Source organism: Typopeltis vanoorti, chromosome 17, assembly GCF_054136105.1.
Source record: "Typopeltis vanoorti isolate ZY-2024b chromosome 17, IOZ_Tvanoo_1.0, whole genome shotgun sequence".
Taxonomy (NCBI): domain Eukaryota; kingdom Metazoa; phylum Arthropoda; class Arachnida; order Uropygi; family Thelyphonidae; genus Typopeltis; species Typopeltis vanoorti.
The window spans coordinates 91,620,215-91,764,393 of record NC_143565.1 but is presented as its reverse complement, the minus strand read 5'-3'; the positions used below and the strand labels follow the sequence as shown (position 1 = coordinate 91,764,393).

The 144,179-nt window shown below is 35.9% G+C and overlaps 1 long non-coding RNA gene across 1 annotated transcript; it reads left to right on the top strand.

The window, feature by feature from the left end:
• The first annotated feature begins 88,720 nt into the window (after nt 1–88,720).
• LOC150097627 (uncharacterized) lies at nt 88,721–142,970 on the top strand. Its single transcript, XR_016549711.1, has 3 exons — nt 88,721–88,780; nt 97,899–98,061; nt 142,373–142,970. It is a non-coding gene; the product is annotated as an uncharacterized LOC150097627 (long non-coding RNA).
• Nucleotides 142,971–144,179: the final 1,209 nt, after the last annotated feature.

Here is a 144,179-nt window from a genome sequence, read left to right as displayed (position 1 = left end):
TTGTGAAATTTATCAGTAATTTCGGGAAGAAATAAAAATGTTTGATAGGGGGCGCTACTACAAAGTTTGGAAGCAGACGAAGAGAAGTGTACTTAAATATAAAGAGTGGGATCTAATATCCCCTTAATTTAATTAATGAAGAGAAGTGTTTTTTTTTTTAATTGATATTAGCAGTTTGATTGTACTCATAAGTTTTAGCTAAATATGCTGATATAGTTTTAGAGAGTTTTAGATGATCATACTTTTAAATTCTAGAGCACTGATTTTTCAAAGGTAAGCATTAGCCTATCTTAATGTAAAATTGTTTACTTTACTTGTTTTTCCGCCATTGCTGATTATTTTTCGTGTACCCGGAGCATGCGCGTTGGAACAAAACAGTGTAAGACCGCTTCTTTGACACGTCTAATATTTGAAAAACACGTGGGTATATAGTGATGTAAAAGTACCAAATAAAATTACCAACATCGAGATTATCGATTAGTGATAGAATTAAAATATGTAATACGCATTCAATTCAAATTGTTATTTTATTTTTCGCTCGTGAAAATCAAAACTCACAGGCGGGCCGCACAAAATCGCACCGCGGGCCTCATGCGGCCCCGCGGGCAGTGCTTTGGACAGCCCTGATCTAGAGGAATAAAGTACATATGACTTTTGTTATCTTTTCCGATATGATTATCAAGTAGTGGCGTGGTTCTTTTTGCAATCACTCAACACCTTAAACAACACAATCAGCGTGACTAAGCTATCAGGTGCTGTGGGAGGTCTTTTAAAATACCGTCATCAATAAATTGTTTATGTCAAGATTAACCGAGACAGAAATATTTTCACGGAATTTTTTTGTTAAGCTTAACGGTTGCTATGATAAATGTGCCCAGTTATTTGTAATCAAAACAAAGCTGTCTTGTAATGGGAAATACATAAAGAGAGAAAAGAGAAACGAAAGGTGGGTGATTTAAAGAGAAGCATTTTATTTTTCATTGGCTGAAGAATGAGAGGAGGGAAGATGACTGTGTAATTGTTAAACATGTGTTTCATTTATTTGACTGTACTTTTTACATCCAAATTGCTGGCATCAGTATGCTTGGTGGGTTTTCATTTCAAGGGGGAAATCCTCGCATTAAGGGTGGTGGATCTTCATTTTAAGGGATTAACTTTAGGGAAAATCCTCGCATTTGTTCTGATGTTAGGCTATTAGTACATAATGAGGACTCTCAAAGAATAAATCCCGAAAAAAAAAAAAAAAGAGATGTGATGGATGAAGGTTCGAATTCATAAGCTGTACAAGTTCTTATCTCTGTTACTGCCTCTTAAATGTAGATAAATAGCAGGAAAATGAGCAGAAAGGGGGGGGGGAGAGGCTCATACATCTTTTCCCCTTTTGTTACTAATGCTCTGTCGCTTTGAACAATCAGCGGAAGTTGCTTTGCGTCACATCCTTTCATTATCTTTACCAGATGGCATTTTCACATCCTCTGAGATGATGATAGCCAGCGTTGTACGTGAGGTATACGATAACACACCACTTTCGCTCTCACTATTATAATACGTTTTCGGGCAGCTCTAAAAACAGAGGAGAGGGGGGAAGGTGATTCGAATAGTAGCATGCCCGTTTACCTTGAAAGATATACCCTTTGACGCCGGCAGCACAGTTTCAGTAATTAACAGATTATTGCCACTCAATAAAAAAAAGTTGAAAAATAAATAAAATAATTAAAAAAAAAACAGATAAGATAAAGGGAAGCACTTGAAGTGATCCCCCCCCCTTTTTTTTTTCAAATCTTGAAAAATAAAAATAAATAAAAAATATTTCTTCTTTTTTTTTATTTTATTTTATTTTTTTTAATTGCCTTTTCTGAAATTGAAATTTTCTAGTGTTTCTCATTGAAAATATTCCTTATATCCATCGAATTTTACGCTGATGATTTGAATAGGAACCCGGCAATTCGAATTAAAATATCAGCGAATTTCTAAACTATATGGGAATCTACAAGTACACCAAATATCGGAAATAGCACGATGATTAACTTAATTTGATTTATTATTATTATTACTTTTTTTCCAAATATGAAGATATGTAGTTGAATGATATGGAATTGTGCTTGCTTCTAATAGTTCAACTCTATCCTGGCTTCAAAGAGAATGTAGCTTAGTGAATTCTCTTTATAATACTTTTGTCCCTTCAGATACAAAAATCCGAAACCTTGCTTTGTACAGCCAACATGGAACGTTATTTAACCACTTTAGACCTCCAATAAGCAGGGTGGTACCCTTGTACAGACGATGCAATTCATCTTCTACTAAAAGACAATCACAAAAATATCCATGCACAAGTTGAGATTCGAACATGCGGTCTGTTGTTCGAAAAGAGAGAAGAAGAAGAAAAAAGTGTATTATATATACAGGGTGGTTCAAAATTCCACGTACAAACTTTGAAGGAGCGGTAGAGAACATCAAAATCAACCATATTCACATAGAAAAGCATGACTCGAAACGCCACCGGAAGGTACTAACAGGGACACAAAGATACAGAAATAACACAAGGCAGTAAGTAGTGTAAAAAACTTTATTAGGCGTAACTGAACAGTTCAATAGTAGTTGGATACATAACATGGTAAACGAGGTGCATGTCTCCCATCTGGGCGTTCGTAAAACGACGCATGTTCTTCGTACGACGTCGAAAGCTTGAACGAGGAAGCCGCAGTTGCTCACCTGGAGCGCTGGCGAACAGCGCCACCTATCACTTTCTGGTGGAGTTTGTCATGCTTTCCTATGTGAATATGGTTGATTTTGATGTTCTCTACCTCCCCTCAAAGTTTGTACGTGGAATTTTGAACCACCCTGTATTTTATACATACAGTACTTAGACATTTTTAGTAACTTCGATGGAAGCTACGTGATTTTAAGGGTTCGATCAATTCTTTGTAATAATTCTCATATTTATATAACAATCAAGAGCTTTTATAGTAATCGAATATCTAGTAATAAGATATGCAACACTTTTATAAAAGTCGCATCCCACTTAATAATCAGTCTCTACATCCCATTGGAACCTTTGTAGTTCAGTTGGTTTTGACGGAGCCCTTTGATTAAAAAAAAAAAAAAAAAAAAAAAATTCGAACCTAGTGAACCACGTTCACTAGGTTCGAATCTCGTCTGTGATATTCATTTTCGAATGTCATTTATTAGGGTTTTACAATCAAAGGTGAGTTAGTAAAAACAGATATATTTTTTCAAAACATATTTTTTTTTTTATATATTTACAGACATAAAATGCTATTGGACAAGAAAACTAACGGTAAACCACCTTGTTCTTTAATAATTCCCTAATAAAGTAGCATTTCTTCTACCATCCATTGAGTTTGAGAGAAAACACGCACGCACAGTCCCTTCAAAAATCATTAATGTCCTTTGTGGAAGTAGAAGGATATTACCAAGATTTGAGAAGGGTTAGAAGTTTTAAAATAATCTTGTTATAAATCATGAGATTTCAACTTAATTTTTTTTTTTTTTGGTTTTCTTAAACTTAGTAAGATTTAACGATCTGGTTGGTCAAGTGTATAACGTCACGACTTTCCACCATGATGTCATGGGTTCGAATCCCTATGTAGTATGGATGTTTATGGATGTCATTAGAGTTTTACAATCAAAGGTAGATGGATTTCCCGATGTGAGATCCTGCTTATTAGAGGGTTAAGTTGGATTGAAAAATGTTTATTTTCTCTACAGAAAAGGAATCTGATTATCCCACACTTAGTCCACCCATGGTACTAACGTACTGCAGGTTTTTATCCTTTCTTAGCTTAATGGTAATAATAATTAATTATTTATAATTAATTAATAATATTATAAATTAATAATTAATAAATTCGTTTTTCACCATAAGCACATGACATGAAACGAGGTAATTTCTCTAATGTACTGCTCTCTCTCTCTCTCTCTCTGTGTGTGTGTGTGTGATTATCATAGTTTTGGTGAATTACCAGAAGTTGTATATATTCTGGTCCTTGAGGTTTCTGCAGTTTAGTATAAATTAAAAGTGTCGCCCACGTTCACTGGAATAACATGAAAACGGGATATTCCCCTTCCTCCCCCCACATCAACATTAGTTAGGAATACAGTAACTTAGCAAAAACTAAGTTAATTTCAACCAACTTGGTTTTTTAACTAACTTAGTTAAAAAGCTTTTCACCGCCTGTTATAATTTAATTTGCTGAAAAAAAAATATATAAACAGATTTAATTAAGCGTAACTAACCAAAAGGTAAAATTATTTTATCTTCATCCATTTACTCCCTGCGTATTAGGCTCAACGTCTATCATTGCTAATTAACTGGTTTCTTTGAAGTTTAATTAATGTTCTGATACGGCTGTTAATTCCATCTGTAAGTGTATTATGGTTGTCAATTGCCTGTCTTCTTTGGGAGGATGAAAAGCTCCACTTTTCAGGAGGAAATATCTTGCCATCGTATGAGATTGGTTACCTCTTCTTCGAATGAAAACCCATGATAAAGTTTCCTTGCATCTTAGACGGGAATCGAACCTAGGTTCGAAACGAAGAATATCATCGAAACCAACTGATATACGAATGTTCTGTTAATTTATTAAACTTTATTATCAAAAAATCAAAGTTCCATTTATTTATTTTTATTTTATTTATTTATTTATTATTATTATTTTATTTATTTATTTATTTTTTTTTGCGAAACGAAAACGTGAACAATTTTCTAAGAAAATTTGCCACTAACTCAGAACTGAAATTGAAATGTCCACAAAGGAGAAAACGGAATCTATGACTTCTGTTGTCCTTAGATTTAAAAAAAAAAAAAAAAAATTACTGGTTCAAAAGCCGTTAAAACTTGGGCACTGTTAATGCCGAACCCTAATTGACTGTAAACACCTATCAGCTGCAAGGGATGACCGGCATTTAACATACTGATAATCGTGTCATTCACCTGGATTTCTCCTTGGGCAACGAGATATCTTTGCAAGACAGAGCGAACAACAACGACAATACAGTGATACTAACACACTAAAAATATATATGGGAGTTAATTAAGGTGCTTACAACAGCTTTTGCTGCATTGGATTTCAGGTTCCGAAGAGACTGTCACACATTAGGAAGGGAAATTCTAAGAGAGAGAGGGAAGAACTTTATCTAAATGATAAGCATAAACATCCGGGTAACTATTATCGAGAGAGAGAGAGAGAGAGAGAGAGAGGTTAGTCTGCTTTCGACAGACCTTATTTAGAGAGAACGTGACGCTAGCTTAACGAGTCGACAGGGAAGAAACCCGCTTACGAAGGAACGTGAGCTGTCACTGCGGACCCAACACCCGCAAATGACAAGCACGTATCTTTTCGCACGTGCGTCGAAGTCCGAATACGGAAGGACGCGCGGAAAAAGAGTGAAAAAAAAAAAAAAAATCGTTGTTGACCTCATAACCGTGGGAGACATTCCTGGGTCCAGCACTTGCTGACAGCATACAACCCCCCCCCCTCAGCATACAGCCCCAGTTTCTCCCCCATCTGTGTGTGTCGGCGAAGAACCCGGATTACGTCATAAGAGGACGCCGCCTCTGAGATCATCGCTATGCGGCTAGTCAGGAAACGTGATCGTAATTACCTGCCGTGTGGCTCGGATAATTCATGCTGAGCACGAGCCCGAGATACTGAAGCGAGTCTCACATCGAAAACTGTTCGATGATTCTGATTCGTTTGCCGTAGAGGATACATCATCCGCCTAATTCCGTGACAGCTGAAATCCCGGTGAGTGGCGGAAGGAGAGTTGACTCCGATAAGCTGTATGGAATGTCCGCGTTTTCCCTCTCTCTTTCTTCCCCTTCCCCCCCCCCCTCCTACTATCCCGCCTTAACCACAATGCGGGCCTGATGCTCTCCTGTTACATGGACCAGCAAAGAGCATGACCCAATCGGTGTTATGTGCTTATAGCACCGATTTCAGAGTGGGGAATGGGGAGGAATTGTATTTCTAAGAAGGGATTTGAATTTTGGTGCAGATTTACTACTCTGCCAATCTATCTTTTGCAACTTCTGGTAGCGATAAAAAGACAGAAACCGGAATTATCTTTAGTTGGGTCCAAAAGTAAGTACAGAAACTGATTGGAGATAAAAAAATAAAATAAAATAAAAATAAAAAAATAAAGAATTAAAGGAAAGTGTAATAGTTACAACCAAAGACGGAGAGATAAGTAAAAAAAAATATAAAAAAAAAAATGAAAAAGGAAGCAAACCAAAGATTCTAATAATAAAGTACGTGGAGGTCAACAAAAGACATGCTCAGAAGAGAATATGCGAGAGATCCTTGTGAAATAAATAAATAAAAATAAAAAAGAATACAATAAGAGGGGGTGGGATAAATGAGAAAAGACATAATTAAAAAGTATCTCCCCAAATATTAATTATTCATTTGTGTCCAACAATCCTTGGTTGTTGAACGTATTTGAGATTACATATTCAAAGGTGTTGTTTATTATGTAAGGGGCCATTCAAAATTTCCCACTCCTGGAAAACGATGCGTATGTTAACTTTTCAAATATGCAAATTTAGACGCCCAAGTGAGTCCAGTATTTCTGTTTCGGAGAAGACTTCCATTCTAAGAGATCCAGATTGAATTGCTCTATCCGAGTTTCGGTTCCGATATTTGAAAAGTTTTGCATCTCGTCCATTGAGATACAGTTTTATCTTAGGGAATTAAACAAAGCCAGAGAGATAGGTCTCGGAAGTATAGAGAATACGAAAATACAGCCATGTTATTCTAGAGGAAATCTCGAAATCCTTAACTGATATTCGCCCATTTTTGAACATAGAAAATCACCTGAAAATCTGTATGCTTTCCATCTGTCTCATCTCCAAGTGCTGTTTGATGATTTCATAAGAAATAAATCCGTTAACACCTTTTAATTTCCAAAAGGGAGGAGGCGAGGCTTTTAGACCTGACTAACATTTGGAAACTGGGAGAAGCCAATCACAGATAGCTTGCTCAAGACTAGTAATGATTTTAAACAGTATTCAGGGAAGAGAGTATGTCTCACAATAACGCCATCTCATAGTCCCTAATTCTACCACTATATGTAGTATTGTCTGAAATAAGTCATAGATGTCTGAAGTAGTTTTACTAAGTTTGAAAAAAAAAAAGTCGCAAACTCTTTTGTTCTTTGATATCACTCATTATGAAGATTGCTTGTAATTAATTAAGAAAATTTCTAAGTTAAATCTGTGGTTGTAGTCGTTCTTAGAATTCAGGAATAGCCAGCAATGCATTTAATGTAGGGGATGGAAAGAGCTGGTGATGGTCACCCAAGCATTTAGCTTTACCATTTTGTTTGAGCTGCATCTGATGCTAGTGCAGTGGCTTATATATAAAAATTTCGTTTTGTATATCGGATACAACGTCCACAGATTTTTGTGGAACTTTAAGTAGTTTTACTGTGTTTGTGGTCTATTTAAAGGTAATTCCTGTGATAGCCATCTGATCCAGTTATTACCTTTTTTTTAGACTGGAGGCAATGCTCTGAGAGTCCACTCATTGTGAGACGGGATCATTAGCATACAAATCTGCTGATTCATCAGTGGAGGAAAGAAATTGATTAGCATATGTATACTGAAGTTCACAGCGTTAGGTTGCATGCAGTATTACATTATATATATATATATACTAGGGCCCCCCCCCCGTCTGACGCCTACGGCTCCCCCCCGTGTTCCGGACTGGTAGGCCGGTTCTCCTTGAATTCTGATGAGTCGAATTTTGAAAATTCGAATGGGGGTTCCTCCCCCCTGGCACCTACTACCCCCCCCCGAGTTCCGGACTGGTAGGCCAGTTCTCCTTGAATGCTGATGACTCGAATTTTGAAGACTCGGAAGGGGGTTCCGGACCGGTAAGCCGGTTCTCCTTGAATTCTGATGACTCGAAGTTTGAAGACTCGACACTCAGGCTAGCCCTTGAGTTTCAAATAACTTGACAAAAAACGTGACACGAAAACGTTACAAAAAAAAGGCTTATCATTTTATATTATAGAGTAGATATATAATCGAACTGGCACTGTTTCGAGCCCATTTTGGTTACGTCCAAATTCATTGAATTTGGTGATGCTATCATAGCCTACTGCTGTGTTATAATTCTGACTATTACTAGAACTGGGGGGGGTGTCACTTGTTAAAACTGTCCCGAGACAACTAAGGTCATTAGTTGTCTTAGTGAGTCGCATGTATTCTCTGACTTGTTTTTGTCTCCAAATCCTATCCATCTGCATGACACTATGCAAGCTGGTGCTTTAAAATTAAATAGAAAGTGTTTTTTGTATCTAGGAAATAATGATGTTCAGATAAACCTTTTCCAGGGTTTTTTGGGCAGAAGCAAATAATTTTTCCTATCTTTTTTTTCGGAAGAAACTTGGATTTTTTTATCTTGCAACTTAGAAAAATCTACCATCAGACACACGAGTACGTACAAATCAATAAATAGTAATATAATTATCATTAAAAACATCACATTTCCTTTAGCACGCCGTAGAAATACACTCAACTGCGGTGACAATGAAAGGTGAATGCTAGCTACCAACAAATTTTCATTAAAAAAAGAGTGAGCCATGGAAGTTATGAATTGTTATCTATCGTTTTTAGATAAATTAACAGTTAGGTCGAAAAAATAAATCTCATGGGTTTACTCGTTGTTGTAGTGTAAATAGTAGGGTTGCTGAAAATGTTAAGAATCTTAGCTGTTGAGAATGTTAAAATCGGGTTTTGAAGAATTCAGAAATCAATCAGTTGAGATATTCAAGTCTATTGTATTGTAATACTCATTTAGCTCGTAATAATTAATTTTAATTATTAAAATTGTCACACGAAATCTGTGTGTGTTGTTAATTATTGGATAGACAATTTCGATGGGGAATGTTCACCTTTGTCCCTCCGTTTCTCCTCGTAAAGCAGCGTTTCCCAGATTTTTCCTACGACAGTACTCTTCACACATCCTGAAATTTTCACGGAACACCTTGGTTATTTTGTAATGTATTAATAATTAATTATGGCATAATCATAAAGAGTATTAGTACACTTATATATACGGTGTGACATGTTGACAAATATAAAATTACATTTAAATCAGTTATCAATCACTGGACTAATGAAATTTTGTAGCATATTGTAGTTTCCTCAGGCCAACACCATTAAATTAATTTGTGTTGATTTTCATTGACATATCCCATTCTGATCACCAAATATATTTATAATATTATTATAAGTACTTACGAGTGAATGCAGACTTTTTCTCTTATGTGCTGGTGATTTTCTCCTCGTTTTGTACATCCTGAAGATCGTTTTGTATTCTGGAGGTGGATGACTCGCTGTCTGTTGCGTCACCTTCAATAAGAGAATTCTTATTGAAGGTGTTAAGAATTCTCTTAACACCAAAATTAAGCAAAGTCCCTTGTCTCTTATTCATATTAAAATTTGAATCTGTAGGCCTATTACTTTTAAAAAATTACGGCACTACGGTTTCGAAACAAGCACTTACTGCAATACGAACTTGCGAAGAAAGTATTCAGTATTACTAGATTTGAGAACCGGATACAGACTACCTCGATCTTCAATTTCAGTGGAAAAATTTTCTTTATACTTCCTTGCTGATTGGTCACTGACATTTGCAACACAGATGTCATTTCGTTCAGTTTTGAGAACAGAGGATACGCCGCCCATTGTTGTAATCGGCTTGCAGGCAATTTTTATGACCGGCCATAAATAGCAGTATTTCCTTTCCCGAATTACTTCCATGTTTAAAAATACACGGCTTGGTCACTGACATCACGAAACACGTTCCGCTGAATACAATTTGGGAAACCCTGCTGTAAAGAATGCTAGAAAACTAGTATTAATCTATTAAGATCGATTCATTTATCAATATCGACACTTTCATTTACAAAAACTTGCTAATTTGATTTTCATCAGGTTCTCTGTAAACTTCCTACTTACAGGTTGTTGCACGAGTTTTTATTGGTTACAACGACAGATTACAAACAGAATATTTCAACATTAAGGGTTGATGGCTGAATGATGTCCATCCATGGTATTAATGTACCATGGATGGACGAAGGGTTAGATAATCCGGACACTTTGCTGTAGAGAACAAATATGAAAGTGTTTGTAGCTACCAGGGGATCTCACACTGATAGATGAAATTCATCTACCCTCTGAAGACTTCACTAACATTCGTAGTTAGAACGGGATTCGAACCCACAGTCTGTTAAATGAAGAGTAGGTACACTATCTATTTAGCAACTAAGTCGGCATGAGATACCTCCTTTTATTTACGTCAACACTTTGTCCTACACTAGTATTGTTAATAACCGAGTGTAGCTTGACGGTAGACGTTTCATTTGAAGGTGAAGCGCAGAAACTACAATTGCTACTGAAGACTAATATTAACGCAGACGATACCTTTCTAGAAGTAAATTATGCATAGTAAAGAGAGAAAAAAGAATAAAGAAAGTAACAGTACAACGAATAGTCTTGTTTATTTTTCTTAAAATACTTAAAACTATTTGGCACTTCGAAAATGTCTCTTAATTCCGAAAGAGAAAATTGGAAGCTTTTAGTGAAACTTAGCTTTTTTTTAAAATCAAATTTACGTTTTTTTTTTTTTTTTTTTTTTTTTTTTGAGAGAGGCAAATGACATGGACATTTGATTCAGAAATTTATCTGTACACTGAGTTATAAAAATGAACAGAAAATCAGAAACACTAGCGAGTATTACTTTGTAAATTGACCATGAAAGAGAGTCAATCACATACTTTTTATAACGAGACATCAAGAGGAGCTACAAACATTAAATTTTCCATGACCAAGTATAAGTATTATCTATTCTTATTATCCGATACAAAAAAATGCCATGTGATTCAGATTTGTAATACTCTACTAAACTAAATCGGCTCAGTATATTAATTCAGTGTGCATCTAGAGAACAAAAATAGGGATAAAGTCCACACTGTGAGGGTATCTCAATTCACGTGTGCCAGCAGAATGGCCGATGCCACCTTCCTTCCCCGAGCACATTACCCTTAATGCAGAACAGGATGTATTAATGCAGCAGGGGATTTTTAATTTAGTGGTCCAACCTCCACCATTCTAGTTCCAAACCCTAACTTCCGGGAAGATTGGAGGAGGGAACGGTAACGAAATGAAACATAGAGCGCACACCAGTAGTAATTTTTGTAGGTAGGGCATCCTCTGAAACATATTCGGCACTACATCACAAGCTGACAGTTTTATTACGTTCCTCTAGCTCATTGGGATAGTTGCCAGATCAATTAATGCTGTTCCGTACTCTATTGCCGGTTCAGGTAGTTTCTATATGGTTACCATAGTGCAGTTGGGATCCCACCCATTACCTCAACGTGTCTTTATCATGTTCACAAATCAAATGTTGTCTGTTTCCAACAGTCTAACTAAAGCTTGTTTCTGTGTATTCAGTTGTCCTTTAATTCACCTTCTTTCTGATGTATTAAATATTAATATTGTCTTTCTTTGACTCAGCTTACAATGAACAAATTCTGAGTAAGAGGTTGACACTCCCTTTCCTCATTCTTGTATGAATCTTACTGCGTTCTTTAACCATGATTCCGCACAATGAGTCACTTTCACATCTCTTGATTCACCTGGCTACAGATCGTTGCTTAGCTTATGTACTTTTCCAGACACACACCAAAGAACTAGTTTATGTTGGACCAGTGATTGAAGGGACACTGAACCGAAATAAACAAATTTTCACTCCTTCCTGATAAGTTTTTTTTTTTTTTTTTTAATATCTCGCATAACACTCAATTTAATTGACACAGTACGACAGCTTCACTCTTTTAGTTACATTTATTGTCATTTGGAATTACAGCAAGTACAATTTAACAGACATAATGTAACTGGCCTGGTAGCCGATATAATCTAAACAGCCAACATTGCATTGCATACTTCCAATACGCTTAATCCTTTTCTTCATTTCAACGTTTATACCATCCCTGAGAAGGAAGTTCAGTATTCATAGGAGCCATTTGTTCGGAAGTTATTCTCTGTTATAAACGCATATCGTAATCCCAGCTGGTCTTATAGGAATTCTTCTTTAAGCCTTGTTGAGCAAGCAGCTTCCTATATATTTAAATTTGAAAGTCTATCCACGTTCTTCAAGTAGTAGATGAGTTTTCTCTCTTCTTCCTACAAACTTCTTGCAGTTACTTGGCACAAGTTTAAAGTTCACATGCGTTAACATCACACACGATACCAGTTTACCAGTCTTGTCATGACTTGAAGCTAGATCGACGACTTCTCCTGTTCCTACTCAAGTGTAACCAACCGTTACTACGGCAGCACTTCCAGGGTAGAAACTGCAGCACAAGATATTACCTGTCTCACGGCCGATCACCTCCTCGCACCTGTCTGAGTCACGTCTTGGGGGGGGGGGGGGGATGAAGGCAAAGAGAGAGAGCAAGAGCTGTCCGTCCCAGTGCTTAGTTATCGGATTAGGTGGAAGTAGGCTATTACCTCAGTCTGACTCAGTTTGCTGACTCAGTGCAATTCTAAACATCACGGGTTGCACTAATATGGGATCAGATTCGGTGATAGTATATCAGAAAGGGGAGCCATGAGATACTTGGGGGGGGGTGAAGGGATATAGAATGGTTGATTTGAATCGATGATGTATGCTATAAGTAATAGGAACTGACCTTTCCAAGTATGGACGTGTTGATCAACATTAGATTTAACTGGATATTCTTAACGTACAATAAAGACATTGGCAGTGAATATAGATCGGGTTTTCAACTCCAATTAAATGCTCAAAAAAAAAAAAAAAATGCTGTTATGTAGCATTTTTATGAGCTTCCTCTTTGCTGCTTTGTTTATTTGTAAGAAAAAATCTCGGAGTTGGTTACAAACAGAAATGATTAGCCCTTTGACTTACTTTAACTGTCGTATTTAACTACATTTTTCGTGTAGAGACCTGATTTGGAATCTATTTCAAAGACCAAATGATGCAGCTCAAATACCTTTTTGTACTTTGCATTTCCTACTGTGGGTTATAAGATGATATAGAATTGCATACAGTTATTTCGACCAAGTATGATCTCCTATGTCTGCCCTGAATTTGCTGTTTCTTAATAGCTGTCCAGGGCAGACATATGAGATGACTGCGCATGTGTAATTGTATAAAAAGGCAAATGCATATTGCCTTTCAACCTATATATCGTATCAGTAAATTATAATTTGTTGATTAATGTACAGAGAATGTCTAATGTCGTCTATCTATACATTATACAAAGCATAGCAGATCGAGGACGGAGCCATGAAGCAGCTAAGTGCTGTTGATTAATATTATTATGAAATAATTATTATTATCAAAGTAGTAATCATAATCAATAATATGAGGTTAATTTTATTTCGATTCCAAGTAAAAAAATAAATTTTAAAAATACAAAAAAAAAAAAATTAATTAATAAATTATAAATAAAATAGAAGAATTCTTAGCCCATCCACGGTACGAATGTATTATTGGTTTTAAACAACTTTCGTGAGTGGGAGCCACATCTTGCACGTAAGCTTAATATCAATTACAGTCACGTAACCATGGAGACATAATAGATACCGTGAGATTTCGTTAATCTTGCTTACATAATCTTCTATGTCTGGGTTCTGCCTGTCGCGTAAAAGTATTTGGTTTACTAAATCAAGATGAATGAAGAGTAGACTGGGAGCCATGGAGTGAAAGAAGTATTTCTGTCTGTCAATGCAGCTATTATTCTAACGTGCAACTGGACACAAAATGTGCAATGGGAGAAAAGATTCATTGTGCAGAGGGATTTTAAAATTTGTGCAGTTAAAAGTATTATACCGATTACAAAAATAATGTTTAATTAAAAATGAAACTATAGTATATAAATAAATACAGTATATAGTATACAGCTACTTTCAAAATTTCTTTGTGCCATTCTTGCACGTGCGACTTTGATTCATGTCCAAACTCGTTTTCGTAGAGAGCAACAATGCACACAGCCTGAAAAGAAAATTCAAGTTACAAAGTACTTCGCAATCTCACTTGGAATTTTGGAAACTTGTGCAGTAATAAAAAAAAAAAAAAAAAAATTTTAGAATAAAGCCAGTGAGCCAATCAATATTACATGAATGAAAGCGCCATCTAGAGAATGTGACAAAGATGACGCTATCATGAAATTCAATATAAATTAAAATGTTCTGAAAAGGAACAAGCTTATATAGAACTTTATAGGGGCTTTAACTATTGAAAAAGGAGCCTCCGTGACTTATTCCGTATCGACGATTCTTCCTTTGATTGGAACGATCTGATTTGAATCCAGCTAGGACGGGAAGAATCTTTATCACGACTTTTCGATAGTTTTCCTTGCCTAAAAGTCGGGTTTTTTCATCCGGCAAAGCAGGCAAACCGACCACAAGAACACACGCAGTTTACACACAATACACTGTCCCTCATAGCTTTAGGTTGCTTCAGCCGTAAATCAAAAAAAAAAAAAAAAAAAAAAATTTAAATGATTTTGTATATGTTTAATGTAAATTGAAGAGAACGAAGATTCAGTTGACTCACTTTGTGCTTTTTATTACGAACACACACCTGTGAATGAGTCCTTCACTATTCCTCACTTGTATAGTTTCGACTGAAATCCTGTCTGTGATGGAAAGAAAATACAAGGTTCAAATAGCTTGAGCCATTCGAAATCATGGCGGCCGAAGCAACTAAAACTATGAGGCCGGTCTTATTGCGTGTGTCCTTTTTTGCCCGGTTTTCCTGTTTTCCGAGGGAATAAAAAAAACTTTACACACACACACACACACACACACACACACATCAACGATTGTAAATCCTCCTAAAAAAAAAAAAAATCCTATAGTATGGATCTATTCATGCTTGAGAACACAAGTTACGTACGCATCACTTTTTTCCCCCCCATTCTGAACTTTTTTTTTACTCCTACTTAGAGTATTATTTCTAAATCCATCCTTATCTGATTTCTAGTTCGATTTTCTTTTCTTTTTGATACATTTCGTGGTGCATGTACGAAAATAACGTCCAAAACTTCTAAAACATTTTTTTTTTTTTATTATTTAAAAATTATATGTCCTTTCCTTGTATCCGATCTGTTTTTGTCATTATTACATCTACATTAACGTGAGCCCTCTAGTGGCTTTCTCATGAACAGGAAGTTCGCTAGTCTTCCGGTAATGATCTCATTAGATCTGCTACTAGAAATCTTCAATTTGACCAATAAATTTCCCACAATATAGAAGTCTCACTATGATCCCACGCGAAATACTGTCACGAACGAGGGTGATAACATCAGAATCATATTTTTTGTTATTATTATCGGTTATTAGTTCTAGTGATAAGCGATTGCCAGTAAGATGACAGAATAATTTGCTATTATTACAGTTCTGTGCTCCACATACTACACAGGGGAAACAGACAGTCATTAGCGTATACTAAGGGGGCGAGGGGAAGGAAATGAAAATATTAAATAAAGTAAAAGTGAAAATAATTGCATTTAACTGATACGCATGACGATTAAGATCACTACCGCTTCCGCTGGTCAACTCGAGTATGACAACAAGGGTTTATTAAATCCTTTATTGCAGTAAAGAACTACTCTAGGGGGGGCCATCCTCTTCCCCCCCCTAACCTGAGGGTGACGTGAAAAAAAAATGTTGGTTTCATACTATATAGTTAGCACCTGTAGCCCAGTTGGTTTCGATGATGCCTTTTGGATTTAAGCATACATCGTATCCGCTTGCAGATTTCTCTAGGTACTCCTCTCAACATTCTCCTAGGATTACAACTCCAAACTGTTCACAAAGAACATCAATGTGCGCCTTTTTCTTCTCAACTTGTAGCTTGCACATTGCACCGCTGTGTTAAGAGTTCTTCAACCTATCGTGATAGATAAAAGAATGATAAAATAGAAAGAAAAGAAAATTAAATTATCTGCGGGACAAAGGTGTCAGAACCCTGCGGCTCTGGCACCTAATTTTAGTGATGTCATTGTTCTACATACAGTATGCTCTTTCCCCAAAAAATATGGCATCATTTAAGGATAATCCTTAAGGATATTTTTAAAAGTCCCCATTAATCTCTGGTCAGCTAGTTTATTCACATTTTTAATAACCTTAAATTGGAATTTAATTAATACCCAGAGTTATCACCTCGAGGTTTGTTCCCCTTAAAGCAGAGGGCTCAAAGACGCTATTTTTTTTCTGCTAATAATTAAAACTGGCCTGCAGGTTACTAAATTTGTTATTTATTTCTTACGTATATATGGAGCGTTTTATCATCCTAATATTTTTATTTTTTATTTTTTCCTCATTTTAAATACGCCATCAAGAATTTTAACATCTCTCTGTTTAGACAGAGATGGCGCTGTCTCCCATACCTCCATTCAATAATTGGTAGATGTTATTACTCTCATTATTATGCCCCCATAAGTTTATGAATAAACAGAATGTTTTATTCTTGGTTTATTATGCTATTAAAATTTCTACTGGACCTCTACGACGCCATAAAATGTACAAACGTTTCGTTGGAGATAAATAAATAATTGCCACGTACAACTGAATGGGGGGGGGGGGGGGTAGGAAGTAGAAGAGAGAGGCAATGCCTTGCTATGTTTATTATTCCTTTTTTATGTTGGTTTTTATGATGTTCGGAAAAATATGCAAGATTTATATTTAGGCGTAAATATAAAAGTTAATATTTTTTAACAGAAGGCCAAAAGACAAACTGAACATTCTTTTGCATGCATACGTTATAAAAATATAAATACAACTAGCGCCTTCCACAAGCTTTGCAGGAAATGCTATTTAAACTAACAAATCTATCGATATTATTCATTTTCATCACTGAAAATTTAGCACGTTTTAAATGGTAATTTATGTGCTTAAATTGTTGCCCCTATAACGAGAGGAGAATGTAAAGAGAATATAAACACATAAATATCTGAAAAGAAAGAGGCAAGAAATTAAAAAAAGAAAGAGGCATGCAAAAGTGTGAGCGAGATTATGATTCAGCAAACTCATAAAACTTGTGTTTACCGAAGGGCATTTAAAGGGATAAAGAATGCAACAAAACGGGGGAAGGGAACAGAGAAGGGTATAATTCTACGATGACCTTGATATGTACTTGTAGAACAACAAACGCCACGATAAAAAGCACCCAGTAAGATTGCATGCAGCCTTAATAATCACCTAAGCTGTCTATTCGTTTATCAGCACATTCGACAGCCATCTTACTAATATACGGAAGCTGCCTTCATTTATCTGGGAAGTCCATCAAGCGAACTGATGCTCTATAAAGATAACCGCTTAATCTTTCTCTCCCCTTCCCAGTTGTTCTGTTGCGTGCAGACGGCCTTTTTCGGAAAGTCAAAGATATATTTACAGACAAATGAGGTTTTGTTTGGTTAGCTAGTTTTTGTAGCTAACATTCTTTACAAAACCAGTTCGCGATCCGAGTTAAATGTTTTTTTTTGTTGTTGTTTTTTGTTCCGCGCTGATCTGCATGTTGGCCATGTTCGTTAACAGCCACAATTAGTCTACGAGAGACCCTTAATACCGAGATTCTAATTTATGGCTGCCTGTAGGGTCGGCAAGTATGAAAGAATAATTAGTTTGCGGTTCGTAGTCGTTAAGCCTTGTAGCTATGCCTTAACAACGAATTGTTCTCCACATAGTTTCTCTCGCCACCCATGTCTTTGCCTTTTCCTCGCCTATTGCCATTTCACATAATGCCACTAGCAGCAATTCCATACATTCCATGCTATACGTGTGAACTTTTTAGCAGTGCCGCAGGCCTCCAAAGAATGAAAGGAGATGTGTGGTAGGCATTTAAAGGCACTAAATCAGAACCTTTCTATGCATTTTAGATATGTGTAGCATGTGAAGTGAATTCAGAATGTTATTCTTTCTCTGCTTGATAGCGACTACTTATCGGAAAGAATCAGTTTACATTAACGAAGTGATTTCGTGTCATGCGCACAACGTATCATCTATCATCTGCCATTCGTAACAAGAAAATCTGAAGCAGACGTTATAAAAATATAAATACAACTAGCGCCTTCTACAGTTATTTGCTATATGAAACACATATCACTAAAATATATTTATATATTTAAATTATATAAATACAACTAGCGCCTTCTACAGTTATTTGCTATATAAAACACATATCACTAAAATATATTCATATATTTAAATTATATACACTCTGTGTGTGTGTGTGTGTGTGTGCGCGCGCGCGCGCGTGTGCGTGTGCGCGTGTATAACATAAAGTATGTAACAGGAGCGAACTAAACTACGAAATTACACAGCTGAATTTCGTTACATGGATAGATTAGATGACATAAATAATTACTAATGGCAGCAATTTGCTCATGACTATTGAACATGATTTTATATACAGTATATATGTGTGTATATATATATATACACACACAAAAAAAAAAAATATATATATATATATTTATTTATTTATTTTTTTTTTTTTCCCTTAGGAGACAATAGTAAGAGAGCATGGAGTGCTCAATGATATCAGGGTAAATTACAAAAGATGACTTTAGAGAAGCGAAGAAAAGAAAAAAAAAACTGTTCCCCCCTTGATAAAGCAGATCTCAATTCAACACTGATTCATATTAATATTCACATGGAATACTCCCACAGTTGTCCTGGTAAGAATATTGAGTTCCTGTATTACGACGCATGCGCAAGCAGAAAGTGGCACGCAAACCACCAGGAGCAATGCAGCATGCAAAGACTTAATCGTCGGTTTGATTAATGTTTGTAATGGCTGAGTGTACATCCATTCTTAGTTCACGTGGGACTTTGGACATCCCTTTCGTGCTTCACCTCAAACGGAACCATTTTTTTTCACACCGCTAGGAGGCACTTTTAACGAGGTATAAATACAATGGACATTAATGATATTAAAAAAAAAAAAGATGGGTTAAAAAGGTCATCAACTTTACTTGGGCTTTCATATGGGTGGAAACACCAACCAGCTTATCTTTTCCATATAGCCCCATAAATGCATTTCGAGACGTTCTTGGTGTTGATATTTGCTTCGACAATAAATGGAATATCTAAAACATCAGGAAACTTAAAGACCGCTTAAGAATATGAATGTTGCAGACGATGGTATTTCAGGTCACGCATGTTGACCACCTGTGAAAAACATCTTCACTGTATTTAACGTCAAGGACGGTAAGAAAATATACGCAACTATTAAGAGAGAGATGGGATAAGGGGAAAAAATCTGAATTACTCATTGTTTTCTGCATCACTGATAGTATCATCGCCAGGGGCGATACTTGCTCTAGAGGTCATATTGTAATTAGGTAAAAACTAGGTTTTAATAGTGGTGATTACAAGTAGGACGGGCAACTTACTTATACTGCTGTGCATAATTTAAACTTTTCCTTTAGAAGTAATTTTTGTTGTTTTGTCATCTAGCATATCGTTTATTATAAGTTAACTAGATTTAATGGAACATGAAACGCATGATTGCTTCTGCTATTCACTTGTACTTGTTGCTAAAATCAAATACACGGTTTAATAGATAAAGAACTGTAATTTCTGATTTCGGAAAAAAAAAATGGCGTCCTTAAGAAAGTGGTCTAACAAAGTGAAGGGTATAAAAATAACACAAATGTTATCAATTGATATGCTTGTTTTTATGTGACGCCCATCTTATTGTATTACTACTGTACAACCTATTGTACACTAGTAGAGTAGGTGGGTTATGGGATTTTTAATTTTATTTTTTAAATTAGTTTTTACCTAATCTGGACATCCTGATTCTCTGAAGACCAAACATAAAACTTTTTCAACCCACTTCAGACTTCCAATAAGAGGGGTAGTGGTGTCGTCTACCTGCAGACATTCATAAACATCCTTAACGCACGACGAGATTTAAACCCTTCGTGGACTGGAGAGCAGCTTACACTAACCACTCAGCCAACGGTACCACAATTACATATTAATTCAGATAATTACGCAATACCATATGAATATAGAAATGCTAAAGCTCAGACGCTTTCGACGAAGCCCTTTGGTTGAAAATATCTGGGTACAAATCCCGTCTAGTACGCAAAAAATCTTTATCAGATCTTTAAGTACGCCAGTCTCATATGATGGCAGAGGGCAAGGGAGGATCTTGTCGTAAACTCAGGTTTAGATTAATACTAGTTACAGTTTACGAACTTCAGATTGGTGGCAGTCTCAAGCACTCTCGTCCCGAAGTTCTTCAAAATCAGTGGTAGCCGTCGAACTCAACTATCGCTGACCACCAGGGTTGCCGCGTTCTAAACTCTTTTCATCCGAGACCTTATATTTTATTTTTATAAACATACATTATGTAATTTAAAAAAAAACGTAATAATTTCAAAAGAAACGTGTTAGATTTTTTTCACCCGAAAACTCCGGATTTTCATCTCGCATACAGACAAATCCTCTAGGAGAACACACGCAATTGACATACAAAATACACTTTAGGCTTAGGGCTAACCTTATCCTGTAATCGTGGTTACAAAATCCAAGGATACTTTGGACGGTTATGGGCGATTAAGGGATTGGGCTAACTAGACTGTTGTAGTATGGCTAGTCCAATGTCTAATGGACGGTTTTGGGCGCTTAAGAGCTCGTTAAGATCGTAGTAGAAGAAGAGGTTAACGACTTCCACAACACGCTTTATATATCTGATAACAAGGCTAAATTTAAATATTAATATTGTTCGTATGCGCTTGGTAGTTGGTACCGTCAAAAAGCTTATATTCATGTAACACAGATCAAAATATGTGAGCAACTGACAGCTAATAAGTGATGTACCAAATATGTTTCTTTTATACATTTGTGGAATTTCTAATTTTTAAGAGCAGCTATATTCGTATATGTACAAATTTAGTTATAGAAAGAAATTAATATTATTCATAGATGTCTATTTTGGGGACTTTGCTGTTTAACTTATATGTTAATGATATTGGGAGTAATCTGAATGGTGATATGCAGTTGCTTGCAGATAATACAAATTGGGAAGAACTAAGAGGGGTAGAGCGGCTGTTGTAGCTCTTCAACAGGACTTAAATGCACTGACTGAATGGGTAAATGAGTGGGAATTTCAGTTCAACATGGCTAAGTTCAAAGTTTTAAAATTTGGAAAGCAAAAATGGGATATAAAGTAAACAGTTAGTGGGAATATCATAGATGACAAGGACCTAAGGACACTTAGGTCCTTATCAAGGACCTAAGTGTCCTTGTCCAGAGTGTTGTGAACAAGGACCTAAAATTTTGGAGAACACATTGCTAAAATTGTGAGGACGACACAGCATATAAACGGTTCTATGGCTCCATTTGTGCAAGGCTTTCATCAGGCAAAATGTGGATTACTGTGCACAGATTTGATCACCTGGTTTCCAAAAGGATGAAGAGACATTAGAAAGCGTCCAGAGTACGACTGACTAAGTAATTTACAGAGATTTGTCGATAGGAAGAGGTGGGGGGGGGGATAATTAAGACATGTAAGCTTAATAAGGAGGGTTTGAACAAAGGAGGTGCGGAGCAGGTTTTTTGCAATGAATGGTGGGTGACTGGAATGCATTACCAGCAAGTGTTGTGAATGGGGAGATGGTGAATATGTTTAAGGCACGGTATGATGAACTGTGTGTGTGGCATTGCGTCCTCCCACAATTAGTCGTTTGACTCTAATGGAGTTATAATAATAATCATAATAATTTATTATTATGATTATTATTAGAGCGTATGACCATGCCAATGACATTGATGTCATTCGCAAAAAACTAAAGCAATAATAATAATAATAATAATAATAATAATATTTTGCTACAAACCGTTGGAAGAAATAAAGCTGCAGATAAAAACGAACAAATTCTTTTAATTAATTTTTATTTATTTTATTATTAATGTTGTTTTTTATTCCTCTTGTAGGTCTATTTACCTTCATTGAATAATGCGGTTGTATTTAATGCTATATCATTACATAAGGGAACAATAAAATTGTAGATAACAGAAAGTGATACAGTACAGTATAAAGTAAGCTTGCCATAATTTCATGAACTAATCTTTGCTTGTTGAACACTGGAAGAGTTTGGGAGTGTCAAGATTTTTTGAATGCTAAAAATGAGAGTAGCAAAATGTTAAGTACATAAAAGTATAAATAAAACTATGTTATAGGTATTTTAGTTTGTGCGTATATTTACAATTTCTTTCTTTTTTGTTTTTTTTTTAATTTTATGAGTAAACAATAATTTTTAATAAAAAGTCATAACTAAAAAAACTAAAATAATTGTTGAGTACAGCATGTGAAATTAGACGAAATATCTCATAGTGAGAGCAAACCGAGCTACATTTGCGCATGCGCAGAAACAGATTTCACAACTATCTGCACTTGGTCGTATTAAACAAATATAGGTACTTTAGTGACGCAAGCCCACGTAATGGCGAATTTTAAACTGGTCATTGTTCACAGCCTGAATTCTGTAAAGAAAGGAGTGATAATCATTTTTTTTTTGTGTTTTTGTTTTTAAGTTTACACCTTTTTTTAAATGAAATATATCTTCTGTTCTTTCATCTGTCAATGTCTAGCTACATGTAGTCTAGTCATAGTCTAGCTACATGTAGCTACGAATTTTCAGTCAAAGATCGACACACACACACACACACACACACACACACACACACACACACACACACACACACACACACACACACACACACACACACACACACACACACACACACACACACACACACACACACACACACAAAGTCGATTTTTTCTGTATTTTGTTTTTATTTGAAGGAGCAATGGAAATCCTTTCTCAGAAAGATAGTGTGTAGAAAACTGCATGACGATTTTCAATACTACTTCAGATAATTCGGGAAATTCACTTCTCACTGAAGGCGAGATCCAGAATCGAGCCACGGAATTGCATTTTAAGTCCACTGTCACTTGAAAGCTCAACTAACTGTTCTTTTTTCAATAACGAAAGGTCGTTCTCGTGATTGCAAGCTGAAATGGATCGCGAACCCACAGAAATTTCTTATAAAAGTTATTCGGAAAATATGTTTTGAAATTCGGTTTCAGAGTTTATAGGTGGTCACAAACCCTTTCCAGAAACTCAGAATCAATAAAAATATAATTTCCCACTAAAAATGATTCCAATGATGGTGGAAAAGGTGCAAATTGTCTGTCTTTTACATAAATAATCCATAACACAAGTTTTTTTCTCGAATGCCTTTATTTTGTTGTAGGCATCAAGAACAGTTGAAGAATTTCCCTGAAGGGAGAGATTTAGTTCATTTAATTTCAAAAAAAAATGTCTGAAAGATAGGATAGTATTAATAACCATGCTCCATCAACAAGGAGTGATGCAAAATCAGAATTACGTTCATTTACAAACAATAAAACTTTATGGCTTAATTGAAATAACCTTGTTAGTACTTTGCCCCTGGAAAGCCAGCGAATTTCAGAATGAAGCAAAAGTTGTATATATTCAGTGCCCATTTCATCGCACATTACTGAAAATAACCTGTTATTTAACGGTCGAGCTTTAATAAAATTAACTAGCTTAGAGCGTTGTATAGCACAGTTTTAAATTCTGGTGGCATTTCTTTGGAGGCTAACGCTTCCCTACGTATGAAACAATGTACCCTCATATCCGGAGCTACTTCCTTGACCTTAGAACCAACCACACTATGCCTGCCTGCCTGTAAGGTCGCGAGCCCCATCCGAACAGAAGCCCATGCATTTTACCCACTGGATCCCTTTGTGTATTATGTAATTATGGAGAGTGTGAAATGGATCCTAATCCTGAACAACAGATCTATACAAGCAGAATCATAGACATGGCCAGGGCAGTGTGGGAAGCACACGGAGACATCTAGAACTCTTCAAAGAACAAGACAACAACAACATCAGTAACATCGGTAGTCTCGTCTATTTGTAACGCCTAATAAGGGCTCTTCTTGACTCTTTCGATTAACTGAGATTCAACGTCAACCTGCCATATCATTAATTCTGCGACCGACAGTGTCATTTGAAAGAGGAATCAAATGAACATCTTTTAGTAACTTGTTGCCAAACATAGTTTTTTACCACATCTTTTATAGCTGTAAGCAGTAAAATTTCCCCGATAGAATGAGGTTTCCCTGTTTTCGTTATGCGCAAATTTAAGAGATAGGATGCTTCCAGTGCCCTGATATTAATGGAACCCATGGTCGAAATTACATCTTTCCCATGATTTAATGTCGCTAAGCGTCGCTGAAATTGGCTTTTTTTTTCTTTTTTTTCCAATTTGCTTATTTTTCATATCACAATGTTTAGTTTCTAAATGTCGGAGTTTCGCAGGTTTCACGAACTCGTTGGACAACACTTTATAACACAAAACACACTGAGGTTTCTGTTCACTTTCATCTCCACACCAAGTAAACCCGGACTACGAATATGAACTGTTATATTTCCTACTGTATTTTTTCTTTGAACTGCTTGTTTCTTCTACTTTAATAGTATCAGATTTACTCGCCATTACAACACGTGCATCACAATTAGGGTTAGCATCACCTGTTTCATTTAATTTTCTTTTAAAAGTCCTACTCCTGAACCACTTTTCCATTATTAAAAAGCGTTTCCGAAAAAGAAAAAAAAATAAATACTGGGGTTAACTCATGACGCACTTTGTCCAAGTACCACTTAGCACCTCTGAAGATATACTGAGCCTTGGTTGAAGGAGGGAAACCTTCGATAATAAAAATCAACAAGCAATTGGGTTGAAATGTAGATGCTTGCCTCAAATCTGACAAAACAGCAAAAGAAGGCGGAAGCAATAAAACTATATTGTTGTTCACTTCACCCCTCTTTTATTACTCGTCATTCTGGTGCTATTTGTTGGTTTTTTAAAGTATCGATTTTATTTCAATAATTTTTACTTACTACTTATTCAATTTAATTTGTTTTATTTGGATAATTAAAATATAAATAAATAATATATATATATTCTCGTTCATTTTGTTAGTCTTCGTGAGCCTCCATATACATTGGTTGAACTCCAATAATTATAAAGTTCTAGACTTTTGGCGAATATATCAATAAATAATTGATTAATATATATCTCATTTTTATTGACTCTATAATCAACTTCATCAGGATGGCCATAGCAGCAGTTAATTATAAATGAACGTGAATTAAAGAAATTATATGCATGAAACTAAAGCACATAGCTATAGCTCTCGCGGAGAATAATAATTCATTTCAGTCCCTGATTAATAATGCATCCACGTGTGATATAAGCATTTCATTATTGGTAAGCTTGATGTATTGTTTTTCATAAACCCATTTCTTCTGTAGTTTAAAAAAAAACAAAAACTGTAGACCATTATTAAACGCTACCCTAGGTGTCCATGTATTATTTTAATATGGACAGCTACAGAAGCTAGTAATAATCTCTATTTCGTTTGTTTTCAAAAGCACTATATTAGAAACAATTACTGACTATATCAACACGTGACCAGAACCTACTGTTGCCATGGAAACTTTACGTCACACCTGTTTTAGTTCTTGTGTATTTCATATTTATAGATTTGATCACATTTTAAACACCTTTTTTTACAATTGAATCGTGTTTTTTTTTATTTTTTTTTTATGTGTGACTTCCATCCACAAAATTATTAGTTTATAGTACGTCAATGTTAGTACTGTCGGTGGAATAAGGATTACATAATCCTGAAAGTCTATTCTGAGGACCAAACATGGAGTTTTTTTTCAACTCAGGCTTCCAATAAGCAGAATGGTGATCCTACACCGGACAATAAAATTCATCTCCCGCCTAAAGACATTCACAAACACAGTCGGATTCGAACCCACAGCTACGTTAATCGCACGGTCAACAAAACTGGCATTTTATTTTTTATTTTTAAATGCACTAATTCATTACAATTTATTTTGGATGTGACTTCTAATTTAGGCTGTCCATATAGAAACGGCCTTCATATAAATTATAAGGTAATCGTCAAAAAGGGTCTTTTAATTTTTTATTATTTTTTTTTTTGTACGACTTAAAAGGTGGGTGCCTGCATTACTTTTACTGACGCGAGAACTATCAAAGGGATGTATTCGATTACAGATACTGCATTACAGATTCATAAAGCGGTTTGAAATGATACATCTTTTCGTTTATTTGAATAGCTCGGATTTTTTGAATAGACTTGCTGTTATTCATTTCTGTTAAAAGAGGGCGTTCATTAATCGATAACAGATCTAATGGTGTTCCATACATGGATATTAACCTGATTCTCATTTGTCTAACTTCCTACGACTTTTCTCATAACGTTTCCATATTTGTGTCTTTTACTTTCAACCAGTTATTTATAATGAAAAACAACTGGTTGGCATTTTAAGAAACTCAAGCGAATCAGTTATTATAGTAGGTAGTCCCAAAAGCTGCGTGGTCCAAGGTCAACCAGACCTTGTAAGTTCGTGAAAAAAAAAAAAAAAAAAAAAAAAAGGAACCAGTGTCCGTCGAATGCCGTTATATAATTATTGTGAAAGGGGCGTTTTCTGTGCACGCGCTAGTTAAGTAAGAATAGGTAAAACGCTAATGAATGAAATGCGAGGGTTGTTTTGGACGATGTAATGAAGTGTTGGCGTGGTTATAATGACCACACACACACACACACACACACACACACACACACACACACACACACACACACACACACACACACACACACACACACACACAAATTGGAATATGTTCATTGTTTACGGTTCATCATACATGCGTCTAAGTATTGTCCCTGCACATTCAGATACCCCCCTTTTAACCTCCCCAATCCAAAATCCGCAGCTTTTTTTTTTTTTTTTTTAATCTAACTTCAAAGAGAGGAGTTGAAAAAAAGACAAAAAAAAATCCTTACCGAAACGACAAATGACAAGGTCTGCGTGATATAACATGGCAAGTCCTCGTTTGACGTGAGTCTGCGTAAAGGTCACACGTCATTTCTTTGCTGACTACTGTTGGCTAATAACAGTACATGGCGCTCAGGAGCTACTTTGCTGATTAAAGAGAACGCACATAATTCGGTGGTGTACGGTAACTTTTTTCTTCGAGTGTAATTAGACCTTCCTTTTATTTGTTGTTGTAAGGGCGTAGTTATTATCTGGATCTCCTGTTCATCTTGTTTTACTGCATGTCTACTCTTTTTGTGTAGTTTATTTTGTACTTTTTTAGGACAAATTTTTAGTGCGTAGCCTATGGTGGTTTTACGGGTTCCAAGAACGATAACTTCCTTGAAAAACGAGCTATATAGGAAAATATTCCACACAACCCTGGGCTGTAGGCAGGTCTGGGTTATAAATAAATAGGAAATCTCTTTTGGGCATTTCATTTCTAGCACCCTTAGGGGTTATAAAATGATTATCACAGCCTTAGTTGATTTACAGTCGGATATTTGAGGAAATATCTTTGACCTCGGTCCTTTTTTTTTTTTTTTAATCATGGCTATGACGTGTGTGTTCTAAGGATAGATTTTCTGTGGGGAGGGAAGAGATAAACAACATGGTTAGGCAGTATGCGGCGCAAAATCGTTCAAAGATATAGTGTGTTACCAACAATATTGAGACTATGTCCTCCAACAGTAAATTTTTTAATTATTTCCGTTAAAACAATAAGATAGTCCAAGTCATTTCATAAATTTCTTGTTCAGTATAGGCAACTCGTAGATCACGATATACAGATTACTGGGCAAAGTAACTTTGGGATGTAACTTTTGTTTTTCGTTTGAATGTTCTCGGTTAGGCTTATGAAATATATGGTTCACAGGCCAGAACTCAATTCACCAAGAGCATGTTGCAAATCAGAATCCGATTGGTCACAGGTCTGAATTGGATATAGTAATAATTTCATATTTTTTGCCTATGAAGAATTTCGTTAACTAGGTCATTTAAAACCAGTCATTTAAAAGAGTTCTCTCCATCCCACCAGCCATGTACTGTAAATCTACTTACCAACTTATACGTTTCTATGATGTCTCTTCTTTCCCCTCATACATATTCCCAACACATTTTCGTTTGCTATAGTTCCATAGGTCAATTATCATCTTAAGTTACCCTTCACTGGATCTTTTCAACTATTTTCTCTAGACCGAGGTGACCAAATCCAAGTGTGGTCTTATGAAATCCTTATGAAAGAATAACTTCCTTATTCCTACAATATGCGGCATCATCGCGTGTTGTTCGAATGCGTGGGGACCTGGAACAAATTAATTGACACCATTCAGTCTAAGGCCACCTGAACTCATACTTCAACTACTGAAGTGTTTCTACTTCTTGCAACAACCTTTACTTAACAACTAGCACAAAAATTGATTTTGTATATTATCGAAATTCAGTTGCAGATTGGTAGAAATATATCAGCAATTTTTTTTTTTTTTTTAAATGAACATAAAGCAAAGATCCAAGATTGGAGTGGAGACATATTTTCGTCCACTCAATAAGCATCAGAAAAGCGGTGCTTGTTTAACGTTCAAATAAACCGTGGAATTATGACGCCAACAAATCTCAATCCAGAGTGCCCTTAACCCTAAAAATAATCCCCCCCCCCGATCAGGTGATGACAGACTTAATAAAGCCATTGGGTATCTTGAGATTGCCGTTGGATTCCGTTTTATTGACACCTCGTTTATGAGGCCCTCCGCATATTGCTTCTACTGTCCAGAACCCGAACGCTGGCTATTATCAGCTCCGTGTTCACGCACCGTGTCTGAGACGAGGATTAAGAGTGTCTGCTGGATTCATTAGTCACTCCGCTGGCCTCGTGAGAGTGTCCCCAGCGCCGTCTGAACTCCGTCCACCTCATCTTATTGTTACTGCTTTGAGTCGCTTCAAGCGAGACGGAACTGTAGGCCACGCCCTATCCAGCCGTAGTACACGCAGTCCCCCTACGGGTTAAAAAGGTTGCGGCAAAAGGTACAGCATTGACATGCACGCGAAGGGGTTCTTAAGGCCGTCGCGAAGGCCGTGTAGGATAATGAAACGAGAACGACTATCTCCGCTAATGTTCAGCTCCCCTCGTTTCTTCCTTACCCTATGACCTTGACAGCGGACAAACCGTAGATTGTATACCTCCTTGCGTGACGCCGCCAGCTGGTTTGCAGCGAATTAGAAACCTACTCATTCCTCCCTCCCCCTTCAAGGGGGATATGGTGACCCCGCCTTGTGAGATGTTTTTTTTTTCTTTCTTTTTTTATATTTTGCGGTTATGTGTGTGTGTCCGTAACTCCATCCTGCGGTAACTGCCTCCTTTATTTGTCTTCGTTGTGACTTCTTTTGTCTGCAGGCAGACGGTGACATGCTATCACCCCACTCAGCGGAGGCTGAGTACACCCAGAAGCAACACTCACCCCTCTCTGTAGCCATCCGTATCCTTTACCACTAGCGACACGTGGCAAATTCGACATTCTTTGTTGTGTAACTACAAGCGACATCTAGCGTCTGGATTGAATGTGAAGGAGGTTTTGCTGGTTAGTTGAAATAACCGAACTTTTAATGCTGCTACCTGTCTGTGTTTCAATAATAAACAAACGAATAAAAAGGAACTTTCTCCCCTTATATTTTGAATGAGGAAAAAAAAATTAAACAGGGGATTTTTTTAAAGTTCTGTTCGTTTTGTTTAATTTCTTTGCATCACTGCAAGTAAGCACTTCAGAAGTACACAAAACAAAATGGAGGCAAATGGTATTGGTAAATCAGTTTTATAAAACATAATACTGTAAGTTGATTACTTAATATAATGCAAAGGTTCCCGAATTTTATGTCTTACGTTCCCTTAAAATATTTTATAAATAACACTCCCCTTCGAAGACAAACAGATCTGACGAAATTTAGCTATGAATATATTTTTATAATATAAAGCTAAATATAAACTTTGTAAATATTTATAAAGAGCAGTAAATCATTGAAAAACCAGTTTTATTTCATTATAACGAAATTCTTAACTAATGTAGTTCATGTAGTAAGGTAATTCGTAATCTACACCCCGTTTTTTTGTTTTTCTCAAAATATAGTTCATTGCATCCATTTTTTTTTTTTTTATGTGACTCTTACCCACCTATAGATTGTAAAAGCATGCTACATTAGTACCGTGGGTGGGCTAAGGAATTTTTCTATTTTTATCAATTTTTACTTTTTTTTTTTTTGTATTATTTGTAATCTCACACTCGGCTGTGAAATTCATCTCCTACCTAAATTATACGCATATAATCATTTCGGCCTAGCTAGACTTAATAAAATTTGGTATCTTTGAAATGTTTACAAAAATTTGTTGAAACATTTCAATTTTACTTTAAATAGATCGTTTTTAGTGGCAAAATGATTCAAAATAATCACTCATGGATGATAGTTTTTGTAAAAAAGAAAAAAAAAAGGATTTTCGAATTTTTTTTTTCCAAAACAAAGATATTAAAAGTATTTGCTTTGATTTTTTTTTTAAATTTGATAATAATTACCCGAAATTTCATTGTATAGTATAAATAATTATATGTATACTTTTAGAGGAAAGATTGTAAGATCTTGAGAATTGAAATCAATCTTTGTATTGAAATCCTGCGATAAAATACAGATACTTTAGAAGTGATGCCTGCTTTAAAGTTCATTAAAGTAGTCAACACTGCATAAAAAAAGTTTCGGGACATTCATGACGTCATTGCTTGGGAGGTTTTTTTTTTTTTTTTTTTTTTTTAATTAATCACTAAAAAGTCGTTCAAAAAGTACAGCGAATTCAGATATGAAATGTTTTTGAAGCTATTTTCGAGAATTAATTAATTTCTTTGGTTAAAATGCAAATGACTTTATTATTGTTTGATAATAAATACAAAAAAATCCTTGTTAATATATAGGAAACATTTAAAATTAACGATATAAATATGAGACAACTGTCTTTATTTATGATACTGAAGGTTCGAACTCGCTTTAGTGCGCTAATGAACGATTTGAAAATAATATTCAGCAGGAGATTAGGACTATTTACAGCGTATAATTGCATGAAGCAAACTAAACAAAGCAATCTATTTAATAAACAGCTAAATCAGTTATATTTTACATATCAGCAGAGACATACGCTAAAATGCGATCTAATAGATGCATGCATTATCTATTATTGTCATGAACAGATAGAAGCATTTCCGTTAAGTCATGATGTGGTAATTGTAACTTGCACTATTTCTCTGCCAGTGATAAAAATGATTATTCGAATAGCATGGAATATATACAGTGAGTATTGAGAGGCGTATATTTTCGTACAGAAATTTCAACGATTCAATTTGGGCTTAAACTTGTGCTTTAAGTCACGAACTAAACAAAACATCCTTTTATAATTGTGTCTCCTCATCTGGAACTCTATTTCTTCACATTTATTAGTATAAAACTTTTCCTTGTCCTGCTAGATGGCTCTTCTGACTTCTCTATGTAATCTCTTGTATTCATCAGTCCCTGTGTCTCTTTGTTTTCCCAACCGCCTTCTTTTGATTAGTTCCTATTTTGAATCTGATATCCATGGTTCTCTTGGTCTTCTTATTGGGCCGAGATACTTCGCTGTATCCTGCATTATCACCTTGACTCCTTCCCAAAGCATTTCTGGTGAGTTCTCCTCATTGTTCTCCAAAAAATCATTCAACCGAGTAAGATATTAGTGGATAAGGATTCGTGGCGTGATTGGCGGGGGTGAATGTGGGGGGGAAGCGACGTCAGTGTCTTGGATGTGTATTGTTATGAGTTGTAGATAAGTAAATGGTTTGTGTATGGTATTATGGGTGATGGATAGTGATTAGATAAATTTTGGAATATTTGGAATTTCGCTGGGCCCCCTCTTCTGTCAGGAACATTACATGGTGTGTTAAGTTCGCGTAACGCATTGTGTTTAGAGATAAGCAATAGTGTCGTTATGTCTTTGGAAATTTCTGGGGAACATATGTCTCTCTGTGATATCACATGGTGTTTTGGTTTGCCTACAGCAGTGTTTCTCAAAGTGTGGTACACGTACCCCGGGGGGGTACGCGAAAGGTCGTTAGGGGGAAAGGTCGTTATAATTAAAGGAGTCATTATATTTTTCAACAAACAGTACAATTAGAGATAACTGGAATAAAATGGCACTAACTAATGAATCACATCCCCTCTCCAACAGAAACTGCTATACAGACCAAGCAAAACCATATGTTGCCGGTGGAACATATGGTTTTGCTTGATACTACCCCGTCGTTAACGTGTTAAAACTAAGGATATATAGTGAATGTGTTTCATATATTATGGAATTCGGTTGAAGGGAATTAGCATTTCAATTCAACGTTGAAACGCTAATTTGTCTTTGGTTCATGCGATCTTTTGTTAATACCCCACCAATCATATGCAGTTGTGTGCTGCTCTACGTACCTCAAGTCTTGTAAATTACTGGTAATTTTTGCTAGAAATAATGCGAAAGAGGATGACACTATTTGGGTAGATGACTTTGACGATGCACACAAAGAAACTGTTCTCGATGCCAAAAGTAGTGATAATGAATAGGAGCTTCTTGGTAATTTGCACCATTTTTATTTTTTTTCTGAAAACTTTAGTTTCTGAAAATTCCCACATGTATCTCGCAATATGATTTTTTAGCTTTAATTTTGGGAAAAAAGTTAGAGTTATATTCGAGTAAATACAGTATTTTTTTTAGCTTTCAAATTCTTGATCCTTGGTTAAAGTTTGGATTTATAACACCCCGAAAAGAGAGCAATATAGCAAATACAAGTAGTTGTAAGCAACAAGAAAATATTGATATTGCATCTGGATCAAATGAAATTGATAAGGGTGTGTCATCTGACATCTCTAGAGAACCAAAATTTAAAATATTTTTTGTTTACATGAACATATAAATTCAAATAAAATAGATATTTAATTTTAATTAATATTTTAAATTAATTTATATAATTTATTTATTTACTAAGTACCCCTAATTAATTAATTAATTAGGGGTACTTGTAATAATGAAAATTTAAGAAGGGGTATGCAGATATCTGAAGTTTGAGAAACACTGGCCTATGGAATTGTGGGCAATGTTTTTGAGATAAGATATCTTGGAATTTTCCCAGGGTGACACATCCATCATTGTCATCATGTTTTTTTTTTGGTTGTCTATAGATGGCTGTACTAATTTTCCAATACATTTTGGGGTATTTCTTTCCTGTTAAAGGGGTGGGAATTCTTTGAGTAGAGTCGTGATGGTGGTGATTAGGGTTTTTTGAATAATTTAATTATATGCTGGTGTCCCTCAAACATACACTTTTTTTTTGCTCCGTAGTTATCACTATCAGTTGGAGGTGACATCACTAAAAGATTATTGGCAAATGACAACCTCTTTTCGAATTAACGTTATCTTGTTTACTAATGTTTGGGTAATGGTGTTTTTTAGTTTACATGAAGAGAAAAAACCAAACGGCATTTTAAAAAAATAAATTTAAAATAACAGAGACTTAAAAGGTTACAATAACTTTCTTGTATGTAGTCTAGAAATTCTAATGATAATTTAAATTTACTTACAGTCTTTCCAGAATGATTCTTCTTAATACAATAGATATTCCAAAATAGTTGAATTTTTATCCACACCACAACACACAAAAACACAATATTGAAAGAACTAAATTTCTGTAATAACCTGAAAAGCTATTTGACTCTTGTTCCTTAGATTTTCTGTCCGTTTGGTTCACCGTTAATTCCTTAGCATTGGGTCATACTATGTTTTTTTCCCAAGGTGGTGAGTATAACCTCAAACTGTCTTTTCCTGACTAACATATCCACCAGCGATCGGTAATTTCCCATCTCTCAATGCAGATTTTTTTTTTTTTGATATGGTTCTTTTTTCAAATGATTGATTATTTTCTATTTTACTTTTAAAATTCAGTTAACAACATATTATAACCAGAATAACTGAGTAAAATAAATAAATAAACTGTGTGAATTATTTTCCCACACTGTTAATTTTCATTAGACTTGTTTGTAGATAACTGAGTGACTCATATCTGGTCAGATCTTGTTCAGAGCTTGGGAACATTAGTTAGACATTTGTAATAAATAATCACTTCCATTCATAGATGTATTGCGGTTTCTTCAAAGGTAAAATATTCCCAGGGTTGTGTATTACTCATGATTTCTGATGTGACTAGATGTTTACACTAGTGTTAGGTAGCAAAGGTTTGCAATTTGAGCTCATGTGATGATGAGAACTAAGTTATTGGAATCACTTCCTTTTCATAAACGTATCACGGTTTCTTCAAAGGTAAAATTTTTTCCCAGGGTTGTACATTACTCATGATTTTTGATGTGACTAATTGTTTTCGAGGTGATACAGGAATTGATTACCCTACTGTTGGGAAGCAAAGGTTTGCAATTTGACCTCATGTGATCGATGAGAACTAAGTTATTCGATGTCACATGTTGTCGTTATTGGTTTTCCATTGGTTCTGATTTTTTATAAATAGACTAATGGGCTCAGTGCTTCCTTTTGTCTTTCTAGTATTTGGAATATCTGTATGCATTCAGAAGTTCGTAGTTCCAAAATGAGTTTTTCTGGAGAAAATGTAAGTTAATTTTATGTACGTTTTATGGCAATGTCATTTGAAAATCTTAACATTAGTTGAATTTTTTAGTGACTTCATTAGCGAATTTTGTCTATAAAGTTATAAGGTGGTTTTTGCAATGGAAAATTAAAAATCATGTTCATGATTTTCAATCTGTTTTGTGTTAAGTGAAATCCCATAAGTTATTATATATAGATATATATATATATATTTTTTTTTTGTTATTGATTGGGAAAAGATATTGAGTGTGGTTATTTAGTAAAATTTTGTTAGTGAAAGCATCGCGTAGTGTCGCAATTGCAAAACACATTATGATGAGTAACATTTATCTGAAATCTAGAAAGTATTTTTTTTTAATGTCTAAGTTTTTAATATAAGTTTTATAAGGTGGTTTTGAGATGGAATTAAAAACATGTTCATGAAAATACTTCAGACTTTCGTGTTTAGTGAAATGTCCAGAAGTCATTTATTTATTTATATATTTTTTTTGCTTGTTAGGGTTTTTGGGAAAAATTTTGAGGGCTGATGTTTAGCAAAATTGTGTTAGTGAAATGATCACGTGGTGTCGCAATTGCAAAATCACATTATGATGAGTAACATTTATCTGAAATCTATGAAAGCATTTGGTTTAATGTCTGATTTTGAGGGCTGATGTTTAGTAAATTGTGTTAGTGAAACCATTGCATAGTGTCGAAATTGCAAAAACACTTTATGATGAGTAACATTTATCTGAAATCTAGAAAGTAATTTTTTTTAATGTCTAAGTTTTTAATATAAGTTTATAAGGTGGTTTTGCAACGGAATTAAAAACACGTTCATGAAAATACTTCAACTGGTTTTGTGTTAAGTGAAATGTCCATAAGTCATTATTATTATTATTATTATTATTATTTTGTTGTTTGTAGGGTTTTTTGGAAAGATTTTGAGGGGTGATGTTTAGTAAACTTGTGTTAGTGAAAGGATCGCATAGTGTCGCAATTGCAAAATCACTTTATGATGATTAACATTTATTTATAAAAGATTTCTGATTCTAGAAAGTAATTTTTTTTTCATAGCAATCATCGGTCATTCGGTTTGTTAGTGGTGGCATTGTGCATAATCATGCACCGTTATTGTCGAAATTGATTTAACAGATTCATCTGTAAGTGAATATGAACAACAACAACACACGCGTCATGGCATTAATCCACGTGTTTCTCTTGCTGGTGTTGCTGGAAGCTCTCGTAACCCCCACAATTTTTACATTCTGAATGTGAAACTAAAAGCTCTTCTACCACTACTGACCCCTCACTCTACAAGGATTTTTATACTGTTTCGGTGGGCCGATCACGTAATTCTATCAAATATCAAACTCGTCAAATGGAATATCAAATTCGATTTTGTGATCTTGAACTTGTACCACCAGAGTGTTTTTTGAAATGTCTCAAGATATGCTTAATGAGATCATTCAGCATTTATCGAGTTTAGAAACTTTTTCTCACATTCGGTTGGGCGTTAGTGCATCCAGTTTAGAAAGCAATGTTAACTTATCATTCATGTTGCTTTCTGAATTAACTATCCAAAGGTTAGTTGATGCATTTTATGCTGTCGCCCAATCGAAACGCGAGTTTCTTTTGGCAAATGATCTTACTATTGATATTGTACTTATTAACATCAGTAACAATGGTGGAGGCAGAGCCAATGTAAAAAGAAGAACGCTGCTTAGTCTGGATGAATTTGTGTAAATAAAAAAGCTATTGTGGAAATTACCAACAAAGACAATCTTTGCATGGCCCAAGCACTTGTTCTGGGTGTTTCTGCACACACTGATGATGCCCTAACATACAGACAAGTGCAGTTAGATCGTAAAAAGTTACAAACAAAGAGAGGGTTTAACTCTCCACAAAATTGCAGGGATTCCGCCCATTTCTTGCAGTATTCCAGAAGCAGGTCTCTTTCAAAAGCATTTGACTCCGGAATACCAAATCGCAATTTTTTCAGCAGATACTGATTTTTCTGTGGTGTTTCGGGGGACAAATACAAGTCAACAGATCTGTCTTTTATACCACAACTCTCATTATGATTTTGTGCATAGTATGCCAGCTCTGTTTGGGAATAACTATTATTGCACTAATTGCTTTCGAACATACAGCACCTCTATCAAATTGCAAATGCATAAATGTAAAAATGTGTGTACCCGCTGCCGCACAAACGCCAATAATAATGTGCAGAACCTTTCGTGTGAGTCATGCAATAGATTTTTCTACGATTGTCTGAATTTGCACATACAAAATAATAATTGTTCAAAACTTCATCCTTGTGGACAGTGTTTGGCTACTTTCTCTACAGATAAAAGCCACGTCTGTCCACCTGAAAATTTCTGCCACCACTGCAAATTAGTTCACCCAAAACAGATGTGTTTTGTACAAAAACGGGAGGTCTCAAATAAGCAGGTTTCTATGTTTTTTTGACACAGAAACTATTGCTAAAAATCAGCATCATGTTCCAATATTATGTATGGCTGATTTTGGTAGTCACGAACGCGAGTTCTGGTGTGAAAACTGTGTGGGTCAGTTCCTAGATGAGTTGTTTTCTGTCAATATAATGAAAAGGGATCAAGATGGTAAGATCCTACAGACTGTCAAACCAAATTACGAAAATATTTATGTGATTGCACACAATTTTCGTGGTTTTGACGGTATTTTATTTTGGAATATCTTTTTTTAAAAACTTTCCAACCCTGTGTAGTGTTTGATGGATTGTAGATACTTGCTATCTATTATGACCCTTTAACATCATATTTTTGATAGTTTTTCCTATATTAGTGTGGGTCTGAGGAAACTACCAGCCATGTTCGATCTCCCAGAAGTTCGTAAGGGTTTCTTTCCTCATAAGTTTCACACATCCGATTCTCTAGATCATCGTGGAGTCATCCCCCAAAAATCATATTTCTAGCCAGAATTTATGAACAAAAAAACTCATACAGAGTTCTAGACTTGGTATGAAAATCGGCTAGACACTGAATACTGTCTGAAAGCGGAACTTTTAGCTTATATGAAAGATGACGTGCTTGTTTTGCGTGACAGCTGAAACACTTTTCACACTCTCTTCATACAGCTCACTCAGATCGATCTGTTTCTCAATGACATTACAATTGTAGGAGTATGTTTGAGAGTATTTCTCCAGAACTTTTTAAAACCTAACACTTTGGCCATACTTCCTGCTCGGGGTTACTGGGGGGAAAATGTGCAAAGTCAAAAGGCTTGGCTCAAATGGCAAGAACAACATAACCATACAACATGCACATTCTGTGGGGATGGAGTCCACATCGGACCTTATTTTGTCGATGGGAAATGTGGAAGCTTTTTATGTGAATACTATGGTTGCTTCTACCATGGATGTCAGGAATGCTATAGAGCAAATACCAACCATATAGAAATACAAACATGATCACCCTTTTTGAGCAAACAAAGGATTGCGAAAACTATTTTCGTAGCAAAGGATTCGATGTGATCTCAATTTGGGAATGTCAGTTTAATACAGAAATTTCTGGAAACACAGCCTCGAAAACACTTTATTGCTGCTCTTAATATTCCAGATCCCATTTTACCTCATAGTGCTCTGCATGGTGGCAGAACCAACTGCTACAAAATGTATTACAAAATTCAGTCAGAAAGGGAAGTTATTCGCTATTTGGACTTCAATAGCCTTTATCCATGGGTAACCCGAAGTTATTCTCAATAATTCGACTATTCTCCTGGGGTATACTTTGGTATTTGCCATGGAAAAGTGGAAGCACCTACCAATCTCTTTTTACCGGTTTTGCCCATCACAGTGAACGAAAAATTAATCTTCCCCCTGTGTCGAAAGCGTGCTTCCGAAATGGCCCCATTATGCCCTCATACGGACCGATCTTTTACAGGTTTTTAGTGTACTCCAGAATTAGATTCAGCATGTGCTTGCAGTTATAAAGTTATAGAATTTTACGAGATGTGGCATTTTTCTCAAAAATTTAAAGGTGAAGAAAACTTCTTTGCTCACTACATTGATACCTTTCTGAAGCTGAAACAGGAAGTATCTGGATGGCCTGAAGGTCAAAAACAGTCTTATCTGGATAAGTTTTTGCTAAGGGAAGGTGTTATGTTAAATAGTGAACACATTAGTAAAAACCCTGGTAAACATTCACTTGCTAAGCTTTGTTTGAATTCTTTATGGCGAAGGCTTGGCATGAGAATGTTAAGAACACAGACACAGGTGATTCCCTCTTATGAAGACCTCATAGAACTTTTTTTTAGATAACAGTAAAGTTATTCAAAATGCCAGGTTAGTTTCAGAAGAGAAAATGATGGTTGCCTACTCTCCTATTGAAGGCACTGAGCCTGAAAATAGGAAAGGGAATGCTGTCATCTCCTCATTTGTAGCTGCCTACGGTAGGATAAAGTTATATGAGGTCATGGAACCTTTGCAAAAATGGCTTTTATACACAGATACCGATTCTGTCATTTTCAGTGAAAAACCAGGCGAATACTCACCGTCCACTGGTTATCTTGGTGAGCTAGGCGATGAAATCGACGGTGACTTTATAGTTGAGTTTGTTACCACAGGCCCCAAATCTTATTCCTACAGAACACGGTGGGGGGGGGGTAAGGTTGTGACCAAATACAAAGGTCACAACCTTACACTTTAAATTTTCATGCGGCCACTGATATTAATCTGGAATCTATGATAGCTGCACTAAGGGGTGAGCCACAAAACATCCAAATTCCTGTACCATTTTCTGTCTCCATAGAGACAAATGGAGCTGTCAACTCAAAATGACCTCCGTAACAAAAAGATTTGGATACACTTTTGCGAAGCGCATAGTGTCAACAGACACATGCACTTTTCCCTATGGGTATTTTAAAGGATAATTCCTTACACACAGACATACCCATAAGCAAAAGATGCCATCTATGGGACAGAAAACTAAACAACATTCTACTTGGTAGGTAAAAATCCATGATTGTTTCCCAACACGATCATTTGCAGTGTCGCCCTTCTCTTGTGCAGTTTTCACATCGATGTTATTGTTACTATTATTCCACGATAGGTTTTTTTTTCCCTTAGAATTTAAAAAGAAAAATATTCGTCTTGGTATGATTATATGGTGACTGTGAAAAAAAAAATCTTGATGAGGAGATTTTTTTATATTAAAACAAGTATCTATCTGTTTTTACATGATCTCTGATTATATAAAAATAATCATAGTCTTATTATGTTATCATTTTCGCTATATTCATGCATCGTTTACATGCATTATTTCGGGAGCTACTCAGTCAGGAAAAACAACATTCGTGTTGTCTCACATAGAACATTGTTATCAACTAATCAAACCACCACTGGAGTGAATCGTTTACTGTTACAGTGAAAATCAGGATAAAGTTAAAAAATTTACCAACATAGAATTCGTGAATGGTTTGAAGTTACCTGAATTTGATTCAAATGTGATAAATTTACTCATAATCGATGATTTGGTTCACCAGGCTAAGGAAAGCACAGAAATAGCTGATGTTTTCATAAAAGGTTCACATCACCGTAACCTCAGCGTCATTCTGCTGACACAAAATTTATTCTGTAAAGGTACACATTTTCGGACAATTTCTCTCAATAGCCATTATGTTATTGCTTTTAAAAATCCCAGAGACTCTTTACAGTTTTCTCATTTAGCTTCCCAAGTATTTCCAGGACAAACGAACGTATTAGTTCAGATTTATAAAGATGCAACACGGGAACCCCACTCATATTTAGTTTTAGACTTTAGACAGGATTTTGCCAGGAGAAGCCCAATACAGTTTTTATCCCTGAATGGCTGATAGACTCAAACGCTATGAATATCTCATCAAGTACTTATCTCATTCCTCTCCCAAAGAAGCAAATGATGCTTTAAAACACTGCACTTCCAGCAAATCACCACACTCTGTGAAATCTGCAAAAATGTTTTATCTGGAAATATTCCACTAAAACATAACCAGAAGTCACGTCTATGAAGGAAAAAAAATTATAAGAGCACTAAGTAACAAATCGCTTCCCTTCATTACTAGAAGAAAACTGGTTTTACAGCATGGGGGAGCACTGTTCCCATTATTAGGCAGTATCATTGTTCCTTTATTGAGTTCACTTATTAGGAAATGAATATGTTTAAAAAATTTACACTCCTCACCAGAGGAGCGTGAATTGCACACACTAGATGATGATATGAGTGCCATTTTAAAAATGAGAAATCAAAATCCAGATGAAAAAGTAAAAGCATATTTAGTTGTTTGCAGAAGTATTTAGGTTGGAAAAACCAATTGGCTCACACAGAAGGAGAGCAACAGGAACATAGACTGTCACATCCAGAACCTACCCTGAACAAACCGAATACCCAGAACCATTCCCATCAACATCAGCCAGTCCCAGTGAGGAAAATGCTTCCAGTCCACTCCCTGCCCGCAGGAGAGCTCGAAGAACGAGTACCAAGTTCGTCTTTTTATCTCCCAGAAAGCTGCTTGGGAATAAGAAACTGGTGTGGAAAAAACGGTAAGTGAAAAAAACAATTTTTTTTTAAATTATTTTTTATTTTCAGTAAATGATCTGTAACAGAATAAGTTACTACAATATCATTTAACCACAAATCCTTAGAATAACATTTGCTAATAATATTTTGCATAGAAAGATTACGACATCTCAATATTAAAAAATATACACAGTGCAAACCACACGCGACAGAATCATTAGCTTGTACAGGTACACTATTATAATGCCATATATTAGTGTTCATATTCAGAAAGTTAACAATATCGCTTTCGGGTGGACGACCGAAGCTATTGAAAAAATCACCATTTTTGTCTTTGATATAGATAGCTTGCCAATGTTGTCCTGGTAACCAAGTCGGATCTGTGTTCACGACGAACATCGACTGTCGTTGGCTGATCGGATGTTGTGGCATTTCATCACGAGCACAAACTCCTAAACCCACTTTTCTTATGGTGGGTTTTAACTCTAGTATGCTGCTTACTAATTGTTCACTGTTCATAGTCCAGTAACACAGAACGATCCTTTGTTATGGATAACGTACACTCAAATTCTGCATAAAGAACCACTGTGATGTTTTCAGGAAGAGGTTGAGCAATTTTAAACTCAAATTTAAATCCGAGGCGCACTTCTTAGCAGACTGACTTGGGGGGGGGGGGGGGGCAACGTCCTTTTGATCTGGCGATAAGTCAAATCCATAGAGACTGTTTCCCTTTACCTATCCCTCATAAGAAATGTCATTACCACAGTCTCTGTTCCATTTGCCTAGCGATGTGCACAGTGACACGTAACATCTGCTGTAATGCCTTTCTTTGAAGTTCGGAGTCAAAGGTTGCAAGGGATACTGAATACCGTCAGCTGTCACTACAAGAAAATTCAGATTGAAATGATGAAAATTAAATGGATTTCTGTTGAAAGTGCCATTAAATCCATTACTATCGACCAGTCCAATAATTAATCTAGATGGTATTTCACCTAGATACAGATTGTCTCGTGTGGCATCTGACATACCTTTGGGAATCGAAAAATAAGACACTTGCACACGATTGATGGGATATACCATGTTTGACTTGTCTAACACAGACAGGTAAGCCAGTTGAATCTTTGGGTTTATTTTGACTTTGCGGACAAAAAGTGTCTCCTCTTCAATTTGCACTTTAGCCTTAGCATCAGTATTTGCAGTCAGTAAACAAAATTCGGGAGAACTGTAAACCATACGAACACGAACAGAAACGTTGTTGATCAAGTACCGTTCTTGATGCATGATGTCAGCGTGTATTCGCCCAAGCATCTCGACACTTTTCGATTGGTTTATTCGAGCTTGTCGTCTACGCATCCTACATTCACTTTTGGTAAACATGTCACTAACATCAGCCACATCATCTTTAACAAATAGTTCATTTGTCAGTTGACTATTTTTAGCATCTCTGTCATAATTTAGCAGGTTTTCAATATAAGCCCTATAAGGAGACGTGTCTGATGCCACATTCACTAGTTTATCTTGGAGAAAAAAGTCGATTTGACTGAACAGGGAATGGAAAAAATTGTGCATGAGACCAACTGAAGAATCTTCAATAGGTTTACTATCATTGTCAGTGATGCGCACACGAATGCGTAGGTATGATTTTCCCAAATCCAAGTGTTCTTCAGATGTACCTGGTATGCAAAACTCCACAGGACCTCCACAGGACCTCCACTGTCAGTACTGGATATTGGTTGGTAGGTGACATAAGAACTTCTTTCCACACACAAGTTGACACGAGGGTGGGAAAAAAGATCTAACTCTGACATCATATCCTCAGCAAAAGATGTCATCTCTCTCTTGCGCTTTTTTGTATTCGTTTTCTTCTTGCTTCCTTGACCTCTCTGAAGTAATCGGCTCTGAGCTTTTTCAGCAAGGTTTTCCCAGCTTCTGATGCTCTGTTCATAAAGGCTCGACGTACAGGTACCCCTTCCAATACATTTCCTATCATATGCTAACCTGGCTTTTAATGCTTGACGACCGACAAATTGAGCTGCAGGTTTTAAAAGTGGACTTAGAAAGGAGAATGCACTTCTGAAAATGCTACCTAATCCGTATCCACGCTGTATTGGGGGCCCCGTAAACACTTGGGCCCCACCTGCCTGCAGTACGTAATATCTGAGGTATATTACGTACTGAAATATCCAGTTGATATAAAGAGGGCTACACCCCTCTTTATATCAACTGGATATTTCCCTGTGATTGTGCCTTTCAATTTAATACCAATCTGATAACCCAGTAGAAGGCCCAAACCTGAGGCCTCCTTGGGAAACAACAGGTTGCAATCTTTTGGGACTGTCAGAGAAATAGTGTTGTTTGGGTTCTTTCTTCCAGTAATCACAGAATTCACATCAAACACTGCTTGAAGACGTTCAGAGGGTGAATTGCAACTGCCATGGGGAACCTTGTACACTTTGTAAAATCCTTCTTTAGACTTTTCGAAAACTTTATTTCCTGTGATGTTGTTGTTGTCAATAGTGTTGACTCCTCCAACTCCACGTATCATATGAAACTCATCGCAACCGGAATCGATGTTATTAAATTCTCCCGGAAGATGAATTTCGGCAAGAGCAACTTCCCATTTACCTTTAAGTCTGATCTCGTGTGGTAATTCCACTTGAAATTTCGTTTACGTGTTAGTAGGAAACATTTTCATACTGGCGTTACTAGGAAGGGTTAAGTAAAACATCTTCGCTACGAACCCAAGAATTATACGATGAGGGATAACCGAGCCACTTAACAAAATACTGAAGCTTTCCTTTCTGTTTGCGGTGTTTAAGTACTTGTTCGATTAGATACACGTCTTCCTGAAGTTCATTGGGTATATCAGCCTTTTGCAATTGAGGTTCATAGAAAGTTCCCTCCACTATCTCTGCGAACTCTATATACTACAGGGTTTCTATTAATAATCTGAGCAATAGTGAACAATTCTCGTGTCCAATACCCTTTTCTAAATTTGTGGGTATCATCACTTAAAACCACACTATCACCTACTTGAAATTTTGGTTTGGTAGTCTCCTCTTAGGTTCCGTACAAATATTTCCAAACACGATCCTCGTTGTGAAGATTAACTTCCGAAGGAGCCATACCGATAGTGTGGTGTGAGGTTATAAGTATATACAAGGGTCGGCAAAACTTTCGTATAACTTTTACTTTTAGTATACGTCATCCATTTGTAGATCTTTGTTTTCAATGTTCTGATAAATCTTTCTGCAATGGGTGCTTTCATTTCGCTCTTGGTCGTGTAGAAATGAATATTATGGTTTTTAAACAATGCACGAACTTTCTTGTTGCAAAACTTTTCCTTGATCAGTGTTTATGTAACATGGCACTTCTTTAAAAATAGACTCGAAAGCATTAACAACAGCGTCTGCTGATTTCTTCTTCAGTGTTCGAACCCACGCAAATCTGGAAAAACAATCAATGCATACAAGAAGGAAACACACGCCCTCATTCTCTTTTGCATGGGTGACATATTTGCCAAATCACATTGAAAAGTGTGTAAAAGTGTCGGGAATTTGATTTGATTGCGTTTAAACTTTCTTCTAATGGGTTTATGTCTCACATAAGTAGGCTGTGTTCCTAACCAACTTTTCACAGTTTCATGTGGCAAATTTGTATGTTTCTGTATAGCTTTGATACTTCCAAAACTAATTACTGTATTAGGATTATAGTAATCTGCCAACTTTTCCATCAATAACAATACATTTTTTTCTTTGCAGGTGAAAATCAAGAACCATCTCAAAGGTGACAGATGTTTGTTATGATAGCAGTACTATTTATACTTATGTATTTTGAACTGTCTATTCTCATATGGGAAGCAGTATCAAAATCACCCAATGGCACATGTCTCATCAAAGAAATGTTACGACAAGAAAAACACCATATGCATTGGTGATATCTGTAAATTCCTATTTCTGCATATTACATTGTAAATAATATCTGTGAAATAAAATGTGTAAACTTAAATGAACAAACGGTTTCGTTGATGTGTTATGCATATTTAAGTAAGATCACTTTGAAATCACAGTGAATTTACACAAAATTTATTTATTTATTGAACTTTAAGATCTTAAATTTAGACAAATAAAAATATTTGGATGAATTATGAATAATATATGAATTCGAATATGAATAAGAATAAAATATGTATGAGGTATGGAAAAAAAATTATGTGTTTGAGGGACACCAACATATAATTAAATTATTCAGAAAATCCTAATCACTACCGCCATCACGACTCTACTCAAAGAATTCCCACCCTTTAACAGGAAAGAAATACTCCAAAATGTATATTGGAAAATTAGTACAGCCATCTATAGACAACCAAAGACAAAACATCACGACAATGACGGATGTGTGTCACCCTGGGAAAATTCCAAGATATCTTATCTCAAAAACATCTCCCACAATTCCATAGGCAAACCAAAACACCATGTGATATCACAGAGAGACATATGTTCCCCAGAAATTTCCAAACACATAACGACACGATTGCTTATTTCTAAAAATCACCCACAATGCATACGCGAACCCAACACAGCACGTAATGTCCCTGACAGAAGGGGGGACCCAGCGAAATTCCAAACATTCCAAAATTTATCTCATCACTATCCATCACCCATAATGCCATATGCAAACCATTTACTTATCTACAACTCATAACAATACACATCCAAGACACTGACGTAGCTTTCCCCCACATTCACCCTACCCTATTTTGTTCATAGTATCCAACCAATCATGCCACGAATCCTTATCCACTAATATCTTCCTTTTCCATTCAAAACAATAACGTCACTTATTTACAACTAACAAATGATGTCACTTATCTACATCTGTAAACAATACACACCGACGACACGATTCCTTATCTTATCTTGATCTTGATCTGGTCAGAAGCGCCCCACCAATCACAACAATAATTCCATACATGAACCAAAACACAAGAACTGAGGCCATTGACACATATGCCCCAGGGAAATTCCAAACATTCCAAACTCATGATGTCACACACACACGATGACGGCATCATCTCAACAACCAATCACGTCACGATTCCTTATCTTATCTTGATCTTGATCTGGTCAGAAGTGGCACCCATACTATTGATGTTTCTTCTGTGAATCCACTAGGAATTACTCTACATCCAATCTAGTAGGATGTGCCTGACCTGAAAATTTTCTGAGTCTTAGTCATACCTTGGCTCTTACTAACTGATGGTCTGTACCACAATCTGCTCCAGGACAAGTATGCACATCAGAAATGCTTGTCTTCCACTGCTGGAGAGCCAGGATGCAATCAACTTGGTGCCTTGACCTATCAATGTTAGATGTCCAAGTATAGGTTCGTCGTGGATGTTTCTGGAAGCAGGTATTGGTAATAACTAATCTGTTAGCATGGGCAAATTCCAACAGTCTTTCACCGCGTGTGTTATCTTCACCAAGACCAAACATGCCACACTCTGGCCTGACTCTCATACTCTTTCCCACTTTTGCATTTAGGTCCTCTAAGATGTAAAGTATGTCTCTCCTTGGTAGGCAGTCCAAAACAGTGTAAGTTTTCATAAAATTCCTTGCTCTCTTCTTCAGGCCTATCCGCGTGGGGTGCATAAACTGCCACAATTGATGCATTGATAGGCTGAGCCTTAAGTCTAATAGAAAGTATCCTATCATTAATGGAGTTATACCAAGAAGGCTCCTTGCCTGAGCTGTCTTCAGTATCACAGCTACCCCATAATGTTTTGAGTCACCACCTGAGTAAATAACTAGCTTATCATCCTATCTTTTGAAGGGACCTTCTCCATTCCATGTGGTCTCTGTAATTCCCAGGATGCCAATTTTAAACCTGTCCATCTCTTTACAATCTCAAGAGTACCCATCTGTAGAACCCGAACATTCCATGTACCTATGTAAAATTCCCTTCTAAGATTAATCTTATACCTTCTGTGTTGTTCATTCACAGTATCACTGACTTTTGATGGAGACTGTTGTAATATACTTCTCGAACCCTCTGCCTAAGCCCTGAACGCGGCTCTGATTATTCTGTGCGACAACCGATGCAGCATGAGATGTGTTATACGGCACAACCATATTAGCATTTTGGAGTGAAGTCACCGCAAGAAGAAAGTGGTAGGGTTGCAGAGGCCCTTTCCACATAAAATGACATAACAAAATAGGAAAGATTCACCCCTATTCGGAAGGAGCAAGAAGAAAAGAAAGAAGGAAAGAAAAAAAGGGGAGGAACCAGTCTACAGATAATATAACAATTGTACATTACATGAAGTAAGGCATGGTCCAGCATCACGTACCTCGGGTTTCCATGCCCGTACTCACTAAAGTGAGGCCATATCTTTATATACTAATTCAAAATATGAGGATTCCCCCCCCTCACAGGAATGGTATCCTAACTATGAAGCTTACTTTACTATCTTACTCTGTCCTTCCTTCCCTCCTACACGTATTCCATTGTAAAAATTTGATGCACTCCTTATATAATACTCCAAGGTTATAACAGTGACCATCTTCCTTCAACCAGTTACCACTTTGTTTACCCCAGGGTTTCCCAAACTGTGTTCCTCGAGAAGTTCCTGGAATTTGTCATTTTAGTTTTCTAAGCATTTTTCATGAATAAATATTTTATAGTAGAAATATTCTGAGGAGAATAATATTCGTGAATATGTCGAAAAGCTCAGACCCAGAATGCCTAATAACATCTGTGTATCGTTAATTTTCACACATCGAAACCTTTCAACATTTAGGAAAGGGAATACCGCTGTTTATGACCGATCATAAAAATTGCCTGCAAGCCGATTACAACAATGGGCGGCGTATCCTCTGTTCTCAAAACTGAAAGAAATAATATCTGTGTTGCAGATGTTAGTGACCAATCAGCAAGGAAGTATAAAGAAAATTTTTCCACTGAAATTGAAGATCAAGGTAGTCTGTATCCGATTCTCAAATGTAGTAATACTGAATACTTTCTTCGCAAGTTCGTATTGTATGGTGAAAGTGCTTGTTTCGAAACCGTAGTGCCATAATTTTTTAAAAGTAATAGGCCTGCAGATTTAAATTTTAATATGAATAAGAGACAAGGGACTTTGTTTAATTTTAGTGTTAAAAAATCTCTTATCGAAGGTGTTTGTGACGCAACAGATAGTGATTCATCCACCACCAGCCTACAGAGCGATCTCCAGGATATACAAAAGGAGGGGAAAACTACCAGCACACAGGAGAAAATGTCTGCATTCACCCGTAAGTACTTATAATAATATTATAAATTTTTGGTGATCAGAATGGGATATGTCAATGAAAATCAGCACAAATTAATTTAATGGTGTTTATGTTTAATTGATGTTTAATTAATGATCAATTATTAATTAATAAAAATCAGCTAAATTAGCAATTAATTAATTAATTTTTTTTTTTAAATACAACAACATTGCATATTTGTCTTTAACTTCCAAAAAAAAAAAAAAAAAAAAAAAAAAAACACTCCTTTTGACCTTTCGGTTTCCAATACAACTACAACCCCCATGATGTTCCCTAGCATGTGGTGCACCTGTAGTTTAGCGGGGGAAGTCATCTACCTCCCTAATAAAAATCATTTCTTTCAGTCATTAAGGACCGTTGCTTGTCTCGTAAATCATGACAGAGGTAAAGGAGGAAGGAGAGATGGACGCAAAGGTCACTCATAGGTGGTCAGACCAGCTGGTACGTGACTAGGATTTCGAGGGCGGCGTTATTTTACAGCTGTCTGTCAGCAGATTCCATCGCGAACTAGTTGACCCATAAAAACCCTTGAAACGCTTTCTGAGCCAAATCCTATATTGTAATCTATAAGTCTCGTGCTGTGGGGAAACCCCCTTACAGGTGAGGATACAATTCCGTACATGCTTAAAATAATTGGCCACACAACACCGCCATGAACATCGGACATATGTTTCATCGGGTAAGACATGCATTAACACCCAAGTAATAAATAATAGCAATATGATGTGGTTGGTTAACAGAAACCAGAGCCGAAATGCTGTGATCCTTTGTTTGGTTCGCTCTTTACTTTTCAACTGGAAATAATCTTCGACATTCTTTTTAAGAGTATTAAATACTGACGATTTTTTTTCCTCATTAGTTTAAGGTCTTATTATTATTATGTTTCGCAAATTTTTATTTGTCCATTTGACAGACGTTTATTTATTTATTTAAAAAAACAAAACACCCCTTAAAAGTTATTCAATATTAAAAGGGAAAAAAATACTAGATCGCACTAAAACAATTTTGCTTTATTCACCGATCTTATGGCAATTCATTTTTTAACCGATTTTGTGGTCTTCTAGCATTTAGTTTCCATGACAACTACTATAATAAATTAACACGTGATTCTTGTCTTGTTTGTTGCACTGTTGGCATAATGCCAGCATAAAAGTAAAACCCAATTATTGTATTTTTTCTCTTCTCTCTTCACGTTTCAAGTTATTTTTGAGCATTTAGTAATTTTTCAACTCTTGGAAGTGTCACATCACTGTCAAACAAACCTCCTAAAGCAAAAAATCTGTATTTTTAAACTTTTTGTTCGGTTACATTTCTAGGCCAAAAAAAAAAAACTGCTAAACAAAGTGGGTGGGATCGCTACGAATTCAACACATGTGACATTACCCTACTTTAAGGACAGGATTTGATCTTTCACTTATACACCGCTTGACCTAGTTATCAATTTCTGAAGGAATGTACAGATGGATACATTCAAAAAGAATCCATCCGTATTTATGGTGGTGTTTGAATCCACGTTTAAAAGCGGATATGTAAAACACTCGATCGGGCAAAGATTTTTTTCATTATAATGAAGATCCACAATCTATAAATTTCAAAATTCCAATTATTCCAAACTTCATGTCTTCCCATATACTATAATTACAAAAACAAAAAAGTATTAAATTTTTTTAAAAATTGTTAAATATTATTTAAATTACGGGGATATTAAATCCCACATTATTTCAAAACCAAATAAGAAACTCAAAGATAGAAATCTAATCTAAGAGTGGATGAAATTCTTAGATTAGATTTCTATCTTTGAGTTTTTATTCGGTTTTGAAATAATGTAGGATTTAATATCCCCTTAATTTAAATAATTTTTACCTCGCCGAATTGAAGCCTCTTGGCTCTTTATGTTAAATAAATTATTAAATATTTTTCTATAAATTATTCTTAATTTTTCTATAATTTAAAGATTTGTTTTGTTGGCCTAAAGTGCCTTTTCTTCCATATACAATTTTTTTTTTTTTTTTTTTTAACGTTGAACTATATGAGTGCTTCCACACAACAGTGAACATACCGTTAAAATAGCGTTGCATGAATAGGCATATTTAACCCCACAATATTTCACTATTTGCAATCTGTATCACCATCTGTCTGTTCAAAAAAAAAAAAAAAAAAATCGTCATACCAGCGTTGCAGTTAACCATATTTTGCATTTTTAGGGCAGATGTGACAGCTAACACCTGCGTTTGGCGATACCCTTGTTCACGCAATCGTAATCCCCGTCTGCCCCCCCCCCCCTCCTCCTCATTCTATACAAAATAACTACCAGGTGTGTGTTAATAATACTTTTTGAAGGAAAAAAAACTCACTTCAGATTATGAATGAAAGGACGTGCCTATTGCAATTCACCGCTGAACCGATCCAGCCACTTTCCCCTCCCTCTGAAGTACTTGTATAAAGGAAACCTTATGGACGGAAGGGACAGGAAACGAACCAATGACAATTATATTTCATAGGTGGCATTATCCTTTAAACAGTATTATTCCACAATACAATAAACAGACAAATCTGAAAACATGCTATATTTGCAAGTTCGACTTGCGTGGAAGTACTATTATAAAATAAGCATGCGCAGAAGCACTGCTGTATACCAACAATGAACGTTATATATGTGAATATTAAAATACGAATACGTTTTTTTTTTAATTGATGTGGTTGTTCACTTTTTTTTCCCTTTCTGATTATTTTGTTCTGTTATTTCAGATGAACTTTAAATTACTTATTTCAATTAGTAAAAAATTGAAAAATCTTCCATGATTCACTTCCCCTTAAAAAACATGTTGATCTCTTGAAGAACAAAACATGTTTATTCAAAAGTTCTTGTTTCTTGCTATATTAAGGATTTGTAATCTGAATTGTTCTACATAAACACTTCCTCGGTTGAATTGTGACGCATCATTACCACAGAAACAAATTCAACGACCACAAAACAATGACAACTGACATTTTCTATTTTTTTTTAACCACTTATGCATGATTTGCGATTTCTCTTAGCATGACAAATATTATTGTCTAAACCAGCATTTCTCAGTAGCTTCAAACGAAAACAAACATATCATAAGAAAACAAAACTATAGTTCATCCATCATCATCATCATCATCATCATCAAATTCCTGCCATGTACCCTCAAGGGGTGTACAGGATATGATAGTACCACATGAAAAAATTACATCATTACTAACTTCCTATCTACAATTTTCCTCCAAATCAGCCTGTTATCTGTCAAGACTCCAACATTATCAGATCTTATATTTCTATCGTCTAAGGCACTTTGTACCGTATCAATCCACCTATATCTTGGTCTTCCTCTGGGTCATTTTGCTGCCAACCTGGCAGAGAACACTTGTTTTGCTAATCTTTCCTCGCCCATTCTGTTTAAGTGACCATACCACCTGAGATTAGCTCTGCTAACGCATTCCTGGATGCTGACAATGTCAAGTTCTTTCCTAATATCCTCGTTTTTAATATGATATTGCCATTGATGCCATCTGTTCACGCCTCAGGACTCTCATATCTGCGGTCTCTAGTCTTTGGTCAAGTGTTTTACTTCTGACCCAGCGCTCAGATCCATAAGTTAAAACTGGTTTGAACACTGTCTTGTATACAGCTAATTTAGTGTTCCGACTAATTTCTCTCTTATTCCATATGAATTTATTCAATTGACTTCCCACCATACCAGCTTTGTTGATTCTGTTGTCTATTTCTATATTTAATTTACCATCTTCACTAAAAATCGTGCCAAAGTAGCTGAAATGTTTTACTTGTTCCACAGGTTCCCCATTCAGCACACAGTTGACATTTTCAACGATTCTACCTATTTTCATTGTCTTTGTCTTTTTATTGCTGACCTTCATACCGTATCTATTACACCAGATACTATTACAACAGATCTATTACACAAAACTATAGTTGATAGTCCAAAATAGTGTGAGTGGAATTAGAAAATTCACAAATCATGAAGGTATTAATTAAGATTCTGTATTTGAAGTATCCACAAGCATCTGTCATTTTCATTGTGTTATTCTATACTCATACAAGTAGGAATTGTGAAAGGAATTATATCTTTATTTATTTTTGAATTACAATTTTTCATGAATTTTTACATGACAGATCAGTTACATCGCCTCGGGGATATGTAACTGATGTAAGTTACATCAGCAGTACTTTGTTGACTGAAGAACCGGGTTCTGTTATTCTTGGTAGCAAGAATAACAACGGGCTGATTTTGCTGCCACTACTCTATCAGTGTCTGAAAGTAGTATAACAACCACAAAAATCAAGCAAAGAGAAATGGATTAAAACTAGACAGATATATCCCGACCCTTCTCGATACAAGTATAACAGTGTATGTGGTTTCAATTCCATTCTCAACGATGTTCGTTTCGATGTTGAATCTGAAAAACCACGCTTAATTTTCCTAACAACTTTTTTCGATCACAACTTACACTATCTACCAATAATTGTCCGGATACCCCTTTGAAATTATGGAACATTCCAAGTTTGTTAATATAAAAACCGGTGTACAGATAGTAGGAAGCAGCATTTCATCGTAACAGTAGAATCACTAGTGCAAGAGAACACCCAGGGCGGCCACCGAAAATAACTGACAGGGATAGAAAGGTGTTAAAACAGATAGCAATCGAAAACCTGCTACAATCGGCATAGACCATCCTTGATCAGTTCTAGTGCGCCAGTAACACCATGGTAAGCACTCATACTGTATGCAAAGAACTCCATTTACTGGTTTTCCAGGGAATAGCAGCGGCACACAAGCCGAACGTCACAACAAAGAAAAAGGCGTCTCGTCTCACCTCGTGTGAACTGGACAATGACCAGTGGAAAACGGTACTCTGGAGCGATGAATCAAGGTTCACCTGTTTCCAGTTTGATGGCAGGTGTGGGATTTGGAGGCAGCCTGGTGAACGCTTGTTACCACAGTGTTGTACCCGCAGTAAAGTTTGGTGGTGGAAGAGTAATGGTGTGTGGAGTGCATTCAGCTGGTTCGGAGTGGGATCAGTGGTCGTTGTCTGTGATTCTATGAAGGCAGCTCAGTACCTTGATATTCTGGATAATCAAGCGCTGCCTACACTGTGAAGTTTTTATGGAACGGACCCGTGTTACTATCAAGACGACAATGCCCCGCGCCACAAAGCTGCAGCTGCTATGGAATGGTATGAAGAAATGGGTGTTAAGCGACTGCCCTGATCTGCACAGAGTCCTGATCACCCCCCATCGCACATCTATGGGACGAATTGGAGCGGTGATTGAGGTCCAGAGGAGTACGTCCTCGATCTGTCGCTGAACTCAGTGACGGTTTGATGGAGGAATGGAGACAAATTCCACCTCATGTCTGCCGCACATTGGTGGAAAGCCTCCCTCAAAGTGCAGGAGGTGATAAAAACCAAAGATGGACATATCCGATATTAGGGTTCGCCTGCTGGTATCAATTATAAATTGCTAAAGTGTCCGGACAATTATTGGTAGACAGTATATTTCACGTTTCCCAATTATACACTTTTATTGTAGCAAGTTTTTTTTTCCCACTTGATCAGAAAGTAAATTATATTTGAGAAGAAATTATATCCTTGTTTTAATTCTTTGCCCAAGAGTGAGGGAGGCAGTGATTTGCACATGATCACGACCAGCTACTTTTATATAGATGCTATTTACTTCAAGTCAAAAAGTCCCTTAATATTCTATAATGCAAAGCACTTGTTCGCAAGTAGCCAGAAAACACATACAATTAACAGGTATAATAAACAAGACACATTCTTAGTTGCTGTACCCGAATCCATAAATCCTTTTGAACTTGCAGTTGCTTTTCTTCAATGTTTTTCTAATAGCGAAATTATCGTTCTTGGAGATTGTAGTCTTCACAATTCTATGGTGGAGTTCTCACTGTGGTGGAGATTCTCCTCTAGAAACTTTAGTTTTCAGGAGGGGGAAACCCCGTTATTCATACCTCAAAATAGTTTTTGAGAAACGAGAAGAAAACATGTCGTTAAAAAACATAACGTACTGGTCTCATCGTTTCAACATAAGGTGTGCGAATATTCAAAAACTGAAATAACTGTATACCAATTCTAACATAGTTTTTAACAAAGTTATTTAAAAGTATGCAGGGACATGTAAAATAATAAATCACCGGTCATAATCGAAACACTTTTAAAATTCTGATACGTAACAGAGAGAAAAAGCTGATGTAATTTGAAACCGCTAGTGATGCACGTAATCTATTCACATAATTTGCATTTGGAACACAATATCAAAATCCACATTATTATTGGCAATGTGCCAATACTGACGTCACAATTGGCACAAAGCCAAGTGTCTTGAATTTAATAATTGTCTGTATTAGACTCAAAATTTCGCATTTCTAGTTGCATACATTTTATTTTTCTTTAATTTTTCTTCGAAATTTAAATAATCCAACTTGCAGAATGTCTAAAACTATAATTTGGGAAGTTTTAGTTGCCGTTTGATTTCTTCTTTAATCGGCTATTATCCAGAAATACTTTCAACTACTGCCTCTTAAAGATGTCGCTAAATTCTTCAATTACTCATTGGCTGAAACAAGCGATGCGCAAAAGTGCAACTTAAGACTAAATTGAGCGCATAGATCGCCTGTCTGAATTGGTCACGGTTTCACAGCGCAGTTATCTATTCGGTATCTGCTGTTTTACACTATTAATCTCTCTTCGTTTCGATAACGAGGGACGTCTTTGGCGAGGAGACATGGGAACGCGCGCTTTACCAAATAGCCCCACTTTAACGGTCGTTGCTGCTACGATCTAACGACCACGGCTTTACAATAGTGCACACACACATATACACCAGATTTATCTTCCCCCTCTACCGCTTTTCGCCTCATTTCATGTGGAAATGGAGAACACTTCACGATTTGGCACTCAGTTTTTCCGGCATCCAATTAGATCCAAAGAATTTCAACACCGCCCTTTTCATCTGCTCCATAATCTTAGGGTCGACGGGAATGTTTTCTGTGTGTCATTATCTCTAGACCTTACGGAGTCGTATTTCACTAAGTGTTTAGATGCGACTAGAAAGATTTCTCTCTTGCAGACGATGGCCATGATTTTCAGCAGACGACTCAATTGGTTTAATTTTCTACCACCAGACCTCGCACGGTAAAAGTCTAAGATAAATACATTATAAAAACAGGTTTAAGCACGGTGAAAGTCGCCATGAGATTTCTGTAAAATTATTCATTTTTGCGATGGTAAATATAATTTTTTTCCCTCGTGAATTCCGACTACTCTTTTAGGCCACTGTTATTTAGAGTTTTATTTATGACTTATTTACTGATCGTTTGAAAATTGCAGTCACTTGAGTGAACGGCTTGAAAAATTGGAAGAAATAGAAGCAGGGCAGAAATTTTTGAATCTAATATCCAGTATTTTCATATTGGGAAGCTGATGTGTATAAATATTCGTTGGTGGGGATGAATTATTTATAGGCTTATTTCATCCAAAGATCTATTTAGCTTCTGGAATTCTTCTTCTGTGAACATTATTCAATATTTTTCGAAATAATATGAATTTTGAATTTTGGAAAAAAAAAGCAAAGATTATTTACCTTGATTATTAAAATCAAGCCAATTTTAAAATAAATAAAAATAAAATAAAATAAAAAAAATTAAATTAAAAATGAAGAAAACGGAAAAAAGGTTTTAAGCTGAGGTTTTAACCTTTACCTAGACGTAATTTCAATTACTCTAAATATCTTAATGATTATTCATATATGAGATTATTCTCGTATCTGTCTTAGGTGGGAGATGAATTTCACCACCCGATGTGAGACCACTACTCGGCTTATTGGAGGTCTGAAGTGGTTAAGAAAAAGTCTAGAGTAGGGTTTTCGTATTATTTAAAAATAAATACATAATATAAAAAATAAAATTGAACAAATAATGCAAACAATCTTTATCCCACTCACGGTACTAAGATACTATTGGATGAAGTCTTTAAATTTGTGACGCGATTCTGAGAAGTAGGGGGGAGGGATTGAAAGTCGAAAAGTCTTGAAAAAAAAAGGATTACATTATTTTAGAATAGTCCTTCAGCTAAAAAAAAATATAACATTAAAACCTGCCTTTATATCACAGTTCAAAATGGGCAAGCATTTTGTTTATATATGGGGGAAGGCGATATGTAGGGAGGGGGGGGAAGGATGAAATAAGTTCAACTAATGTAATATTAGTAATGATACGCGGCCATATCCTTCAACCTCAATACGTGCAAGACGAGGTCTGACTTCTTCCTGTTCACCAGAAATTGAAAATAACCCGAATGAGTTGAACAAATAAACAGTTTTCGACAAGTGGGAAGACCGCTTAGATTTAGGACACCCTTCTATAGGTCAGGTTAACGTGCTCCTCTGTTGTTTATAACCACATGACCGATTTTACTTGTTAGTTTATGGCTGTTTTATTGTTATGTTTGGCAAGCAATTTTCTTAGTTATCGAAGATTGATTACAGTGTAGTTTAATTAGAACTGCAGGCATTATGAGCGGATATACACAATGACAAAAGTCGTATTTGCTTGACCCAACTATTCTCGTTTGAGACGGTAACGAATGCTTGGAGATGCGGTTTTATAAATGAAAAAAAAAAATTAATTCTTTAAAACGAATTCGTTTATCTTCAATTTGAACTCAGGAAGCGACTGCATTAAAGAAACTGGCTAAAATTAAAGGAAAAGTAAAACTTTAAAAAATAAATTTTAAAAAACTGCGGCTCGCGAGCCACATGCGGCTCTTTGGGTACGTACATGTGGCTCTGAAGTAAAATTGAAAATAAAAATAAAACTATCATAGTTTCATTTATAAAATTTTTAAAGGATTTTATTCACATAGTGGTGATTTCATTTGTTTTATAAGTCTCGCAGAACTTCGTGGCACTAAGATGCGCGATGTCAGGGAGGAGAAAGCGAGCGTGGAGGAGGTATACAGAGGGAGTGGAGGGGATGGTTGAGCACATGGTAGGCAGGGCAGTCAAACAAAGTGACTAATTAGGATTAGGTTTTAGGGTGCCTCGACATCTGAGGTCATTTGCAGAGTAACAATGTGACTGATAAGTAAGCGCCCTCTACTGGGCAAGGCAACGTTGGCAATGGCGAAATGTGAAAGCGGAGTCCGTGTCGCTTTGCTGTTTCTGCAACTTAGTATTCTCTTTTGGCTGGGTGCATCCAGAAACTGCATTAAGGTGATAAAGGCAACCTGGCAATTATTATTATAAAGGCAATTATTTTAAATAAATATATATACACCTGGTCGTCGACTTACGACCGTCCTCACTTACGACCACAAAAAAAGAAATCATAAATTAATGAATAAATGAATAATAAATCAAGCAGCCGCGCGTACGATAACTATCTCTCACATACACTCAGTCGCTTTCAAGCATCTGTTGCCTGTGGTGTATTAATTAAAATTCTACTGAAATACTATCCATAAAATGTCTAGTAAAAGGAAAATGCCTTGATCTACAGATACGCCAGCTAAGAAGTCAAGGAAAACTATTGATTTAGAGTGTAAAATGAGTATGAAGGCGGAAAGAAAGTAAATACGATAGCACGTGACTTGAAGTTATCACATTCCACGGTATCGACGATACTTAAGGACAAAGAAAGAATTCGGGAAGCTGTGAAAGGTTCCGCATCTATGAAGTCTACAATTTTAAACAAACAACGACAGGGACCCATCCATGAAATGGAGAAATTGTTGTTTATGTGGATGGAAGATTTAATACGGAAAAATTCACCCATGAGCCTTTGCACAGTGCAGGCGAAGGCTAGAAGTCTACGATTACGCAGAAGATTTTCAGGCTAGTACTGGATGGTTTAAGCGTTTAAAAAAAAAGATTTGCTTTGCATAATGTACGTGTCACAGGAGAAGCAGGAAGTGCAGATGAAGATGAAGCCCAAAAATTCGTTGATAGTTTCGACTCTTTAATCAAAGAAGAAGGTTATCTACCGGAACAAATATTTAACGTACAGTAGATGAAACCGGCTTGCAATGGAAACGCATGCCTAATCGTACGTACATACACCAAGATTCAAAGCTTTTAAGGATCGGTTGACTTTGTTGCTTGGTGGGAATGCCGCGGATTTTTAAGCTGATGCCTTTTCTCATTTATCGTTCAGAAAACCCTCGTGCATTTAAGCACATCAACAAGCACACACTGCCCGTTTGCTACCGTTCAAATCCTAAAGCTTGGATGACTCAAGCACTGTTCGAAGACTGGTCCATGAACTGCTTTATTCCCCAGGCTCGTGAATATTGTGCGGAGAGAGGTATCCCTCTCAAGATTTTATTGATTATGGACAATGTCCCTGGCCACCCTCCTCATCTGGACGACCTTCAACATGATGTTAGAGTGGTTTTTATGCCACCTAACACAACCGCTCTCATTCAACCCATGGATCAGGGTGCTATTTCAGTATTCAAGGCTCACTACCTCAGAACGACATTCGCACAAGCCATCGAATCGATAGATTCTGATGCTGATTTATCTTTGCGAGACATTTGGAAGCAGTACAACATTCTTCAGTGCATCAATAATATTTCGACCGCATAGGAATGTGTAACAAAGAATTGTATGTCGGGAATTTGGAAAAAGTGTCTAAAATGTTATGCGAATACATTTGAGGGGTTTGAAAAAGGAGAGGAACTGGAAATGATTACAGAAAAAATAGTTAAACTTGCAAAACATCTTAAATTAGAATGTAAAATAGAAGACGTAGAGGAGTTGCTAGATTATGAAATAAAAGAACTTTCGGATGAAGAGTTGATTGAATTGGAAGCACGGAGAGTGTCAGAAGAAAAAGCGAGAGAGGAAGAAGAGAAAGAAGAAGAGGAGCCAGAAAAGAAATTCACTGCAAAGAGTTTATCAGATTCTTTTTCGCAACTGAATAAAGCTCTCGCCAGTTTCGAAGCAATGGACCCTAATGTCGAACGATTCACAAAGGTTGAACGTATCGTTGAAGGTGCTGTGCGTTGTTATCGCGAGATATATGAAAAAAAAAAAAAAAAAAGAAACAAACTGTTCAAACAAAGCTCAGCATGTTCCTCATCAAGAGAACATCTCCTACCTCAACCCAAGAACATGACCCTGACGATCCACAACCCAGCACAAGCAAAAATTAAAAATTGATTTTGTAAATTTCATTTGTATTAATTTTTACATTAATTTTAGATTGTATTTTTTACAGTACAGTATGTACATTATTATTTTTCACATTATGTACAATATACATAATTATAAATATAAAAGATTAGAAAAATAAATTATAAAGATGATAAAAAGATTTAGAAAGGTTAAAGGATACTGTTAATAAATATATGGCCGCATACGACCAGATCGACTTACGATCTGTCAGCCAGAACGGAAGTCGGTCGTAAGTCGACGACCAAGTGTATATAATATGGGTTTTATTTTTATTTCACGTGAAACCGTTACAATAAAACGTGTTACTGGTGAGATTTATTTTTATTATACTGTATTTTGGAATTATCGTCTTTTATTATTTTGAATAATCACTTAGTTCTTTTTATTTTCTTTTTATATAATGTATTTATATAACGTGTTAAATAAAACATATTGTTTAGGGTGCTTTTCAACATGGTTACAAAGAAAAAACTAATTTTGACTTTAAAACTGAATGGACTGACTCTTTCGCGTTTATCTCGAACTCAGATGGCCTTCCAACCTGTCTTATCTGCCAAGAAAAACTGGCGCACAACAAAAAGTCAAATTTGGAGAGACGCTTCACGATAAAACATGCTACATTTGCCAGAAAATATCCTGTCGGTGACACGAGAAAGACAGCAGTTGAAAAATCAAGTTCTGTATTTAATTATTGGAGAGAGTCTGCCAATGATGTCAATATTGCAAGCTTTGTAGTGAGTCAGAAGATCGCTAAGAGAGGAAAACCATTCACCGATGGTGGATACATAAAATGTTGTTTTGTTAATGCATCTGGAGAACTTTTTCGGGATTTCAAAAACAAAGCAGAGATTTTAAATAAAATTAAAAACATACCGTTATCTGCCAAAACAGTAGCAGATAGGACAGTTACAATGTCCTCCAATGTGATATCAACCAACAAGTCGAAGACGTTAAATTAGGCTCAGCTTTATCAATTGCAGTAGATGAATCTTGCGACATCAAGGACACAACCCAAGTTTCCCTTTTAGTGCGGTATGTATCATCTGAGGGTCCGAGAGAAAAACTTCTGGGATTATTGCCACTCAAAGGTCAAACGCATGGAGAAGACATAGCAAATGCCGTCCTTGAATGCATGGAAAAAAATCATATCCCACTCAATAAAATTGTGTCAATTGAAACCGATGGCGCAAAAAGTGTGACGAGAGCGAAAAAGGGTTTTGTTTCAATTTTAAAAGGAAAAATTAATCATAAGGCGATTACTTTCCATTGTATACTCCACCAGGAAGCGCTTTGTGCACAAACATTTACAGAAGAAATTGGTAAAATTATGGAATTGGTAATTAAGATTACCAACACCATTATAGCAAAGGGACTTAGCCATCGGCAATTTAAAGAGTTGCTAAGTGAAATGGAGAGCGAGTATTCAGATATTCTCCAGTATAACAGGATTCGATGGCTTTCCAGAGGCGACATGTTAAAGCGTTTTGCATCTTGCATAAATGTCAACAACAAGGATGTTCAATGTCCAGAATTAAAAGATCATTGGTTACAAAAATTGTACTTTATGGTGGAAGTTACGCCACAACTGAATCAGCTCAATCGTAAATTACAAGGCAAGGGAAATACTGGTTTTTCAATGCTAGAGGAAGTGATTTCGTTTGAAAAGAAATTGATTCTATTCGCTGAAGATTTAGAGAGGGGAACTTTAGTTCATTTCCCAAACTTGTCTCAATATCGCCAAGAAAACAATGCCCTCATTAACAAAGATTATTTTAAGACAGTAGTTTTAAACATGAGAGAATCTTTTCTTCAAAGGTTTCAAGAATTCAGAAATAATAAAGCGACTCTAGCTTTTATTTACAAATCCTATTAATGCCAATGTGAAGGAATTAAATTTTTCTCTGTTTTGACACGGCTAATTTTGAAATACAATTGCTGGACTTGACAAGTAAAGACTTATGGAGCTCCAAATTTGCACGTTTTGGTACTGAAATAGCAGAACGGGAAAAAGAAAAATGCAGTCTGATTTCACAGCGCAAGCAGACTGCTATAAAAGAACTACAGAAGGCAGACTCAATGATTTTCAATACTTGGAATAGTCTTCCGGACTCATATCATGAGTTGAAAAAATTTGCATTTGGTGTTCTCAGTATCTTCGGGTCTACATATTTATGTGAGCATTCGTTTTCTAACATGAACTTCATTAAATGTAAATTGAGGAGCCAAATTACTGATGCCAACTTGGAATCGTGCCTTAAATTAAAAACGACTAGTTACAAACCGGATATACAAAAACTTTGTAAGGAAATGCTAGCTCATTGCTCACACTGGTTAAAACCAATGAGAGCAATTTTTTGTGTGATTTTTTCTTCATTCAATAAAGATATAATTAATATTAGAACTTGTTATATATTACGATAAATTTACTATAATATTATTTAAAATTTTTCTTATTTGTAAAAATATATTTATGGCTCTCGAATAATTTTTAAATTGTTGTGAGGGACAGGTTTGGCTCTTCCGTCTTAAAAGTTTGCCGATCCCTGGTCTAGAACATTATGACTGTCATAATGAGAAGTATCTAAGGAAGTGACGATTCCAATATATATATAAGGCTTTAATTATATCCTGCATGTTGCAGACATGTTAAGCTGTGATTTGAGTGAAGTAGACAAGAGTCTGAAAGAACGATATCTCATTGCCTTTTTTTTATTTATTTGTTAGAGCTTGTGACAATAGGATGAGATAGCATGACTTGTGCAAGGAATTGATGAAAAATAGCTAGCGAAAGAAAAACAAAACAAACAAACAAACAAAAAAAAAAAAATCCAGAGCGTTTGTCCTATTTGCTAATTTTACTACAGCCTCATTTACTACCGTGATATTGGGTAGCTTGTGATGAAAATTCAAACACGAAAAGCGTGCCATTAAATTCGCGAGGGATATTATGTAAGGTTCAGGTGAAGAAATAATTCCAATTTAAACTTTACTCCCAGTTGGTTGCGGTGCGGGTAGATTAATCCCTTCATTACTAGCTTCCTATTCCTCCCCTAACGACCTACTTGCTTTCTTTGAAATAATAAGCAGCAGGTTTGGACTGGAAACGAGCTTCTTAACCTTGTCCTTAGTAGGATTGCATAACACTTACATATTACAAGTGGACCCAAGAAGGGTCGTGCTTAAACTGGGGTCACGAAGTACCGGTTTCTTAGGATATCATGACGTGTATTGTACAAGAAACGAGTCCGGAGAATTCTCCTCTTTTGAAACAATAGCAGGAACGAAAGCAGCTTAAGAAAATAGCTTCCATTCTTTTATTATTGTCTGGCTTGTACTAAAACAAGGTTAAGAAACACCGTCGCTTGTATTTTAATCGTTGACTTGATTCGTTACGTAATTTGTTTGTGGTGTGTGTCTCATGACTGTTAATTTCGCCAGTCATGTTAGATGGTATCGTAGCTGCCATTCCTTATTGTTGTAAACACTTCGATGAACCCCTTCCTCCCACTTATAACACCTAACCTATTGGGCTACACGCTCACGAACACGAAGCCGTCATACTAAGCTACCGAATTCTTTTTTTTTTTTTTTTTTTTTAGTAATATCGAAACAGCATTGAAATGTCCGGTTATTACAATGTCAGCTTCAGCCTCAATTAGCCTTTCAAAATGACAACACACGACTAATGAAGGACATTAGAGCTGAAAGGAAATGGAAAAGCTCAAAGAATCAAAGAAAAGTCATATTCTTTATGACTGTTACTTACTATCTGCTATTGGATGTTCAATAGATCCCCCACCCTTTTCTTTTCCGATGCCAGCAGCAGACACCATCTGGAGAATTTCCTCTAGGAAGAGAGTTAGCCCTAACTTCTGAAAATCGATAGGCAGTCTCTACCCTTACTCATCGCTGGTAGCTGAGTTCACTTCTACCAATGATTTGTATATTTCTGGTTACGAGAATGCTGCGGACAAATATCCATCTGGTATTCCTAATCCACTTAGTATTGTTATCCGAAATAGTAAGTGTTCAAACGAAAAAAAAAAAAAAAAAAAGCAGAAAAAACAGAAAAGTGATGTTTTGTTGTGAAAATAAAGAAACTGTTTGAAATTATAAATGAAATCAAAGAAATCGTGTAATTAATATTTTTTATTTGTAATACAGCTTAAATGTTTTGGATATAAGTGATGAATCGAATAAATTATATTAATAAAAGTATGTTAAAAGCTAATAATTTTTTTTTTAAACGAGTAGTTGAAAAAACTACTTGACTCTTCAGAAGTCTCAAATAGCCATCTGTAGAGCTGAACAAAAACGCCGTTTTAATGCCAGCACATGCCTTTGCTTGGAAAGACTTGAATTCGAATACCGCCTAGAACACAAGGAACAATTGGCTCATTCTCTTCCTCTACTCCTCCCCAAATAAACCAGATAAACCAGCCGCAAAACACACGCATGCAACGACATTCCTAATACAAGCAGTTCATACTTTTAGTTGTCAGTAATGATTAACAGCAGACATGTCAAATTAAATATTGAGACACAACTATATTCCAGTGCAATCTAAAACTGCAATGCCGAATGGATCTCGTTTGCCCTTGGTTTGCAGTTTCCAGTTATAGACATTCGCCACTCACTGTTCTAGTTTTCCAAAGGTATTCTGTTGGGTCAGGCCAGTCAAGTTTTTCTGTATTTTCTTCAAATCGCATCTCAAGTATCACCTGACGTACGACATGGCGCACCGTCGAGTTGAAAGATATATGGATGTATTTCCGAAAAAACTATATACGAAGCACAGCATTATCCAGAAGTGTTACATAAACTGTCAGCGTTAATTGGTCCAGGCACTAAAACCAAAGGTACGAACAGTTCCACACCGCTTGATTTCTGCGACAAAACTTTGCCAGTTGGTGTGTGTGTTTCTTATCTCCTATATAAGGAATACCCCAGGCATCCATCACACTCGCCTATCCGATCGAAAAAGGGGTGATTTGCCACTCCATATCTCGGATCTCCAACACCCAATGGACCACCAGTGATGATGATGAATTTTAACATCAGTGTACTTTGTGCTGTTGAATACCGTATTTGATGAGATCCTCCATGGTCCAGTCGTTAACGACATTGTTCATTAATTGGAGACCATTGAATCATATTAAAGACAGCAAAAAAAAAGCGTTTTTTCGTCTGGAAATTGTTTTTTTTCTCTTTAAAACAGAGAAACAAAATCTCTCAGAGAATACACGCATTTACAGATCAAAATACTGTACGTTACAACCAATAGGCACCATCTTATGAAACCAATAGATGGTGCCGCACTTGCCTACATGATTCTCAGGGCCGTTCTATCATCATACAATGAATAAAACAAATAAAGAAAATAAATATCATAGTTATTAGGTGCAATTGCACGTTGCTAGAAACCAAGATTATGCAACTCTTTAGGGGTTACGATTAATAGCGTCCTACTATTAATCGCAACCCCCTTTCCCAGTAAAGCGTTTCCACATCGGACTGCCGAGATTTCCGTTACTCCCTTAGCTCCTTTGATGTTAGCTTTCTTGATGTGCGTTAATTGGCTGAGGTGGCGCCCTCGCATTTCTATCGGCTGATAATGTTGTCTGCAGTTGATGTTGGACAATGCAGTCTTACCAATGTCATGAACGAATAGAGACCACTGATATAATAACAGCTCTTTCGAAGTGCTTGCGTTCTATGCCTTCGTGCCATAAGGGCATACAGTCAACTCTAAGAATATGTCTCTTTGACTTGCATAACATAGGCCACGTGCGACACGTGGCCTATGTTATGCAAGTCAAAGAGACATATTCCAGTGCATTCTAAAGAGACATTTAGATTGCACTGGAATATAGTTGTGTCTCAATATTTAATTTGACATGTCTGCTGTTGATCATTACTGACAACTAAAAGTATGAACTGTAAATGTAAATGTTGCATTTTTATTAATTTTGATAAACATAGTTCGATCAATATTTAATAACAATTATATAAAATTAAATAAAGTTTTAATTCTTGTTTTAATTTAATTTTAAGTGGTTTAAATTTTTAATTTCATTATTTTTAAAAGCGCAGTATATAATTAAAACAAATGAAACAGTTAATTTGTTTTTCGTAATGATCCAATTTTGATTGGTCGAATTGGAATGATAATTAGGACTAATTGTGTTTGATGGGCGTGCTTACTTTCCACTGCTAGTCACTGCGCCTTTTTTTAGGCTATACTTCACCACTTACGGAGGCATTCCGTGAATCTTGCATTGTACTGGCTCTAACCCTGTCCGAATTCCTACTGTCTCCCTCTGCACGAAGCGTGCATGAGATCAATGGCCGCGTAGGCCTCACCCGATACGAGGACCAGTGGTGGATGGATGGATGGTTCTTAGGGAGGTAGGTAATTCGAGCTGAGTCAAGGAACTTCACGGCATCTTCCCACAACACTCATTAACTCTTTCTCACAAACTTTGTTAGTAGACTATCTTAGTCTACAGAACTATTGCTAGCAAGTCCCTACACTTGCAGGATTTACTTGCGTTTATGCGCAAATCAATCAAGATGAACGTGTCCGATATAGACACCATCATAGACTCGGTCGATGAAGAGCCGGAATTTATCTTCATAAATAAGCTTCAAAAAAAAAGTTCAAGCTTAAATGGCCTGCAAGTATGATCGATCCTGACAGTATCATTGACTCGCTCGATAAAGGCTAGCATTCAGCTTCATAAAGAAGCTTCTTAAAAAATTCGAGCTTGAATGGCCAGGCTTCCTAAATTTCTATTCATTGCCCAGGACTGACGATGATGAAAATGAAGACACCCCCTCAAATTGAGGAAAAACTTAATCTAGTGGTCTCTGCTTCTACTCTCTCTCTGATCATGAAGAGGCGCACGTACGCAAGAAACGTAAAACTCTCCCTCGGAGCCAACAAATGATATTGGCATGGATGAAGATGCTCCTAATTCAGACTCCTCTGCCTCCTCCAATGAAAAGGTGCCCCCAGTCATCCTAAGAGAAAAGCAGAAATGGGCAGCGTTAAGAACCACCATAGCTAACCTGCAGATAAACTATTCCACTGTCAAAAACATAGACGAGGGCATCAAAATTCAGCTCGCTACGGTGATAGACTACAGAAACTTAACAAAGGAAATGGGCACCAGAGGTATTCAGTATCATACCTTCTCACTTACCTCGGAAAAAATTTTGAAAGTGTTGCTCCGAGGAGTATCCGAAGACATTGATCCAGATGAAATAGCTACTGATCTCAACTTACAGAATCTACCTCCTATAAAAGTCAGCAGAATGTATAGATCAAATAAGACCCCTATGCCTCTAGTTCTTGTGGAGAGTCATAATATTTATAAAAACATATACAATTTGAAGTCAATCTGTGGGCTTAAACTCTGGCCAGAACCACTGAGGAAAAGAGCTTCTTCTGGGCAGTGCCACAGGTGACAAAAATTTGGCCATGCCCAGAAGTTGTGCAAAGCTCAGTACAGATGTTTAAAATGTGGTGAGACCCACCCCACAAATACCTGCACTAAGCCAAAAACCACCCCGGCTAAGCGTGCTAACTGCGACGGCCCTCACCCTGCTAACTATAGAGGGTGTATTTACCACCCCAAAAATAGGCAGACTGAGCCAAACAGTCAATCTACCTTATTATCTAAAACGAGAGCTCCAGAAACTCAAGCTCATCAATCTAGTGGGATTCGAACAGGGCGATAGGTGCTCACCCACCATTAACTGGGTCCCCCCCCCCAAGAAGATGAACCTTCAACATCAAACAAGGACATATGCCGACGTGGCCCGCTCCAAAGGACAGTCCATGATCAGAATCTGCCTAATCCACATTCAAATATAACTGCTGTCATCACCTCTTCTCTTGAAAATATGCTACAGGATTTCAGTAACTCAAATCCATCACTAAGCACTACAAAAAGGTATTCACAGCAAACCCAGTCCATCTTATCAGCACTCTCTGACATAGAAGAAAAAACTCACTCCAGGCTCTCTCTAAAGATTATTGCTTGGAACGCAAATGGTCTCAAAAACAAAATACTAGAAACACAAGAATTCAATGATAGATATACTCCGGATATATTATTAATTAATGAAACTCACCTGAGACCTGCTGACAACCCCAAAATCAGAGGATACCAGCTTTACAGGAATGACAGACTCGAATATAGAGGTGGTGGTACAGCCACCCTCATCAAAAATTACATCAACCATCATTCTGTAGCCAACCCTACAACCAATAATCTCGAAATCACACGTATTAATGTCATCACTAACTCCGTCGGAAACCCAAAAATCTACGCTGCTTACAACCCACCATCAAAAACATTGGATGTCATCCTCGGAGTTAAAGTGCCGGTCATTATCACCGGAGACACTTAAACGCAAAACATCATACCTGGAGAAGTAAGTCTATTAATAAGAATGGCTGCATCCTATTTAACTACTCAAGTTCCAATTGCGTAGCTGTGGCTGGACCCACAGTACCAACTCATCACAGTCAGATTGGTTCTTCCGACGTTTTGGATACAGTTGTCCTCCAGAATGTTAAATTACAGTACAACCTGGAATCACTGAACGAATTATCCTCAGACCACAACCCTATTCTGCTCCAACTGGGTAATCAGAAGGGACTACCCTCTTTACCTCACGCCTTCATACCTTGGGAAAAATTATCCAAAATGTTCCCAAACTGCATTGGCCCTGTCCATGCTTGCTATGCTTGCTACTCAAGCTCACTACTTGAGAAAGAAGTAATATTTATTTGTTAATAAATGCATGCATTTATAAGTATTCCACTTAGGCTTTTATTTTTGTAGACAGAAGACGTCTTAATCTTGCGCGGCAATAATTGAGCTTTGCGTTGTGTATCGAAGGCCGATGCTTGCTCGTCTAATCAAAGCTACCTTGGCTTTCTCGGTTGTGTGAGCTTCCAAGTCCTCGCTACAGCACTGTGATTTCATGCGCGCGCATAGCCATTTCCGCTCCTTTCACGTCGTCTTAAACACAGGCCATACGCAGTCAAAGTAGCTCTAGCCAGTGAGCTTCAGCCAGCCTTTACAAGTGTGCGTGTTGCTTGGGAAAATTAAGTTACAACCAACTTTTTATGACGATGTTATTGACCAGTTCAGAAAGAAGAACCGTAGAGTAGAATTTGTATTCAAGTAGCTAAATTGAAAAAGATAGAATATCATTTGTAAAATAAATGTTGTATTTGTATAATTAAATGTACATAAATTTCTAAATATATAGTTTTAAATTATCAGTAATTCATTATTCCGCTAATCAGAATTCAATCACGCCTCTCACTCTCTAAATGATAACAAGAGCAAACGTGAATTTCAAGACCAGCATTCGCCCCTGGAACTTAATCAGGAAAAAAAAAACAAGGCAAGAAAAAGATACCATAACACCAGGACACCGCAAGACAAAAAGTTTCTCAAACAAACTGAATAGTGCAGTGAGATATGCACTTAAAGTCCACAGAAACAAATTATGGGAAGACCAATTAGCTTCCATATCATCCGGTGATCAAACCATCTGGAAGCTGCTGAGAAATATCAAAAACAAAAGTAAATATTTTTTCCCCCTCTCAAATCTGATCTAGGCATTGTTCACACAGATGCAAAAAAAGCCGAAACTATAGTTAAAAATTTAGAAAAACAGTGCGGCCCTTCATACGATATATCATACGATGTATCATATAAATATGATACAATCATATTTATAAAATTCACTGCCACTTCAGATACGTGCTAAAACGGTCTGATACCTGTACCAGACAACTCACACCTACTTCTCCAGCTGAAATTTATGATATTATACAGAATTTAAAGAATAAAAAAGCTCTTGGGGGCTGATGGCATATCCAATAAAGTTATTAAACTGCTGTCCTGAAAGGCCATTGTACACCTTACAACAATAACAAATGCCATGTTAAGATTCGAGTACTTTCTCTCTGCATGAAAGTTGGCAGAGGTGGTCCCTATTTATAAGCCTGGCAAGGATCCACAGCAACCTCAAAGTTATCGTCCCATGATTTCTAATTTGGGCAAAATTGCCGAAAAAGTTATGCTTTCTAGAATTCAAGTCTCTGAAAACAAATTAAATATTCTTCCTACAGAACAGTTTGGCTTTCGCCAGTTTCACAGCACCACTCAACAAATCCATCCATAGACTAATTGAGTTCATTACCACAAGCTACAATTGGCACCAATTCATCGGAATAGTTTTTCTTGACTTAGAAACGGCTTTTGACAAGCTATAGCACTTTGGACTACTATACAAGCTGATTTTAACCGGCATTCCATTGGATTTAGTCAACCTTATAAAGTCATTTCTCAGTGGCAGACGAATGCAAGTCAAACTAAATGATGTATTATCTATCCAGCAACGAATCTTGGCAGGAGCGCCTCAAGAGGTCTCTCCTGGCACTGATACTTTTCTCGATTTACATGGTGGACATACCGCACAATCCAATGTCATCTATCATTGCCCTCTACGCTGACGACACAGCTAATACTAGCCAGATCTCTAAAACCGCATCTTGTCACCAAGAAACTGCAAGAAAACCTGCTGAAATTAGAGCACTGGTTCTCCAGTTGGAGATTGCAAGTAAATCATCAAAAGAGCATCTCCATGCTCTTCACTAAAAACCTTAATATTTCCTAAAGAAGACATCTTCCTATTTAATATCAAAATTCCCTGGAAAGCAGAAGCCAAATATCTCGGTGTACTGCTGCACAGAAAACTAACCTCCAGTCCACATACAAAAAGCCTCATGTACAACGACATCAAAAGCCATAGCACAGCTTTACCCTCTTATCAATAGGAATAGTAAAGTAGATACCGAAATCAAATTGCTCCTCTATTAGTTGATGATTCGTCGCATTATTACTTATGTGTCCCCAGCCACACTTCAAGCACAAATATCCTCAAACTGCAGAGAGTGCAAAACAAATGCCTACTCATGATTTTAAATGCGCCATGGTATATCAGAGATGTTCAACTTCGTCGGGACACAAATATCTCTTATTTGTATCCCGACACAAATATATCTACTCTTTCCTGCAATCCTTAGCAGTAAAGTCCTTCTCGACATTGTCTTCACATCCAAATGAACTAGTACAACAAGCGGAAAATTATGATGAATCAGATTTCTCCAAATATAGGAGACCTAAGGCCATCCTAATTCCTAACGAGGATCTATAACTCGCACCCACTCGGGCAGAGCACTTAGCTCATAAACTTTCCCCTACACAGCAACCTTATCAGATAGCAGGGATTATAAAAGCATTTTGCTTGCGTGTTTTTCGTAATGATAAATTGTGGTAGTCATTGTATGAATTAGTCGATTGGTAGTCGATATGATTATGGTCATTTGCCTGGTGAGGATTAAGATTATAAAAATAGTGAATAATCCAATTACGGATTGAATTGTGGGTTGTTAATGATTACAGAAGTGGTTCGCTCTTTCGTCGACCTTCCATAAACTTCTCTCAATCCACTTTTACTTTTATTTACTTTTGTTTTCTTCCAGTTGATTCTGTGTGTGCAGGGGTATCCAAAGCACGGTCTTCTAGGCCTGACTTGCCATAGTGATAGTTCCGGATGTATCTTTTATGTTCACTGATGCGGATGTTCACAGTTCTTCCTGTTTGACCATAGTAGGCTTGATCACACGAGCAAGGTACTTCGTAGACTCCTGGATGTGATAAAGGAGGGATGCTGTCTTTGGGTGAACGGATGAGAGTTGCTAATTTGACAACCGGTCTGAATACTGTGTGTAGTTCATGTTTATTAAGAATTCTGGATATCTTTTCTGATGTGCCTTTATCTAGAATTCTTAATAAACATGAACTACGCATAGTATTCAGACCGGTTGTCAAATTAGTAACTCTCATCCAAAGACAGCATCCCTCCTTTATCACATCCAGGAGTCCATGAAGTACACTACTCGTGTGATCAAGCCTACTACGGTCAAACAGGAAGAACTGTGAACATCCGCATCAGTGAACATAAAAGATACATCCGGCACTATCACTATGGCAAGTCGGGCCTAGAAGACCATGCTTTGGATACCCCTACACACAGAATCAACTGGAAGAAAACAAAAGTATTGCACATAAACTCTTACAAGGCGGAGAGATTGTTCTTAGAAGCAACAGAAAGTTTGAAACATACTCCAAATCTCAACAAATATGGCTGTATAAATTTGCCTAAGATCTGGGAGACAGTCATCTTAAGACATAACTAGTACTGGCTTTTTCTCTCTGTTTTTTAGGACTTTAGTCGTTGTGTAGTAACTGCAATTTTTTTTCCAGATAGAGGGCGCTTAATTAGGACTTTAGTCTTTGTGTTGCTGCTACAATTTTGTTAAAGTAGTCCGTTGATTACACCATGTTGTTGTCTCGCGTATTGTGACAAACAGTTTTTGTGCTCTGAAGATGCTGGTTATAACACCAGCGAAATATCAGCAATAAGTCAATAAATTATTATTTACTTATAATTTTGTGTTCTGATATATACCGTCAAAAATAAAACAACATGTACGACGAACACATAAGCCTTTCTACACGTTTAAGGACTGTCCCATAAGATACAGGAACTACAGGAGTTTGCAGCAGAAACCCAAGCAGACATCATCCTTATAAATGAATCACACCTTCGTCCAAGTGACAAAATCGGAATCAACGGTTATAGCACTTACCGTACAGACAGATCCTATGCAAGAGGAGGCGGCACCGCCATCTTTGTAAAAAGAAACAACGCATAATACAATAGCCGAACCCCAATCAGGACACATGGAAACCACAGGAATAGAAATACATATGGAAAACACAAGCAATATCTGGATATTCGCGGCCTACAATCCCCCAATAAAAAACTCCTAGATTCAGATCTCGATGAAGTTCGAAATGCAGGTAGAGCAGTAATCGTAGCTGGCGACTTTAATACAAAAACATTCCACATGGAACAGTAGAAACTCAAATATCAACGGCAGACTACTGAATTCATATAACATTACAAGAAACATGACAGTAATAGGACCCACAGAACCCACACACTACGGAGCAACTGGCCGTCCTGATGTACTTGATATAGCTATATTAAAAAACAGCGCACAGCTATCAAATACAAGCAGTCAACGACTTAAGTTCTTATCACAACCCCATCATATTGCAACTAAGCGCCATACAAGATCTAACGGGAAAACGCCACCACCTTTATATACTGGAAACAACTACCATCAGCTTTCCAGGATAACATTGGCCCAGTTCCACATACAGTATAATATCCACTGAAGATATAGAAAAGGCAGTGAAAACCTTTGAAAAGCAAATACTAACAGCAGTAACACAGGTAACAAATATAACCAAGTGTGCACCACCAAATAAACTCCCAGGGGACATAAAACGTTTTATCCGTGAGAAAAACAGATTAAGAAGACAATATCAGAAGAATGGATCCCGCAGATAAGCAGGCAGTTAACAGAGCAACAAACCAGGTTCGGTATGCTCTAAAAAGTCTAAAGGCCACCGAAACCAACTTTGGAATAACAAAATACAAAATAAATATATTCCTCCAATCCAAGGTAAATATACTGTAGAGTCCCTTCAATGATGAGGAAAAAGCAGAAGCATTTGCAGACAGCTTAGAAAGACAATAAGAAAAATCCCCACACAAATTACTCAAAACGCCTCATTCATATCCAACAACAAATCCGTGTCACCAACAGAAAATTACACGATCATAAGAAAACTAAACAACAAAAAAGGCTCTGGGTCCGGATGGAATAACGAACAAGGCTCTCAAGCTACCCCCCTCCGTAAAGGGGTTATGCATTTGGTAGCCATCACTAATGCTATCATTCGGCTAAATTATTTTCCAGAGCGACGGAAGCTTGGATATCTTCCTAATTTCAAAAGCTGAAAAAATACACAATTTCCTCAGAATTATAGACCGATCAGCCTTCTATCATGTATAAGCAAGATAGCAGAACGCGCTATACTCACACGGATTCAAGAGGCAACAGATATCAACCACGTCATACAAGACGAGCAATTCGGCTTTAGGAAATATCACTCCACAACGCTGCAAATTAACAGAGTCTTTGAATACATCACGCAAGGGTTCGAATGGCACCAACATTCTGACGCAGTCTTCCTGGACATAACACAAGCATTTGATAGAATATGGCACCATGTCTAATTTTTAAACTACACCAAGTTGGAATCCATTTACCACTAGGTCTACTTATCAAGTCATATCTGAATAACAGAAAATTTAAATTTAAAATAAGACTCAATGGAATCAGATCCACAGAGAGGAGAGTCACGGCTGGAGTCCCTCAAGGTTCTCTGTTGTGTCCCCTACTCTTCTCCATATACATGACAGATCTTCCCAAGTTGTCCCCATCCATCACCGCTCGCTATGCCGATGACACAATTATCATAACCAGATCCCTCCGTTCACATCTAGCCTCAAACAAGCTGTAGAGAGCAGTCCACGAATTAGAGAATTGGTAGTCTCATCCAAAAAATGAGTATCGCAATCAACCCAGGAAAACATTCTGCAGTAGTTTTCACTAGACGTAAAGCAGAACACAAGCACACAAATGTTTGGAAAAAGTCATCCCTTGGCACTACTCTACCAAATATCTAGGAGTTCATTTGGATAAACGCCTAAACGTCTTGCTTTAGTGGAGACACACATAAATAGTGTCTCCACTAAAGCAAGTCAGACCATAGCACAGCTATATCCATTTTGAACAGCTTTAAACATAAAGAACAAAATTCTCCTCTACAAATCTGTAATAAGACCTCAACTAACTTACGCCTCACCAACTTGGGGACACACAACTGAAAGAACCATCAACAGATTACAGACAATCCAGAACAAATGCCTAAGCATTTAATGCCCCCTTGGTTCATCAGAAACGTCCAGTTACACCAAGAAGCCAACCTTCCAGATATCAAGACCTACATGACAGGCATTGCAGAAAAATTCTTCGCAATCACAGATAATCACCCAAAATCAACTAATTTGACAGGCTGCAGACTACAAACCCTCAGATCGTTTCAAATATAAAAAACCGAAATTCTCCATCGTAAGAGAAAGCTAATACAGCTTACAATGAGCGGATTAAATTACCCACAATAATCCCCGTCATACACAAGCTAAAATCAGATGAAGGGATGAAGAGTCAAGGACTCGGTCCATCTCCCAAAGAAGTTCCAAGTTGTTTTTCGTAATTAAATTAATAAATTGACTATAGTTTATAGAAGTTCTTGTTTACGAACTTTGCTTCGCAGGTTATCAGTCTTTTTATTAGTTTTTTTTTTCTGCATAACTAATAATAAAATTGCAATCTGACATTTTGACTACTCATAGTATGAAGAATGGTAGACAGAACCACCAGTGAGAGTTTTAAGTATTGCTATTAAATAACAAGAACTCTGTTTTGCTCAGAACTGTCGTTAAATAAAGGAAAAACCCACTATATAGCCTTCTTTTCTTTTGGTCAGTTAAAAAAAAAAAAATGTATTAGATACTGGAAGTACGGACACTCTACTGTATGTGGAAAAGTAGTTCGAACATCCAAGCGTGCTAAAAGTTACAAGACAAAAAAAAAAAAAAAAAAAAAAAAATCACTAAGTTTAGACACGATTTTGTCTTGAGCACTATGCACAAAATTTGTGGTTGCTTAATTTTTGCTACTATAAACGGTGTAGTTGAAAAACTGAAATGATTTGACAATTTTTAATGGGCACTCAAAATAGCAATTTTCTTTAAATTCCGTGTAGCCAGTAAAGAATCGTTAATATCGTTTAACTCCGATTCTAATAATTCAACAATGCATCGATTCAAATCAAAACTAAATCACATGGACATCTGTAAAATCCAAAATTCTAGATTTTATTAATTTGCATTCATCTCGTGCGTTCTTATTCCAATATATCATTTCAACACATTTTTAACCCTTTTGATAATAACAATTATATAAAATTAAATAATTTTTAATTCTTGTCTTAATTTAATTTTAAGTAGTTTAAATTTTTAATGTTATTATTTTTAAAAGCGCAGCATATTCGGACAGTTACTATTTTCTTATATAACTTTAAATTAAAATGATCAACCTTAAATTTTCAGTGGCAATTAACAGTAATATCCATAGCTAAATGGCCATAGCTATATTATAGTTTTTTTTATTTAAACATATACGACAATTAAAACATTAATTATTCTTATTTCGCACAGCTTATGCGAAAGAAATAGGGAACAGTTTTCGGTACAGTACAGCTTTCCCGAGATCTAGTAATAATAATAAAAAAAAATCATGGTGTTTGCTATTTACTGTTATTGGTTTTATTTTATATTTCGCCTATGGAAATGATTTTCTAATGTCAACAGAACAGGTTTTATGTAATGCTGGATTAATGACGCACTTGTGTCAGAGCTCATCATGAGAATGGATTTGTTCAGTTTCCAAAATTAGGAAACTGAACAAATGAAATTAAACAATAGTCCCGAGAACTATTTGTGCCGATTCTGTATACTTAATTCGGTATTAAAAATTGCTTTATTAAAAATATTTCAACCTCACCACGAACAAACACCAATCATAAAAGTTTCGTATCTCAGTCAGAATAACTTGTAACGTGCATTCACAAGCGCAAACGAATTCGTGTAACGATAATTGAAAAAATATAATTCTTTTCTTATTTTCAACAGTGACGCTCGTCATAATTCAGCCTTGTATCTATAATAAATAAATAATTATATGTTATTTTAACAAAATAAAATAAGATTAACAAAAAAATAGTTCACCACGCACAAGCACCAATAATAAACATTTCATATCTCACAGAAATAAGGCACATAAGCTTACTAAAAATACACTGCCGCGTGAGCAATTACAGTTGGGAATGACGTAACGTGCAATGACAAGAGCAAACGAATATCGGCGTTAGATCGCAGTGCATTTGTTTCGTAATCTAAAGCGTTAATCGAACAATTTCAATTATTAACTATTCAATCAATGTCAAAACATAAGCTGTAACCTTTAACATGTTGTATTGCATTTATATAATGTTGTGAGCATTGTTATTATTTATACACACAAACAAAATTTAATTTTTTCATATTTTCCTTGGCGGGTGCTGCAGTGTCACATTGCTTATGTACGACCGCCACTGGTAGAGACTAAGGCTCTAAATAGAAGGTACGCCAACTGGTCGCCATATCGTCCGCAGAGTCACAATCGTTCGAGCTCTTGATTCTTTCTTTTTTCTTTAAAAGTTTATTTTATAACGTTCATAAGCATTCATTCCACGCCTTTCAAACTGTTATTTTATAACGTTCAAAAGCAAACAACCTCTACGCTAAGAAATAAACTTTTTTTTAAAAAAAAGAAAGAATCAAGAGATTCTTTCTTGTAAGCTCTCAGGTCAACTTACGAAACTTTCATAGCTTCTACAAACATTCGGCTTTGAAATAATGTTGGATCTAATATCCACTTTGCCTATGTAATTTTACATCGCCGAAATGAAGCCGTATGACTCTTTATTTTAGTAACAGACAATTCGGCTGATTCCAGAGGTAGTCCAACACCAGGGCAACTCGTTGCAAAGGTGGAGAAAGCTACACGCTCCTTGCAGCCTTGCGGAAATCAGGAATATCTGGATTGCGCGTCGTGAGTAGTTCTTGGTTATCATATGGACTGTCTGGTATCGCAGTGCTTGTGTTCAAGTCTTATTTTACTTAATAATGGTTTTTCAAAGCGCAAGAGTAGTGAAGCTGGCAATTGGGATATGCCAAAGAGAAGCCTTAAAAAAAAAAAAAAAAAAAAAAAAAAAAACGTGCACTGAGGGTGCTAAGATTCCATTCGCATTCAGATAACTTTATTACAGTATGTTGTTATAATTGTTCCATTTTATTATTAATTATTGTTGCTAATCTATTACTGTGGCTAATTTATAAATTAAACTTTATCATAGGTATGTATGTACAGGAAAAAACATAGTGTATACATAGGGTTCGGTACTATCCACGGTTTCAGATATCCACGGGGTGTCTTCGAACGCATTCCCCGCGGATAAGGGGGGGGGGGACTACGGTACATCAACTTCTGTTTAGCGATCATCTCTTCCAAGGAGCATTCTGTCTTTATATTTTTTAAATCCTTCTTCTTGGTCATTCTTGCAGTCCATATGAGATTCTTAATAATCTCCTCCACGCCCACAATTCAAACGAATCAATTCGCTTTCTATCTTTCTTCTTAATAATCCATCATTACTGGAATGTAATAATCATTATATCACTAGTGGTAATATCCTTATTTTAACAATTCTAACTTTCGTGGCCTTACTAGCACCTCTATCTTTGCGTCAGGTTTAACCACGCTCCCCCCCCCTCCCCCAATGTCTATCCTCCTTTTAGTTTCATCTTCACATTCACCATCATTTCTGATTCTGTACTACAGCAAATCATACATTTCAACGATTTCTATTCATATCTTCTTCTATTACAAATTCGTTTAAATTACCAGAAGCCACCACTTTTGTTTTCCTGATGTTTAAATTAAGCCCGGCTTTGTTACTTTCCGTGTTAACCAATACAATCAACCCCTCCAGATCTTCCTTAGTTCCTGCTAAGAGGGCTGTATCATCTGCATATCTTAAATTATTTATTTTCTTACTACCAATCTTAATTCCAGCTGGATCGTTGTCTAAATCAGCCATTCTCATAACATATTCACTATAAATATTTAAAAAAAAAAAAGTAGGGCGACAGTATACAACCCTGCCGTACCCCTTTTTAAAATCGAACACTGTTTCTCCAAAGACTGTTTTTACTGAAGCTTCTTGGTTGTCATACATGTAATTCTCTTGATAAGAGAGCTGAAATTCTTTTGTTCTTTCCATAATCCATCTCATGTTTGCTATTTGTTCTCTAGTTATTCTACCTCTCCTAAAGCCAGCCTGTTCTTGTGACATTTCTCTATTCGCATATGGCTCCAACCTTTCTTGGATCACTTTCAGAATAACTTTATACCATTTGATAATAATTCTTCCTGTCTTAACTAAATTGAGGGAAATTTAGTGTTTAGGTTCAACTGTTGCTGATTAGTGGGTTCAATAGGTGTGAGAGTATAGTTATTGGTAGAAACGCGTAGCCTTCTAGTTGTTCCGATTCCAGATTCACTTGCTAGACATCTTCCTATTCAACATTCCAATGTTCTATCAGGTTCCTAACTTTTTTAATCCTTAATCAGATTAGCAGGAATTTTTATCCATTACATAAAACTCCAGATATGTTCTCGCCTTCTAAATCCAAGTTCTACCTTAAATAATTTCTCCCCCAGAGATCCAGTTCCCCGAACCTTTAGTATAACCACGAACTTCGTACTGACCCAAAGCGATCCAGACAGTCGTATTTCATTTTTCTGTGTTCTCAGACAAGTTTCTCTGCTTATTAATGAACAAACGCTAGTTATCAGGAGAGGAAACCTTTCCATCGCCATATCAGATCCACTAACTTCTCTTTAGTTTTAAAAAAGTATTTTTATTTCAGAGAAATGTTCCTCACATCAGCGACAACAACAACAACAACAACAACAAAACACTTTTGAGAGCACAGAACACATGTCGAGTCATCCTAACAACTAAGTTGGACGTTGTTAGTTCTGGTATGTTATATTCCAGTGGTGTTCAACCTTTTTTCAATACGCGAGCTACTTTTCTATAAAAAGTTATTCGGCGATCTACTCTCTTATATAGTTCACGTTCCCCCGACCTGATATCTGATTACGCACAAATAAACAACTAAAAATAAACAACTAAAAAAATATACACAACTAAAAATTTTATTTGTGTGTTTAAAAATTTATTTATCACTTGTAATTATTTTAATTAAAAAAAAAATATATATATATATATATAGGAATAAGATATTTATTTCTCTATTTTGGAAAACTAAAGTTAGAAAAAACAACAGATTGATTACAAACTCACAAGTTACAGGAAATGCTGGTTGATTAAAAAAAAAAAGTTAATGTGAAATTTGGCATTGTTTGGACCTCGCAATATTTTCATGGTCAAGTTGATATGAAGAAGTGGCCAATCGCAGACAATCATCCAAATGATCATTTGTAATTTGGTTTCTTAATTGATTTTTTATATTTGAAAAAGAGGATTCTGACAAGTATGTCGATCCGAAACACGACAGAATTTTTTGCGTAATATCAGTTAATATTGGGAATTTTTCATGTGCATAGTTATATATACTTATATATAAATATATACTATTGATTTTAAATGTAAACTATTCTGAATGTTTATTATCTCAAGTTCTACTTCAGCTTGGTTTATATCAAACAGCCCCCTAATTTTATTTGAAATTTCTGTGATGTTCAAGTTTTCTTGAAATGAATTATTGATAAAAGATACAATCATTTCAGTTTTATTAAAATCTTTAAATCTTGAATTTATTTCTTCCTCGACTAATTCTATTTCACGAATAAATTCTTTTAAATCATAGCGAAGCATTTCTTGATTTTGTTCAAAAAATTTTAATAAATATGGGAGATGTCTAAATTCGCGGTCATTTATATTTTTCCTTAATAAAAGTAAGTATTGTTGGAAAGTTTTTATTGAACTTAACATGCCAATTAAATTTTTATCTCTACCTTGTAACTCTAAATTTAAATTGCTTAATTTCGTACAGAAATCTACTAAAAATAATAAGTGTAACAACCATCTTTTATCACTCAATTGAGGATAAAAATCTCCTTTTTCATCAAGAAAAATTTTTATATCGTTAATTAATACAAGAAATCTTTCTAAAAATTGACTTCTGTTGAGCCAGCGAACATTATTGTACAACAGAAGTTCCCTATCATCATCTGCCTGTAATTTAAAAAACTGCCGTTGCAGGGCTTTTCCTCGAACAGAATTTATAATTTTAAATGTAATATCCAAAGCATCTTTTGTGTTTAATCTTTTACTACACAGTACTTGTTGGTGAATGATACAGTAGTACGTTAAAAAATCTGGATATTTGTCATCGTTTTTACATAATGAAATGAAGCCTGATTTATTACCTATCATTGCAGGAGCACAATCAGTAGTAATAGACACAAGTTTAAAAAGCGGAAGTTTGTGTTGTTTCACCAATTCATCAAATGCAGAAAAAATGTGTTCTTCCCTAGTCCTTCCCAATAATGGTATAATTTTCAAAATTTCTTCTTTACTTGAATAATCTTGAAATACCATGCGAACAAATACCATTAACTGAGCAATATCAGTGAAGTCGTTTGATTCATCAAATTGTAATGAAAACGCAACACACTGGTGAATGTCTGACATTAACCTGGCCTGGAGAAGACTTTTCTCCGGCAATTGGAACTCTTACTTTCGGCAATTTGAAACCTTGTCTGCGGCCTAGAAGTAGTCTCTCTAGCGATGTCTCGAACCGAGAAGTTCCGTTCTGGAAGCGGGAAACTCCTCTCTCAAGCAACGTGGATCCGGGCAGTCTCTCTGACGGCGACTCTGAACCGGGCGGCCTCCTCTCTAACAGCAATTCTGTATCCGGGACCCCTTCTGCTTGCTTCAGTCCCTTTTTATTAGGCATCCTCTGAGACCTCGCATGAAGTTTGGCAACCCCGAAATAATCGGTACGAGTCTTTCATCTTAAGTTTCAAGTTCGGCACGCCTTTGGTTCTCCTCCGCTTTCTTTTGATTGTAAGTTGCCGGCCATCGGAAAGTTGTTTGAACTCTTTCTGACTGACTTCGGAGATGTTTACACTTAGAGACTGCAAGCCTTTCTCATACATACAAGTTTCAATAACAATCTTTCTAATGCCGCCATGTACAGCTTCGGCGACAAAAACATTGGCTTTGTTTTTAAATCTCTATACACTGTATAGAGTTTTAAAAACTCTAACTGTATATAGCAGTATATACAGTTAGCTTCAAAAGAGTTATTTACAAAAAACATCTAATACAAACTATACCGAGATAAACAAAGTTTATTTTTTTACAATATTCACACGGGACAACCTAAGTAAAAAATTGATGTAATGTGCTGTGGAATATTTAAGCTACAATCGAGTTTGTACACTTTGCTTATAATTGTATTCACTTGGCTCGCTGTTTGACTTCCACTGATCCAAATTAATTAATTTACCCGGACTTATAAGAAAATTACTGATTTCACAATTTTAACGAAAAATAAATAAACAATAGCAATACACTTAAAGCGAATTAAAAATAATACAAAATAACGATAAATAAAATATTATGTTTTCAGTTTTAATTAAATTTGTAAGTAAGGAGGAATACACAAGAGGTCGACCAAAAATCGCTCCTCGATCGACGGGTTGAACACGCTTTCTATATTCTATATAACAATGTTAGCCACATTCTATATAACTACTAGAAGTATAGCGTTTACATTTTGTAAAGGGGACGTGATCTCAACGTAGACATTTTATGTACACTTTTTTTGAGAATAGGGACATTGTAACTCACTAACCAAGTAAATCTAATGACTAGGAGAGGCAAGTTGTATCAACCATATATATATATGGTTAATATTATGTTATGGTAAAACATAATATAATAATAATAATTTGTGAGTTCAACGTATCTCATCATTGGCCTGTGGAGTAAGATAGGCTGAGATTCAGCAGATAGTAGTAGAGGAAATAAAGATAGAGTGCATAGTAGTAGAGTAGATGAATGAGGCCTCAGCTGACCTGTTTTAGCTGTTGACCCCCCAGGGGTGCTTCTAAAACGGTCGTTGATTTTTCACTTTAAAAAAGGAAAAATCCTGAAAAGGAAAAAAAAAGGAGAGACTAAGCAAATTTAACAAGTGTAAATAAATCTAAAGACTATGTGGAAGACAATTCTATAGAGGAATGAGTTTGCTGAGCAAACCCAGAACAGTATGACCAGGAAAAGAAGGGAGATGACCTGGCCCGGAAGACCCCGCCCAGAAAAGGGCTTGGGACCACCTCGATGTTGGCCTTCGCAGTCCGGGTTTGTTCAGGTCAACCCCAACCTGGGGGACAGAAAAACTTTCAACTGCGAAAGGACTAGACATACCTGTGGGTTGAACGCTGATCGCGTTCAACCCACAGGTATGTCTAGTCCTTTCCCGATTTTAATATATATATATATATATATATATATATATATATATATATATATATATATATATATATATATATATATATATATATATATATATATATATATATATATATATAATAAAATAAAAAAAACACCAGTTTTTAAAAATAGTTTCTTGAATTTTGGGGCAGCCAAGACTGATTACCTTAACAACTGTCCTGGTATTAATTTAATAATTTGTTGAAATAACAGTGTAACTAAGCACACTCAAAATATACCCGATGTTCTAATTCCAAAACACACTTCAAATTGCTTCGAATATTTCGCAATTGTAATTCTGCAAAAGCAGAATTAATCCCGAAAAAGCAATTCTAACGGTAACAGAGATAATAACGAATATATCTTTCTAAAAATTTAATAAAATCGGTGTGTAGTTTTATTACGAATATAAATTGTTATTGCAATTAGTATTGTTATGAAAAGTCTTTAAATAGTCTTTTGTATAAACGTTTTAAAATAAACGTTTTTTATGTTATCTGTTTGTGTCACAAGCATACAACTTCGTTTTGCTAATAAAGTGCTTTTTTCGACTCATGTTAAACAGACGCATGCGCAGTATATTGTTAATAAAACTCCAAACCGCTGATTTAAAATACGATATTCGTATTTTAGTAATATTTTTTTTCTGTTGTAATATTCCAGATGAAATATGCTATGAGTCAGATAATATTTTTGCTGTTTAACAATAATATTTCTCTTGTTACTTTCTTTTAATAGTTTTTGATACCCAGATAAAGATAGCCAGCCAGCAAAGGTTGGTCGATTGGTAGAGCATCTGCTACTAATCTCTCCTCAAAAAGTTAAGCAAGTTTGAGCGTGTTAGTAGTTGGAAGGGATTTTCAATTGTTCGATGCTGTTGGCACATTCTTCCTCGATGAGTCTTCGGATTCCCTGGAAGTGTTACATAATAATAATAAAAGGTTTGTTTGCTTTGTTTTGTTTTCTTCAGGATAAGCTGCGGTTTTAATATCAGATTGTTCGTAATAAGGTCGTTGAACTCTATTGTTTCAAAATGTTTTTATAGAAAAACATTCCAAGATGAATTCACCTGATGAATTTTTATATTCACCTGAGTTATTGTCATAATACTGTTAAGTCTAATAAATTAAAAAACATAATTGGCAGGCAAAAGTATATTGCCTAAAAATTCAATATCTCAAATTTTTGTTTACTATTTCTAATTAGTTTAATAAAACATATGAAACATTAATAAATATTAAAATATTAAGAATATTTTTAAAATATTTTCAAAATCAGAATAAATAAACTTAAAATTTCTAATACACCTTTTTCATTTGTATATGTTATTGACATATATATTTATCGGGAAAGTGCTCATTTTCTCCCTATGTTAGCTTTAAACGCTACTCGACTTAAATGTTTCCGGGACGGCTGTCGTGGCTGTTCAACTTTTAATTAAAAAAGGACATATACACCAATTAAGTTATATACACCAATTAAGTTATTTTTTGTTAATTATGGCTCAAAGGAGGATAAATTTATATTAAATTAAATTAAAAGCAACAGGAAGTAATTCATTTCCTAATAGTTACAAATCAAATAAAGTACAGCAGAATTTTTTGTTGTTGGATTCAGAGGTAAATAATCTGTTCCAAAAACCTGTTCTAGAACAAAACATGAAACTTTTTCAAGCTGCTTATATATCTGATAACGGATTAAGTGAAGATGTTTGACCAACCAGGGCCACAATGTTATATTATTTTATGATTATAATTTTAAATTGCATTATAATTAATTCAGTCATTGAAAAATCATATCATTAATTAAATTCATTCCATCACTCAAAAATCAAAACCTTTATCATGTGAAATCTGCGGTTTCAGTTATACGCGATCAACCCCTGTCGGAAGATATTAAATGGAAAATTCCACAAATAAACAATTTATAATTACATGCAAAGTGGATATTAGATCCAACATTATTTCAAAGGTGAATGTGTGTAGAAATTATGAAAATTTGGTAAGTTGACCTAAGAGCTTACGAGTATACTCTTTGGCATCCCCGAGTTGTCTTAGTTACTCATTCGGCTGATCCCAGAGGTAGTCCAACACCAGGGCAACTCGTTGCAAAGGTGGAGAAAGCTACATGCTTCTTGCAGCCTTTCAAAAGTCATGAATATCTGGATTGCGCGCCGTTCTGAGTAGTTCTCGGTTATCTGATCGACTGTCGCGGTATCGCAGCGCTTGTGTTCAAGTAACCCTTATGTTACTTAATAATGATTAATGGATAAGGGGGGGGGGGAATGCGGTACCGAGAAATGAGATTTGCCTAAAAGTTTCTAACTTTTCCACACACGTTGGTCTTACAATAAATTGGATAGCGTGAATGTTCTCAGATGGTAGGCGAATGGCATTACTACCCTGCATATTGGATACTGAAGTGATTTGAAAAAGTTCTATGTTTTGGCCTCTAGAGCAGAGTTCCCCGATTATCTAACTCTCAGTACACCTACAATAATACACCGGCTTCATAGCTTTCGTTGCTTCGGCAATCATTGCAAGGTTTGAACACGAAGTGAGTCTCACAGAACTTTAAGCCTAATCTTCTAACAATGCAACAATAAAGCCAGTTGTCAACTGCTTCTGATTTGTTTGAGCATGCGACTAAAAAACAAACAAACAAAAAAAATTACGAAAAATAAAACATAATAACAATGATGAAAGTCCACTTTACCACTGCAATCTCGAACTAAGCATCACATAAAGCATGCATAGCAAAACTGGTTATAACATTGGCGTTTTTTTTTTTTCTTTTGATCATGTGTGCGCATGACGAACAGACGCTGATCCAAATTTCTAATGTGACGAGGGAAGTTTGATAAAAAGAAATCAATTTTTTAAAGCATTTATTTTTTGAGTATAATTACAAAACATATATTGTTTTTTTTTTATTTCACTAATAATACTAATATTTTTCGTTTTGATTTCTTAGAGGGTAAGAAATGCTTCGCCTCTGAACTCACCATTTGTCACGAATATGTATTTTTTTATTTATTGTGAATCCTACATTAAACTGTTATTCTTACAGTGATAAGCTAGATAATCTGAAAATCCTGCTTTATATTATAACAAACGTATAACTTTTCACGCTTCGCTAAGCGTGGTGGTTTCACAATGGGTGATGAAAATCATTTTACCACCTAAAGACATCAACAAACATTCATGTTATCCACAGTGGGATTCGAAATCACATCACAGTCTGTTGGCTAGTGTGTGCGCGCGCGTGCGCCTGTTTGACACTCCAAAATGGTTATTCAACAGGGCAAAGTACTGTATGCCCACAGATGAGAGACCCATCGACACTTCTGCGCATGTCAGAAAAAGGAGAATCCATTCCGATAATAGGGTAATCAATTCGCCTTGTGGGATGAGTTGTTTATTATTACACGTCGGAAAATTAACTTTTCTTTTATGAACATTATAGTTTTTAAAGTGGTAACTATTTTGCTTGTATAACAGTTGGAAAAGTTTACGCACAAAGCACGCGATTTCGCGTGTTGGTGATCAATTTTACCCCATTTTAGCAGATTTTAAAAAAATCTGATGTCTTTTATTTCCTAAAGGAGGGGCGAGGTCATTTATGCTCCCCTAACGTTTTTGAAATCACTGACAGCTGACCCAAAGCTATCAGTGATTGCAATAGGCATCCCGGAAGGAGAACATGGCAAAACTACCACCCTCCCGTGGTCCTAACATTATATATTACGGACGAAAATAGTGTGAGCTATACACTAGATTTTCTTCAGTAGTTTGGGATTAAAAACCCGAGATTTTGAAAGAAAGAAAGAAAAAAAAAAAACAGACATTATTATTGACTCGTGTCAGACATCGACTAACTCAGAAACCTGTCGAAGAAATTTTTTTTTTTTTTTTAAATTTCTAATCGCGAGTACAATCGAACTTAAAATGGTCTTTCTTTGGGCGTACTAGTACTATGGATGCAACGCTATTTCCATAGGCCTTGTGCTAGAAGTATTTTTAATCCGTAATCTTTTATATTCACCTAGGAGGCACGCATCAAGAAGCTATTTAACTTTAACTATTTCCAAGTATAAGCGTAATTCAAGATGAGTAAACGCACCGTAGGGTTTGAACGCTATTCATAAATACACTTGAGAGTTCCAGAAGTCCATGTGCGTCGTTGTCAGCTATCCATATCTCTTCCTTCACTTCTAATCGGGAACCATTCGCTGCCATAAACATTTATCGCAACGACGCAGTAATGTTGACAGGAGGTACCGCAAGATTAGTAGATTAAGGTAAAGGTCATTACCAGATCCCCCTAGTGAATCGATCAGTATGAGTTTATCGCTATTGCTCCGAGAGATTCTTTTGCGACAAATGCATACTTAGCGTTAATATAAACGCAGACGATCATCGATAAAAGACTACATTTATATACGGTAGCAGAATTTTCGCTGGAGGGCGCGTGTGTAGCGCTAGATACGGTAATAATTTGTTTAATATGAACTGTTCCGAGCAATTGACGTTCTAAAAGCTACGCGCAGAACTTTCATTACTAGAGGCATGTGTAAGTGTTTATAATGACCAAGGAATGCATCATTTTCTATCCCCCCCCCCCTTTTACAGGCGAAGTTCTCTTTCGAATGCTGTATACACAAGTAATAAGGCACGCAGACGATCTATGCCACGTGCAGTAATTGACGTTACCTCAAACGAACCATGAAAAATTTGGCGGCAGTTTTTCTTTTTTCTTTCCGGTTTCTAGACTTGTGACGTTTACAGGAACTTGATTTAAGATGCGAGGGTTGACCAAAAAAGCGGAAAGATTTCTCAAAGACGCGACATTTGTTAGGAACTTCGAAGTAATTTCTGTTTTAAGCGGAAAACGACTTTATAAGCCTTTAAGATATGCTTCGTAGCCATTAAATGCTGTGAAGCCAGAGAGGGAGTGAGATTATATTTTTGATCGCCTAAAAGTATTTCTAATTCAGTATAGAAGATGGGAGTTACTTTTTCTAGAGGAAAATGATAGATTAAAGACATTTATTTTTAACGTAACTTTTGTTGACCAATTTAGCACACATTGGTTGATACGCATTGTTTGTCGCATAAATTCTCTTTAATATGTAAACGGAGACACTAAGTCTTAGAAACATACATCATTTTAATGTTTATTAAAATTCTCAAAAAAAAAAAAAAAAGGTAACTTTATCTAGAGACGATATTACATTAAAATTTAATTTTCACTTTGGCCTTGATGAATCCTGAGGGAAAACAGAAAAAAAGTAATCTATAAGAGCATTTAAATACGCCTGGGAGTTTTTTTTAGTAGCATTTTAAAATTATAATAGCAGGAAATTAAATAATATTTCACAATGATACAAGGCACAAAACACGTAATTAATTGTTAATGAAAAATAGTTGTGATGATTCTATGTTCAGTTTATTTTTTTATTTTTTATTTTTTATTTTTAATTTTGATCGTTCGCAAAGAAATATTATTTAAATGTAATAACTCAATTCAAAGAAAACAGTCCTCGTCTGTCTGTGAATCCAAGGTGTGCAAAACAAGTTTTAAAGCTTAGAGAAACTCAATAATCTCGTAATCAAATATTTCAGCGTAATATTTAGTTCAAAACGATAAATTAGAGAATTATCTCAACACTAAACATTTATTTAAACATTATCTAAACATTTGGTGAAAAATAAAATTCGAATTTTTTCCTAAATAGCATGGATTGACCTTAAGAAATAACCTTGCTTTGTAGATTACAGAATCATACTCAGGCGTAATAATATCAAGCAGCCAAATTAAAAACAGGTAAGGGAGCATGTTTATTTCAGATCATACCGGATGGAAATTTATTTACATCCGGTAGGATCTATTTGGATTGTATTAATAGTCCAAACAAAATTATTCTTTTAGACAGTTTTCAATTTTGCTAACAGATTATTTATTATTTTATTTTTATTTATTTATTTATTTATTCAGTTTTATTTTTATTTATTTGATATTTATATTCCCATTCTGCTTTCCTGTCAACCAAGTTACTTGTCATCCCTTTAATGGGTTGAATGCCCTCATAAAGAGTAAAAATTAGTTGCAGGTATTGATCAGTTAATGTTCAGCGATATCCAGTACTATTTTAGTGAAGTTAAAATAGGTCTAATACTTACTTTATTCAAATCCGTGTTTCCAACATTTTTGAGGACACAGATTACCTATTGTCACAAGAAAAATTGCTGTGACTCCTATGTTAGGATGGATCACCTTATAGCTTGACCGGAGATACAATAATTTCGAAACTGGGGAATTTATTCTGTTTTCTTACTTCAGTGTCATTATTTTACTGCTTTAATTACTGTGTATGAATCATTAAAAATCATATAGGGATGGTTCGATTCATTTTATAATTATGTTTCTCAAAATTATATTTATATATTTTTTGGGGGGGAAATTCAATTAATTCTAGTGTGTTTTAAAATAATGCTGAAAGTTAATGCAAAATACATTATTTTAAAGACAACAAAATGGCGTATAACATATGGATTTAGCAGCCATCATATGCTGGCCTCATGGCCTTAATTAATATTTTTTTAAAATAATTTTTTAAATTTAAAATTTTTAAATATTTTAAGCCTTTATTGTAACCTGCCTATCTTCTCTAGATTTACCACTAAATGAGATTTTACGACTTGAGAAATACTGATGAGCGGTTAATGTATCTGGAGCAACAAATGACTTATTTTTATTATTATTTTTACGCAGACCAATAAACACACGACCAACTCAGAATTGACAAATGAAAATGCGTACACACACACACATCCCGTGGAAGACTGTCAACTTGTTGACTCATCTATTAACTAAGAGTGACGATGCCATTTAAACGAGCCGACTTCTAATTAAAACGTGCCAAACACAAAATTGCACTTGATTAATCAATCTGTCCTTTGCAGAAAGAAATGAAGCGAATGAAAAAAAAAAAAAAAAAAGCAAGAAAGAAACTTATAACCGCAATTTGAGCTTAGCTTTTGAGAGAGAGAAAGAGAGACATTAACACCCCCCCCCCCGTTTCCTCCCCACCCATCTTTGAAATATCCCAAGATTGTGTAAGACACGGAAAAGTTGGTGTATCCATAGACCGGCGCGGCGGCTTTCCTGTCTATAAAAGATAATTGGATTAGACAGAACAAAGGCGTCAGTTTGTTTAAAAGAGAAGAATCTGCTCTCTAATTGGCTGTCAGAGTCATCTCCCCCCCTTCCTCCCCCGTTAACGATGCCGACTGAGCGAATGGATGACAACAGCCTTGCTGATGGTTCAAAGGGCATCAGACAAAAGGACATTCTTAAATGTGTTGGAAAAATCTTTCCTTATATGCAGAGTTCGTTTACCTTCTGCACGTGGCAAATGGACGCTTGTAATGTATAGAAAACACGTGACGGGATCGTTAAAGAATACAAAAAAGTAAAAGCGATTTTTTATTTTTTTATTTTTATTTGGTTCACTCTGTTAAAAATCAAAACAACACGGTCACGCACGTTTCTGTAAACTCGATGTTAAAGCCAAATAGATTTCCCCCCCCCCCCCGATTTCTTTGGATTTTTGTGAATGTGTGTCGGTTTTTTTGCTGATCTGAGCCGAGAATGTGATGACTGTTTTGGCAATAAAAAAATGCTTTCTCTATTGTATTGTTTTTCTTGGTGACAATTTTGCATGGTATGGTCACCGATAAAAAGAAAAAAAAATGCCTGTGTAGCTCAGTGGATGTGGCGTGTTTGCCGCATAGGTTTATAAGCTCACTTCCAGATATAAAAAAAACCAAGCCCGAGAATGTTCAAAGAAATAGCCGAAGGGTACACATATATAATGAAACACTCAGATACCGAAACCTTACTGACAATCAAACCAAGAAAACTATATAAAACATTAAGTCAAGTGACATTCCCACCACAGGGAAATAAGAAAAGGAGAAATTAGGCTAAGTCCGGTGCTTAGCAAAGTTTTCCGACTTCCAATATCACCAAAATACAAAACGTTCTTCTATAAAGTACATCATGCCTATCTCCCCACAAAAATGTGGTGTGTAGCAAAAAAAATCCCACTACAAGGCCCAGCGAAGTGTCATTTCTGTCCCGACCCAGAAACAATATATCATATTATGATGTTCTGTAGCAAGACGTCCATAGTATGGAACACCATACAGAAATTCCTACATAAGACACAACCATTCTCTGAAAACACATTATTTTGGTTGGAAGACCAAAAAATGAAAAAAAAAAAAAAAACAGAACTAATAATCATAACAATAACAATGTATGCAATATGGTCCCACAGATGTGACAAAATACACGGAAGAGACACCAGACCAGACATACTAGCAAAAATTAACAATTATTTAAAGGAAATTATCATAAACACTACACAAACCAAAAGCATAACAACACAGCAATGGAGGAAACTCGGCCTAATTGAAGAAGGAGAAGAAGAAGGAAAAATAAAACTTATACCGATAATGGAACCCACGTAGTTAGTGGTAAACAATAATGATAACCCACTATTTGAACAAAAAGCATAATCCCAGACAAAGGTGCTGGTAACGTAGGCCCATTCGCCACAATGAGAGGAATAATGACAACAAGATATCAAATCTAATAAAAAAAAATAAAATTAAAAAAAAAGTATATATGTATATAAAATAATAATTAAAATGAATAAATAAGTAAAAGTTAAAAAAAATAATAAAAATATTAATAATAATATATAGGTACGCTTATATATAGGCGGATAAGAATGTTATATATATGTATATCTAATTGTGTAAGAAAAAAAAACAAACAAGAAAAGTAAATAGCAAATTACTCCTTAAGATAAGTCAATACTACTCTAGTAATAAATATGCAGATTAAGATATACCACAAATATGTATATGTTCTTGTATATACAGACACAAGGACGGTAGAAATGTCAATTGTAAGAAATGCAGATAACATAAGTTCATAACATGCTAATAACCCAAAATGTTAATAGGATATATTATCCATTTATAGACCTGTAACTAATTCTGCAATTCAGAAAACTTTGTATGTAAGAAATTACAGATTTACCTCTTAAGTTAAGCAAACAATATAATGTTAAAGCAAGATGGAATTCTTTTTTGTAAAAATAAGAGTGCCTACAAAAAAATAAAATCTGCATGAGATATAGAGATACTACCAAAATATATGCATATATAAATGTAAATAAAAACATAAGCAATGTATGTATTTTAAGAATAAGATGTGCATTTAAATTAAGTTAATAAAATAATCATCCAAAATATGTGAACAAAGATATAGAATGAAGATATATGTAAAACGAATTGTACATATGGAAAATGTCAATGCTAACATGTATATGTATGTATGTATATGTGGATGTGGATGTATATATATATATATATATATATATATATATATATATATATATAAACGAAAATAGACTGATCTGATAATGGAACTTATAAATAGACTGAAATCACTATGTAATGTAACATATACCAACAAAATAACAGCTCAAGCAATTCAATAGGACAATAAGGAAAATAGAAATTGAGCATGTGATGTTATATCTATTTAAACAGTGATTGTAAAATAGGTGTCATAAGTATATTGTAACGAGTAAATGAAAATGCCTGATAGAATTAGCAGCCTATGTACAAATTGTAAATAGCTGTATATATATTTATTTTTAAATGTACACAGCTGCTGTTGTTGATACAAATAAACTCAGTGGATGTGGCGTTTGCACACCACGGCGCTTGGCCGCACGAAGGGAGACTTGGTTTCGAGTCTAGTCGGCGACTAGAGGAAATTTTTCTAAGCCTTTTTTTCGACCGGTTCCCGAGTTAGTCGATCTCTGGCACGGGCAAGCGGGGTTTTTCCTCCCGGAAACTCGGGTTTTTCGTCCTGTAAACTCAAGAAAATCGACCGTAGAACCCACATTATTTCAGACATTAAATATATTGTGTTAGGGTTAGGGACCACGAGATGGCGGCACATTTGAGCCGTCGCTCTTCACTGTGTACCGCTTAATTAGTGATAGCCTCAGGCCATCTATCTCTGATTGGTACCAGTGGAGATTGAACTGCCCAGTCAGTCTCCAAAAGCTAGATAGGGCTAAATGGCCTCGCCTACTCCCGTATACGGGAATAAAAAGGCGTTAGCTGATTTGATTTGATTTTTTTGACAAAAAAAAAAAAGGAATCAAACAAATAGCATCCTCTATTATAATTTAAAGAAGACAGTTATAATCGTATTTTACCACTCATGGACATCAGTGGGTTCTCTCATTCCTCACTGAACACACTGTGAATGTTAATTCTTATCCGGAGATCTTTGCGGATCAGGTATTGCCCTATATGATGGTAATGCAGTCTGGGTCTGGACTCTTCCAGTAAGACTCCGTGTTACAAGACTGGCATTGTGCAAGCATGATTTGAAGAGCATAACCAAAGCATTCCGTGTGTTTCCCTCCCTAGCGTTCTAATTCTCTTGATTTGGATCCAATTGAACATTTATGGGATCATGTGGATGCAGCATCCACATGATCGCCATAAAAATCAAAGCCATTATCTCTCTTGCTCACTGACCTCTTACACGTTATCCTATCCAGTTGATCCAGAATATCTTAGGACATTTTCCGTGATGTAGCGGAGTCAATACCAAGACGGATTCAATGAAATTTAATTTTCAAAATTTCAAAACAGTTTAATTTAACGAGCATCAAAAATTACATCAGATTTTATCAAGGGAAGAAAATATTGTACGTTTACCTCGAATCTATTGATTATTTAACTTAATTTAATCAAGGATTAAATTAAGTTAATTTAATGTCTTTTGTCTTTCACTATAATAACGGTGGTAGACTTTTCGGCAGAAAGTGGGCGAGATTATGTTCCACTTCTTTAAAACATTACTTAAATTCTCCTAATGAAGAGCCTCGGAGGAGTTGCAATTCTGCATTTTCTCTGGTCCAGGTTGAGGTTCTGTGCTGCCACTTCCACGTACTCATACTATTCTCTTCGGTCCAGTTGCTTGAATTGCTGCTCCGTGACGGCGAGCATACTATACAGTTATCATAATGTAGGACATGTATACAATTCAGAACATCAATGTTCTAGCAATGTCTATAATTGCTAGAACAGCAATATGACCTAGCAATCAGTATTGTGATTAGTAGGTCCAAACTTCGTTGCGATAACTGATGCGGGCAAAAAAGCGTTCTCCAGGCATTCCCTTGTATCTAAATATATCCATCAGATTGGAAGAAAATATAGCATGACTCGTTCCTGTCTATCCCAGAATCGACGTTCATTGTTTCAGTCCAGCTTTTTCTGTGTTCAGTTCCAGTTTCGATTTGACTGGATAGAATTTAATAAGTGGTATGTAGGATATGCGTTAAACTCGGTCAGTTCAATTTTAGTCTCAATTGGGACATTTTAATTGGCAAAATTTGTCTAAAAATTTAATACAATGTAAATATGTCATGAGTGACAATGATTATCTTCATTTTATAAAGCCCAAATTGCTTGAGTTCAGTTGCTGTAACGATGCCATCTGAATACAGCTTTTTTTACGATTGTCTCAAAAATCATTAGATTCGTTTAGATTAGCTTCGAACAATTAGATTCATTTTAATCGAATTCGGGAGAGTTAAATACATTTCATATCACTGGTATGGATACGAGCGTTCCTCTCGAAAATTTGGGTTTATCATCATGCAAAACAGACAAATCCAAGGGGCTGACTTCAGAACGTTATTCTGGTGTAATCAAAATAACCAACCAATCATCAGATATTCAAACATATTATATCTCTCTACATTGACATTGCAGCCTTTTATATAATTAGGGCAGAATAAACAGCTGATCTTCCTTTTAATGATATAGGAAATATTGAGTTGTTTGCTGATGATGCGAAATTAGGTACAATAGTAGTTAATCAAGGCGATGTGGAGAGCTTGCAAGACGATTTAAATAGGCTGTCAGTATGGGAAAAAGTTGCTGGGTGTCAGTTTAATGTCGAGAAATGTAAAGTTATACATTTTGGGATGAATAGATTACAAGCCGTGTATCACACTGATGGCACTGTACTCCAGGAAATAGATGAAGCTAAGATTTGGGGTGGGGGGGGTAACAGAGTTGAAGTTTAGAGGACATGTTGCTAAGGTAGCCCATCAGATTACTTGACTATTGAAGAACACGTTAACAAGTAGAGATAAGGAAATAGTTAAGGCCTTGATATACTCACATCTGGATTGCTGTGCTCACGTCTGGTCCCCTGGGTTTCTTGGGGATGTTCCCTATGAGGATAGATCGAAGGTGTGTGGATTGCAGAAGTTGGTTGATAGGAGAAAAAGAGGGGATATGATGGAAACATTTAAGTTGCTTAAAGGGTTTTATAGAATAAATGCAAGGGAAATATTTCAGCACTTGGCTAGAGGGACCAGAACAAGGGGTCATCTCTGGAAGTTGAATAAAGGTATGGTCAGTAGGGGGTGTAAGAACTAGATTTTTTGCTTGGAGAGTGGTGAATGGGTGGAATGGGTTGCCAGAGTCAGTTGTGAGTGCTTTTTCTGTTAATGGGTTCAAGGGGAGGTATGATAGATTGTGTGGATGGATTGGATCTTCCGCGATGAGTCTTCGGACTATAATAATAATAATAATAATAATAATAATAATAATAATAATAATGACTATATGTCAGTCTGTAATTTCCTGAAATGCACTTACATGGATTCCATTTAATATGCAGTATCCTCAGTATAATAAGCGACATTGTCTTATTTTATGTTAAATTTAAAATCATGACTAATTCCTAACAAACAGTTGAAAATAAACAATATTTTAATAAGGCTGCTACTAGATACTTCAAATGATTTATCCTTAAATTGTGTAATAATTTTATTAAGGCTATCAAATTTTTTAAGAATAAACCGGAAGTCTATTATCTTTCTGTACATAAAAACAAAATTCGCAGTCCGCTTGGTTCGGCCCACCTTTATTGTTCAGTGATAGCAATATTAAATTATTAAACTATTCGTGAGCGACAACATACGGAATGCAAATATTATTACCACAACTAAATGTTAGCGAAAAGTAAGTTACAGAATCTAGCTCGACCACGCTGTCGTAAAAAGCAGATTGGCCAACAACATGAAAATTTGCCAAAATATAAAAGAGAATGCAAAGCATAGAAAATATCCGTATTAATTTTATCGTTATTATTGTACAGGCACCTCTATGTAATCCGTAGACTCATCACAGGAGATCCACTAAAAACATTAAAACATTATTTACATAATAATAATAAAAAAAAAGAGTCCTATTATTAATTCAGTCAGTAAGCTAACAGTGCAACTCGAAGCTCAGTGAAGCGCTGTTCAGCAAAAATTTGCGCAATATGTTCAATTCCGAAGTGTCATTTGCCTCGCAAAATCTCGCCTATGACGAGACGAGTGCGTGTTTTAACAGCTTTGAGGTAATTCACAACTCACTTAGCTAATTAGATGGATCTTTTTTATGATTTACTATCATTAACTGCATTAGCCATAATTTTATTTGGAGCCCAGTAAGACTTTAGCTCTGATAATAATATCAATAATAGACAAATGACAATTTCATTTTAATTATAAATTGACTAATTTTAAAAATATTAGAATAAGCGAATGGACTTCAGGAACATCATTTATTTATTCATTCCAAGTTATTATATATTATAATATATTTATATATATTATATTTTCTTATTATATATAATCGGAAAATCATACAAAATAATTGATGTTCATTCTTAGCGAGCTATAAAAAAGTTATTATTATTATTTTCGTATACATTTTAATGTTTACAGTATTTAAAAATATAAAAAAGTATTATATTTTAAATATTATTATTATTATTTTCATATATCCCACCTACTTCGAAGCTAACCCAAGCTTCGAAGTAGGTGGGATTAACTTGCCTCACTCATCTACAAGTAATCCTTATAAACAAATGCAGAAATTTGTATGTATAATCACTCTTTCTCAAACTTAAAAAAATAAAAAAAAATAAAAAAATAAAAAATAATAATAAAATAAAAATTATACAAAAAATTCTGTATAATCTTTATTGTTAATATTAGAAGAACATGTGTTGTAAATACATAATATAAAGGCAAAAAAGTATTATTAAAATTTTTAATTGAAATCCAACGTAGGAATTGCAGCACTTACTGCTGAACTCTGTAAAATTATAAGGCGCAATGTCACACAAGATGTTTATTGTATGTATAAATATTTTAGCAATGAATAAATTAAAAAAATATATACATTTTAATGTTTACAGTATTTAAAAATATAAGCATTATTAAACATGGGAAGGCTCTTTCAACCATTCCATAAACAGTCTGGAAAATATCAATGTCACATTAATCTTTACAGATTCGCAAATCGGTTTCTGACGTTCGATTGTACACGTCTATCTCTTCCAAAAGATATTATTTTCATGAATTATTATACTTCACTTCCTTGTTCTCTTGTTAAACAAGTTGGCACTCTTTCCTCGATACGTAAGTGGACTATCAAAACTGCCTTGTGTAGTATTTATTTCTGTCGTTGAGCTACGCACGATGGCTACACACGCCACCAGTTACATTTCACGTGGCATTAAATGCAGTTGTTCCTGATTTCCGGTTCTTCATATGTTGAACTGCAACTTGCATTTTAGTTACAGTTTCATCTGCTTTAGCGAATAAGAGCAATTCGTGAAGTCACGTGACATTATTATTGCAGACGACCGATAGCACTATATTTAATTACGCTGAGTAAACATTTATTTATATTAAATTATAGGAATATTATTTATGTAAATATTTTTAGAATTCACAATTTCTTTTTCTCTTTCTTTCCTGTTTTAGTCTTTTACTGGAATAAAATCAAAGCTGCAGAACAGAATATTACTCAGTCATAAATTACATCATCGAAATGGTTACAATAACTGCAATGTCTTCACCAACCTACGCATAGATCACGCATAGTTTTTGATACCACTTCCTGAGCTGCTGGATTGCATCCATTAAGGTGGGTGAACAGGAAACCACTGTTTTTCGGTCAATTTCTTTAAGTGATATTTTGTTGCAGATAAAATTGTGAAATTTCTGATGAAAGAGCTGTAATGACTAAATAATGATAAATACATCAAAGGTATTTTTATTTTAATCGATATATTACAAGCAGGTATTATTTTAATATTCTGAAGTAATCTTGGTGAACGTTTGTACTTAAAAAAATAGAATACTGGATACTGTTACACGGAGGACAAAAGTGAATTAGAAATATGATCCTATTTGATGAATTAATGAATAAAGAATGAGGAGGATATTTTCATAATAATGCTCTGGAACAGGAGTGGGGAAAACACTAGTTATAAACAAGCAAAGAAGGCACTGATTTATAAGCATATAAATAAAAAAAAGGTTTTTATTCAGGAGCATAAAATTTTAGCCCTAATATTACTAACAAAAAATATAAAAATACAAACGCGTAATACTTTCATTTTTTTAAGCTGCTGTTAAGCTGTTATTTTATCTCTCCTTTTTTTAAAGGAGAGATAAAATACTGTGGGACCGCTAGATGGCGACAGGTGTCTGCTCCACTCTCTTCACCGGATGCCGTTTAAGATCATTGAGAGTTTGGGCTAGCCATGTCTACAGGTGGAAATTGAGTGCCTCTCAGTCTCCAAATATTACAATAGATAGGACTAGAAGGACCTCGCTTACTTCCTCTGGGGGGCATAAAAGGCGTTAGCAGATTTATTTTTACCTGTCTTTCTTACCCTAGCGTAAGAAAGACAGGTAAAAAACTAGCGATGTCACAATCTTTGGTGATTATAATGTTATTTTTATTGATGACTGGAAGAAATTATTCTAGGAACATTTTTTTCTGAATTCTACCAAGCTATTATCAGAGAAAAAGTTGCAAGATCCATCTACAAACCGAACTTCAGAAGCCTGACTTGTTTACGAACAGCTCATCCAGAAAATCTGTTATTTATTAAGGGTTTTCATCTATTAAATTTCAAAAAAAAAAAAAAAAATCATTTTTCTTACCATCCCATCTTATTCCCATTCATGTGCTATCTGCTATCCAGGAGGTTGACTACCATGATGTGACTCATGGTAGTCAACCTCGAAACCTATCTCTTCCACATATTGTTCACAAGTGTTCATGGCTGTAAATCCATGTGTGTTCACGGGACCGGTTTGCCTGTTCTGGTTAACGAAAAACCCAAGTTTCTGGGTGAACCTCCCCCCCCACCTCTGTATGAAACCGGCTAACTCACCTTTAGTCGAAAGAGACCATAATTAAGACGAGGAAGTGTCGACTGACACCCAATGCTCGCTACCGTAGCAACACTAGGCAACTGTCCAGGTCCTTGGCCCAATTCTACACCACTTTTGAAATATTAAGCGGAACCTACCGGAAGTTAGTTGAATCACTGACATGCGCTTATTAATTAGACTTAATTGCTACTTGTCAATAGGTGTGGCAACTTGTTGGAATTGATTTAAATAACTCGCCAGTTTGACCACGGGGGTCACGAATTGGAGTCGAGCTGACCAATCCAGATTCATTTCGAGGTCATCGACGAAGGCGAAATCGTAATGATAAATAAAATGGAAATGCCTCGCGCAGTTGGATTTACATGACGCAGAGGGCGCTGCCCGTCTGTATTGTTTTAAGTACCACTTATTAATATTAATAAATTTTTATAAATATTCAACCGAATTTAAGAGCAGCTATTTATATTAAATTTATATCTTAAAGTTACATCTATAGCGAGTTTTGTCTTGTTTTTAAACTACGAAACAACAACTGCTGATGATAAGTAGTTTAAAAACTAAAAACAAGACAAAACTCGCTATAGATGTAACTTTAAGATATAAATTTAATATAAATAGCTGCTCTTAAATTCGGTTGAATATTTATAAAAATTTATTAATATTAATAAGTGGTACTTAAAACAATACAGACGAGCAGCGCCCTCTGCATCATGTAAATCCAACTGTGCGAGGCATTTCCATTTTATTTATCATTACGATTTCGCCTTCGTCGATGACCTCGAAATGAATCTGGATTGGTCAGCTCGACTCCAATTCGTGACCCCCGTGGTCAAACTGGCGAGTTATTTAAATCAATTCCAACAAGTTGCCACACCTATTGACAAGTAGCAATTAAGTCTAATTAATAAGCGCATGTCAGTGATTCAACTAACTTCCGGTAGGTTCCGCTTAATATTTCAAAAGTGGTGTAGAATTGGGCCAAGGACCTGGACAGTTGCCTAGTGTTGCTACGGTAGCGAGCATTGGGTGTCAGTCGACACTTCCCTCGTCTTAATTATAGGTCTAGGGCGACAGACACTCCTAATTCCGCTACGCTGAATAGGAAAGAGGGAGAAAAGAAGAATCAAATATTTCAGATCCGAGGACATTATATGTATCCTAATAACCTTGGAAGGTCTGTAAACCACTACGTGAACACTTGAGGTCGTTAATCCACACAGGACAGTGGGGTGAATTTTGAGATCATATCAACAAAAGAATGCTTTACATTCTTTTTTTGTTCCTAGCTGTTTGATTCTTTGACTCCGTTGCAAGTTGGATCTAGCCCTGTCTTACTGTGGGGGGTAGTAATAAGTCCCTAAACCATGGAGGGGAAAGGAAGAGGCAAAACGGTATTTCTTCTATGTGAAAGTTTAATGAATGTTTAATGAACTGAGCCAGGATAAACTCCATGATGTCTCCTGTCTTAATTCAACAATCTACTCTTGTGATCCTCCAAGGGAAAACTGTTAAAATAAAGTAAAATGGAGCTACCATGAGAAATGAAGGCTCATCTCAATAACAGTGTAAACTAGAAAACGCGCGTTGAAAAGTTCTTTTGGAAATGAACCAGGGTTGGATCCTTCAAAGCATTTACATTTATAGTGTTAAAAAAATGGAATTCATTTCTTGGCAAACTTGTTTGTTGTAATTTTTTAAACTGATGGCTGTCTATTCTTGTATAATAGCTTCCTTATGATATGCTCCACTATTTTCATTACTGGCTTGCACAATTCTTTTTAATTATATTCTGGTTTGATGTGTGTGCGCGTGAGTGCCCATGTATTTTTAAAATATTTTTATTTGTTTATTTATTCATTAAAAATTTTACATAATCTGGAAATCTACTCTAAGGCCAAACACGGAACTTTTTTTTCAAACAGGACGGTCTCACATCAGACGATAAAATTCATCTCCCACCTAAGGATATTTACAAACATCCATGCCCATGTTAGGATTTCACCCTGCAGCTGTTGGTTGGAGAACGAATATGTTAACTACTCTGCCAACTAAGCCATTAAACGTTCATGAGTTTAGTTGGTTGATTTGGATTTTTGGCCGAAACAACTCAGGCCATGAGGCCAGCGTATTATGTCCGCTAATTGCGTGTTATGTTCTAATGGCCAATTTGCCTGTTGTGCGGGATAAAAAACCCAAGTTTTCTGGGGGATAATTTTTGCATTTTCCAAAATCTAGTCAGGCGTTATATTCTTATTATTTAATCACCTACAATGAGTCAAGGCTTCTTCGAGGAAGGGCCCTTCAGGTTTAAGGCAAATGTGTGGTGATTTTAAGCAAGAGACAGACATGATTTCGTGATCCTATAAGTAGGTCTATTTGTTTCCTGACAACCTTCCCCCCCCCCAACAACAACAACAATCGTATCCCTGTCCTCAATTGTCTGCTCGCATCCATAGTATGGAGATTACCATCAACTCCAAACCCTCGATAGTATGCCACTGATGGAGTTTAAGACGTCTAGCATGAAATAAGATGTTTTATCATCGAAAATATCGCACGAAATCCGGAACCAAAATAAGAAATGGATCAAATTTCATAATGAAAATAATCACATTATTGTTTTGACTTCCTGTTATCAGTACAGAAATCAAGACGCTACAGAAGTCTTTGAATTGCGTTTTCTGTTCTCCTGATTGGATAAAATGAGATGTTAAAATTACTGTACACATACAAAAAAAGAGTTAAATTGAATATTTTTCCTGAATTCTTCGAAAGATTTGAAATGAATACTTTTTTTTTTTTTTTAATGAGTACTTTGGACCTCTTCTGAATATTTCGACAAACTCTGCTTAAGTCCCCTAATTCAGATAACCTTTATGTTATAAAGTTCCCGTTCTTCCGTATTTATTTAATGTTGGCGCCATCTATCGAACAAATATGACATCACTTCACCGGTTGAAAGATTCGAGAAATATTTTGGTGTTCTACCAAGAGAATTGAATTTCTTCATGTTGACTTAATACTTATCCGTTTATTAACAAGCTGCTTAGTTTTCTCAAATTTTTTACTGAAAATAATTTTATTAAAAGTTATTTTTAATTCTGAAAACATTTTTTCCCATTATAGACATCCATCGCGGAAAAAAACAAAAACAAAAATGAGGGTGTTGAATGTAAAAACTTCTTAGTATATTTCTTTAATAGCTTATCTTAGATCCCTTGACTTGCTAATAGTTTGAGGACAAAATAAAACTCAGCTATTACGTTGATGTCCTTAATAACCTGCCCACTCAGTGTATTATGTGTATGCTTTGGTTCATTGTCGTTGTACATCATTGCGCGCATGTGCCATATGTAGTTATTGCATGGATGTTTGGATATTCGTTAGAGCATAAAGCCGAGGCTGATGTTCATATTTGTCGTGACTCTCGTTGTGTGGTATATTCCAAGCATCAACGAAATTTTTCTATGAAGGACAAATAGATCGTAGCAGTGGTGTGGTGATTTATTTACGTTACTGAATAATGGAATACCCTATCTTGTTGTAATAACGTAGCCTGTAATAATGTCTCATGAACATGTGACGTCATGCGTCAAATGACGTCATATCCCAACTATCAAACAAAATTTATGTGTGTGTGTGTGAGAGAGGATTTTAAAATATTTAAAGTTACAAATCTCATTATCTGATGTGAATTTTTTAAGCAAATATCTGCATTTAAGCTGCCATCATTCTTTAGTGGAAATATAATAAACAACAACAAAAAAAAACCCTACTGTAGCTATTAACAGAATTATTGGAGGTTGCTTAAAGGTGTGGACAACAAAGGAGTATAGAATGCTTTTTTTTTCTTTTTTTCTTTTTTTTGCTTGCTTGAAGCATGACGGGTGAGTGGAATGCACTGCGGGATGATCGACTGGTTAGTTGAGTGAGATCTCTCCAGTACTACTGCGATGAACCTGTTTGAAGTTTGTTAATAATAATAATACTAAAAAAAAAAAAAAAAAAAAAGGAAAAAAAAAAAAAGAAATAGTCACTCAGCTAAAATTTCAAATACTCAATTTGGCTGCGTTAAATATATATATAAAAAAAACACTCGAATTGATAACCGAAATGAAAAGAAGAACGTAGTGTTAATAGCTCCAACATGTCTGAAGAGGAGACTTAATTGGTAAGACCAGAGCGAAGAAAACCAGTTCTCCGATACTTCCAGCTATTCCGGAAGAGTTTTCGAGTGTATATAAGAAAGCATAATTATTTATTTCATGTACAGTGCATTTGAAGTTAATTCTTTTTTTTTGGCGCGTCTGGCTTGTCCCCCCCCCCTCACTCCCTTGCAATTTGTTATAGTTAGTGATCTCCTATTTTCACAAAGGCTCTACTTGCAGATATCCAATGAACTGCTCAAGAATAGATACATAATAGCTATCCGGACGTTCTTCTATTACTCGAAGACTAACGCCCTTGCTTGGAGGCCATATTTTCTCGTGACATAAAAAGTCACTTATAGTAGGAGCGCGGTGAAATTATTAAAGGTGTGGTCCAGGTTCTTGGTTGTTTTAAAAATAGCGAAATTGCAATGGCCACACTCGAGGGGAAGTTAATGTGATTTTTTTTTTTTTAGCGAAGCACAAGAATTAAAAAAAAAAAAAGAGGAGAAAATGTGAGGTGAAGAAGGAAGTGTAGAGGTTATTTAACTCTTGTAATGCTTCCCCCTCCCCCTCTTAGTTTCCCATTGCACTATGTGCTTCGTATTATTTACTCTTGTAACAACTACAAGCTCCGTTTGAAGGTTATTCAATCAAAGCCTAAATCATTCATCGCATTCGTTATCATTTATCCCATAGATTAGTGAGTCGACTTTGCCCCTTAATCCTAATCAGTGCCTTCATTATGTTGCTACGAAAAACACAAGCCGTATCAGTCAGGAACACACGAAATATAATGTACGTCCTTTTAATTTCTGAATTATGTATTTAATTGAATTACTGGGAATGTAGATTGATGATAGATTGAATGGCATGGATAGAAGGTTACGAGTTGTATATTGGGAAGCGGTGTCTCAGACAAGGAGGGAGAACAAGTGATATGCCACAGAGTTTTGTTTACCTTATAAACTGATGATATCACTTGTGGTTTAATCGGGAGACATTCAGTTGTTAGCTGACGATGCAATGTTGGGGAGAGAGTTAGGAAAAATAACTGTGATATAATATCCATTTTAGGAGCATTTATACAGTCTTTAGTTTGCAAGCCTCATTGGTCGAGGGGATTAAATAAGATCTCCCAAGAAGCAGCGCGAATAATGAAAAAGTAGTCAGTTACTGGAACAAAAGAAGGATTTTGCCTTCTTAAAGTTTATGCCTGGTGTCCGATAACAACCAACAGTTCGAAACAGCTGCCAGTGAAACTATAATCAAAAGCACTAATAAAAGGCAAATGTACGGATTCTTGGGCAGAGGACGCGCTTTTTAAGACACGTAATATGGCGTAAATAATCGTATGTATTGACTGGACTTCCCGCTTAAGTCCTAGACTCCATGGAAAGTGTCAGTGTTATAATAATAGATATAATTATTATTGTTACAGACTGCTTTCTTTGAAAAGCAAAATAATTTGATAATAAATACGAAAATCATATCATATAATAATTACAGTAATTTTAACAGTTGCTAATATGCATGTATAACGCTATGCTAATTAGATTTCCCGATTAATGAGATGTAATTTGATTAGTTGTTTAAAAAACAATTTTTAAAAGGAGAGATTCTGACCTCCCACCATAATGTAATAACAGCATACATTTCCTATGAAATGTGTTTTTAGATTATGGAAAATACCAAGAATAGCGATCAGAACTTTACCACCTTTACTGCGAGTTGCCCGAGATTGTACTACGTACTAGGACTACTTGCATTAGCTCACGCTAGTAATCGCCGATACTTTTATAGTTTACTATATTCGGCATGAAACTCTCTGATTCCACTCTTTGAGTTTCTTATTCGGTTTAAAAACAATGTGGGATTTAATATCCCCTTAATTTAAACAATTTTTAAAGATTTTTATTTTTAAAATTCTTTTGTTTCTTATTAATTATGTTTACGCGACATTTCCAAAAGAGAACTGAAAAGCCGTCTGTTGGTAGCTGAAAGAATTGGCATTTTGCCAATTTTATAAAACGTTGCTAAATTGCAATTTTTATAGTTTGTAAATAAATTTCTGCTGAAAACGTGTCGCGTAAAGTTTTAAACAATATTTCTTTTATTACATAAATAGCAATATTTTTTAAAAATTATTACGATCACAAAGCTCGCTTTCCGTGAATTCATTTATTGAAAATAATAACATGAAAATAAGCATTCTGAATATCGTTTGAAGAAATGGAACGTTTTATGAAACTCAGACGATGATATGAACGAGTTTCTGTTTGCATTTTGAGTCACAAGGCTAACTTATTACCCACTTCTAATGGTTGTTAAGTAAGCCATGCTCGTGACGTTATTTCTGCATCAAGGTCAATCATCCCCTGTCCAAGAAACCGAGGTAGACGGAGTTTCCGAGGCCATTCGGATAAAAATAAACAACTGTCAAGATTCAAGGTCTTTCTTTCCCTCCAGTTTTCGCTTAGGTGCTATTAAATGAAAGAATATTCTAAAAGTAGCTATTTTGCAACCCCGTCGTATGCACATAGATTCATTTCATACTACAGTTTTTTGGGGGGGTGGGGAAAGTAAAATCGATATTATAATTAGTTTGCGCGTGTGTGGGAAGAGGAGTAATTGAAGAGTATATTTTGGCAAGGGAAGGAGAAGTAATGTGGAACATATTGCAACACTTCAGTATATTGAAATCCTTTCGGTATGGGATAAATATGCTTCACCTTTTTTTTTTTTTTTTTCTTTGAAGAATATCTTTAGAATTCTCAAGACGGTGGTTCCAAGAAAAAAAGATTCAACCTTCACTTAGCACCTGCAACAATGCATGTGCGCGCGCGCACACACACGACCAGACCTGAATTACAGACATGAAGTTATTTTTAGAAAAAGACTGGAATTCTTAAAAATTTATTTAACCTCAAATAAGTAATATTTGATATATGTAGAATAAAAATGCAAATATATTATAAGCAATCATGTTGGATGCCTATGAATGATAATATATATCCGGCTATTTAGGTTAGGTTAGGTTAGTTTATAATGAAAAAAGTAAGGAAAGTACTTCTTTTGCACTCAATGAAATCAGAAAAAATTCAAGAATCTCGAAATTCTGCTAAGCAGTCACTTAAGAAGCAAGCTAAAAAAATGTTACGGCTTTCAATGACTGCATTTCCTGCAAATGTAGGAGAAAATGTTCGGATAAGAATTCCAGACGTAGATAGGGCTAAGACCGAATATTATAGCTGTTATAATTTCTATTGAGAATGAAAACCTATATAAATTAGGTACAAAATGTGGTATTTTAAACCAACTCTATTCGAAGAACGAATTTACTGTTGGTAAGGAAACTTTTATTTCAGTTAATGAAGTTCCTGATATTGCAATTGCACAGCCCATTGGAACTCAAATCGCTGCAAATGTAAAAAGTCAGAAATCCTTAGTAATCCCAAGTGCCACAGAGGTCTTTCCTGCAAAAACAAGTAATTTGTTTTTAACCAGACAACAATATAATCATATAATAAGGAATTTATCTCCTATTTTTTCTACTATTAAATAAAATATTTTTTATGAAACATGTTTTTATTACATTTACCAGACTTACTAGGAATTATTATTAATTACCGGTTCATGTGATTAATTCTCGTAAATTATTTACTTTAACCTCGTTGTTTGGTTTGTATTAATAATAGCCGGTAATTATTAATAATAACCGATTTATTACATTAACCGTATCATATATATATATATATATATATATATATATATATATATATATATATATATATATATATATACACAGTACTAGTTCAGCGCCATTACGACATGTACAATCAACATCGCTTGTTGTTTAGATGCAGCCATTTCTTTTTACTACACACAGTAATAGTTTTTCAATATTCTATTATCCTGTCAAAAATTATTAGGAAAAAAATATCGTATAATTTGAAGTTTTCTTTGAAAACGAAATGACTATCCTTAGCATAAAGAATAACTTAGGCTCTTATTTTTTTATTTCATAATATTTATTTATTATTTTTTTTTGATAGCGTGTATAAATGATTATCTGCAGGTAGACCAAAAACTTCTCCACCTTGCCTTCTCGTAGAAGGTGTATGTAAATCGGCATGATAAAATTGCTGGCGTCTATTAGGGCACTCCCTGTGGCCCACTACTGGAAGGCACAATTGTCCCATAGTAATCACCTATGCGAGCTGTCCAGGTGTTTATAATGTCTAAAGACTACGGTGAATGAACCATGACTCATCAAGACTTCAGTCGTGGAATGCACTGACGCTTACTTGCAGAGACAGACGTTTTTTTTTTTTTTTTTTTCTTTTATCTCCAACAGGCTACAAACAATGAGAAGTCGCCTGCTACCATTGATGGCATACGTCTAGTGGACGCCATTACTTGAGACTAGAGTCTCTCAGCTGTTGTTGAACTTCCGTCTTATCTCCTGTTTATCGAGTGTTCCGACTCTGTCAACCATCTCTTATTGACCTACTTCTTATAACAAAATAGCTGTTTGTATTTGATAGTTCCTCTGGAATTCCGAATACCAATATGATATGTGTAAGTTACGAGAAGTGTTGGCATCTCTTACTGTATGATAAATTGCGCTGCCACTTGACTATCTTTGGTTTGGTTAATGCAAAACATTCATTCAGAAATGACTCATAGTAAGCATTTTTTTTTCGGGGGGGGGGGGGGTTCATTACTGTTTAGCTTAATTAAGTATTTCAATAAAATTATTGAAAGTAATTCTTATGGTTGTAATTTTGAATTTGAATTTGTCTTTTCAGAAGAAAAAAAACCCGAGTTTCTAGGAACAACCCCCCCCCCCCTCCACATATATATCAGAGCGACATTAAACATGTTACAGATCTCACTGGCGTCAAATGACCGAGTAACTAAAACCAAACATTTATTAATAATGAGCAACTAAATAAGGAATAATGGAAAAATAGTGCGGGGGGGGGGGACAGGGTTCTCTTTCTCGAAAAAGTAGTCTGGGAATATATACTGTACACCCACAGATGCGAGACACTCTTCTGCGCATGTCAGAAGAAGGAGAATCCATTCCGATAATAGGGTAATCAATGCATTTCGTGGGATGAGTGTTTATTATTATACGTCTGAAAAATTTTCATAAAAGGAAAATTAGCTAAGGAAAGTTAATTTTATGAAAATTCTAGTTCTTAAAGTGCTTATTTTGCTTGTATAACAGTTGGAAAATTTACGTATAAAGCACGTGATTTTCGCGTGCTAGTGACCAATTCGTACATCCTTTATTTCTTTCTCCCCTTCACCATGAAATTGACTATTCTTGACACATTGCCAAGTTCGGTTCTACGAAGTGTGGGCATACAATGCACAAAATAGACAGACATTGATAGAAGTTGCTAGAGTTTCTGACTGGTAATAGTTGTGATCAGCGATAGAAAACATTTGAACGATTTTGTTCTGCAATAGTTGAAGCAAAAGGAGGGAGACAATTTTGGTTCACCGAGCGTACTGCATAAACAACAATAATAGTTGCCTAGAGCACTTGGTGACGCACGTGACCAAGTGTTTTACATATGCGCTGCGTAAGTGGCATTTACCTACATCTGCGTAAAGGTTTCTAATTCCGTGGCAGGTATGTGTAGATGCTGATAAAGCGAGGAAAGAGCATCTCCATTGTTCATCAGAGGACTGGCGAGTTATACACCAAATAATCAGTCCCAACTCCTGCGAACGGAAGTAAAGAATATGACAAATGAAGCCATAGGCCTCCATGCTTGTTAAAACCACACAAGTCACAGGAACTGGTGTTGGATGTGCTTTCTGGGTACTCCTCAACCCTTGTAGTACCAGTAAGGTAATTGACGGATAGTACATTTTACGTGAGAATTGTTTCTGACCAAATTCGCGTTCACGTTAACTTTTTACGCTGTATGTGGTTGGCACTTCCAAGAAAATAATTTGCCACGCACAAAGACACTTGTGGCCCGAAATGGTTTTAGGAAAACCATAGTAGTTATCATCCTGGATTTCTCTGTACCCCTCTTGTCCACAAGATCTGAATTCTATTGAGCATCGTTCGAATATGAGCGAATGGGATGTTCATGAAAGGGACCCACTCTCAGCATATGAGTTGTCTCTAAGGAAACTGCTGGAATTCATCATGTCTTCGTTGGATGCGATATCCGCGGGATGTTTCGTGGAGCCTATACTCCCAGCTTATCCAGATTAGTCTAAAGGATCGCGGTACCTCAACACGTTATTCGGTTGGTACTACTAAAAATTGGCAATTTAGTGGACACACACATTTTCCACGCTCGAGCCTGTCAGTAGTTGAGTAAAGAGGAGTATTCGAATTAAGTAGTCAACTTCAGCCAGAAGAATTTTTAAGATATTAAAAAAAAAATCAGCTAACGTCTTTTATTCCCTTATAGGAAGTAGATGAGGCCTTTACACCCTATCTAGCTTTTGGAGACTGAGTGGGCAGTTCAGTCTCCACCGGTAGCCAATCAGAGATAGCTGGCTCATGTCTATCACTAATTATAGCAGCCACTGATGAAGAGGCTGGTAAACAAGTGCTGCCATCTCTTGGTACCTAACAAGATATGTTACTGTTCTGAAATAATGTGGGTACTACGGTCGATTTTCTTTTTTTAAGACATCAGAAATGTTAATATTAGTACTGAGATTTTTTTTTAAAAAAAGAGCATGTCAGTGCTGATAAACATAAAAATAAATTTTATGGTTCAGCGGTCGACTTAGATGGCTGTTGCAGCTTTATGTTCATGCTTGCCACTAGCTAAAATATTGTCTCTTTCGTTTCTTCCATCCCCCAATTCAAAAGATTTTTTATTGCATAAACGGGAATCTAATGCAAAATATTTGGAACTAGTAGATGATTTTACTACAGATTCCGGGCCTGTTTTGTTCTTGAAAATCTGAGAAAACCATTAGGTCGCATCATTCTCACTTAAACGAAACAACTATTTTATTATTTAGAGAAATAAGTAGGAGACCAATAGAAAAACTATTCAATTAATTTGTTTATCAGCCAGTAGATGTCGCCACGAGTATTCTATTAATTCTTTATTTGCTGTCACAAGAGATGTAATTTCATATATTTCTGAAACCAGTCCAGTTCCACCTTTCTTTACTTTAGTTAAAAGTTCATTGTTTATTTCTCAGGGGTTTTACTTATCTCGTGTTACAAAAGCCACTCTTCGAAGGTATTAAAAATATTTTTCCCTAGATTTATTTAAATGCATGTTTTAATTATAAATCATCATCAAAAAAAAAAAATCATCTAATGCCTTTTTTATTCCCGTATACGGGGAGTAGGCGAGGCCATTTAGCCCTATCTAACTTTTGCAGACTGAGTGGGCAGTTCAATCTCCACTGGTACCAATCAGAGATAGATGGCCTAAGGCTATCACTAATTAAGCGGTACTCAGTGAAGAGAGACGCTCAAATGTACCGCCATCTCGTGGTCCCTAACCCTAACACAATATATTTAATGTCTGAAATAATGTGGGTTCTACGGTCGATTTTTTTGAGTTTACGGGACGAAAAACCCGAGTTTCCGGGAGGAAAAACCCGCTTACCCGTGCCAGAGATCGACTAACTCGGGAACCGGTCGAAAAAAGGCTTAGAAAAATTTCCTCTAGTCGCCGACTAGACTCGAAACCAAGTCTTCCTTCGTGCGGCCAAGCGCCGTGTTATGTAAACGCCACATCCACTGAGCTACACACACACACACACACACGTGTGTGTGTGTGTTCAATGGAAGATTTATTCGTTTTGATAACATATTCTATAATACTGAATGACTTGAACCGAGATTAAAATAAAAAAAAAAACTTCATTGCACGACTAGTTTCGTCTAAAACTAGACTTCTTCAGATGCACACCAAATAAATACCATCATAACTGGAAAGGAACTATTTAAAAAAAACTATACATAACTGGAAAGGAACTATTTAAAAAAAACTATACATATATATATTGGCATGAACAGGGGGAGAAGGAGGCCAGGGCGCCCCAAAAAAAGAAAAAGAAAAAAAAAACACTAGAAAATTTTTCAAAAATCTTTTCCTGATTAAAATTCATTTTTTTTTATTTATGTTGTGTCGTGTCTTCTATTTCTATACTACTTATGAATTAGCGGTCACATAAGGTGGGAATACCCGATAGCTCTCGGGAATCACAGCCGCTGTGAACGCATGGCGAACGAGGTAGTGCTCGGGAGGACCGAGCGCAACTCCGTTGGCCCGAGGCCGGCAAGAGGATATCACGGGTATCATGCATTGGTGATCACTGCAGATGCTCAGTCATAGGTCGTATGCAATGTGCAGTGTCTATTCTCAGATCGTCTACTCAACTCGGCCCCCCCCCAAGATCAAACCCTGAGTGCGCCACTGTATATATATATATATATATATATATATATATATATATATTTATTTATTTATTTATTTATTTATTATTATTATTATTATTATAAAAACCTTCATGGAGTCAAAGACTCATCGTGGGATGTCCTCTATTATACACGCAGTTTATCATACCGCGCCTTAAACATATTTACTGTCTCTGCGCTCACCACACTCTCGGGCAAAGCATTCCAATCATTCACTACTCTCCATGCAAAAAATCTGCTCCGTTGCTCATATCCTCCTTATACAGCTTCCAGGGATAACCTCTTGCTATCTTCACCCATTTTGTGCAAACCTCCCCGACATTAATCTGGTAATAACCACTTAACAGCTTATATGTCTCGATTATATCCCGTCTCCTCCTATCCACCAATTACTGTAAATTGCATTTTGTTAATCTGTCTTCATACTCAACATTCCAGAAACCACCTTAGTCAATCGTCTCTGAACGTTTTCCAACACATCCTCATCTTTTTGAAAACCAAGTGACCATATCTGTGCACAGTAATCCATATGTGGCCTGAAAAAAGCCTTGTACAAAGGAACCATGACGTCCTTACTACTACAAGTCAGTGATAATGGAATGATGCCATCCGCATCAATCCCATTATCCGCTGTGTTGGCCTCACAATTTTAGTAACATGTCCCCGAAATTTTAGGTCCTTCTACAATCACTCCCAAATCTCTAATCTCTTCTACCACTTCCACGATATTTCCACCGATTGTGTATATACATCCCATTTCTGCTTCCCAAATTTCCAAACCTTACACCTTTGCAACATTGAATTGATATCCCCACTCATTTTCCCATTCAGCCAGTGTATTCAAGTCCTTTTGCAAAGCCATAGCATCCGCTCTACTCCTGATAACTCTCCCCAACTTTGCATCATCTGCATACAACTGCATATCACCATTCAGACCTCTCCAAATATCATTTACATACAAATTAAGCAGAAATGGATCCAAAACAGACCCTTGGGGTACACCATTAGTAACTTTCCTCTTTTGGGATATCGCTCCTCCATACACAACTCGCTGATACCTATCAGATAGCCAATCTCCAATCCAACGAACTAATCTACTGTTCAGCCTCATTCGTTCTAATGTAATTATCAGCTTGCCATGTGGCAATTTATCAAAAATTGATGTGACCGCTAATTCATGCCTTTGCAAAATCTAAATACACCACTGTATATGCAACACCCTTATCCATATGTCACTTTATTAAAAAGTAAGCGTATTTTTCTGTTGTCAACGCAATTCTGAATCTTAGTCCTAACTGACTTCTCTAATACCTTAACCACCACCACCACTCCAGACCGGTCTATAATTAAGCTCTACCCTTATTACCTCCCTTATGAATTGGAACAATTTTACCTTCTTTCCACTTTTTTGGAACTTGACCCAGTGAGAGACTCATGTTGAAAAGATATACAAAAGCTGTTGTTAACTCTCTGGCACATTCCCTCAAGACACGTGGTGAAATAGCATCAAGTCCCACAGCCTTATTTACATCAAGTCTATTCAATTCCGCATATACTTCCTGTTCACTTACTAACAGTTCCTCCTCCTCCTTTCCCACTGCTTTCAAGTTCTGCATGATGCCACATTCACAAGAATGAAATACCTTTAGAAATTACTCACTAAATATCTCAACTATATCCTCCGCAGCGGTTATCATTCCTCCGTTTTCACCAATCAATCCCATCCTACCATAATCGTTCTTTCTTCTACTGGCCACATATCGAAAAACTGCTTAGGATTTTTGTTTTTTGGTTGCTTTAGCTAACTGCTCATACCGCACATTTGCTACCCTTATCAAGCGAGTCACTTTCCTCGCCTGCTCTTTGCACTTCTCATGCAACTGGTTGTTATAACTACTCATCTTGTGTTTCTTCCATACCACCTTCTTCTTCCAGATTACATACCTTATCTCTTGATTCACCTCTTGCACACATGCTCTATTTATCCTCTTAACCTTTGGAATACATTGTGATATTGCCTCCACCAAATAGTTCTTGAATATGGCCCAAGCAGCATTGATATCCTTTCCATCCAGTTCCTCTTTCCAATTTATTATTGCAAACTGTTTCCTGAGCTTTTCATAATTACCAGCCTTATAATTCCACATATATCCCTTTCTAACAGACGTCCTCAAATGACTGGTTACCCTGCAAGTGATCATCTCGTGGTCATTCTCACTAACTGGTGGAAGATTTGACACCTCATTTATAATAACATCATCTGATGAGATGATCAAATCCAATTCTCTTGATCCTCGTGTACCCTCCGTTGCGTACTGCTTAAGAAAATTGTCTTTCAAAAACTCCAAAAATTCATTTTCTTTGCCTCCAGATGCAGTCTCTTGATTCCATCTATATTACCACAATTAAAGTCGCCCATAATGATCACGCGTTTCCTGCTAGCTAGGCAAATTTGCCTATACAGGTCTATAGCAACGCCCAACTAAATATTTCATCCTGTTTACTTCTACCTCACACCATACCGCCTCAAAACCGTGGCCACTATTTGCACCTTGCAATTCCACCTTAGATGGGCACAACTCATCTGCTACCATTAACAGTACTCCTCCTCCCTTTCTTCCCTGTCTATCTTCACGAAAAATATCATATCCGTTCATCTCTATTCCTGTCAGGATGTCATCGTCATCTAACCACGTCTCGCTTATACCAACAATTTTGGGGAGAACAGACTCAATCAAAGCAACAATTTCATTCCCCTTATTTCGAATACTTCTAGCATTAGTATTATATATAAACATGTAGTATTAAATGCGTCTTAACTTTCACATCCTATATTTATCACTAGCGCCATCTATTAATAGACAAAAACTCTAATTCAATTTTCTTTTATTTTTATGACATATTTATGTCACTACAGTCACTTAAAATGTCAAAAGAAAGTGGGATACAGACAATCACAGGGTTCGGAATATGAATTATAGGTTGCATTAATTTTCTCGGGAATCAGGCAAATTGTTGCTAATTGGAGTATATGAGAGTTATATTATTTACTCTTCAAGTAACTTTGAATAAACTATAATGTTATGTAAAGTTTTACCAGAATAAAAAAATATATTTAATTCTAAATTTTTAGTCTCGGGATTAGGAAGCAAAGTTGGTTTGGCAGATATTTACTAATCTATTATGTTATCATAATTAAATGAAGGGTATTTCTTTTGAGGGGAGAAATCTTTATTCTTTCAATCAAGGACCCCCCCCCCCCTCATACTTTGCACCCGATGTACCACACACAGCTGTGATTCGAGGTATTCAATCTATCATATCATTATTCAGTATGCTGTACCTGGTTTTTCTCTTTCAGTCGTTTCCGACGGTGACTTTGTAGGCATTGCCACACAAAGTATTCCTTGTGAGATTTTTACAGGGAAGTTCACCATTGCTTTCCCCAATCCCCCAATTTTATCCTGGCTCGGGACCGGACTATGGTTGGGACGTATTCATGACTGTAATCCATGTGTGTTCACGGGGTCGGGTTGCCTGTTCTGGGGGACGAAAAACAAGAGTTTCCGGGTGAAAACCCCCCCTACCTTCGTATGAGACTGGCTAACTCACCTTTCATCGAAATAGACTAGATAAAGGTTCCTCAGGCCACTGATGGGAATCGAACCCAGGTCTTTCCGACCAAAGGGCTTCGTCTATACCATAGGGTTCCAAAGTGGGCGGTACCGACCCCCAGTGGGGCGCTGAAGCCTTCTAGGGGGGGGCTATAGTGGGATCAGAAGCATTTGGGGGCGTTCAGGCGGCTCTTTATAGAAGAAATTAATAATATATATTTAAAAATTAATTATTTTCGTGATTTTGCGATTAGATAATCATTTAAAATTTAAATATTGCATTTTAATTCATCTTATGCCCGTCTTACACGGTCAATTTTTTTATCAATTTTCTATTTCAATTATTTAAGAATTTGAAAATTTACCATGTCAGATTGAAATAGATGTCAATTTTCTATGTCAATGAGAAAATAGAGCTGTGTGTATAATAGGTTATGTTTACAGTAGCAAATATATTCGTTATATTTCATTTCAAAATATGTATAAAATATATAAAACCACTTTTCTAATTGATTTGTACAAAAATAAACCCAATTTTATATATTTTAATATTACGAGTAAAAATAATAATGGCAAGAAAGAAATAAAATCGTAAATTTTAGTTAGCATAGTTAGTACTAACTTATATTGCTAACTAGAAGGAAAAAACAAAGCGAATATTATTCGAAACTTATTATACTGTTTTCTGTGGTTATGTTTTGTAGGTTTGTTGTTTATATCTTGTGTAATTTTGTAATATATTTAATGGTGTTTTAATTATTACAATAAGATTCTTACTAATGCAATGCAGTCTCTTAATTGTATTCCACATTTTCATATTTAAACCATTGTATGAAACTGTGCATAATGTTATTCGAGCATACATTTTACAATCTTTACATATGGGCTACGTTTCACCAAAATCGGTATAGCACTAACTGTGTTCAAGATGAAGCACATATTGGCCACTTCTTATTAAAAATTTAACGGCATAAGCAGTAATGTATGGAGGCTGTTCAATAAGTTATAAGACTATATTTATACAGAAAACAGATTACCTTTAATCGTCATCATTTACATGGTCTTTTTCGAAGTACCTACCGTGAGACGCGATGCATTTGTCCCAACGTTGCGTTCACTTCTTAAACACTTTGAGAGTTCTTTCAAAACCGCCTCCGCAGCTTTTACACACGCTTTGTTGCTTTCTAAATGGCGGACACTTAGTGGTTTCTTGAGCTGGGGAAACAGCCAGAAATCGCACGGTGCGAGATCAGGACTGTATGGAGGGTGTGGTAGGATATCTATGTTGTTCTTCTGCAAAACGTCCACTACACAACCAGCAATATGTGGCCTTGCATTAACGTGGTGCAATAAGAAGCCATTCTTCAGCAATGGACGCTTCCTTTTGACGTGCTGTACCATTGTCCGTAAAACATCCGCATAGTATGAGCCGTTTACAGTATTCCCAGGTTCTACAGCGTGTTGGTAAACAATGCCTTCGTAGTCAAAAAACATTATGGTCATAACTTTACCAGCCGATTTTACAGTTTTTGCTTTTTTGGGGGGTAGGCGAAGACGGATGCTTCCATTCACTGCTTTGTTGTTTCGTTGTAGAGTCATAGTGATACAACCAAGCTTCATCTGCTGTAATGATGCGTTTTAAGAAGTTATCGCCTTCTTGTTCCAGTCTTTCTTTCCATTCTGTGCACACATCCACTCGATGCTGCATTTGCTCCGGTGTCAAGAGTTTGGGAATCCATCGGGCGCAAACACGTTTCAGTCCCAAATGTTCAGCCATGATTGAGTGAACACTTCCCACAGAAATATTCAGAACAACATGCAGCTGGCGTACTAATTCTGCGATCCTCCTTGATGATCCTGCTGTGTTGATCATTGTCTCTGTGATGGACATTGAAGGTCTTCCCTCAAGTTCAAGATCTTCCACATTTTGCCTTCCTTCCTTAAAAGTTTTATGCCAGCGAAAAACCCTTGCCCTCGACATTGCTTCATCGTGGAAAGCTTTGCGTATCATGTTAAAAGTGTCCGATGTCGATTTTTGCAAACGCACACAAAATTTAATCGCATAACGCTGTTCCAAGGACGCTTCCATTTCGACGACTGGTCGCGGTTCGTAGGAGCGCCGAAACAAGCTTGCGTTTAGTCACGTGACACTCTGGCACATCAGCCCGTATACGCCATCTATCAACCTCTTTTGTTAATACAGACAGCAACATTTCTTTATTCCACAGAAATTAATATTGCGATGAGTGGTTTCGCGACAGTAAAATTAGTCTTATTACTTATTGAACAGCCCTCGTATCATTAGTTGCTATTTACGTCAAAAATATCAAACGGCTTGAACGAGGAAAACTATTATAATGGGGGGGGGGCGTTACAAAATTTATGTCTTGCAAAGTGGGCGGTGGCCCGAAAAAGTTTGGAAACCTATGGTCTATACTGACTGAGTATGCTGTATGCAACTGATAATGCTCATACCATTTATACTAAACACTGACATTTTAGTGAATGAATATGTTAGAATATAAAGCATTGATTGGAAGGATTGACTGGCCTACAAAATGGCACGCAACAGTAAATTATTATAAGCATCAGCTATTAAGCTGTTATATTTAGCATCAAGCGACCTGAGTTACACCTTATTGTAACCAGATATTTGTTTCTATTTATATCAACATAATGTTTCTTCATTAAACAACACGTACACGATGATATAACGACTGCGAGTCATATAACGGTACGGTACCATTTTATTAGATGAATATATTGTTATTTGATGTAATGTATCGTGTCCGGAAATTGGGTGGATTTGCTGACTTATTTGTCTGTTGTGTGGGATGAAAAATCCAAGTTTTCACGGAGGATGAATTCTTCATTTCCATATGAAACCTTTATATTCTAACACATTCTTTATATTCCAGCTAACTCACTTTAGCTGAAAAATCCTTATAAAAGTTTTTTGTGCCCTGTCTAGATTTGAACTCGCGTATTTCCAAAAGGTCATTGTTGTTGAGCTATTGAGGCTTAATATTTCTTAATACAAACCTCTCGTTCTAATCATTAGAAACTTACTGGATAATACAGTGAATTAATTAGCATCACGTCTCCGCACTATTGATTTTTTTTTTCTTTGTTTGTAAATTTGCACATTATAAGCAAAGGAGCCAATCAAAATATGCTTTTCTGAAACTCCATACATCATTGCATAGAAATCGATGTACTGGGAACTCGATGGGTCTTGCATTTAACCACAGACTGACTTGATGAAAAGTGGGGATCCTTGAGCTGAATTTAAATATGTTACGTGGGGATTGAGTGCGTGCTTTAATGACTGTAGCAGAGATTTTTAGCGTCTCATGTGGAGGGAGTTTCAAAAGGTCTTGAGATTCTGCAGTTTAGTGTTTTACAAACACTCTTGTTTGCAAAATAATAACAAAAATGCCAATAAATATTTATTTTATGTGTAGGCGTAGGACTTGCAAGTTTAATTTGCTGGCGATGCTACTGAAAACATTCGTATTATATTGCTAGACGTCATAAATTCATATTAATGATTACGTGACACCTTCAAGGAGTCCAAGGGGAAGAGCACTCCACACTATAGATCCACCACCTAATCCTCGATTTACATTTTCCCCCACTATCCATCGACTGGATCCCTAATATCGCTGTCTGTTAATTGCGCATGTTTCCTGACCGATGCGTCTGTATGCCAGATGAAAAACGATTATCCTGGAGAAAAAAAATCCTCATATCTCTGTATGGTATCTGCTAACGCACCTTCAGTTGAAAATCGAACTCAGGTCTTGTCTAATTATTATTATTAGACACCTCCAGGGAGTACAAGGACTCATCGAGGGAGGACACATTCTCTACAACTCTGTATCCACCACCACCACCACTAGTATTTCGAAAGACAATCACAAACATCCATGCCCACGGTGGGATTCGAACCCGCAGCCTTTTGGCTGGAGAGCGGATACGCTATCCACTCGGCCAACCACGCTGGCACAGAAGAACAAATTTCTGTTGTTCTCCCAACTGCGTAGTATAAGTGTTTAAATTATTGATGAAGAAATTACTGTTCTTATGTTTCTATATTTTACCTAAATGGGACGAAAAAAAAAAAGTTCGCAATATGAAGATTAAGATAAAAAAATAAAACTTTACTATATGTAATTACCAAAACTGCTTCACGGAATATTTTTAGAGAGGGCTCTAAAATATTCCGTGAAGTATTACATGTTTAATTATTATTATTATTATTATAAAAACCTTCAAGTCGTCAAAGATTCATCGTGGGAGGTCCAATTAATTACCCGAAGAGAAGGAAAAATTTTTTTTCGCTTTAGTTTTTAATACGATAGTGAAGGAGCTAGATGATCTTTGATGGTTTGTTACGAACACAACGAAGTAGTTGACTGATTAATTTATTATGCATCTCATTCATAAAATTTTTATCAAAATCTGTTTATCTGTTAACAGCCACAAATGTAACCTCCAGAGAATATGTCAGGAACACTTAATAATAATCACACTGATGTTACTGTTCGTAATTTCTCATCAATACAAATCCAGGGTTAATGTTAAGTTGTTGTTTTAAATTTCTGTGTAATCAAGAAAAATGAATAACTTTATTACAGAAAAATTAAATAAATAAAAAATAAAACATTAGAAAGAGCTCATATTTTCCTAACATTAGCCATTCAACAAAATTTATTAGAAAAATAAATAAAAACCTTGGGAAATTAATTTCAGTATCGACTCATTGTTTACGGAAGAAATGATTTTATAAAGTTCAATTATTTTCCGAGGATTTCTCGATCAGGTCAATGATCTTTCGCATTAACTGCACTACCATAAAATGAAACTTGGCTGACATCAAGTAGCAAGGTATGACGATCTCATCTTTCTGAAAGTGGTAGAGAAACTCCACGAGATCATCATTTGGAGTAGGTTCCTTGTCCTTCAGGCAGGTGAAGAACTGTTGGTACGTCCAGCCAAGAGATGGGGTAAAAAGCGATCTGCCGTAGCGACTTATGGCTCGGAGTAATAGTTTTAAAAAGTTACACGCCCTCTTTTTTGCCGACTTTTCTAACTGGTTAAAATTTGCAATCATTTGTTCGCAGTTCTCCTCGAGGTGAGCAGACTTGTCTGTAAGCAACACATCAATAATACATTGTAACTATTATATTAGAGAATTACATTATCTCAGTTCCAGCTATTATGCACTTAATTTCAAATACTCAACCCCCCCACACCCCTTTGTATAATGTTTACAGAGAATGATGAGTTGTGCTGACTGCGAAAATATCAGCAAAAATGTTAGTCTGTTTCCTGACATACTTGATCGTTAATCAGCTACATAAATTATCGTACACACACACACACACACAAATAAAATAAAAACCAACTAAAATAAAATTATAATAGTGTTATCTTACTCCACGTTAAATATATACGTTGGATATAGGTGGAGGAATAATAGAAGGAGCAATCAAGCTCTCAATTTCAAACTATAACAGCAGTACAGTAACGAGGGTATGAAGCGCCTGTGGCAAGTGTCTAACTTGCGCCCCCCCAACCCAAAAATTTGGAAAAATTTAAATGTAACAAGTTAAATACTTACTGTTAAACCCCATCAAAATGAGTTGCAGAATTTGTGTGTCTAAAGCGGCGTATTGTCGAAATTTAAAAATACAGCATAAAATAGCGGACTTTTATATCTATTTATTTATTTTTATTTTTTACGTTTTGCGCCCCAAACCTAGTTGCGCCCGTGGCGGGCGCCTCTTTCGCCACGCCCTCGTTACGGCACTGTATAACAGAACGACAGATGTCATGTTAGAAAAGCAGCAGCGGATGCAAGATCAAACGTAAAACATGAGAAATCAGCACTGTGAAGCAAAGCAAGAGAAGAAGAAGCGAATAAGTGAAGAGATCGATATGAATGGGAAGAATTCTCCATTGATTACATTGGGTCAGTTCCGAAAGAACTTCTCCGAGTGATTCAAGCTAAGTTATTCTAAACAAGCCCCACGTCAATCATACAAGAGGGAGAGGAATATATATGGTTTAAGGAAGAAATCCTGGATAATGTTTTCTGTGAATAGAAAAAGCAAGAAAGTTTTTTGGCAATAACCTTAAGTGTCCCATCTGAGCTATGAACAGTTCTGACTGTTTTTTCCTGACAGAACTGCAAGAGCTTTTGTTCAGGAATTAACTTTGCTTTTCTGAAAACAGTCATCCGCACCTGTTTACGAAACATTTATTTTTGCCTTCTGAGAGGGTTGTCTTTGAAGACAACAATACTCCAGACGACGAAAAGCCACACGCGGTCGTTGATCGGTTTCATGAGTCACGGATAAACTTACCGCGTTTCTTGATCAACTCAGGTCTTCAGATCTCTCAACCTATACAGCTAGTGGGATTGTTTGGAGAGGCGCCTACGACAGTAATTTCTGGCCATCAGGTAGCAAGGTATCACGATCTCATCTTTCTGAAAGTGGTAGAGAACTTTCATGTCGATGGACTTTTTTGGGGGGGAGGGGTGAGTCGAAGAACGTAACATTCTTGGAGAATAATTAGTTTTTGTATTGCTTCCACTGCACAAGACCTACTATCCTACTAAATGATAGTACGTTGATGTTTCCATATTTCTCTTCGATGCCATATATATTATTTCTTAACATTTCAAAGAAATGAGTCACAAATGGAATTCATTATGACACGTTTTTCTAACTAAATTCTTTGAATGATGCTTGATTGATATACCTTCCTTGGTGGATGATGATGTTTTGCATTGCAATGTCTTGGAACACGTTTCCCAACGAGCAATCTGATTTCCTGCCATCTTTTTTTAATATATTGCCAACATTTCTCACACGTTTTACTTATTGCTAGGGATAACAACAAAAATGAAGTAAGTGAAATCAGTTTTTATTCGAAAGGATTAATAATAGTTAAATAATACAATAAAACCTCGAAGTTACGCGGTAGGTGGGACCAACAAAAAGCGCGTAAGTCGAATTCGCGTAACTCGGGGTATAATTTTGCATGTAATTTATATATACAAACATACAATTGGGACCAAAGGTTTAGAAAAACACCTATATTTTTTAAGAAATATAATCATAATTGTAGTTTTTCGTACATAAAAAAGAGAAAGTTATTTCGATGTCGATGGTTTCATAAAATCTAATAGATTCGTCTGACGGCATAAAGTCTTTTTCTTGTCACGCAAAATTTCTTCATAGCAAGTTAATGATTTTTTTATTCCTTGCCTTGTGGCTACAATTTCGTTCCTCGTTATCCTCCAAAATCTGTAAACCTTTCTTTTATGATTGTTCTTACTGTGGATTCCTGTAGATCGAACTTCTTTGCTAGCTCACAAATTTTCATTCCGCCTTCAAAATCCTTAATGATGTTGAGTTTTGTTTTCAAAGTCAATGTTTTTCTTTTCTTGCTAGCTGTAGAAGAATCGGACTTGCTTCTTTTGGATGACATTATTATTTTTTATGTGATAAATTTTTATCAAAAACATAACATTAAACAATCGCAAGGTTTGTAGACTATAAAAATCGTGTGTGAATGGAGACCGCGCGAAACACGTCAGTGCTTGTTCACAGCATGTGCGACACTGGCGAATGCGGCCGGCGCCGGAAAGATACGACTAGTGAGGCGTGAAGCGGGACGGGAATACGTACATATAAGAAACTCCGCGTAAGTCGGGGTATGACTGTATTTATAATTATTTTACTAACCTCGAAAATTTGGGGGAAATTTGTCAACGTTTCTGGCATTTTGTGGCAGTCGGGATTTTTAAAATTACGAATTTTTCCGGAGAAATCTCGTAAATAAACTGAAAACCAAGGTATGAGAGAGAGAGAGAGAATAAGTAATTCCCTGAATTCTTGAAATACAACGTAAATGAATTATCAAAAAAACATTGGTTGAATAATTTTCTACATAACAATAATAATAATAAAATCCTGAAATTTCTATACAGTTTCATGCTCATTTGAAAATTTTCGATATTGCTAAATATATGAAGAGCCAAAGGCTTTTCGATATTGTTTATTTTATGAATATGGATAATTTATGGATATACACTGATTGGCCACTTTATTAGGAACACCTCCCAATTTTTCTTAAATGGGGAGGTGTTCCTAATAAAGTGGCTATTCCGTATATATATATATATATGCACATTTTGTTCCATTCTTGTGTGTATATATGGAAGGGGTATCACTCCCATGTCACTCTCACATGCAACAGCAGTGATCACATTCGATAACTGAAACTTACTGCTCAAATCCGCACGGCTTGTATATACTTGGGTGGCAAGTCTTTTTGCCTCTTCAGGAGCAACTACCACGATTTCGCCAAACATTTCTTGCTGCCGTAGTAGTTCCCATGCCTAAAGCAGAACAGAATAAGTAAATCTTATATAAAAGGAATAGTCAGGGATGCTCGGGATATTTACAATACTCGTAAAATAATAAATACATTTATTTCTTAAATTAATTCAAGGGAGGCCTGTGTACCTTAGTGGAAGTGGCGCTTGCTTCCTGTGCGCTTGGTCGCTCGAAGTTAGACTTATAGTTCAAGTCTAGTCGCTGACTGGAGGAACTTTTTCTAAGTCTATCTTTGACTGGTTCCCGAGTTAGTTGATCTCTGGCACGGGCAAGCGGGTTTTTTCTCCCGGAAACTCCTGGTTTTCGTCCCGTAAACTCAAGAAAATTGACCATAGTATCCACATTATTTCAGACAGTCACATATCCTGTCAGACAAGAGATGGAAGCACTTGTTTGCCGGTCTCTTCATCGGTGGCCGCATAGAATTAGTGATAGACATGGGCAAGCTATCTCTGATTGGCTACCGGTGGAGATTGAACTGCCCACTCAGTCTCCAAAAGCTAGATAGGGTTTAAAGGCCGTACCTACTACTATCTGTAAGGGAATAAGAGGTGTTGGCTGATTTATTTATTTATATAATTAATTAAAGGGGCCTCTGTAGCTCAGTTGATTTTTACGAACCCAGCTCTTTACAATTAAAGGGCTTCGCCCTGGAAACTCAAGGTTTTCATACTACAAAATAGGCAAACCGACCAGTGGACCATAATACACTATGCAGACCGAATTGATCTTATCAGAGAATTAAGTAGTTTCAAAGGAGCGAAGTTACTTGGCTGTGACAGGTCATCGAGCATAATATTCAAGAAAAAGTGGGAATGAGTAAGAGCTTCGGTGCGTGCTTAGTACTGCTAAAATTATTGTTTTATTTATTTTATTATTATTATTATTTTGTATAGAAACGTTGTGTGCATGAGTTAAATTGGTATGTAGAACGTCTTAGTTAAGTAAGCGAAAGCATTTTAATATATATAAAGTAATATTCTCCAGCCTTTCACTATGAAAGAAAATGCTGTTTCGGTATTTTTTTCGGACTTTATAAATTGCTTCGGATTTACAATGCAAGATTCGAATTAAAATAGGTTCAAAGTATATTAACAGTTTGGGTTTTCCCATTAGTTGCCATCCTCATTGGAGATGATAAATAATGGAAGAGCTAAGTAAGCGTGTAGTAGAAGCAGAATATACTGTTACTGGTATAACTGCGAAATCGCGATGTATGAATGCAATTTCTGGATCAGCGTCGAAACATACGAAATGTTAGTATTTCTGTCAGTTGTGCGAGAACTCTTGCCACTTAGAAAACAGCGTAGGTCCGTTCACAAAATCGTGTTTTTATGCGAAATTTCCGCTACGGCGTTTTCTTTTCTTTTCCTTCTTCTTCTTTTTTTTTTTTTTTAATTGGTTTACGGGTTCTGAGGGTTTACAAATATTATTCGGGGGAAGAATCGAAGGAGGACAGATACAGACGATTTCCATAAACCCAGTTTCTTTACAATAAGTTAATATAAAAGTCCAAAATGAGTGGCCACGATGCATTTAATCTTTATTCCATTACTCTTCGCCATAATCGGTAGTTGAATCATTTCTATGGACGATTTGTGGACTTAAGAGTGACGGTGGACAACTACTGCCACTCGTGCTAATCTTGACGCATTATTATTTGAAATAAATCGATTTTTATGGACTAATAATAATATAGAACGTACACAGTCTTTTAGAATAGGATGAAAATAGTAGTAATAATGCAATTACGATTCGAAACAAAACTAAATCACGGCGGGCACAAGTAATTTGAAAGTTTCTGAACCTTCGTATTTAAGTAAAAACTTACGAGGATATGCAACCTGACTTCGTTTGTAACAGCGATTGTACTCCCACCGCTCTCCAAGAATTCAGCATAGCCTTTCATCACCTCCTTGGCTGAAGTCCTAGCAGCAAAAATGAATTATTATTAGTCTCGTTACCTGATTAATCTATAAATTATGTTAGTCTATTACTTTTATGAATATAAAAATAGGATGGCATTTGAGATGTATTTATTAAACTTAGCATGATGCAGTGGCGAACCCAGAGGGGGGGGGGCTGGCCCCAAAGAAAAAGGAAAAAAACACTAGAAAAATTTCCAAAAACCTTTCCTAATTAAAATTCATTTTTTTTTGATGTTGTGTCGTGTCTTCTATTTCTATACTACTTACGAATTAGCGATCATTGCATATGCTTAGTCATAGGTCGTATGCGATGCGTAGTGTGTATTCTCAAATCGTCTACTCAACTCGAGCCCCCCACCCCCAAGATTAAATCCTGAGTGCGCTACTGGCATGATGTGTAAAACTATTGCTACATTATTATTTCTTACCTTCTATTCCCGGGTCCAGCGTACAGAAGCTCTTTAACGCGTATAACCCTTAACGAAAAGAAAAAACTTCTGTTGGGCGACGATTCAATGTTACTCTCCACTTTCACACCTTGACTCTGCTGGCATAATGAAGACTCTAAAAACATTTCTGAATGTCAAATGAGCGAAATGATCCTTATAGGCTCCTAAATCACGATTCCTTTACTCATAATGTTGTTTCAATACTTCTAGAGCCAAGAAAACAAACACCGTGATGTCCATATCCCGAGTCACGTTCACATCATAATATTTTGGAGAAGATGTTATTTGTTTTCTGCAGTGGTGTAGCTAGAGGTCCGGGGAGGTCCCCCTGAGTTTGCTGCCCCTTTCAATACACACCAAAAATAAACACAAAAAAGTCAAAACGACGTATAGGGAAATAAACTAAAACACTGTTTATTTTTGAAGTAAAACTTCAACATTCTAAAATGTTATTTTTCTCGCTTTTCTGTTAGCAAATTCGTCGATGACATTGGCGAATCTATTTCATAGTAATGTAGGTAATTCTTAATCAATTTTATTCAGAAAAACTCTTCTTACAACTAGCAACACTTAAAGCAATTGTGAGGAAAATTCGCAGTAGTATTGCAATATTTGGAACTGAGTTCTCGAGACTGCATTTTAGAATTAACTGCAAAAGTTCAAAAAGGTTCAAAGTGCCGCCCGAGGCGGATCTCCCCTTTCCCTCCCCTAGCTACGCCTCTGGTTATCTGGCTCATAGTGGTAAATCCATATTACTCATCTGTGACAGTGAGTTCGAGAAGATTCTAAAGACTGAATGGGTTAGTTGCAAAATTGAGACTTAGGAGGTTAGAAAAAAAAAATGTATTAAATCAACCCTCCTATGACTTCCGATAAAGCTTTAGGGAACTTTTATAATTTTGTATAAATTTCCGCCACTTCACATTTCATTTAAAACAAAAACTAACAAAATCAGCAATGGATCTTGGGCATGGATACAAAGTTTCAAAAGCGCATATTAAAAAATTCTGTTTTAAAAGTATCTTTAAATGCATTCAGATCATCAGGTTCATTCAATCTTTCTTGAGAATCACTGATTTGAAGTAATTTTTAATAAATATAAATTAAAATAAATCCTTTTAACTGGGAATATCGTATATATATTATTACTCAATACCATCATGAAGTGCTATTGACTTGCACAAGGAGGTCGACTCCCGTTAACTGTATTTTTATCTTAACTAAGTGTTGCAATTGCTCCGAAAATTGTAGCGGTTATATTTCCTTGATGTCATGTTTGTATAACAGATAATCATTTGTGAGTCTCATTTATGGAGAGAGGTATAGAAGACTGGTTTGGATTGGCAAGCGTCCACCAGTTTTTGAAACGGAGCCTGTATGTAGATCGGAATCGAGACATTAATTCATAGTTAGGCTTTGTTAACAGGCATGTAATTATCATTATAATTAATTATCATGATAATATATTATTCTTTTTCAACTTGCATCAGTCCACTGCTGCACAAATCTCTCCTAATTTTCTCTATTCGTTGGATTTTCGGTTTTTTCAAGCAGTCATAACAATTTCATCTTGCCATCCCTTTGCCTATTGCCATCCATTGGTGGCTATTCTGTTACTTATTTGGGCCATCTTGTGTTTTCATTCTTCTCTGGGTAATTTTCAATTTGTAAACCATATCTTGAATTAAATATCACCTTTGAAGACATCTTTCATCACCCTCAAGTCCTCCAACCTAGTTGCATTGTTTTTATTTCTTCCATTTGTCCATATTTAATTTTTATGGTTTGTCTCCGATAAACATATGAATGACTCTCTCTACTTCTTTGGCTTTCACTATATCGTTTTGTTAAAATGTATCTTTAATCCAAATTTGACCGGATACTTGGAGTTAATTCTCGTAATTTTATTTCTAGATCTTCTGCATTTTCAATCAAGAAAACTATATCAGCAAAACACAGATGAGTCAGAATCTTTTCAATTTCTCTATCTCTTCCAATTCAATCCATGAAAAACTTCCACTTCCTCTAACGAAGATGTAAAGCGTCTTGGAGATATTGTATCTCCATGTCTTATTCCTCTATTTATTGGAAAAGTTTCATTTTTCTTATGTAGTTCAATAATAGAGGCGGCATGATCAGGGCTCGATAATTTAAGCAAAACCCTACTCGACAAAAAAAATTGTATTCGTTCAAGTCTCCATGTTTTTAATGTCTCAATAAGCGAACAGAAGTTCCATAAAGTAATTAATAGTGCTGTATATTAGAGAATATTTTCTTTGCGTGAGGACCATTCGAAGAAGAAGAATTCAATAAATAACAAGAATAGGAAGAACAGAAATAACATTAATTTTTTAAGTATAATTTTTTACATTAATTTTTAATACTAGAACTTTATAAGACGCATATCTCCAGAAAATACCACTTAGCAATTGCACATTCTGGTTCAAACAAATTAAATGAGTCAGTTGAGGGATATTGTCATAACATTCTCTTAAGCTGAAAGCGTAGGTCTGTTCTTAGACTTTATTATTTATTATATTCATCACACTAAAACTCCTTTCGGAGGATACTGTAGAGGGTGCGCAAACAAATCTATGATATCCATCGAAGAGCAGGAAGCTGGTGAAGACTGTGTACTGGTAACGGTAATACATCATATTATTACTATTATCATCTTTGGACTCATTGTGGGAAAGCACGCTACTCCACTAAACACAACTCAACGTATCCTATACTTAATCCTCCAACCACACACACCACTGTCCTCACACACATTGTCCTCAACACACAATGCCATCTACCGACTACTAACAACAGTATTTCTTGTCTAAATTGTGTGTACTCTCTTGGCCAATTTACCTGTATGCGAAATGAAAAACCTGAGTTTCCCGAAGAAAAAAAAAATATGCTCCTTCCGTAATGAGATCAGCTAACTCATCTTCAACTGATTAAGCCCATATAAGGATTTCTCTCTATAATATTCGTTTGTCTTTTCTATCATTCGCTTAAGGATCAATGGAACTCTAATTACGTCTAAATCTTGCCTGCTACTCTGATATTATATACTCTAGCTGTTGCATTATTCTTTTATTATTATTTAAATGTTTTATATATTGCTGTTAATAAACTAATGGGTCTATAATTTTTAATATTATCCATTTCACCTTGTTTTGTAAATATTATAAATAATTATTATTAATACACTTGTTCCATGCTTCCGGGATTTTTCTGTTTTAAACAAAGTGTGATTACCTGGAAAAATAATATATTATTATAATAATAACATTATATGATAACATAATAATAATAATATGCCTTAGTTACTTTATTCACCAGCTTAACTCGTATTGTTAGGTTTATTCTGATAGCTCTTCGCTAGTTAATTATGTATAGAGAAATTCTGTGTAAGTCGTCGTATATTACAATATTGAAGTTCTTGGAATTTTATTTAAAAATCAACTTTTTTTTTTGTTACTATTTCAAAATGTAAACTAAATATTTTAAATGAAAACATGAACTTTTCTCTTTTTTTTTTTTTTTTTTCACTTTTTAAAGCAATCTCCCCCACTCCCACAATGAAAGGTTGTACACCAAACATGGTATATTTTATTTGCTTATATACCCAATATGGCATATAAGCAAATAAACAGTAGCTTGTTTATATACCAAATATGGCATATAAACCAGGTACTGAAATAAGCACAATCGTAGAATCTCAGAGGACAACAAAAATCCTTTATCACGTAGACTTGCACACAACCATGCTACAGATATTTAAACTCAGCCAAGAACAGCAAATTAACGGATGTTTATTAATTTTCTGTTTCGCCAGTATAATACTGACCCTAACTGAATCTCATTTAATCAGATCACTGAAACGTAATGTTTGATAGACTGTATAACATTGTATTTAAAAATAAAAAAATTCTTTACCTTATCGAATGTCTTGCTAGTATAGCACGCATTCGTCGGCGTCTGTAGTGATTGATGGTGGTATCACAACGTTTTACAGCCCTAGTTTTAGTTGCAGTAGACATTGAATATTTTTGAGTTGGAAAGTGTTCATTTGAAGCAAGGCTGATTCTGTTCCGTTGATTATTCTTTAATTTGATCGCTATAAATACGCCACGTAGTGTAATTAAACACGTTATTTAATAAATATTTCAAAATTGAAATATTATTGAACGTATGTTTATGTATACCACCACGAGTTTAGATTAATATCAGTGATATTTAATTCTGTATATTTTAGGGGAAAAAAAAGTAAAATAAATAGTAATATTTATTTTATAAACAAATACTTATCGATATGTATTGTAGTTACCCTATACAGCGGCGGATTATACAAGGAGAGTCATGATGCGAATGTAAAGGTGCCAACATGGAGGGAATGGAAACCCCATTCAAATATAATTTTAATATAATAAAAATAAATTATAATTTCATTATTCATCAAAGCAGGGATATTAAAGTGTATTTAGTATTTAATCAATAAATTTCTTAAACATCTACAATTATTTAAATAAATAGCATTATTTTAAAAATATATTCTATTAGGCAAAATAGTCATGAAGTTAATATAATCTAATATTTATTTCTTTAAAAATTAAATGTTTACAATTTTTGCTTAGAATACACTTACTGCAGTTAGATGTTAGTTGTTACTTCATGTACATTTGATATTAAATGTCTATATACTTTTAATTTGTGATTAATACTTTTTGTATGCAGCTTTTGTTACAAAGGCCGTTTTTTTTTTTTTTTTTTTTCCCCTTAACTTTTGGGGACGGAGAAGGCAGTTCAATCTCTAGTGGTTGCCAATCAGAGATAGTTAGCCCAAGACTATCACTAATTATAAGCGGCAAAGGATGAAGAGACTGACAAACTAGTTCTATCATCTCATAGTCCCTAATCATAACATAATATGTTCTTATCTGAAATAGTGTGGGTATACAGTCGATTTTATTGAGTTTACGGGACGAAAATCCCGAGTTTCAGGGAGAAAAAACCTGCTTGCACGTACCAGAGACCGATTAACTCGGGAACATGTCGAAGAAATTCTTAGAAAAAGTTTGTCTAGTCGGCGACTGGAATTAAACATACATCTATCGTTGGATGGCTTACTGTTGAGGATGTAAACGCCACTTACATGTAAAAGCCACTTCTACTTCGTGGCTTATATGCAACTTCATTTCTGTTTTCGTTTGACCAATTTTTTAAATTATTATGTTATATTTAAGACATTTCCTATTACATTTCTGACAAATTTTGATTTTTCCATACTTATTTCTAATTACATAAGAAATGACAAAGTTCCTCATTGCATCTTGAAGGTACTGATGGACCTTTGTTAGGATATTTTCACTGTCTTTTCTTTCATACATATAGTCACACCTGTATGACCAAATAGTGCACACAGTTATAATAATTATGATTATTTGTACCCTACTTAGCTTCTTCTCATTTAGCCAAAATAGTATATTTTGACTAAATGAGTTTGGCTAAACAGTTTATACTGTTTCACAACACTCCAGATTTCTTCCGCTTTGTACTACAGTATAAATCATCAGGTGGTAAAGTGTTTCTGGTTCTTTACAAGACTGACAGGCTGCAGGGACATCCAACTGTATTCCTTTTACAACCCCCCCCCTCCCCCACATTTTGGTCGGTAGACATGCATGATGCACTTTGAAGAAAAACGCTTTTTAGAATAGACTTATTGGAAGTTGGAATACATTGGTTAAAACTCGTCTTTGAATGATCGCTTCTCTTCTTTGTTCTCGGTGGTGGGGTCTAGAAAACTTTGTATGAATTGCTCGTGATTTGATATTTAGTAACTTCTCTATGCTGTAATTTTCTTCTCCAAACCAGTATCACTCAACTATTTCAATAAATATTTCAGGTGGCCTTGGTTTAATCAAGGAAAGCAGCTGATGACTCTGTCAGGAAGGAATTTTTGTAGAAAGGCAATTGCATATTCGTGGTATGATTTATTATGTGCTTTTACTGTAATTATGGCTGGTTATTGTTTTCAGCCGTATTTTGACTAGGCGTATAGAACTCCAGCTTCTATTTCGTTGGAGAGTGTTGTACGGCGCATTGGTTCATATTGTGAAACCCCATAATATATATGTCGCAAAGAGCCTAAGAATTTTATCTGTACACTGTCCATGATATGGGATGTTGTGTATTTTGTACAACAGTTGAGAGGCTAAGTACCTAGTACAAGTCCGGACTTGTACTATGTACTTAGCACAGAAACGTGTTTTCTTCGCATATTGCTTACTTTTTTTCTTTCTTTCTTTCGTTTTTTTTTTTTTTTTATATTGTTTCAAACAACTCTTTCCACTGATCTACATAAATATCCGGGCCTCCAATTTTGATTCCTAACCCTGGTAAGTAAGTTTTTTCTCAACATTCCTGCCAGTATTTTAGGTTCCTTTTTTTCCAGTTGTCAGTTATCATACAGTAAAATTTTGTCAGGTTTAATTTAAGAGCTGAGGCCTTTCCGAAGGAATCCAATATTTTCATTGTTTCCTTCATGGATTTTTCATTTTCTAGGGTAAGTGTTATATCATTTGATGTAAGCTAACACTTTTGCATGAATATTAGTTCCTTGAATTCAATTATTTGTGTTTATTGTCCTCCTTAATGATTCAAGTGCTAATACGAACAGGGGAGGGGGTCATAGAGAGAGAGAGGGGCCACCATGTCGTACGAAACAGTTGATTCGGAAAAGTGAGGAGAGTTTTTATTATTACACGACTTTCTTCATTTTCATAAAAAACTTTCAACCAGCTCTTAAAGTTTGCCCTCAAGCCTATTTCCTTTACCACTTCGAAGACGTACTCATGGCTCACTCTTTCGATCTCTAGACTTAGTAACATGCATGGCCTATTGGTGAATTGTGGTACTCATATACACATCTCAGATGTGTTATGGTATCAGTTATAGTTCCTTTTACTGCGCATGTTTGAGCAGGTGATACAAGCTTCTGTAGAAATTTCTGTATTCTGTTTGTGAGAATTTTTGAAATTATTTTATAATCTGTATTTAACAATTATACCTGTTCATTTAAAAAAAAAATTTTTTTTTTATATTGTTCCGTTTTTCTGGATCAGAAACTTTTAGTATTGGTGATGTGGTTTCTAGTGTTCGAATTTTCCGGTTTGGTCTGTGTTTCTAACATTTCATTAATCATCCTCATAAGTTTCCAAACTTTTTCAAACATCTCTTGGAGATTTTCCTGTTGAAAGATGCTTTCATTGTACTTTTGCATTCTACGATTGTAATGGAACATCACTTTTTTTTCTGCTCCCTCCGGGTTAGTTTGGGTAAAAATCACATCAATTTATTACGTTCGGTGGTATCGCTCTCTTTTTCTGTGAATAGAGCTGGAAAATGTTCGTGAGACACCATTAGTAAGTTTGCGTTTTCTTGCAATATTTCTCCCTTGATAATGCCAGCGCTTTCATCCTTGGCTTTCAAACAACCAAGCAGTGGATGTCATCATTTTCTACAACTTTTAAACGTGCCTAGCTATTCACCATCTATTTCCTTGCATTGTAGTTCTTTTATTTTATATTTTAACATATCTATTTCTGTTTTTAGTTGTCTATTTGTTCTGTCTGAGTGGTACTATATAGGCTAGATAATTTTTCTGGATCTTCCTGTTCTTTCTTCCTGATGCTTTATTCTACTCATTATTCGGATAGCTGCTTTTTTGATATTTAATTTAAATATTTTCATGCACTTATTGCATTTTCAAGTTTTTCTGTTTCTGCTATTATTTTTTATACGTCTGTATTAAATTCCCTTTCTTCGATTAGCTTTTGATTTAATTTCTATAATGGAAAGTTCCGATTGATAAATCGTTTTGCTTTTTCTTTATGAGAAAGGTGAAGTTTGGCCTCTACAAAGTAGTGATCATTGAAGACGACTGGAGTATGTTTAACGTCTTCAGCAGTTATACCTGATAGGTTGGAATTTTGTGTATAAATTGAATATAAAAACCTGAATCCATCACTAAGTCCGCAGTCTTTAAAGATGCTAGTGTGTGTGTGTGTGTGTGTGTGTGTGTGTGTGTGTGTGTGTGTGTGTGTTCCTCTTGTGATACTTCAGTTACTTTTTCTTGGTCTTTTATCTTATTTTCTATGAAATTCATGTCCCCTGCTACTATGGCAATGTTTTTTGTGCAACATATAATATTTTATTTGTTCCCAACGTTCTTTTTTCTTTAGGTTCTGTGGTCAATATACATTAATGATATTACATATCATTAATGTATATTGATTTGTTTTCCAACACTATATCAACTTCTAACACTTTATGCTTTATGGAGATCTTATGAGAAAGCAACGAAATGTTGGATTACGTTTTATTAATCCACCACTATTATTTTATTTGCAAATATGTAGATTAAGATATAATGGGGAGTTATTATTTTTTCAAATTGTTGTATGGGTTCTATACAGCAAATTTTTGTTTCTTAATAACGGAAAAAATTCACGTACAAAGATTATTTAATAGTATAATTTTCGCCTGTGTGTCACAGGCATCTTCAGTACATATTAAGCTCAAATTAAACAATAACTGACAATTCCAAAAAGCGCCACCTAAGTAAGGTGGCGCTTTTTGGAATTGTCAGTTATTAGGTGTAAGATAATTAAAAGGTCAAATTTCCTAAAAAAAAAAAAAAAAAATCAATACAATAAAAAGTTAGGAAAGATTAGCTGATTTGTAAAGTACTATCTCCCATAAAGGGGATAGACGTAGGCCGTCGGATCTGTTTAAGTTAGGAGAATGAAGTAGAGTTTCACATGTTTCTTTATAAAGGCGTTTCATGAGAACTGACTTTTGTGAAGAACTCTTGTCTTTCTCCACTGAACTCTATGTCTAGTGAAAATGGCATGTTCTGCAAGTCCAGACTTTTCAGGTTTAAAGTATTCAATATACGATTGGTGTTCTAGCTGAATACAGGCAGATCTTCCCGTTTGTCCGAAATAAGATAATCCACAAGAGCACGGAATCTGGTACACACCTGGAAGATTAAGATGGGTGGGGGGGGGGGGGGGTGGGGGGGGGGGGGGGTGGGGGGGGGGGGGGGTGGGGGGGGGGGGGGGTGGGGGGGGGGGGGGGTGGGGGGGGGGGGGGGTGGGGGGGGGGGGGGGTGGGGGGGGGGGGGGGTGGGGGGGGGGGGGGGTGGGGGGGGGGGGGGGTGGGGGGGGGGGGGGGTGGGGGGGGGGGGGGGTGGGGGGGGGGGGGGGTGGGGGGGGGGGGGGGTGGGGGGGGGGGGGGGTGGGGGGGGGGGGGGGTGGGGGGGGGGGGGGGTGGGGGGGGGGGGGGGTGGGGGGGGGGGGGGGTGGGGGGGGGGGGGGGTGGGGGGGGGGGGGGGTGGGGGGGGGGGGGGGTGGGGGGGGGGGGGGGTGGGGGGGGGGGGGGGTGGGGGGGGGGGGGGGTGGGGGGGGGGGGGGGTGGGGGGGGGGGGGGGTGGGGGGGGGGGGGGGTGGGGGGGGGGGGGGGTGGGGGGGGGGGGGGGTGGGGGGGGGGGGGGGACATGGCATTCCTTTCACATCATCCCTTTCTTACGAATGTCTTGTTTAATAAATTACACACCCATTTGACTTCTACCCTATTTATTCTTTGAACTCTCGAAACACATTCTGACATTGCATAATTTAGTATTTTTTAAAATGCTTCCTAGGCACTGTTGATATTCTTCCCATCCAGCAACTGATACCATTGGACTGAACTCAGTATACTCTTCAGTTAGACATAATTTCCTGTCTTGTAGTTCAGCATGTAACCTTCTCTGAATGGAAAATTTATAAACCTAGCAACTTCCCAAGTGAGTGATCACCATCATCAATCAGAGGCAAAATAATATGCCTTTAACCGAATCACCTTCTGACAAAATAATCAAATCTAACTCTTTGATTTCGAGTTCCTTCTGTCACATGCTTGTGTCTCACAACATCTCAATTTATTCAGTTTCATTCATCTCATGAGATTTTACTGCTACTAAACCTTTTTTCGATTTGTTTCAAAGTTAGTTGATCTCTGGAATGGGAAGTTAGGATTTTCTTACTCCAGGACAGGTTCTTTATCCTACAACTCAAAAAACGATCGTAGAATACACACACCATTTCAGGCTATAATATATTGCGGTAGAGACCAAGAGATGGCGGTAGTTGTTTGCTGTACTCTTCACCGGATGCCATTTACGATCAGATAGTTTGAGACAGCCATCTCTGCCTATGGGTAGAGTATGACTGATCCTCAATCTCCAAAGGTTAGGGCTAAAATGGCCTCGCCTACTCCATTTGGAGAAATGCATTTGCAGATTGTCTTTTCTTTCAGGGTCCTCTAATTTCTGTCGAGATCTATGGTTACCTTAATCTGCAGCTGTTTCTGTGAAACATTTGAATAGACTTCAATTATGAGTAGATGAGTTACATCCACCAAGGGATCAAGGGGAAAGACGCATCATGAAGATATAATTGGATTTCCAAGTGCTATAATCTCTCTCATATATATATATATATATAATATATAACAGAGGCGAATATTCCGGGTGTGGTGCTCATCCATCAAATATCAGTATCACCGATATTATATTTTTGCATTTATTCCCGTTAAAGACTCCCCTAATTGTTTGCAGACTTTGTGTGATTCCTAAAATTGAACACAATATACTAATGCTTCATTGTCTTCTTCATGAGGGTAATGAAGCATTAGTACTTCATGATGAGGGCACTTTTCGACGCACAAACATTGCGTCACATTCGCGTTAATAGCCCGGGTGTGCTTTCAAAATGCATACACCTTTGAGCCCATTGAAAAGATGTAAAGAGGGCGCAGCGGGTCAAATTTTTAGTGTTCTAGTATTTTTAAACCACTGAGAGGGTGAGGTTGGATGAGCTCACCCAGCGACTGTGATTGGTTACTGTGTCAACCAATCCAATTGAACGTTCTCACTTTTCATGAGAAAGAGTTGAGCTCTTTCTGTATCCGATGGCTGTATTACAAACAGCTGTTAGTAAACATGTTTTCTGGAACTGAAAATTTGAAAGTGGATGGTAAGAGAAAAAAGCAATTCATTTTTCTCTTGGTTGTGCAGTATAGCATCTGTTGAGGTGCAAAGTTTTTTTAACGGTATAGAGACATTTTTATTCTAGTCTTCGGAAACAACAGGCAGTTAAAATATATCTATTCCTGAATAAAAATGATTGTTCTGTGTATTATAAGACGTTGCTGATCTACAACAAAATACCAGCAGATGTGAGATTGATAAGACAGAAGAACCGCTGATACTAAAAAAAAAAAAAAAAAAGGTAACACTAATGAATGTAGGATTCCCGAAAGTGTGGATAATTCCGATGTTATGTATACTGAGTCTCAGTAAACAAAAGAAAATTCTTGGAAAACGGAGCGAAATATACACAAACCAGAGAAATACACAAAACACGTGCTACAAATTTTACGAGATGACTTGCTGCTCCATCGAACCATATTTATTTCTGCCATACTCTGCCTCTTCGTGAGTTTTTTTTTTTTTTTTTTTAATTATGCCACCGTGAATTCACTTCATGTCGACTTTATAGGATCGTGCTATTCGCTCTACCGAGCAAGTTATACGACACAAATATCACAAATGTTAATTATTAATAATTCGCTTACCATTAATGAAAGTATATCTACTCACTTATTCTTTCATTTCCTGTTCTTACATGTCTTATACATGATGGTTTACATATTTTCATCTTTGAGTATTTCAGATATACCAACCAAATATAGCATTCTTTTCTAATAAATCCTAAAACAAACAGATTGTTCTCCCACTCTATGCAGAAGTATTCAAAGTTATCCTACAATTAATTGCATTGGACTAATTAAGATGAGCGCTGATGAGCTATGAACTCTCAAAAATTTGATTCATCAATAAAAATGCAATCACACAGTAAGGGCGTCCGCAGAGGGGTGGGGAAATGAGGCACTCCCCCGAGATTGAGTAAAAATTCCCACAAATTATAATCGTAAAAGTGATTGAGATATGTAACCTTACACCCTTGACCACGGGACGCTTTGCCTGTCTTAAAATTTTATCATAGGTGGTCTGTTTTGGTCCAAGGCGGGGTAACCATAGCAATAAAACACGTGTTCCTGTTTTCGGTTCATTTTTTTCCGATTTGCGAAAAGAAAATGTTCATTACTGCGTGAACAGCGCCCAGTTCGTTTGCCCTGTGTCTAGTGAGTTACGGAGTGAAGTGTGAATTGTAAATTTATAGTTAAACAAATTTAAAGAGAAAAATACATTTTTAAAAGGTAAGTGTATGTAATTTAATATTATTTTACTGTTAGTTTTATGATATTTTTGCTTTTAAACTGAAATAATTTAATTTAGGATTTTGGGATTATTAGTAAAATATGCCGGTCAATTTTTTAATATATGAAATTGTGCTAAAAACTATTAATTCCGAATACCCCCCCCCAAGAATTAAAGATCATTAAAATCGATGTAAAATGAAAATAATGTATTTATAGTTTACATCATACATCAAAAATGCTAAAAGACAATAATTATAAAATTTATTGATGTAATTATTTGTCTCCAAGCTTCTTCCCCCACCAGGAAAATTTTCTGTGGACGCACGCCCTTCCCTTGCATACGGTCAAACTGACATGAAATTTGATTTGTAGCATGGGTTGAATAACCCACACGACAGCACACCCAACAGAAATGGGCATGCGCAGCCACTGATATATATCAATAATTGGATTTCCAAGTGCTATAATCTCTCTCATACAGATCACCTCTGCTAACAAGGATCTTTTATCTCTTTGCTGAAAGTTCGCGAACTATTATACTGAAAGGACTAGTAACCGAGCACAAAAAATAACCAATTCTAATATCCAGTTATTAAAAAAAAAAAAAAATCAGCTAACGCCTTTTTATTCTCGTATACGGGGAGTAGGTGAGGCCATTTAGCCCTATCTAACTTTTGGAGACTGAGTGGGCAGTTCAATCTCCACTGGTACCAATCAGAGATAGATGGCCCAAGGCCATCACTAATTAAGCGGTACACAGTGAAGAGAGACGGCTCAAATGTGCCGCCATCTCGTGGTCCCTAACCATAACACAATATATTTAATGTCTGAAATAATGTGGGTTCTACGATCGATTTTCTTGAGTTTACAGGACGAAAAACCCGAGTTTCCGGGAGGAAAAACCTGCTTGCCCGTGCCAGAGATCGACTAACTCGGGAACCGGTCGAAAAAAGGCTTAGAAAAATTTCCTCTAGTCGCGACTAAACTCGAAACCAAGTCTTCCTTCGTGCGGCCAAGCGCCGTGGTATGCAAACGCCACATCCACTGAGATACACAGGTTCTCCAGTTATAAAGACCGAAAATATAAGGTATTGTCACAAAGCAATGGTAGTACTAAATTTAAGTTACTAATGTAGTTACTTGTGGCATTTCCGTATTTCTAAAAAAATTTTTTAAAAATGCATACATATATTAATCAACAAGCTTTGTTGTTCAAGTAGAGTGCTTCCAATTGGAATTTGTGGATTCAATTACCACTATGGTAGCTAGTGGGGAGGGATCCACCAACCATTACATGAAAACATTGAGTTCTCATTTTCGTTAGTAAGAATTTTTAGCTGATTTAAAAGTCTCACAATAGATATCAATGATAGTACAACTTTTAAAATGGCATATGTAGAAGGGCGAAAATTGAAACTGCTGTTCACCGGAGAAAAAAAAAAAAAATGCTGGACCTCCAATGTGTCTCATAGCATACATATTAGTTAAATTTGATTGTGATGTCTGGGTAAATATTACAGAATTAATTAAAGACCACGATATTCATAAGTCATACTGTGGTGGTCCACAGAGTTGATTATTTACGCATGCTCACACCACCACCGTTATATGCAGTTAAAACTACAACACAAAAATTCATGTTGCGGTTTTAACTGTGTATGACTCAATCAGCACCACTGCAAATATATTGGGAACAATAGCTTGTTGGATTTCGGTGTGCATGATAAAACATGCTTATTGATTTTTTTTATTTTTATTTATTTAAGATTTTGATCAATACCTTTCAAGGCTTTTCTCTTTATTATTATTACCCCTACCACAAGAGACCTACAGGGAGCCTGGGACTCCTTGCAGAAGGCCACACACCTTCTCTTGAATTCATTTACACTACCTACACTCACAACCTCCAACGGCAAACCATTTCAATCACGCACTACTCTATGAGAGAAAACTCCAGCACTCGTCGCTTCCTTCATTGCTCTCATATTCTATGAATGGCCTCATCCTCTTTCTACGTAGCTCCATAAAATTAAAAATTCCATCTACTATCATGTAATGACATTTTCAAAGAAGTTTGTATGTATCTATCATATCATTTGCAATTGCTGCAGTTCACAAATTCTCAATCTCTCTCTCTCGCCTCATAGTTTTGATGTCATGATTTCAATGACTAATTCACACGAAATTCTTACTGTGGCTAAATGCTCTGCGCAGTTCACTCAACAAACAGCAACCAGCATTTAAATCGTAAATTTAAAGCCCTTATTGCTAAACAAAGCCTACCTCATACTGTTCCAGAAAATTGGGTAGTTAACATCTTAGGATTCTCTTTAACTGAAAGTGAAATTTGCATTTTAAAATGGCTATAATTTCACCATAGTTCCTAAAAAATATACCTTACTTAACCAAAGGCAGAAGAGCCCCCCCTCTATTACTTACCTTCCCCCCAATGCGATACAATCAGGTTTAATATTTGTCCTCGAGTATCTTCTGTTGCATGCTGCTTATGTAAGCTATCATGTAGCAACTGAATCAATTCAATTTCATTCTTTTTTATTAGATTTCACTGCTACCCAGTCAATGTTTGGATAATTAAAGTCATCCATGATGGTTAACTGTTTTGCATTAAGTTTATTTGGTGATGCATTTCATCATCACTAGCAGCTGATCCACTGGGTCTGTAGTAGCACCTTACTATGTATTGGATTTTGTTAGATTCCACCTTTAATTAGTAGGATTTCCTAAATAAACAATACTGAAATGGGATGTGGTTAATTAACTTTTTAGCAAGTAATCATAGCTGCTAGTTACCACTCAGTTCATCTGATTACAGAACGATTACTAGATTCATGACCAATTCTGGCTGCTGCTGGTGAAAATCAGACAAACTACATAAACTATAACTGAATGGGATAAGAATACTAAAAAAAGTTATTTCTCATTCAATGGGAGTTTTGGGCATCCATGCTTTAGCCAGAACATTGTGTAAATTGTGCTTTCATACACTTGTGTACATCATGGTTACACTACCGGAGAGCTGTAGTACAGTGGGTATCTGGTTACTGTGATCTCTTTTTTGGGAAAAAAAAAAAAAAAAAAAAAAAAAAAAGTTGAAATCTGCTCGATTGATTTTTTTGAGATATGCAATTCCCCTCCCACCTCTTCCCAAGTTGGAATATCTGATGATGCCAATTAACAAGCATATACTTGGGAGTAAAGCACTGAACCCACAAGATAGAGCATGCCATAAATTAAACAAAAATGTGCAATATATATGTGTGTGTGTGTGTGTGTGTATAAATATATATATATATTTTTTTTTCTTTTTCTTTCAAACCAGACAAATGTTGACAATCTTTTCCATATTTATGAATTAGTTTTTGCTTCCTGTTACAGATAGAGAACAAATTTAGCTTTTTCATCTTATGTGAAATAAGATTTTCATGCAGGTAATACTAAAGTGAGAAAAAAAAATGCAATAAAACAAAACCTTGTATGATCACATCACGCCACGCCATGCCATGCATGGCATGGCGTGATCATACAAGGGATTGGGATTTCATTTCCTTGGGATTTCAGAACATTTGAAATTTAAAAAATAATTTAAAAGCAAATTTTAGTGACTCAATATAATTATTTAATCAACATGTTCAGGAATTGTCTTTTTTGCTAACTCTTTTTTGTCTTTGGTACATGTCATTCTTGGTGTGTCAAAATGTCTATTTTTTTAACTTTCAGCAGAAAGTGTATTCAGGAGAGGCATATCTGTGACTGCAGCAAAGAATGGGCAAAGTGTATACACATGCCAGTGGGGTTATTCATTCATTCACCTGAGGGAGAGAATTGTCCATGTCTGCTGAGTTTGATATTCCTAAAAAAGAAGGACAGGATTGTCTAAGTTTTTTTTACATAAACTTTTTGATAACATTTAAGAAAATAAGTTTGAACTACTTATCATTTTCATGTTCGTAGAAATACAGAATAAAGATGAAATCGATAAGGAGGGGAGGGAATAATACAGATCCAATGCCACTCTTGTGTTTCACTGATATATATATAATATATACATCAATTTTTGATTCATTTGTGATTCACTGAAGAGAACTGTCAAAAAAAAAAAAATCTTGGCATGTTTTCAAAGAATAGTGATGTTATCTGTTCATATAAAAACCTGAATAAGAATCCAGATCTAATCCTACACAACATATGGAAATTCCTAATTAAAATTTTCGGATCTCAACTGTTTCAACAATCATTGGCAAGCAATGTGAGAAGCTGTGATATACGATAGTTTATATGAAATATGCAACATGAACAGGAGCTATTTATTGTCTCATTATCAACACTTTATTGCAATTCAGTATACTATTAACTTTTCTTTGCATTTATGTATGTTACCTTGATTTTGGAAGTGGATATGGAGAATATGATCTATGTGAAAGTTTGAATTAAACAAATAAATTAATAATTTTAAGCCTAGAAGCTTTAGTTACTATTAATGGTACTATTTCATTAAAAATTTTTACAGCTAAAATAACACATCACACTTTTTTTTTTTTTTTTACCTTACATTCTTTAAACACTATTGACGTCATATAAGCAAAGTGGATATTAGATCCGGCATTATTTCAAAGCCGGATGTAGAGACTATGAAAGTTTTGTAAGTTGACCAGAGAACTTACAGGAATACGCTTCTCGGCATTCACAAATTGCCTTATTGTTGATTGCTTAGAAGACATAGGCACTGCCCAAGTGTCTATAATTTTTGCCTTTTATTAGTCCATTTTGATAAGGTTTCACTGACTTGACAGCTGTTTTGAACTGGTTGGTTCTCTTCAGAGATCAAGTAGAAACCTTAAGAGAGCAAAAAATCTCATTTAGTACTAAAGAACTTGAAATGTCAGACAAATGTATTTTTTGTAAGCGAACTCTCAGTCGGTGTGCAAAAGTTAATGATGCTGGATCTAATATCCGCTTTGCTTATATAATTTTGCATCGCCAAACTGAAGCTTTTTGGCTCTTTATTTTAGTAATTATTATTAATGTGTTTGACAATCATAAAATCAAATTACATTTCCTGGAGTTTTGGACAAGCCACCATTATTAAAATCAGATTATACACTTTTCAACAAGTGTTTTGTCCTCCTGACAAATTACAGATTATACTTAGTATTCTCCTATGCTTAAGGAAGAGGGAAAAAAAACATTCCGTTTTTGCTTTACACTAGGTTTCGTTCTGAGAAAAACTATTTTTTTTTCATATGCAGGTGAAAGTTTCATATGCAGCAGGTAAGGAGATATTATACTGCACCACAGTTTCAAATTACTATTAGCTACACATATGATTATGCACAGTTATATGTGTAATGCATGATCATGGCATCTTAGTTTGAGTCTTGCTAAATTATCCTACTGACAATGAGTTGTTTTAGTATTTTAATCTGCTCTTCTTGTCAGCTACCTTGGCTCAAAGAACACTCCAAGAACCTGGTTATGAATAGAGTCTTAAGAGGACGTTATATAACCTTCTTGACATACTCAAGAAAGA